The sequence below is a fragment of the Agelaius tricolor genome, unplaced genomic scaffold (genome assembly GCF_023055355.1).
Source record: "Agelaius tricolor isolate 1412-34295 unplaced genomic scaffold, bAgeTri1.0.p SCAF_6, whole genome shotgun sequence".
Taxonomy (NCBI): Eukaryota; Metazoa; Chordata; class Aves; order Passeriformes; family Icteridae; genus Agelaius; species Agelaius tricolor.
The window spans coordinates 46,583,857-46,728,035 of NW_027269266.1; the positions used below are offsets into that span (position 1 = coordinate 46,583,857).

Here is a 144,179-nt window from a genome sequence, read left to right on the forward strand (position 1 = left end):
CAGCATGACAGGACAGGCAGCTTGAGGAAATGGCTCAAGTTGCTTCAGGTTAAGATTGGATATTAGGATAAATTTCTTCACTGAGAAAGTGCTCAGACATTGGAACAAGCTGCCCTGGGAAGTGGTAGAATTGCTGTCCCTGAAAGTGTTCAGTGAATGTCTGTGGCACTTTGGGACATGGTTTAGTGGTGGACTTGGCAGTGCTGGGTTAATGGTTGGCCTTGATGATCTCAGAGGTCTTTTGCAGCCCTAATGATTCTACAACTCTGTGATTCTCAGCTTCATGAGGCTGCTTGCTGTCGTCACCCAGAATTCACAGCTTCTTTGTTGAGTTTGTGTCCAGGTGACAGTGTTCACATCCAAAGCAATTTGATCTGACTTTAACAGTGAGATTTTGTGATATGGTGTTAGATGCTTTGCAAAATCACTGCATATCATAGTTGCTCTTTTGCCATATTTCATACAATTTTTTAAATATTCCTTTGTATTGATTCTCTTCAGTATTCTGTTTGCCTGGTGTCTTCCTTTCCTTCCCTCCACTTTTCTGAGACCTGCACTGTGGTTGTTGGGAGTATGGGATTCTCTGCCCCTCCCTTCTGCCTTCCTCACTTTTTAAAAAAAGTCAAATAATAATGATTACATTATGTTTCAACATATTTACTTGGTTAATAAATATATTAAGACAATTTATTAAATACAGAGAACATGTTGCTAAGTCAACTCCACATCTTGTAGCACAATCCTCAATTATGTAAATAATTGCCCCACAAATAGTCCCTTTGGGTTCAACAGCAGTACATGGACAAGGGAGGATTTCTTATTAAACATTCAAAATTGGGTCCAATGCACAACATAATGAGACTATATTATGGTAATGATGCCTGCCAAGGTAAAAATAGGAGAGGCAGATGGTAGAGGAGAGAAAAATGCTGAATATTTATCCCATTAACAGTGTGAACCAGTTTGAGTCTTAAAATGAGGGCAGGGAGAGGCAGCAGTGTAAATCCTTTCCCTTGGGGGATCAGTTTCAGTTCTCTTGGTCATTAATGGTCATTAATTCCATTAGCAGCTCTATCTCCACTTCTATTATGAATAATATCACATGAATACTTACTGTACAGGTTCCTATTTTCAATTTAGTTCCTATGATCAGATCTATATTCCAGTTCCATGTTTAAAAAAGCAAATGAACAGTGCAGGTAACTGAAGCCTCCCATTAAGAAGTTAGCAGTATAGCCCTTTCTCTTGTAAATTTGATTTTCTTGACAGCAGTCTCCATTCCGCAGCTCCCTTCTTGGACAGAATTCTTTTGGGAGGTAGAAAAGAGTCAGAGAATGGCAACTCTCTTCAGAATTTTTGTTTTAAGATCTCATTGAAAAGGGATTTGTGAAGTTTTTGTGATCCTCAGTTGATTTTCTGGGCTTGTCAGTGTAACTGTGAGCAACATGGTCTGTCATCTAGCCAAGGTAATTAGCTCTCTGTACAGGGAATGAATAGGAAACCTTGAAATCCAAGCTCTGAGCAGAGTGCAGGATCAGTGTGAAAAGGAGCAGTGGGGATATTTTATTTCACTGGACTGTATCACTTCAGACAGCATCAAATAAACTGATGGTGAGAAACACAAGACTGAAAATGGGATAACCTCATGGTATCCAGAGCTCAGATGGAGAAGAGCAAGAATCTTGCCTTGTTTTCTTTCTTGTCTTTATGGCCACTCAAATTCTTGTTTCTTCTCTCTGTTATCCCTTTTAAAATGAGTCTTTTTCCACCCCTGTGGCTATTGAAGGACTACATTGTCCTTCAAATGGGGAGGATCTAACCTTTTTGTTTCTGCCCATCATTCCTGGTCAGTTCTTCCCTTTCAACAAGCCAAGTGGCTGCACTGTGGCAGAAGCTCTGACAGAGCAGCTTTCAAGTTTCCTTTTCCAATTGGACTGGCTTGGTTACCTCTACAAGAATTTCCTCAAGGTCCAGCAGGTGTAAGACCTGTTAAAGTCTGAGGATGTTCAAGATGTTCCACACTGTGCAGTGGTTTAAATCCAGCAGTAACAGTGCCTGAGAAGAGCTGGTGTGAAAATTTTACCAGGATTTTGTCTGAGATGAACAATGTTAAATTGAAGGGGAGGACAGTTAATAGGCGTTAGGAGCATTGCAACAATAATTGGAAGTACTAGAAGCCCTGTGCAAAATAAATTAATTGAACCCATACCAAAGATTGCTTTTTAATCAAACTACTTTAGATTCACTACGTTTAAAAATATATAGCAAAAGGTGTGGATCTGATCATTGTAAAAGTACTATAAATAACTTTAAGTTCTTGGAAGCTGCTCAGTTTCCTTGAATGAAGTATTCCCATCTTATTTCAGGGAAATAAGGATTCCCATTTATTTTTTTATCTCTTGCTTTGTAAGCTAGATTTTTTTCTCATTTGTGCAGATCAGTTCTACTGCCGTCAGAAAGGCTGCATTTTATTCAGAAGTATATAATAGTTGTATTAAATGCAACTATTTCTTTTACTTGATAGTAAAAGAAAGCTTCTGTCATGCCCTGTTTCCATTAGCTTACACTCTCTTCTCCATGGTGAAATAGATTGATTTCTGCACATGGATTATAAATATCAAATATATTCTGCACTAACTTAAATTTTCAGGGATGTAGTTTTTTTCCAAAAGCATCTTAGGGAAAGCAGGGATGCAATTAGATGTAGAGATTTATTGTGACTCAGTGACTTTAAGTGGTCAAATTTTACAATACCAAATGTCTGTGCAAGGCAAATCACCCCTAAATTAGTCCTTCTCTGATACCTCTCATGCCAAGATTAGTCTTAGAGCAAGTATTCATTTGTTCCCCATCATCTAAAGACTTATGTGCTTTCTCAGTAGAAGAGGCTGGTAATGTTGTGGTCCACAGCAAGGCATGAAGTTTGGCTCCCTGAAAGGATCTGGGAAACTGGAGACTTGGAAACCTTAAGGTGAATTGGTGGTTTAGAATGTTTTTTAATGCCTTGGTCATTTGAGACATCACTTTATCTCTCTTGCTTTTTAAAAATTTCCTTTAGCCTCCCCCTCTTTCTCTTACATAAAAGCAAAGGAAAAGGGTCAACAAAGGGCTATGGCTCAATTTCTCTATGAGGCAGGTTGGATTAAATGGAGAAATGAAAGAGCTTTGTGCCTTGTTTATCCTTTTCATAAACAGCTGAAAATTAAATCACATGTATTCTCGGTTTTCAATAGCCAAAGCTGAAATGATAGATTTCCATCAGGCTTAGTTTGTTTACTGGTGCACAGGCTACAATATTTGGAGGTCATGTTGCAAACAGAGTTTGCCTTGAAACTGATGCATATCTCACTCTCCTGTTTCTTTAGACTGAAGAGATGGAAAATCAGCATTTGAATTGAAGAATGTCTTGTATTTCAAGTAACCTTACCCTGCAGAGAGTTTCTTGTCTGTATTTCAACAAGTAGCAGGGCTGATTATTATTACTGAAGGTTGCTGAGACAGTTGAGTGTTTGTGGATGTGCTCCTGCTTGTCAGAATAAAAGAAGAGGACTGTGTCCAGCTCCCATTTATCTAGGCTTGTACTGTGGCTCAGAGTGACAGGGATGTGACTGAGATATTTGGAATAATAAAATAAGAGGGTACCAGCACAAAGTCATTGGAGGTGGGAGAGACTATGTTGGTGAGGGCTCTTATGAACAAATTCAAGCCAATGTTAAGATTTGAGGAGAGATGCAAATATGTACTCAAGGTGCATGTATGACCTGTGGCATGAACTGAGCACATAAAGAAAATTCATGTTATAATTAAGATCCAAATTCACTGTTTACCTTCTACATGCCAGTGAGCTAAATGCTTATTTGTTATTTGTATGCAAACTTGTGATAGAACACACTGGTGAAAGCCCATATGATCCTGGTCTAATTGATATTAGTCTAGGGTCTCCAAGTCCTGTGAATAAAACAGGTTAAATAGAATTTCTGTTTAATTTTTTTTTCTGTTGCTCCATGAAATAGTCTCTAATAGCATTAGGTTAATTTGTGCTATCTCCTATAATGGACAATGAAATGTATTTATGGGTAGAAAAGCAGTCCTCATTGATTTCCCTTCCCTGAATGCAACATCCACTCTTCCTCCCTTTCAGGAGTGAAGGACAAAGTGCTGTACAGCAGCTTCTTGGTGATGTCAGAGTTCATAATAGTTATGTCTGCAGCCTAGTGAGGCAAACTTTTCGTCCCATTTACACAAATGAAGATAAATCCCAGTTACTAAGGAAAGGCACGATAATGTTTTAATTGTTTTTATTTTATATTCAGAAATACCTCCTTTAATAGAAACATCAGTGCAAACTGAGCTAATGTGATAAGGGAGATACAAGACAAGATAAGCATGGTAACTCACAATGATCTTGTTTCCAGTCCTGTTTCAAAGATTTCTGTCACCCTGAACCTGAAAAGAGACCTATCCTTTCAAAGGCTTTGGGTAAAGGTCTGGTCATGATGTCAGAAATGTGGGGGTGTTTCAGGGAACCAACACAATTCAAAGGACAGACATTAAAACACATTTTTATCTATGTGGGACCTGATTCCCCATTCCCATATGTTTAGTAGATCAATATTAGCTCCTCTGCAGTCAATAGAGCTCACTGATGTAAAATTGCTGTGTGCATGTTCTTAATGATTCATAGTTTGAATCCTGGCCAGTTCTATAATTCAACCCTCACAAAGGCAAACAACCTCCTGCCAATCTGCCCTTTCTTCTCTCATCCTGTTATTTGTGAGGCGTCTGTAGCCCATTAGCTGGCTTACTATGGTATTAATAAGTGATATAATTATTCATAGCCAGATCTGCTGATAAGAAATCGAATGCTCTGGTAAACAACTGACTCCTTTTTTTCCGTGACATCAACAACAAAGTCAAACAGGATACTGGAAAAAGGATAATTCCCAGGACCGTGCTAAAAGATTGCATAGTTATGTAGAAAAAGAGGAAAGCTGCTTTCAAAGCACTGATCAGGAATGTTCTGTGTCATTTCCAGCAGACACCTGCCACCATGTCTTCTGCTCCCACCAGTGACACAGGAACTCATATGGCTGATCACTCCATGCCAGGTCTAGCCACCAAGGGAACCTGTCTGGTCCCACCACCTTTTCCTCCATAAAACCAGTGCCTCAGGGTATAGGAGAGCACAAGTTGGATTATTGGATTAGTTTGTGGTACTTCCCTTCAATGCCAGTCCTACAAGTGCTTGCTGAGCCTCCCTGTCTGGGAGGGTGCTTTAGTGGGAAGCCCTTTGCATAATACAGGACTGGCTGGGCAGGTGTCTGTCAGCAGCCAGGGCTGCTTCTCACTGCTGCTGAATCATGTGCCAGTCATCTTGGCATGGGCACAATCCCCACAGTTGGAATATGTATGGTTTGCAATATGTGTGTATTTTATATTAAATGTGCTTTACATTACTGTGATTTCTCTGGCTTTGTTAGGGTTGCTCTGACACCCTGTGTGACACCAAACCCTTCCCCTGCTCCCCTTCCTCTCCTAGTCACTACTTGACTATTCAGTGGTTTTGAGGCTGAGATTAACTGTGGTCAGAGAACTGAAAACTCTGGTTAATGCTGTAAACTCTTGTGCAGCTTTTCTTGACAAGGTGCCATTTTTAGTGTTTAAAGTAATTTAAACTTCTTGTTATTTTTTGTTCTTTGAATACTCTGAATAGGAGTAAGGATACTTACAGGGAAACACATCTCAGTGATCGAATACCATTTTATGTTTCAGGTTAATAACAATGATTTTCAATGATAGTTCAGAGGTTAAGTTCTGACATGACCCTTATACTGTCTGTCACATTTCCTGTGTTACTCCTGGTCTTTCAGTGTTACTACTTTTTTGAGCCTAGAAGCTTCTGTGCAGAGTGAAGATGCTTTTCTAAGTCTACTCTTTGTCAAACTCTATCATTCTTCTGGCATCTTGTCCAATCAGTCAGTTACCCTTGCAGCTCAAAACATTTCAGAAAAATCTGAATTTTTCTAATCTTTGAGGTCTTGGTGCTTTTTATGTCTTCTTTGGCTGAAAGAACTTGTCACTGGCCTTGGTCTTGCTCTCTGAAAGCCATAACATCAAGTGAAAAAACTCACTCTGAAACCATGTTTTTGATGAGTTTCTGAGTAACTGTCTTGCTGAAAGTAATTTTTGATGTGTCTGACATCATTTTTTATGCCCTTTTCAGCACTAGGTTTTTCAGCACCTAAATTGCAACTAGTTCTGTAGCTAGTATTCAACTTCTCTGTGTTGCCTGCACAGCTAACACAATCTCCCTTACAGCAGGTCACATATTAATTTTTAAAATGTGTACTAGGATTTTTTATTGAATCCCTAGGGCTTCCTCTGAAACTTCTTGTGTGCTGTATGGGAAACCTGTAGAACTTGCATTGTTTTCAGTGAGTTCCAGGATGTGACTGTCCTGATCTGAAGGTCTGTGGTATCTCTAAAGGTCTGTCTGGGAGAGATCTTGTGTCTGGGGACTGTCAGAACGCAGGGTATTTGAATGGGTCTGCTTACAGGTGATTCGCCTACTTGTAGTATCTCTTGTTATGGCTTTCCAAAAAGATTAGAGCTGTATTTGCCTGGTGCTGACCTGGAACTTCAGCATCAACATTAGCAGTTCTGCAAGAGCCTTTCAAGACTCTCAAGTGATCAAGTGAAGCAGGATTAGGACCTGTTTGGTCTGAGCCATGAGCCTTTGACAGTTATAACTTTTGCCTACACAAAACCCCAATGGCACCTCTGGGACTTGACTCAATAGGGATGAAGGCCATCATATTGAAAGTAAGGATGGAGCACAAGTATTTCATTTATTCCTCTGAGATTCCACTCTTCTTCAGGATAATAGAGACCATTGTCAGTGTTATTTTACTCCCAGTTGTTTCAAGGGTGGTCAAAGCTCAAGTACTATAGGCACTGCTCAAAGAAAGATGTAACCTGCTCTGTTGGCTTTCCTGTGGAATTGATTTAACAAAAGATGTCTCTAAAGTGGGAGGGTGAGTGGGAGGGCCAACACAAGATGACTTTCCTGGGCACATATATCCTGGCATTTCTGAGAAGAGTTTTAGCAGTCAATTCTGAGCATGGAAAACAAGGTAGAACAAAAGGGCAGGTGGCATGCCCAGTGAAATGCTAAGGATAGCAAACAATACATGAGCTGTCTGGATTTAGGTTTCAGTGTTGTGGCAATTTGGGCATGAAAACTTATCAGCTCTTACAATAACATCTGATTATGTTTTTTCTAGAAGGGTGCTTATGTTCTGGAAAAGCCATTATGAAGTTATTGTTTTATTTTAATTCAATTTAAAACCATCCACCCTTTTATAACATCAGCCTCTGCATCTTGCTGCAGAGTGATAGTCATTTGGGAAAAAAAAGGAGGCCTGATAATTAACTTAGTTTTGTGTGTATATCTACAGAGCCACTACAGCAGCAAGAGATTAGAGAGGACTGTTCCTTCTCTTTGTTTGCCTTCCAGCTGCCAAACATGCCATCTCTTCTGTTCTCCAAAGGAAGAAGCAGAGGTGGTAAGTCATGCTGTGCTCAGCTCATGCACTGTGCTCTGCATATGTATTCCATTCAGTGTGAAATACTGGAAGTAAAAAAAAAGAATTTTCCTTAAAAACAGGCAAAGTTTGTACAAATATTTATTAGTTGTAAGCAGTGCCTGAAGTCACATAATGCCATAAGAGACTCCACCTGACAAATACAAGGTTCATAGGAAGAACTTTGAAACAAATGTTCAAGTCAGATTATTCAATAAAATACCCCAAACAAACAAACCATCAGAAATAACATTTAAAAATTGTGGTGGTACTTGTACCACAGGGATCTTTACTGTGGGGTCAAATCTGGACTGCAGTTTTTCCTCCCAAAGGAAGGTGTGTGGCTGTTCTTGGACCCACTACACCCAGAGCAAGCAGGAGGTTTGCTGAGTGGGAATGGGTTGCAGTGCTGAGACCTGAATCACTTTGCTGTGAGTTGCTGTGGGTGCTTGTCCTTGCAGGGTGCAGGGGGGACGAGCTGGCTGGTAGTCTGGGACTGCTTATCAGAGGACTAAAGGCAAGAGGATGCTGGAAAAAAATACAAGTGTTTGATCCTCAGGTACCAGCACACCTGCACTTGGTAGCAGGTGGCCTCATGCTGCACATACAGTTATCTGACTCTTCCCTTAAGATGCTAGAAAGATAAAGTATGTCCACAGCCCACTTCTGGGGTTGGATGACAGGCTGAAACTTATCCTGAGACATCTCATTTGTATGCTCCAGACATGTCTGTCTATTGAATTATTTATTCCTTTGGCTTTTCCACTTTAATTTCACTTTTCAGAAGCTCAATTTTCTCTAGCTATCATTCTGTATCATGAGTCATGCCCCATATACTGAGCAGTAATAGTGCATGCAAAAAGAATTGTACCAGCTAACACATCCGAAGAAAACATGGTTTTGGAAAGTGGAATCTGCCATGTTGCAGCAGAGCTAGTTTCAAGTTCTCAATTTTAATGAAACTGCCACCTGAACTTTTTCCCCCCCCTAGATTTATTTGCAGTTCTTTGAGATTTATTTCCAATTAATGAAAATGTGATTCATGTGATTACAGCAGCCTTAGAAGACATCACAGATCATTGCAGAACAATTCCTGTCTGCAGCCAGCAGGACTGTAATTAGTATAATGTCCACTAAATGACAGCTCAGTGTGTGAACCTCAGTCACAGCTGCTTTGGGTGCTATCAGTCTTTCAAGACTTAGTATGAGCCAAGTCATGCATAAATGGTGTTTATCTTTGCATTGCAAATATGTCTGAGAGCTTATTATGAATGTCTCCAATTTCCTCAAGATTGATGCTCTAGATCAACCTGGCTCTGCATGCTTTAGCCTAGGAGCCGAATAGGATATTTATGCAAAAATGATTATAGCACCACTTATTGAACTTTGAATAGAAGATTTATCAAAATTGCTCTTTTATTCAACAGGAATTCAAAAGTCATGACTAGATTCTTCACACATGTAGCAGAGGAATCTCTTGTCAGCTCCAAGAGGTGGGTGGATGTCTTTTTATTAAGCCACCCATCACAACTCAAAGGGGACTCTTTCAGTTCCTTTTTTTTTTTTTTAAATGAAGGTGAACTTCATTACTAATTTAGTAATTCAATAGCAATTACTAATAGAGTAATTACTAATTTATCTGGAGACCACCACTCCAGGACCAAAGTCTGCTCCAAGAGGTAACTTCCTAGAGGATCTGACCTTTGATGGTTGCATGCCAGAATTCAAAAAGAGATGGACATTTGGGTTGCAGAGAAGATGAAAACTCCTCTGCCCTAGTTTAAAGACTGTGAGTTATTCAGTAAGAGAATGGAGATAAATTCTAAAAATATGGCTATCTCTGAAATAAAATCTTAGTCCTGTTTCCTCCTTTCTTCTAGATAGAAACAATTAATAGTCAGCTGATGATATTTATGAATCTATAATTAATTTTTCTTCCTGGAAACTTTTCCCTTTCTCAAGTTTCCTCTGAGACCAAAGGGTTTTTGTGGCAGCTGCTCCAATGGCAAATTTGGATTGTGACAGCAGCATAGTGTGTTTTCCCTGTGTCATACCAGAACTTGGCTGAAAACACCTAGTCTCAACAGGGAGGAACAGCAAACCCTGCAAACTGACACCACATAACCCTGTAGCCACTACATTGTCTTTAAACATCTAAGTAAAAAAGAAACAGTATCCATTGTCATGTTAATTTTTTTTCTAATGCCATTTTCTTATAGAAATGGCAATTTGTAGTAGCTGAGGTTGGGATTTTTTGAGCTTCCAACTTAGAATATGCCATCAGGAAATTTTTTGCATTTTGCTTGGGTATACCAAATTTATTTAGTAGAGAATGTATTGAACTCAATGAAGAGGTGAAAGTAGCCCACGTGAAAACTGATGGCAGTTAAATTATTGCATTCTGGTCAAGTCTTATCTCCCAATGACTTTTCTGAATGCAGGCTTTTTATCGCTGAACCTGGCAAAAAAGATTTCAGCCCCAGTTGTTCTTAACATAAGACTTTTCAGGGGAAAGGCCTCCTAGGAATCTTGTCAGTATTTTTAGATTGTGGGCAGGATTTATTGTGTTGTGTTGGCTCTTCAAGGCAGTCCATTGCCTCAGTTTTTTGGCACCTTCTTCGGAAAGGACATAAAAGCAGGAGATGTTGCAGTCATTTTGTCTGCCCAGTAAAAACCCTCTCTGTGAATCTGCAGGAAATCTGGGAGAGGTGAGTGGTCAGCAGGAGCTTCCCAGGGAGACCTTTCCACACAGGAAAGTTTGCATGAAGAGAAGGCTGGTGGAATTGTTGGCAGCTGTGCCAAAAGCACAGGGTAAATAAAACCACCAAAAGATAAAAAGAGAGATCATGCAACTCAGCAGCTGCAACATTCCAGGATACATACCTGCAGTTTCTCCAGAGTCTAACTGGGAGAGAAAACTTTGCCACAGATGTGCATAATGCAATCACTGCTTAAAGTGCTCTTCTTTGGGAGCCTGAAAGGTGCTGCTGTTTGGCTCCCACTGCTTCATCTGTGTAGTACTGACACAGCTAACACAATAAGGAGGAAAAGCAGAGCCAGACTTTTCCAGCTGAATAATTTAAAACAATAAATAAACTGGGATTATCACTATAAACTTTTCTTCTCCATTCTTTAACCGTTTTTTTCTTTTTACCTTATAACTAATTTTCTACTTTCCATCTTCATCAGCTAAGTTTCTTCACTCAATTTTTATTAATAGCAGTCCAAATCTGTTGCCTATCACCTGCTACTTACTTTTAAATGAAGAATCTGTCCCCATTTTACTCATTTCAATTAATCGTCATGCTTAAATGATCTTCTCCAGTCCTCTCTAACCCCAAGGCAACTCCTATATGCAGTCTTGATAGATGATTAATGACTTTCCATTCCTGGAACCAATGTGAAAGACAAAAGATAAATAAGACAACCAAGAAAAGACTCTCTTTTTTAACCTTTCTTTCACCTCAGTCATTTCAGGAAGGAAGACAAGAAGGGTAATAATGTTTCACTCTTCTTCAAGGAACATCAGCTCTGTTGGTGCCTGGTGTTAATTACCAGAAAAATATTTAAATGAGGGTACACAACTTGAAAAGATTAAGTTCTTTTCTCTTGTCAAGTTGTAGTCGAAGCACAAAATAGATTTCTTCTGTGCCTATTGACACTGTTAACACCACCTTCCTTTAAGCTCTTATGTTGTTCCTCAAAATCTAGATAAGCTTAAGAACAAGAACAATGCTTTTTCTGTGTGTAACTTCAGAGTTAATCTAATTCAATCTACAGTGATTTATAGAGCACTAATTGCTGCCCAGTGTCTGTTTTGTGGAAACACTTTGGAATTAAGAGGTACAAGAGTCAAAGTGCTTTACAGTCCGAACTCACCTTGTCCCATACTTAATGGATTTTTTTTTCTTGTCCACTTGTTCTTAGCTCTCAGTAGCAAAGATGAACAGAGATCCAAACTTCACACAGAATACAATTGTTGTTGTGATATTCCATGCAGGAAACAGGGGATTAAATTGATTCAGAAAGTCTTGCTTTCCTTCATCTTCTCTAGGGCAACACTGAGCACTCAAACATATCCTGCCTATTTCAGTGATGATCTGTCATATTTGGCATATTTTCAAGTGCTTGACTGTGATTTGACAATCACCTGTGGCTTTTGCATGCTTGAAGGTCCTTGTGCCATTCCCTCCATGGTGAGAGCTGCCTCCATCCCTCAGTGCCACACAGACTGACCAGGTGAACACCAGCTGGGCCCTCCTTCCTACAATAACCTCAAACCCATGGTTAACTAGATTATTCTATTATTGTAGATTATTCTCAGCCTGCAGCTGAGTAGAGTCACCATTCCTCAGCAGCTCTGTGCAAAGCTGATGATTCTGGTTTGAGAATAAGGGACTTATGGTGACATAATAGATTCATGACAGCATCACAGATTCTCAGGAAGCAGGAATGGCATATTTACTTAATTAAGAGTCTTTTATGTCCCTGTTTACCATTCTTGCTGGGACTCCCACTATTTAAGAGAACCCTTGAGTACGGCTTTGGTATCACCTACAGTTATTTGGTTTGATTCAAACCAGTTCATTTAATAGTAGTCTGTATCTGGTGTGCTAAGGGGTGGAACACATAAGCTGGTTAGCAGGTGCCACTAATAAAGCAATGAACCCTAAAAGCAACATCTGCCTCATCCTACTCAGGCTCTCAGATGATAATTACATCACCTGCTACATTGCTCATTAGCACTGTCAGCTCTTCCTTCCTTGGCTCCCAAAATGGTGGGGGAAGGCAAGGCACATACCCCACCTGTGTTTGGATTTCCACTAAGCAGATGTTGACTCTTCATCCTTTCATGGAGAGGCTCAGAGACTACATTACATTAGATGCTGCTCTGCCTGCTTGTCAGGAATTTGTTTGACTGGTTGGTCTGAGACCAAGCAACAGTGATATTACTTAAAAGAAGGTGAAATCTGACTTATAAAAGGGACATTTTTAAAAGCTGGCTATGAAGGTAGTGTTACTCTGAGGGGCCAGAGGGTATCATCCTGATCTTTAAACATGCAAAGACCACTACCTGGTGATGCTTGCCTTCAGAAAGGACTTTTAGGGGCTGACGATGTAGTCTGGAGGTGGAACCTGGAACCCTCGCAAAAGAATGAGAGTAAAAGTGACCATTGCTATTACCTTTACCACCCAATGCTACCCTGATCTGGCAGCAGAGGAGTTCACTCACAGAGCACTGAAGACAAGAGGCTCCTTTGATGCCCCTGGCCTGCTGCAGATTGTTTCATTAATTGCTAGCCTTGAATGTGGCTAGTGAGCTAACTCTATGAGGGGCGTAATGGGAGCACTGAAGCAGGAAGACTTCTAAAAGAGAACTCAAAACTCAAGAAATTAAGGTGCTTCCATCTCAATTAGCAGATCTTGTGTAACTGAAGTCTGAGGGGTGAATACAGTGCAGTCAGATGAAGAACTGTGTGTCTGCTCCAGTATCTAATCTCTCAGCTCATGTGTTATGGTGATTGGGTTTGTGTGCTGGGAGGTGCATTATGCAGAGAAGCAGACTGTATTTTCACAAACTTTACTAATGTCACATGAGCCAACATAAAGGCCACAGGGATTTTTGAGAAACCACCAGGCTATAGCATCATAGCCTGTGAATACAATATGGACAACCCTGGGCAGGTGCTGCCTGACCCCAGAATGGGGAGTGGTGCTTTCTGCACAGCTAACATTGACCCTGCACTCCAGCCCTGCTGCAGGGCAGCTGAGACCCAGCCTAAGAAAAAAGCTACATAGATACAGGTGTGCCCAGCCTGCCACCTTTTATTTGATCAAAATGCATGCAAGTGTGCAGGATACAGAAGTTGTGTCCATTAATATTCATGGAGGCTAGCATGTCCCATTGCACTCCTTGGTACTTGGGTGGAGGATCAGCACAGGTTCTTTGTGGTGTCTCTGAGGTCTTTAGAGAGCAGACCCTTGCAAGTGATGTGGAGGATAGGACTGCTCTTGGTGCTGTAGTCTTCAGGAAGAAATGTCTTCCAGTCTGGGTATGTGGGAGCTTTTGCACTCCTAAGGAAAGTGTAAGAAATGCCTTAGCATCCAATGAAGATTTATGTAAAGGAATTAAACACATTTTATGTTCTTTCCATAAAGCACCTGTGAGTTAGTTCCAGGATGTCAGTAAAGCAGATTTGCCTGCCAGTTGTACTAATAATACTGTACCCACAATAACCTCGAGAAGCCACAGGACTGTATGCATCTCTACAGAAAAAACTACAGCAGTTTAAAAGCTGCAGGTATAAGATGAGGGATAATAATAGCTTACTCACTATTAATTTTTTCTTGACTATTTTTGTCCATTTACCATTTTATTTACATGCTAAAATGCTACAAACCATATAAATACCAATAACACAAATGGAGGTCTGATCACACTCAATTCCACAAGTCAAATAATTCAGCTTCCCAGTACTCATCTAGGGTTTACTTATGTTTAAGTTGCCCACCTTGGAATTTTAAAGAACCCACATGACCCTATGTGTACTTGCAGGATGAATTTGCAAACCAGGTGGCTATGCTGGCCATATTCAGCCCTGGCTGAGATACAGGTGTATGATGTTGGATAATATACACAGAAAGCATCACTTGTGACAGGAAGGGAAAAGCCAGGGCAGGGTCACCTTTGCAAGACTGAGCTAAAAGACACAAGGCAACAGCTGATTAGGATGTGGAGTGAATGAAAGATAAAGCAAGGAAGGTTTGCAATCACTCTGCATTTCTTGAGCCCAAATGTGGCAATACAGAGTAATGAAGAATGTGGATGGGCTAAAACCAGAAGTTTTTCTCCCATGTTTAGTATGACTAATGCAACACTTGGGCTTGGAGACACAGACTTGTTCCAAATGCTCAAAATAAGATAGTTTTCCCCCTTCCATCCTTCATCATAAGGAAGTGGACCCTGTGCCAGTGGGGATGGGGCTCACAGCAGACCCACACCCCTCTGAAAGAGGCTTTTTCAAGCAGCTCATAGATGTCCATGTGGGAAGGCTGCTGAGCCAGGGCCAACACCAGATTTCCCTTTTTTGGGACAACTAGGTCAACAGTAAACATTTAGCAGAGCAGATGCATTGGATAGGCCTGAAAGGTTTCTCCTGGCAGAACAGAGTGAGACTTAGTTGGTGTAAAATGAGGATAGCTTGTGAGAAAGATGCTGCAACCTGCCCAGACAGAGAAGGACCAGGAGCAGAAGAGGTGAGTGACACCTCTCAGGAAGGCACAAAGAACCACCATTTTTTGCAGGAAGGCCACACTCCAAGGTTTTGGGGACTGCTGCTTTGTTTGGCTGCTGTTTTCCTTGGGATTATCATCATCATCATCATCATTATTATTATTATTATTATTATTTTCTTCTCCTAGACACAAGGGCAAGCAGTTGGCAGCCAGAAGCTGAACTGGCATGACCCTTGAAATGAAGAATGGCTGGAAAGACAGTGGCTGAAATGAAGAGTGGCTGGCTCTGTTGGCATGGGGTGGGCAGTCTGGAAAGAGCCCAGAGCTCTGCTTTGCAATTGTGCCCATGTTCTTTCAGTGCTGCCCTTGGAAGAGAGAAAGGGGTGGGATCTGCTGCCTGGGCCTGCCAGGGAGAGAGGGTTACATGGAACAGACAACACAAATTGAAGGGTTTGCTTCAGTACCACTGCTGCACTGGTTCTGTTAAACGTTGAATTTTACCCACAGCTATGTCACATTTTTTTCCTGTTTGTGATGCAAAGCTGAAACAACTCTCATGGTCTCTCAGTTTTGCGTTGTCAGCCTCTGACCCTGTCAGCTGGAAAACTGCTGGTAGCATAGTAATTATGCACACATTGATTTACTTCATTCTAATGAAGGTAGATTTAGGTGTGCTTCTCATGGTGTGCATGTGTGACTGATTAACACATTTTAAAGCCTCCTGGCTTCCTCTCCTTCAGGTGTCCCAGGAGAAGTCATTCTTTATTTTCAGTATCTCATTATTGTGAGTCACTGGGTCAAAGCAGTATGATCTACATGATGTTCTGACAATGTTTTCAGGCTGCCAATTTGTACATGGCATGCAGTCCTCTGTCTTTGCCTGATGAACAACGTGCACTTCAGAGCAGTGAGCATCTAGACTCTGCTCGATGTATTGCATTATTTCCAGTTCAACTGCTGCAACTCTGGCTTTATATATTATACACATTGTCTAATACAGATAAAACTTCTAGACTTTGCCCATCTAGCTGCCTGTCTCAGTACTTACTGGGCACCATTCACTACTGTAACTTGGTGCTGAGCACAGTAAGATAAGGAAAAATTCAGTCATGATAGATTTTTAAGGGAATGTACTCTTGCAATTGGATTGGTGGTAATGTATGTAAGACATAAATACATATTTATGCATGTGTTGCTTGTAGGTACGTGAATAAAATAAGAAATTATTTAAGCTCATTTGATTGAAAAAATTACATTAACGTAGACAAGTGCTGTGCAGAGTTTCTTGGGGCACTCAGGAGATGGATGTACATGCTGACCTGCAGCAGTCCTACTAAAATTTTTCTGGGCCTCTTTTGTACCAACCCTGTCAAGTGTTCATTCTCCAGGCACATAGCAGTTTTCTATATAAAGGATGGCTTTAAAAATAACTCCCATGTACCTCTTAGATCCAGATGCTCTTTTTAGCTATGGAAAACTCAACATTGTGATGACATATATTCCCACTGGGGAAAATATTTATTCTCCTTGCGTTGCAAAATGAAGTGTGCAAATCTGGATGATAATTTGGGACCACATTTATTATGAAATGCCTCAAATATGAAATGAAACACTCGTGTTGGTCTGATCCTATTTGTAGTAGAGCAAAGTACAGGAGTATGCATGGGAATATCATTCACACTCCTCCCTCCTTATATTTTATGTGTTCTATTTAGGAAGCGACCCTTACCCACCAGCCAGCAAAAGAAATTCTATAAAAAGAAAGAGGGCAAAAAATGCATCTCTTTCCTCATTTCTAACAATAATCATGAGCAGTACCGTCAGAGACACTGTAAAAAGTACAAGATATGTGGTAGTCAGGTGTTATCTGGTGCAGATATAAATAGATCAGACAAATGACATCATAGGTTTTTGGGAGAAGAGTAACACTGACAAGGCTTTTGCAAAATAATGAACTTTAGTCCCTATGGCATTCAAGGGCTCTTTTTTACTTTGGATTTAAATAGGATAAGATTGATATGGCATACTGAATTTATTCAGCATCCTTTACCAAAAGAAAGATGTCTTTTAAATACTCAATAAATCAGACTTGTCTGCACATATTTAAGATAAATGAGTCGGGTTAATTTTACAAAGACATCTGTCTAGTTCCATTTTAGAAAACCTGCATGGTCTCCAGTGGCTTCTTTAGAAGGTTGCAGCTCTTCCAAGTCTCCCATGACACTTTCTGCCAGCCCTGTGCGTGCTCCTCTGATGGCACTGAGTGCTATATTTAGTCAATCAAATCTCGACAAATGATTAGAAAAAAGGACTGTAAGCATTTCTAAGGTATCCAAAGTTTGTAGGCATAAGTGTGGTAGTTCCACTGGGGCAATGAATCCACAGCTGAATGGTGTTGTGCTGCAGCACTCATCTCCAGATGGAGTCACTGAGTCCAAGTGCAGGAAGAGAAAGAAGAAACTGTGATACTGTGTTATTTATTGAAGGGAGAAGATCACGATTTGGGCAGCTCATACTCAATTCATGTTGTTCAGCTGTTCCCAGCACATAGGAAGATATTCTATAGGCAGTTTTATGCTGTGATGAGATGTTAAATGGCTAAAACTACCTTCTGATATGCCAGAAACAAGTGCTCAGGGTGGCCCCACCACAAAACTTCCCTCTAAGTCCACATTACATACATTGCAGAAATACGTTAGAAATGGTTTGCTAAATGTGGCAAGTGCAAGTGCTGTAAATTTTAAATGGAAATGCTCAGTAACATCTGTTGCTGATGGGTTCAGTGACTGTGCTTCAAGTTGGGTAACTGAAAATTCCATAGTCTGATGCAAAAAAGCCAAGACACATACACTTCTATTCTCCTTCCAACCATCACATAGTCTTTATTAAGCAGAATATTAAATTAAATCTGAGCAGCATTTATCTCCTAAAATTCAGTTTTTCTTAACATATGTCGGATAAAATCCATTCCATCTTCTGTCTGATTTTTAACTGCTTGCTAACACAGTACCTGTTGCAAACTGCATATGGTAGTAAAAAAAGTGATGAGATACTTGTCTGGATTAAGAGTAAGGCATCCAACATAAATTTGAGTAAAATGACCTTAATTTAGCAAAGTACTTCAGCTTTAAGCATGGAAATAGTCGATGAATCACATGCTTATCACTCATGTATGATGTGTGCTTCTTGCTAAATTAGGCATAAATTACATCTACATATTGAATGGCAGCAAAAGCCCAGTAAAAAGACAAAAGCAATCAAGCAAGCAACCAAAAACACAAAGAAAAGATAAACATGAAAGCTTTGGTTCAGAAGCAATAGTTTCTCAGATGTAATGCAGTCCACATAAGGCCTGTTTTGTTTTTTCTCAGTCACTTTATTATTTATTGCTCAGTATCAAAAGGAATAAAACTGACATTGATTAAAGGCCATTGTGATTTGTAGGTAATATTCATATAATTCTTTGAATAGTATGATGCACATTGTAGGGATAAATCAAAGTCATAGAAGACTGAAAAAGGGGGAATCACAGTATGATGCAATCATGTAAACAATAGCACATATGTATAGATTAATACAGATTTCCTTTTCTCCACTTGACAGGCCTGATCAAAAGTAGCAAATATTTCAGTTGTCACAAACATTTGAGTTTTTCCTTTGAATGGGTGAATATATATATATATATAAAAAATAATCTTATAAAGCAGACTGGATTAATATGTCTCTACTGCTTTTCCTCTTGATCCTTAAGGATTATCAGAATCCTCTCCCACTGAGTTTATTAGTTGTTTAAGAAAATGAGCTGAGCAAATGTTGTTTGAAGTCAAAAAGAAACCCCTGCTGATATTCCCACAGAAGGTATGAAATCAGATAGCTTTGATCAGCCAGTAGTTTGTTAATAATCAATATGGACTGGTTGCATTATAAAGGGCTGTGTTTCAGCAGCTGGCAGCCCTGCAACTTCCTCTGCAATAAACGATGCATAAGAGCAGCAAAATATGTCTCTAAGAGACTGAAGACCAATCTACTCTGACAACTTCTGGTCAAGTGTAGAGTTCACCTGGATTTTATAAGGCTTTGAGCAAAATCAGCAATTCAAATAGGGCAACTCAGCTACTGAGACCTGGGCTATGCAACACAGCTTCAACCTGACTCAATACATGGGAACAGGATCAGCAGCTGCTGTTTTTAGAAAGAGCATCAACTTTGCAAAGGCCTATACTAGCCTGGCATGCAGCAGCAGGATTTAGGACACCAATTTGTGGTTAGTCACAGAAAAGACAGGCATTTAGTTTCAAGCTAGTCAAAGAAGGCATGAATTCAGCAGGGAGCTTTAGGATAGGGCTTAATGTCTACATCATAATACATGCTAAGCTGTTTAAGTGTATTTGGTGCAATTACATCCAATTAAATACTTGGAAATTAGGTTCTCTGTCTTCAAATATCATAGGCCCCTGCTCTACAACGGAATTGGCACCAACTGACTTGTGTAATTTAGTCAGGACGCCCAGGTCCCACAGACTGCTCCCTGAAAGGTTCCTGTGCCCAGAACACATTTGAAGATGGAGGCTTATATGGACAAAACAGGGATATCTGCACAGTCTCACCAGCATGGAAAAGACTCAAGGGGTGATCACGGTGGTTTATGCCAAGGAAAAATTTATGTTGGTGTATTTACTGCTGAATCTGCAAAACCTCTATTTAGCAAATGGAGAAGAGAGCTTTGGTGTGTGAACATACCACCAAGACACTCACTGCCTTTCTGTCACAAGTTCTGCATTTTGATAATTACAGACTTCAGTCCTGTGTGCAGCCTGTCCTTTCCTAATATTTTCAGCCTTCCAGTGGGCTATATAACTGTTTTATTTTTTTATAAATAGGATTAATATAGAAAATGTTTTAAGTGCAATAAACACAGAAAAATATAAAATGTTTCAAGCCTGTGGCTGTCTCCCAGCATTTTACCCATTTTCTGTATCACCAGATCAGGGTGAAGGAATCACAGAGCGATGCTTCCAAGCAGGCTTGTGAATCCAAGGATCAGCTATTATTGTGACCTATGAGAGCAGCCAACACACACCCAACATATGCTGAGAGCTTTTGTTCATATACAGAGAAAACAAAGGACACACAAATTCGCTACTCTTTCCTATGGGAAGATTGCACAGAAAGAGAAAGTTGCCAGCTTCCAGGGCACAGTGCATTTCTCGAACTGACATTCACACGGTGTCTCCAAACTTATTTTTTGTGAGACTAAACACCAGGACTAAACGCTGAAACTCAGTTGGTATTGGGGACAAATCTGTAGAACCACAGCCACACTCTACTACAAGCATTGGACTGTAGTACGAGGACAGTTTGAACGGTATTTTCCCCCCTCCCCCAAAATACACACTTCAAACAAGAAAGCAGTCCAACATTTTCTAAGACACAAGAACAGGACGCTAGTTTAGTCCTTCAGAACAAGCTGTCTGTCTCCGTCAGGGTTGTAGCAGCCATCTTGCACCAGAAATCAGCCCAGGCTTTGTTCTTCTCCCTCCCTTACCTTATTCCTGTTACAATCCAAGGGCCTTTCATTTCCCTGGTGGTTTCAGACTACATTTTCTTTCAAACATTCAACTTCTCATATTTTTTTGTGTTGCCGTGGCAGTCTAAATGTCTTTTTCTTCATGTTGTTGCAGTTTTCTCACAATTTCCCTGAACATCTGCAAGACAGCCCATCTGGGTTGACACAGTGTGAGATGAGGCAGACAGGCATTGCCAACAAAGGGCTCCCACTGCAGGGAGTGGGCTGTTGGAATCAGATGTTTTCTAAGACGTCTATGGGGACAAAGCCTTTCTTCTTCCCACTGTATACCTTGATAAAGCCATCGTGTTCCTTTTCAGAAGTCACACAAATCTGAATAAAAAAAAGGTATCAAAATGTTAAACTCTTTGCCATGATCAAAGAGACAAATTATTCCAGGGTATATATCAGGCAGGCTAGACATCCTGCTAGTTACATCTATAAGTAGAACAATCCCTGTTGGACTCTCACTGCTTTGATAAGAATCTCAAACTCACATATTTAGAGACTTACCTTTCCCCTGTCTCCCTGAAGTGCCACATAAGCCTGAGAGATATCAAAATTGTTAGGGACTTTGTGGTGGATAAAAGATTTTGAAACTTGAATGTTGACTTCAGCTACTGTAATGATCATGCTGAAGTTGTCTGTGTATGAGAAAAATGGGTATTTCAGATCATGAGCTGACTTCCTCAGCACCTAATGGTGAAAAGTAATCATGGGTCCTTGTATCAGCTGACCTGAATACATGCATATTCTCTTTTGCATGTTAAAGGAGCCTCTATACTTCTGAGACAGCAGTGGATTATGACATTTACTCAGCCCTCGCACCTGCCTGTTTTGGATACCAAAATGTGTGACCCAAATCCAGCTCCTTGAGACAGTTTCCATAACACCTGCTCCACAGGGAAGCAGTCATGAAACCATGTGGTCTTTATAACAGCACAAATATTACACTGTGGTAAAGACTTTCATTTCCTCCTGACCTTTCTCATCTCAGGCATTTCCACTTTAAGGTCCTTCTTGGAACCTCTGGTAATGGCTGAGCCATTTGAAGGCCTAGTGGCACAGGCACATTAGACTGGGCACAGCACCACACCAAATAAAGACTTGTTTTCAAACGTCTGTGCCAAAGAACTATATATTTCCTACTAGTCAAACAAGGTTAAAATATAGCTGGAAAACTGACAGTACTATTGAGACCACTCCACACACTGATTTCTCATGATGTCAGTGCCAGCCCTCTATCTGGACTAACACTCATCTCTGTCTGATAAGTATTCACAATGTTTATTTACAATAATTCACAGGATATGAAACGAACAAAAATAGCTCTAATGTATTCCTGGATAAATCCATTTCAACATGACTATTATGGGTGACACCTAAATACCATGTCTGAATTCTAGGCCAGCTTGTCCTGCTGTTGCATAAAATTTACTAGCAGCACTGATGCTGCCAGAAGGAAATGAAAAGTTATAAGAAGGTGGTGAAGCTGCTTCACATTTACCACCTCTAGTATTTGGAAATATGTAGGTGGATCTCTGTACCTGCAGACAAAGTTTTGGAAAGAAAAAGGACTCATTAATTTTCTTACTTATCCTGCCTACTCAACACTAATGGAATTGGATCCCTGGGGCAGAATGACTGAGCGCACCAACGGGGCTGACATGCAATTAGAAAGAATAATGTATTGTTGTTTGGGCTAAATCACATGGAAAGCGTGGGAGAGGTCTAGAATTGATGCTGGCTAGTTTAGGTTCTGTTGCAAAACAGCCAAGCTCATTTATGTCATGAATTCCCAGCACAGCATCTGCTTTCTCTGCAGTCCCATCACCATTCAAAACAGAGAGTGCAAAGCACATGGACAGTGAAAGGTGATTCTAACTACTGCTTTATGGTGGTCTCTGTCTCTGAGAAAGAAATTATGAGAGAAAAAGCCTGCAAAGAAGCACAAGACTAAGGATAGCAAAGTACAGAAGACTATTCAAGTGTGGGAAGGAACATTAGTTGAAAAGTTCCCCTTTTCAGTTGATCCCTACTGCCATGAGCCTTTACAGCTTCTCCATAACTAAAGCTGGGTGGTTAAAAGGAGTGATTCACTACATCATTGCATTTTTCAATGCAGACAACTGAAGATGTCTGCAAGACTTCTAGCTTTTTGATAGGAACCCCAAAATTATCACATCTCTAGCAGGTCTACATTGCTCATTAAACCTGGTGCATTTTTTTGCTTAACCTCTCTGGTGCTGTGCAGAACATATTGCAAGAACAGAGTTGTTTTCCCTGTTGTATTGTCAGCAGAATGATTTGTGGACAAAAGAAAAATACTGAGTTTTCTGAACACTGTTTTCCTTTGTTTTTGGAGTGAAAAATATGGCAGATTTCTTCTATTTTCAGTGGAGTGGGGTATTATTATTTTTTTTGTTGTTGTTGTTGCTCATTTGAGTGCTCCTCGATATCAATGAGTCCTTTGCTAGAGTGGTAACTTCAGATCTTCACTGGGCATGAGGTGTACAATGCCTTTATGTGAGAACTCTCACTCTACATACCAATACACTGATCTGAATTCTCCCAAATTCCAGCTGAAATTCTCTCATACTAAGACACTAAGCCTTGCACGTGCCAGACCCCAGATGGCAGAGTTTTTTCTCACTACTTTCCAAGGAAGGTTAGAGTTCAGGGGCAGAATAAGCTGGCCACAAAATGTCACACTTTCATAATCCTGTGCCACTCAGGAGGTCTCCTGGGTCTGTGACAGCTGCTGGAACTTTGCAAAGCCCTGGAGCTGCTCCAAATTCTGCCCTTTTCAGAGAAGACTGAATAAAACACCATCTATGGCCACTTTTGCTCTCATCCCCTTTTATGTATGCTGCCATCAATTTAACTCACAAGTTGTAGCCTGGAGATTTGGCTCTTGATTTTCTTACATAGGTGTAAATTCAGAGTAATACCGATGAGGACATGGTAGCATCCAGAGTTTTGGATTTCAGCTGATGGATGAGCTGTTGTTGAGGATTAGCCTTGATGAGAGATGGCAAAGAAGATGGTTGTGAAGGAAGGAGGTGCCACAGGTACCAACAGGTGGTTATGGTTTTCTGAATTAAGTTGGAAGCTGCTTCAAATGGCAGCTACTCATGCTGGCATGCTTCGGGTGGCAAGCTGCTGGCCTGACTACAAAAGTGAGCCACAGAAACCACTCTTCAGTGAATTTGGTAGGAACACAAAGGGGGATGGTTGGGATTTTTCCCCTGCACTCTGGCTCAAGAGATTAGTAGTGGAGTAAGCCAGAGGGCAAGGAACAACATCTCAGGCTGTTTCTCACTCAAAAAGTTATCTTCAGAGTTATCTGAAAGTGGGATCTATAATTATAAAGTTGCTTCCCCATTCTTTCATCTCATTATCTTAAAAAAATAGTAAAAAAACCCCTGAAACATTCAGATTGTGACTGTTGTCTGAACTTGTCAACAGCTGCCCTGAGAATTTTTTATCTGTCAGTCAGCCCTGAGCAGGTGGGGGAGATGTGCAATTAGGAAATTGTCCTTTGACCTGCATGGTCATTCCTGTTCTAAATCCTGTGCTTTGAATTTGGGCTTAAATGGCCAGCTCTCTCTGAGGCGTAATTTTGAAATTGCTGTAACTTTCTGCAGCTCTTCTTTCTTCCACATAATTAACCCATCTGACAGCCACAGACTGGTTCTGATGAAGTAGGACTTTGGTTATGAGGGCAGTACAGTTTCAAGATCTATCTTGGAGCCCATAGGGAGTGCCAGGTCAAGAGGTCTGCAAGTTCAAGTTTTCTGTTTGTAAGAATGACAGCACAGGGACACTGTGAGCTTCTGTATCTGCTGCTGCCAGTGCACCAAGGTCCTCACCTGTGTGAGCCTTGTGATGGAAATGCTGAGCAGTTCAGTTTCCATGCCCATAGAGTCATAGTGCAAATGATGATGAAGGGTTTTGTATCAGTTGTTTCACTAACTTTTGGACCGAGAACACTGTCTTGTTTTACCTATATCACTGAAGGTTTTAAAGAAGACTTGGACTAGACTGGATGATCTGTGCCCTTGTTTTGGACTCTTGCAAATATTTTGTGCCACTCAGCATCCCTGAATGAATGGGGACACCCATCCCTTCTCAGCAAGACTGATGTCACTGCAAATCAGAGAGAGCTGGAAAACAACCCTGTTCCCTTTTAGCCTAGTTGTGAGGTGCAGCACATAGAGCTGGGGAGCACATGAAGAGCTGCAACATTGCTTTCAGTGATGATTTTGCCTTTTAAGTGTTCTAATTTGAATGCATAAGTCACTGTGACGAAACTGATTTTCAAAGGCGGCTGAATCACACTCTTAGAAGCTCAGCTTCTTTTACAGGATCCCAAAATATGGGGACATAAAATAACTCCTAGGAAATGAGGTGAAAAGCCAGGTAGCAACAAAGCAACCAGGCTAATCAGAAGACCTGAGAGAGGTGGATTTCCTGGGTTTGTAGATCTGTCCTCCAATCCTGCCTTGTTCAGCCCAGCCTTGTGGATATGAGACATTTGTAAAACACCCACCACAAAATGTTGCATTGACTTCTATGTAAACTCACAGTGCACTCTGGATGAGGCAAAGAGCTTCTGACTCCCATTTTGTTACAAATGCCACGATTTGGGGTAATTTCTGTTGCCCAAGATCACTTGCACAATTTAAAATCAATTGTTATTTTAATACAAAAAGCCCAGCTCTAAACTAATTTGTGTTAGTGTGACTGTAGGTGTCAGAGGCAGCCAGGAAAAGGTGTGAGTAGGATCTTTTTCAATGTAAAAATAGACATTCAAACAGCAGATTATTTTGACTTCTTTAAAAAATAAGGATGATCAAACACCTTAAAGGCATTTTAAGAGATGCTTTTCCAAATATTGACGATATATTAGATATTGTGAATTTTTTAAAAATTTTGTGAATATAGGTCAAATCAGAGCCTGTCATCACACAAAGAAGTATTTGTATAATGTTTGGTAATGAATTTGGGTAGTCTAGGGCAGAAGTTACAGGCTGGAGAAAATATGATATATATACAAGTGATGATACAATCAGAGTTGGAAATTATGCAGTTCATATTGTTTGTGAGAACAGCTTGAAAGTGAGGAAAGCCACCCAAATTGATCAGATTTGGTTTCTTTATTGATAATCTTGATTTACTTGATGTCAGGGGCTGTGCCTGCCTACATCCTACAGATCCCTGATTGAGCCTGGTGGTGCCCAGTCATTTTCTGAACTGGTTTTAAACTCAAAAATCTGCCAGTGAACCTTAAATTCCAAGATGCTGGCATCTCTGAAGCAGTACACTTTTTATCCTTCAGCCTGGGTTTCGTATTGGGTAGTGAAATTTTCAAGGGATCCTTTGTGAAGATTAGCTTGTCCATATTGCTCAACATAGGTGAACAAACTGTGGTTATTCTTCAGCCCTCTCCCTGAATATTGGCTTTGCCAGAAAGGGTGCATGATGCTGAAACTCCAAATGTTATTTCCATGGCATCAAATGATGCCATGATGATTCCAGAAAAAGTATCACTCACTGTGCCTCAAACTTTGAAAGTATTTCTGCTTGTATCTTAAAATGGCTTTTCCTAGGGTAGCCATGTAGCTTTGTTGATATGAATTTATTGCCTTTTGCCTTACAAGAATAGACTCTTTACCCAGAAAAATTCATATAGGACATGAGAGGACGGAGACCTGAAGAATAAACCATGGGAGGTATCAAGCAATATAAAGAAAATTCATATTATTCTCACAGGACCAGTTTTTCTGTTAGTGTATCATCCTTGCTTTCATTGTCAGAATGGTTCTGTGCTCTTTTTAGACCACATGGAAAGTGACTCAGTGAAGTAACTTTGCCGTCCTATAGTCACAGGGATTTATTAGACCAGTTAATGAGTTTTTCTAGCTAAAGTGAGACTTGACAGGAATAAGTAGTGATGAATAATCTCCCCTGCTTGCTAATCTGGAAGAAGTCAGTGCTTTGCACATAGTACATGTATTGCATTCACAGCAGTCTGAACACTGTGCCTGGAGACAGGTAACATGGCTGATGACATTCCACAGAAATTCCCAACAGACCAAAAGACAAATAAAAAAAATTGTGCCTAAGTTTTCCCAGAAGTCCCAGTCAGATAACTTTGGTTTTGCCATGCCTTCCCCTATTGCACCTCTCTCTCTGCTTCATGTGTAAAACAGTGGAGAAATAAAGGCCAGAAAATAAGAGAAATGGCTGAAGAAAGAAGAAAGGAAATTTGACTTTGGAAATACAAAATACATTTTTAAAGTAAAAAATTCTCAATAACAATTAATTTTATTTATTTTTTTATAATAAGAGTTTTTCCACAGTGAAGGCAGAGTTGTTTTTTATAAAAAATATGAAAAAATTGTGCTCAGTATGGAGGGAAGCAGGAAGCAGATAAATGCCCATGGCCTCACTGGGGCTGTCCCACTTGGACATTACTCAAAATGACCTTCAAGCTACTTTAATGTCCTCCTTTTGCACAATGTGTGTGAGAGAGGAGCAGGATCTGTTTGCTATGCTCCTTTCCTCTCATGTCTCTGCATTCGTGTGTTTGTGCAGTCTGATCTCTGCCCCCTGTTTCACAACAAATATTTATTTATTTCTTCCTCTGAAACCTCTCCCACATGGAGCAAGCAGCAGACAGCATTCATATTCAGCCTCAGCATTTGTGTGGGCTTGAGATAGAGCTGAAAAAGTTTTTTAAGGAAAGGAGGTAGTAGGGGTACAGGATTTATTCATGCCTTTCTTTATCTCCTGCCTTGCCAGAGAGGATGAGGCACCCTGACTCCGAGCTCCCTTTGTGATGCTATTATGAAAAAGGGACAATAGGATGGTCCTTGTGTTTAGATGAAGCTGCCAGAGCTGCCCACTTGGAAACTGAGGTTTTGTGAGAACTGAGGCAAGCAACTGGGCTCTCACTGCTTGCAGCAGCAGCCACGCTGACAGAGATGATCTGGTACACCCACTAATGAGAAGTGACACAGATCTTGACCATTCCCTCATGCTGGCATGCCATGTTCCAACACTACCATTTCCTCCCTTTGCCCTTGTGTATTGCTTATTTTAGAACATAAAGGCTCCAAAAGCTCTTGTTCTGCTCTGGTAATATTTATTTTTTTCTATGTGCACAGACAGAAAAAAATTAAAAGAGATGTTGGGTAAAAAGAATGTAAGGACTTTCTTTCTAGAAACTGCAGAGCTGCCAAATGTACTATGTGTACAGGGGCAGCTAAAATATATTCTGGTCACTGTATTTCTGTGCCTTCCTTAAAAAGCTGTGTGCACCCAAGGATTGTTAGCACTTTTATGTTTTGCTATGCCCACAAATCAGCAGCAGCCAAGCTGTAAGTTAATCTTATTCACCAGTGCAGTGAAGCATTAAAGAAGTTCTGTATGGAAAAATCTACAGCCCTCAAGTCCACACTGGTTCTGACTTCTTCTCTGCTTTATTAAAATCAGTGGCTGTTCAAGTTATAAGGCAAACCATTTCTGGTGATGTGACACAGTTGCCAAGGGCTTTGCAAGGTGCAGTGAGAAAATCTACCTTTCTATTGCATCCAGATTTCAGAGAACTCAAGCTGTGTGTACCCTTAGTATGTTATCATCCTAATTAGATGAGCATATGCCACAAACCTGTCCCTTAATGCAGGTTTTGGGTCATGGCTTGTGCCTAGTGAACCCATCTGAAGGACACAAAATAGAAGGAGCTGCTGAAAATACACTAGGGTGAATGGACCCTGCAAGTCCTCACCATATGTAGTACTTAAGCTCACAGGAGCACTTAAAGCTTAAAATAAATTACAGCCCGTAGAAAGGGTATTTAAGTGGTGACACACACAAAAAAAGGATTAAATATACCTTGCAACTGGAGAACAAATGTCACATTTAGGATTTACAGCTTTGTGTCATGCTGTCTTAACTCTCTTCCTGTTGAAGCAAACACAATGGGCTGTGTTTAGATCTTTAGGTAAATCAGGATCTGGAGAGGGAGGTACTATCCTTTATTAGATTAGCTCTAATAGTGGGGAGAAAACCAGATCATTTTTCTGGCACACGAGGTCTACTGCTAAGACTCTGTGTTCATCTCTCTGAAGTCAGTCAGAGAATGAGAAATATATAAAGTAACACTATGAATGTCTGTGAAACTGAAAATTCAGGCTATGTTGGGCATCAAGTATGTGTTTGCACAAGGCAAACACTGTGCTTAACTGCCTACTAGACACTGTTACCATTCAAATAATAAACCTTCTAAAATTGCAGTAAAAAAATCTGCCTGTCCTCATGTTGCATAATCTTCCCTTCAGTCATTGGTAAGACTGCTGGATGCTCTAGTGAGTCCAGTGAGCGTCCAGCACAGAGGATCTTACCTGGTTCTCTTTCAGAGTTATCTGTCCCTGTTCCTTGCAGCCAATGAATGTTCTGATACACCTGTAAATCTTCTCATTTTGTTGCACTCTCTGAACAAAGTTAGCAGGAAAATATCCAGTTCTGTCATCAATTCTCCCCTATGAAAGAAACATATTGATAAAAGAAGATTGTTAACAGTAGAAGCTTTAATACAATTTCAGTATTGAAAACAATATATTTTTCCTTTTGGAAAGAAAACAGATGTAAAGTGATTATCACATACCTTCCACCAGTCTTCATTAGAGTCTTCCAGAAGTGTGATCATATCTCCTGGCCTGTGATTAGAAGAGGGATAGGATGTAAGATGACTTACATAATTGTCATGTTGAATCAGCTTTCACAATTCCCTTCTAATAGGAAGGTGGTCCTCACATGGTTATTTTGTTTGAGTGTTCATTGAAGGTAGGGCCAATAAGGTGGCAAGGTTTTCTTCAGTCACACATGTTAGTGTAGAAAGGCAGTCTCTGTATCTTGGGGCTAGATCTTTATTTTGAGACAACATCTATGAACTGGAAGTTTTGCTTCTTATTTTTTAAGGAACTGTTTAAAATACAGTCCCTCTTTATTAAACACATTATTGTTTTATTTTAAGACATTTCACACTGTTGGGACACACTACTTCATCATCTGTGTTTTCAAGCTGTGATTGCAGAAGGAAGGCGACAGGAAAATAGTTCTATTTTACTGACAAAGGCAATTAGTCAGCAGGGATATAATTCTGCCCAAGAATGTCTTTTTTATTTGAATGGGACATATTTACCTTTCTAATGTGTGGTGCTGAGTTGTAATTGCTAAGTATCAGCATCCAGCTGACTAGTTCCAAAGCAGAGCTAGGAGAATAATTTGGCTGGAAACACTAATAGCAAAATTTGCTAAGCTGATTTTGTGCAGGTAGTTGAACAGTTATTTGACCTTTTCCCCCCCACTGGTGGCACTTCATCAACATTCCTACATACTTATAATAGTGGTATGTTGTAGAAATTAAGTGGGAGACCATTTCCAAAGGGATTAACTCCAGAAAGCTCTGTTTGCTGGATAAGGGACATTTCTTGATCTTAATAAAATTAATTGTTGACCCCTAATTATTCAACGTTCCCTGTTAGGTTCATTGTATTGTTGAGGTATCAGCACAAGAGCCTGTAAACACATCTGGAGCATCTGTTATGATGGATAACAGGTCCAATTTAACAGGGTCTTTCAGAGCATGCTTAGAAAATGTGGATCTGTCCAGTATGCAACTGGAGGTGTGGTCAGTGGTGGGCATCCTTGGTCCCCTTTCCAAGTGGTTATCATTGCTGCTGAAAACTGGAGAAACAGGCATTTAGTCTTCTAAGTGTGCAATCTGAAACAGGATTTTGTTCAAGCCCTCCTCAAGAACATGCTTCAAGATGTTTGGAATAATTAAATGTTACTGAGGTGAGGAAGGAAGCTAGAGAAAATGGACAATTTGGTATCCCAGTAGAAAAAGATTTTTTTTTCAATGGGAAAGAATATATGAATCCTTTACTACAGTTAATATTTAATACAAAACACTCAAATAGATTTTAAGGGAACCTGCAACTTCAAAGTGAACAGACTGGGGCCAATGCCACTGGAGCCGTTACACTGAAAGGAAAAGCACTTTCAACAAGAAGGATTTAGAGAGCCTTCTCCAACCCATACTCTTCAGCCTGGTTGTTAGAAAATAACCCAGAAAATATAAATTTATTTGGCTGTCAAAGATGGCAACTGAACCTAAAGTCTCTCCCTGTCACTTGCCTGAGCACAGAGAATTTTAGGTTGAAGGCCTGTTGATTTTGTTGATTTTCTTTTTCCTAGAAGAGAGCTAATATAAATGTCTTTAATCTCCAAAAAGGACTCAAAATAGAAATCCCATCTGGACCTGTTATTCTTGCACCCTAGATTTAGGCTGCTAATCTCTGATAGGGGGTAGCCCACTTGGTTCTTACTACTAGTTGAAATCATTCAGGTCTCATATTTTTCTTCTGTAAATCACAGCTTTGGAAAAGTTGTCTGCTCTACCTCAGTGATCTAGGTTTCAGGAGGTGACAAGGTGGCAAGTCCCTACAGGGACTCCTGTAGGTCCCTTCCAACTATTCTATTCTATTCTATTCTATTCTATTCTATTCTATTCTATTCTATTCTATTCTATTCTATTCTCTGCAGTGTCTGAAACATGGTGTTGCTTTCTTTAGGATTCTCTCTGGTAATGTAAGGCCATCTCTTAGAATAAGTGTATTACTCCAATGTCCTACTTTAATTATGCCAGAGCACTGGAAAATCCAACTGACTGCTCCTGCTGTTAGGGAAGAAATTCAGGCTGTGGTAAATTCCAATTTCAGCTGAAATCAGGGCTACACATCTTCACTGCAGTAATCTGCCACTCACTGTATCCTCTCAGAGATGAGCTGGGAACTCCAGAAATCTGCCCTAACTCTTCCTTCCCCAGCTACTTGCCTTTGGTATGAAGGAGCTGATCAGTGCCTGGCTGGTTCCCAGCTTGGGTTCCCAGGACACTGCTTGACAACATTGCTCTACTGAACCCACCTCCAGCTAAATGGGAATTCATGCAGCAGAGTTGGATCCTGCCTGGCTCTGCAGTAACAAAACAACATTACCAGCTATTGGGCATCCCTTATGGAACAATGTTAACACATATATTACTGAATTTCTGACCAAGGGACAAATAGCACTGCTGTGGTTGACAACCACTAGTCTAAATCCTAGCTGGTATCCCTGGAAAGAGCCTGGTGTTCCCTGAAAGAGAATGTTTCAGACCAGACGCTGCTTTTCCTCCTAAAATGTGGAACAGGAGGATTTTGAAGGTTGATGTGTTTTCTGGATTTCTGTGTCTGGATGAGGATGGTAGTCCAGTGCAGGCTTGTCTGAGAGATGTTCTACGTCATGGAAGAAATGCACAAGATGGAATACACTCCTAAAGAGCAGGATGCAAAGTGGAACCTTTCAAGCAGAATAGCTGGCAAGTTGCACTAAAGGTTGCCATGTAATGTGGTTATTTCCTGAAGAGACATTCCTAAAATAATGATCAGGAAATGCCATTAAAGCAGAATGATAGGAAAACTTGTAATTTCCGTGTTACATCCCCCCCTTTAGTTCCAGAGCAGTGAGAAGGCACAGCTGGGAACAGGAAAAAGGCTTTCAGTGTTGGAGATGCTGAGGAGAGGGACATTTCTCTATCAATTCCCTAAATTCTGTGGCACATGCATGATTATTTTGATATAGGGATGCCTTGAAGACAGGTGACATGTTTCAAAGTAAGAACTCCAGCAAGACCATGCAAAATGTGAGCAGCAAGAACAAAATAATTTTAGTGAAATAAAAGCTGTCCTTTTCCTTCACTGGGCTTGGATTAGACCTTTTAATGCAAGCAACTGATGCAGAACTGAGGAAGTAAGTCCTAAAAATAGCAATTAATAAGGTTATTTTGCAAAGTTCTCACTGAAAACACTGCCATCCAGCAGCTGGACACCATTCTCTTTTTTCAGACACAACTGAATAAGAGGGAGGATCAAAGAGGACTGGTAAAATTTTTAGCATTAATATGAGAAGTGGTGAATTCCTAGCTGAAAACTTCTGATTGAAAAACAAAGCAGCTGAGAACATTTTATAGCTGAAAGCCATCTTGCTCCTAAAGTGATATAAGGGTTTTTGAAACTTTTAATCTATTGTATCCTTGCCAAAAGAATTGGTCATCTGCTCTTTTTAACTGTAAGAACATCTTTGTATCTTGATGGCTACATCTATAAAAATGTGTCTTAAAAATGTCAGAAGAAACCCTCCCTTCCCCAAAGTCATATATGACCATTAGTGCAAATGTGTCAAATCAACTAATATTTTGGAGTTTACCTCATCTCCAAGTCTTCATTTTCTTGTGGTACAAATTTGTACAAGGCAACATAGGTGTTCATTTGTAACGTGCTTTTATAAAATGGTCCCTTAAAAAAAAAAAAAGAGAAAGAGAAAATTTAAATATGTGCTCTGTAAAAGAATTTGGTTCATTTTGTTACAGACAGAGGAACCAGAACCTGATCTTACAATAAATTATCCAGAATCATCTCTCTGCTCTCACAGCTTGGAGGACTATGGCCCAGGTACATTGCAAGCCATTAAGGCAGTAACTACCTTAATTTAGAAAGAAGATTATTTGAACTCGAAGATCAAATTCCAGGCTTCCAAAGAACACAAGCAGAAATTTGCACTGGCTGCTCTTTGGGACAAGATCTCAAAAATGGGTGTGCCTTTTTTGTCTCAGTAGTACATATGGTAGGCTCTTATGAGCCCAGTAGTGTACTATTGGCATTATGTAAGGTGTCTAGTCTACAGTTCTCATGGATGGAGCTAGAATTGTGCAGTGTACAGGCCCAAATTCAGAGTAGGAAAATCACTTTTTAGAAGTGATTTTAATATTTGAAATATTTTTGTGTTTGGTTTTCAACAGAAAGACTGGCTACTCTCTCTTCTCACTTTTTCCACAGTTAATCTGGGGAAAAAAAAAAGCAGCTAAAGCAAACACTAAATAATTTTTAAAATCAAATCTGTGATTTTTACATGATGGGAGTTCTATTGTAATTACATGGCCTGCACACTGGATCTTTTGCATTCCCAAATCAATTTGCAATAAGCAGAAAAACATAAGGTGATGACAAAGGATAAACCAAAAAGCCATCCAGTAACATGTATTGCTTCCAGCTGTGGCCAGTGGCCCAGAAATGGTGTAAGAACATGACTGTCAGATATCAGTGACCCATCAGACCTAGTCAAGGTCCTCAGACAGCCATAAAAACAAGAGTTTTACATGACTTCCCATTACCATTGCATCATGACAAAATTTGTGCTCATACCGGGGAATGTATACTTTTTGGTTCTTCTCCAAAGTGTTCTGTGCCATTTTCAGAGTATGTAAACACTGAAATAAAGAAAACATATGACATTTTAGGAGTAGTTTAAGATTCTTCACCTAAACTGGATCACCTGGATTTGTTAATCTCTTCCCTTTCTCCCTTATTTTCTTTGAGTCCTTGTGGTCTCCTCTGAGCCCTTCTACACTCCCAACAAAACCATGCCATTGGCACATGACACAATCTCTGTCCTCCAGAATTTACAAGTGTAACAAATGAACCATTTTGATCAGATGAATACACACAAGTCCAGCACTACGAACAGAACCCAGGTACTGTAAGTGCATTACTATTTAAAGCCCAGCAGGCTTTTTCTCACATTCAGTACTGGATTGTTGTGTCTAGGATAAGCAGTATTTCCATTTTAAATCACCTGCTAAAGCTGATGATCATATATGAGCAATATTGGGAAAGTTTGTATGCAAAACCTCTTCCTTCCTGTCTTTGACCTCTAACTCCAAGCGTTTGATAGCCTTCTTTGGTCCCTCTCTCCACTAGTCCATGGAGTACACTGGATACACTACTTCTCTCTCTGAATTTACAGGAGGTAACTGAATTGTTTTCAAATCAGGGTAGGTAAACTCAGGGTAGGTAAACTACAGGCCTGTAGATATAAAAATTTGCTTTTTAGTTACTAAATCAGAAACTCATAGAATAAGACAACAGTCACAGCACCTAACATACTTGATAAGTAATCAGTCACCCTCTATTGCAATTAATTCATGAGCTGACTGGTACTTGTCCTCAGTTATCTCCCTAGAAAAAACACAGTAGCTTTATCCTTTTGACTGAATTTCCCCTTCACATTTTAAGAATTGCCCAGTGTTTCTTGCTTCTTGATAAAGTCTGAATATGATTTTTTTAATAGCTGGAATCTTTGAGCAGTTAGAACCATCAATGTCTTCTGCTACCATTTACTTCTGTAAGTGTTTTGAGCAGAAGCTGGACTTTATAGCCTCTAACAATTTGGCAATCTCCAAAGTATCAGGTGACTTGGGGGCATTTTCTTTTTGTTTCTCTGGCATACAGTTACATGCATTCAGGGGAAAAAAGGACTAGAGAACACCAATCCTCTGAATTTTTCTCCTGTTTTTTCACTTGCTTGTCCTTCACTTCATTTACACATATTTCTTGGACTAGTCTACATGGTAGCTGACAACATAACAGAGTCTGTGGAGAAGCTTTATGAGGGAAATATAAGGTTCTTTGATAGTAGACAGTTGTACTTGGATATTGAAAAACATGACAGTGTTCTTGTAACAGATAAAAGACAAGTGAAACGGCAGCCACAACATGCACGAGAAAGATTTGGTACAAAGTGACAGGCATTCATGAGCACATACATCTTCTCTGACAAAATGTAAGGCAATGTTGTAGTCATAAAGTTCAATCTGTGAATGTGAAGGGAGTATGTGAACTGATACCTGCCACACTTAAGGTGAAAATGTCAACACAAGTTGTGTCTGGCTGTCCTGACTGCAGTGGACCTGAGGCCTCAATATGCTCCTCACCAAGTCCTGCTGCAAAGGGACTCTGACCCTGCAGACTATCACAGGTATGAGAAGGAAAACCTTAGAAATAAACCTAATTTACTGCATCATTAATATAGGGGTACATACATGTCTGGCATCTGTATGAAGGGGTTTAAAGTGCTGCTACTACAGATTGGCAGGGTTTAAGTCCTCCTCAAATCACAATGCTTTGCTTTTTATGTTCAGAGGAACAGGAGTTAGGAGGCAAATTGAAGATGTTCTGGTGAGAACTGAGTTGGGTAATCAGGAGCCTTTTGGACTTGCAAAAAGTCATTCACTGGACAAAGTAAAAGTATTTCAGCATCCTGTCAGGAGTAATTCCTGTTTAGTGACAGAAAATAAAGCAAGTTACTAATGTACAGCCTCGTGAACTGTGGAGCTGACCCAGCACATGGGGAGGTGGCTGAAATGTGTCCTTGTGTTGGCTGAGAAGGACTCTTGAAAACTGGGCTTGCAGGGAGGATATCCCATATTTGATTCAAGGAGAAAGTGCTCAAATCACTGTTGATAACAGGCTCACAGATGTCACCTAAAGTACATTTCAGCTTTTGGGACAGATAGTAGGTCACAGCATGAAAGAGTCTAACTGGCTTAGAGGAGGCTAAAGGGCTGGAAATTAAGTATGCCATCTCACAGTTGTAAACTGGGAAGCCTTGCTTCATGGGATTTATGCCAGGGCCTGAATGAAAGAATCTCCCCTTGAAGTTGTTGTCTTAGGAGTTCTACAGGGAAAATTACATGGCCATGCATGTGCTGGGTCCTTTTACCCTTCTGGAGGCTGTCTTTTCTGCCACTTCCCTTTACCAAAGAGCATCAAATGTACATTTTCCCAAATACTTATTTGTAGAACAGTATTTTAAAAGGAAACAAAAAAATAACAACAACACAAACTTAACTGGAATGGACCTGAGTCATTGAAGCATTAATGTGGAACTTCCTGATAAAGAGGCAGTAGACAACTGAGGAAAAAGGAGTCATGAGTCACTTTGTAAAAACATTTTGAATGTACTTATATTTTTAATCTATGTTTAGTTTGTGGTGTCTGGATGTTAATAGGAGGCACTTGAATCTGAAAGCCATAGAGGTATGTTGTTCATATCTCTACACAACAGAAATCCATCTATTTTCCTACTTGCTTGCCCTAGCAGCAGTAGACCAAAAAAAAAAAAAAAAAAAAGAAAGGAAAGGAAAAAACAGGGATTTTTACATTCTGAAAAAGATTTTACCATTTCCATAGCTTGTGTAAACAGTGCAGGCAGTTTATTAAAAATCTACCAAGAAGAAATTTTTGGAGTGACTGATGCATAATTTATACTCTGAGCCCCTAAAGGATGGATTGTAAAAAAGCCAGTGCTGATCAAAGGAATCGTTAATGTGCCGAGGAAGTTATTTGGAGGTTTGACACATGCTGAGTTTTTAAACTAATCTCTTTAAGTAAGTTCCTTGAATGCCTTTCTGTGCATTCAGTGAATACAGATTTCAGAAAAAAAATGTTTCTTTGGGTTTCAGAAATGAAACTATTGACTTGCAAAGAAATAAAAAGTTATCTGAACATTCAAACAGGGTCAATTCAATCTCAAGTGGCCAGGATTAAACAATGTGGTGCAGACTGAATTCTCTATCTTTAACCAGGTCAGGTCAACTTGCACTTGCAGGACAGAAAACCTAATAAAATTTTCAGGAGAAATCAGGTAATATGGATGAGGTATTCACAAAATAAGAGGAAGGAAATGACAGAACACTGTGAGGAGAGGTGCTAGGACCAAGAGGGAGGAAAGGAATAAGGAGGTGGCATAATATAGGAACAGACAGCTAAAGCTGGCCTTTCACCTTCATGAATTGGTAGCAGCATGTAAGGAGCACTGGGGGTACCACAAAGAAAAAAAGTTATGCTTGGTGTGGCTTGTTTTTGTTCTGTACATCTTGTGAGATTCAGCAAAGCAGATTTCAGGTGCTGTTAGAGAAGTTGCCATGATGGTTTGGGCCTGAATTTGTGCTGAGCAACAACTCCTTTTGTGTATGACTTCTACTGCGATGACTGAATTCAAGAACATGGTCACAAACACCAACTCATGGTGGCTGAGATTTTATTACTAAACTCTTGATGCTATGATGGTTTTCAAATCCCATCAAACCATTGCTGTAAAAACCATTACTTTTGTACTGCAAATCAAACAAAGAAATTGGGCTGTTAATATTACTGGGCGCATGCTACAGTTGTACTGAGAAGATGCAATCATAATCAAAATTCACTGTGTTGTGTATTTTACAGACACAAAGATCTTTTATGATTTGTTTTTTGTCCCAAAGAGGTAATGATATACAAAATCATGTGGAAAAATCAAACATATGGAAAAGAAAGTATTTTTTTGGTTCCACTTTGCCAATGTGGAAGCGAAGCACGTTAAGTCTACAGTCATGATCATGAAGTCAATATAGGAGATAGGGAATGGACCTGAACCTTGTCCAGTTGCACTTTTGGACACACCACATTAAGGAAAGTGGTTGCTTCCATTTCATCTGAATGGCAAAACGCATTCCCCAAATTTTTGCCCCAACTCACCTCCTGCTTTGGAAATCAGAACACTGCTAAAACCTGTGCATGCCATAACCCCTGGTCTGAAACAGGCTGTACATGGGCCTTTTCACCTGGAGGGGCTGTCCTGGCCTGGGGGCACTCACCGCTGTTGCTTCGTTTTCTGCTTAAGTCAAGGGTGCCTGCAGAGCTATTGCCTTCCTCCGGAACTTCTACCAAGTCAGCTGTCTGCAGGGACAGAAATAGCAAATGAGACAGGATAAATCAGAAAAAGGGCCTGATGAAGTGAAATAAAACCACAGCAAGGACCTTTGGGAAACGCAGTATTTGAGTGGTGAGAGAGCAGAGCAGAGTCAGCCTAGCGGGATGGAAGGAGAAATTGGATCTGATGATGCACAGCACATACCTACTGCACAGGGAGCAGGGGAAGCCCAGAAAAAAAATTCCAGACCAAGTTTGGAGTCTGGAGCACAAAAGATTTCTGCAGTACAAAATAAAGTGAAAGTTAAGGAACAAAGGATTAAGTTGAGCAATGTGCTTCTCTGAACAAAACAGAAAGGGCATGAAGGGATTTTCAGATTCTGCAGGTATACTAAATAGCTATCATCCAGGGGACTGAACATTAGTTGAAACTACTGAATTTTAATATATCAGTTCTGAATACATTATTCAGTAAAATAACTGTAATGTAAGGGTCATTTTAATTTTGTTAAAATGCTGTAAAAGAAAGAGCTAGAGTGCAACGAAGTGGATGAGCTCAGTCTTTAGATATCTGCCCTCACTTTCTTTTTAAACAGTCATCTGGCCAGTATGGTTAGGGAAATTGAAACCTAAGTGTTGCTTTTAGAATTACTATGATTTCTTTTCTGTACCGTATTAATGTCAGTCATGATTAGGGACCCAGTGTTCCAGGGCATAGGAAAACGTGGGATGACATAATCTCAAGCCTCAGAAGTATACTCTGCATACAGATTCCTTGGTTGGGTAGTCAGCTTCTCCTTGTATAGCCCAACAGGAATTAGGAGCTGCTCCAAGCAACTCTGTGCAAGTCTGACCTTAACAAAACTTCAGTCGTTGAACTCTCTATGTCTTTGATAACCAGAAAAAACCCAAAAACGGAATTTGAGTCAGGTGCTTTCTCTAATCTGAATAAATGTAAATTTATTCCAAATCATCTTTCCCAAGATTGATTTTTTTTCCAGCTCACAGATTTTAAGACACAAGAAGGATTTAATGTTATTATATGACACTCTACAATTGTACTGTACACACAGTTTGCTCTATTGCTTTGCAGTCCTGTGCCTGTATCACAGGAACATTTCTGGTTTTGTTCAGGGAGCAGAATTTGACTTGTTTTATAGGTTTTACATGTTGTTTTTTTCCCCTTTTACTAGTGTTGACAGCAAAGCTTTTTTTAGAAAGTGCTTTCACAATTTTATTTCTCCTATCCAGTACTTTCCTAGCTATTTCTCCACGAAAGAAACCAATGAACAAAGGGGTTGAAACCAGATTTGTGCCACAGGCATCTTGTGGCTATCTTGTTTTCCTTGCTGTTTTAAGAATATGCACTTTGCTGCTCTGTTGCTCCTTGTTTTTAGACTCAGCCTTTTGCAGCAGGTCATGTTTTCTTGCATCTTGCCCAAATAGGCCACCCGAGGATGAGGAGGCATTGCAATAGCAACGTTTACACAGATCCAGTGCAGAGCATATCTATGGATTCTGGTTGCTGGGTGGAGAAGAGAAAGACTGGCTTTGTTGAAGGACTAAGTCCCAGCTATTTTTCAGCTCATTGCTACAACATGTTCCTCAGTTTTCTCAGATTAGCTTCATTATTGCTGATTAGTAATTAATATTATTTTGTTAAGTTCTAGTGCATATGGGATGTGTAGTGACTGTCTCTTTAGTATTTACTTCATCCAAAATCTTCTGAGGCAACCTCATTTACCCTTAATGATTTTTCACTGAATGACTACATGACAAATGGTCATATAGAAATGATAGAGGTGCAAAGCTGCTTTTGAGAAGACCCGATCCACAAAAAACTAACAAAAACCAGATTCACATTTACATCACCTCAAGTGCCTTTTTGTATAAATGTGGGTTGCAGAAGCACAGTTTTGAAGCAAGCAGTAGGTAGTAAATCTGGAGCATATGGCCACTTTCTTTTATGGGAAATGCAGAATCCGGGCGGAAAAATCAATGAGTACGTCCACACAGCTCAGTCCTGTTAAAAATACTTTGGCTAGTTTAGAGGAAGGTGGCTGTCTCTGCAGAGAGTAGAGGCTGTCTACATGAACTGCATGCAGTATGGAAGCTTCATGGCTGTAGGGGCAAGGTACAGCTTCTAAGCCAGTCACCTTTGCTTTTCATCACCTTCATCAGGAGCACCTCTGCTGTGCTGACCCAGAGTGAGGCCTTGGACAGCTTGGACACCACCTGCAAGGTGAAGTAGTATCCCAGGTGTCCCCACCTCCCTGGTGTCCCTGGTTTGGTGACGTGGCAGAACCTTGAAGCACACTCCATCTCCCAGGGCTGGGACTCAGCACAGCCTCACAGCTGCATTGCCGCTTCTGCTTGGAGAGGAGCAGGGCAGCCCAGAAGTGAGGATCACTGGGGAAAGGTCGTAGTCCCTCTGAGTTATTAACTACACGTGCTTCTAAGGGCTCTGTGCCACATCCCTGTTGCAGCCACTGGTCAGTACCTACTCCCAGGTCACATGTCAGTTTTAAAGGTCCTCAGCTCCATCATTTTGTTCAGGGTTGTGTCTACCCTGTTTTTTTATCCTTGTCTCGATCCACAAGCTTGTGCTGGCAAAATTTATGGTTTCTCAGGTCTGCTGATTCAATTCTCTAATGTGCTCTATTTCCTGTATGCTGACACATGTTACGTTCTCTCTCAGCTTCAATACCCTGGAGAAATTCCTGTAACGAACTTGCGTTCCCAATTCTACGCCCACACCCCACCTAGTTATGATCAGCTCCCTAGAGTAAGCTGACACAGCATTAGTGATTTCTATGCTCGAGTTTTCATTTATAATTCAACATAAACTTTATTGATGTAGAAAGCAATAATTACATTTGTAGAAATTTTGTTTCAAAGGAAATTAAATAATTGAAAGAAAGAAATGTAATAATGAGACAGAAGGTAGAGTCACTTTGGGTTTAAAAAAAAAGGGAATTAGCAAATTCCTTTTAAGGCACAAATGGGGGTGGATAGAGGACATGTCCTTTAATAAATCCCTTGCAGACTTCACTTAGTTCTTGCTTAAATGAGTTTGTTTTCTTTCCCATCTGACATGAATTGGTGCCTGTTTAGAGTCCACCTATACCACCTGAGATTACAGGTGAGCCATATGAATGAGCATGCATTTAAATGCCAGGGAAATGTTGTAACATACACAGATATTAGCATGACTTGATATTAAGCATATAAATATTTGCTTTGAGACCTGGAGACCAACTCTCCTCATGTCTCTGTGCCCAGTGATTTGTCCTATGACGTGTGAGTAGAAGAGGTTGTCAGATAATGTGGGCCTGATTTTTAGAGATGATAATCAGTTTTAGCCTCCAGTGGATTCAGGTGTGATTTTCTTTTTATGGTTATTATTTTTTTGAGGGAGCTAGGGGTGGCATGGAGGGGATCTCTTTGGAATGGAAGAGAACCTCAAACATAGGTCTAAGTGCCTGTTTATGAGAGACTGAGAAGGTAGGAAATGTTCTTTCAATACCATGAAGGAGCTTCTGATCTCGTGGATCCCAATACTAGGATAAGGAAGAAATTAGCAATTTTTACTGTTGAACAAGGTGTGGATATAGCAAAGGCATGGCCACAAGAACTATCACTTCCCTCGTTCTCTACCTCTTCTGCCATAGTCCTTAAGACAGTGACTTTCATGATTGGAGTGAATGACAAACATTAAGGCTAAAGCCTCCCTGTCTGGATAGAACAGCCTTATCACACCTGTCTGTGTTTGGGGTTTGGAGAGAGAAGCCCCAGTCTGTAATGCCTCCCTCACGATTCTGCACTGGAAAGGGGTGGAGGTCCCAGTCCCTTGTTTTGTTGCAGTAGCAGTGTCTTAAATTTTCTGGGCTTGTACTGGGATCATGTACTTTTCAATCTAGGTTCTGAGGACTCCAACTCATTGTTATCACTTGTATGAAGGGCAAATGGCCACCATCAACAGCAGGCACTATGCATCTGCTCCAGCCTGACAGTTCAATAGCTCAGTTACACTTCTATATGGATATGCAAAATAAAAAGATTAATATATCATTTTCCAATCTGATAAAAACAGTTTACTAATTTAATTAGTATTTTTCTCTTTTTCTCAAGAGTCATCTAAAAGATACAATTTTCAAAAATAACAAATTTTCTGGTCCCTATATGAAGCTGAGAGTAAGATTTTAGGGTTTTTTTACAGTTTGAAATAAAATTTTGTGAACTCTGACACAATCTCATGTGAATGATTACCTGTTGCTTCTCCAGAAAGAAAACAGAAGAAAGATGTGGGGACACTTACGGAGTTTCTGTTGGGAGAGTCAGACCCACTTCCAGAACTTCCCTTTTTGGTTTTCTGGGCTAAGGAAGTCCCAAAGCGAAGAGTTTCATACACAGGGTCAACCTTATTTCCACAGGCTGCAACAGAAGGAGCAAAACATGCATCAGTCAATCAATACCTTGAGGATATTTCTGGTCACGTTCCTGCTTAACTTGGAGCAACACATGCCTCTACCAAGAGGTTGAGCTGTATGCTTAGAAACAATTTGAGAGACCATGCTGATAAAAAGTGAGTGTTGAACTTAATGGAATTGCTATCAATTTTCTGCTGCCTCTCTACTCCCATAAAGATCATCCTCCTCTCATCCTGGCTCTTCCATTCTCGGCCATTGCCTTGTCTCTCTTCACCTGCCATTCTCCTTCCCTAATCATCACTGGTGCTACCTATGTGGTGGTAAAGAAGACAGATTACCAGGATGTTCTAATCCATGTTTGTCCCTACCAGTGACTTCTCAGATTTCTCTCAACAGTGGCTTTCCCTCATAGCTAGCCACAAAAATAATCTCCCATGGAAGATAAATGGATGTCTTTGTGGGAAACAAGCAAATCCAGTTCAAACTCTCTTCTACATACTTCATTCTTAGACCTCAACTTCCCTTGTGACACAAGGCTGTGGGCATGTAGAAAATGGTACATTTGTAGAGCTATGCACAAAGAGGGAAACTTTAGCCAAAGTACTGAGAAAGTGCAACAGATTTTGGATTTTGATTGGAGGAAAGCACACCTCATTTTTTAGACAGAGTTTATTGGAAATGTTTCTATTACTTCTGATAAAAATGATGGGTGTTTTTGAGAAAGAGAAACTTAGATGAAATCATTGTAATTATTTTTTTTTTTAACTGATGACAGTAAGAATACAAATGTCATCAGACAAGTAGTTTTAAGTGGACTGCTTAGTTTTGGCTTTGATTTTTTTGCACTTTGAGGTCTGCCTGGTTAGAATACTGGTGGGGAAAAATATTTTCCAGAATAAACTTAACTTCCCAATTTCAAAATGTTTCTTTTCAGAAATTTGGTATTACAGTGAGGAGCAAGTGGTCTTTCAAGTACTCAGACAATGTGTAGACATGATCAATAAGGAAAAATATGAGGAAAGTAAGAAATATGGATGAAAAAGGACAGGAACCTAGCAGCATCCCTCAAAAGCTGGACCAGTGATTTGAATGCCCCCTGCTATTTTGATCTCCCTGTCTTTTACCTGTTTTTTCCCAGCTCAGACCCGCATCTCAATATTTCGGCGTTTCTTCACTCCTAAGTTCCTACCTTGCTCTCAAGTAGTTGTTATGATAAGCAGGGTAATTGCTAAGACGTATGCACACAAGGTTTTGAGTGAAACACACAATGAACACACCCTCTCCTCTTCCAGCTTTGTATCTTTGAAGTGGTCCTTTCCTGAGGTGGCAGAAGGGCATCCAGTCACCGAAAGGAGCTGGACGGCTGCTGAGGGTAAAGACCATGGCTGGAATTCTGCCGCTGCTGTTGCAGAGCATTGCCAAGGGAAGACTGAATGGAAAAGCAGTCAAAACCTACCAATAGGCATCACTTCTTTGATGCAGCCAAACTGTTCGTGAATGAGTAGTGGTGAGCTGTAGTACCGTCGAAATCCCTTTGGCTGGAGGGAGAAAAAGCAAAAATGAGTGAAGTGCATTGCTTGCCTTGACTGATGAAATAGAAATAGCCTCAGCTCTTGGTTAGTGGTGGAACATTGTGGTGAGGCTGGAAATTTGCCTCCTCTTGTTCAGTCACTGTGAGGTTTAGAGATCAGATGTTTATTTGATTTTTTGCCTAGAAAAAAAAAATTCTATATTTGTGTGGAAGGAGGGGCTAATTTTCAGCTCTCTTTTTTCTTTTGTCTTACACAAAAGCAAAACTAATTAATTGCAGCAGAAGTGCTGAATCATTAGAAGTTCTGGGTAGTTTCCCTCTCCCTGTCTTCTTATATAATGTGAATTTGCATTGTATTGTATTTGTTAAACATGTGACTATCCTTCCCCACCCTAACTCCAAATCCTCATGCTCCCACATACGCATATGTGAAACCCAAAGAATTTAGAACCTTCCTACAGGTTTTTCTAAGGTTTTCTGCTGACTGACTGCAGCTTCCACTGTTTTTTTTTTCCTTTTGTCTTGTAAGGTCAAGAAGCTCTCTAAGCTGTTATCAGATATTCCCATAGTGTCGATGTGTAGAAAAATGCACCATAAAAACTCAAGCTATATCATTAAAGAATACCATAATATGGCAAATAATGGTGCCTACGCTGCTCTAAAAAACGTATCTCAATTCAGGCAAATTCTTAGTACTCAAAATTAATGCCTTCAAGACATTGGAATTTCACAAATTGTCTCTCCAATTTCTAATGTCTGCAGGCTGTGAGAACTTCTAGTCACAGTGAGAAGTGAGGAAGATTTGAAGAGATGTGCATATTTTCCATATCCTCTGTTCAGTGTACATCAAAACCTGATAGACAACTAGTTCTTCAGGTAATGAGCTGCAGAAAGGACTGAAAAAGACTGAGGTGACTGATAGTCTTGGAGTCTTAGAGGAAAAAATTCCAGATTCTTCAGCCTTTGTCTGCACCCAAGCTAGATTCAGAGCATCAGCATGAGCTCACAAAACTCCTGCAACTTTGCTGACAACTTCCTGACGTAAATATGATCTCTCTTTTTTTTTATTTTTGTAAACTAGTAACCACAAGAGCTGAGGCTGGAATCAAGACATGCATGAATGAATTAACATGGGACAATATTTGCCTTATCCAGGGCTTGTCATTCAGCTCTTCACAGACCAACTTCCTATACCAGAATGCCTCATACTACAACTATGATTATGAAGACTTGACTTGGGGATGTAAACAACAATAGCTTTCAGTGAGCCCTCTTGGACAGAAAAGATCTTTCCAGTGAAAGGTGGGGTTTGTAGCACTTTTGAAGTCAGTGCTTGCATTTTCCCATCACTTAACACAGTAAAACTGTTTGGTTTTAGCTCAGTTGTCTCAAATGTCTTCAAGTCACAACAATTCTGAGAACATCTGAAACATGAATCTATGTATTATTCACTTTTCATATTCCAATTGGTATTATTCCAAGTTCTTTTTCCAAAAGTAACCAGAAGGAACCATAGTCCCATAATAGTCAACAAGGTGGGTTAGAATTGTCTCAGACATAGTGTACTGCCATTGCCAATCACAAGATTTTGCTGCTTAGAAGGCAATCCAGGCACTAAAGTGCTGTGTCCTTACGGGGGCAGGCTCTTCCCAGACCCTCCTGCTGAGAGATTGCTTCAAACTCTGTTGTGTCTTACTGAGAAATATCCCTTGGTTTTCTTTTTTAGGTGAATTATGTTTTTTTATTCAAGCCCTAACTGTGGAGAAAACAATAAAACATAATTTGGAGGATTTTTCATTTGTTAAACCCTACTGAAATACTATGATTAATTTATAGCATTCTTTGAGAGGTTTACACTACAGAATGCACAGCTGAAATCAAGGTAATTAATTTTGTTAGCTAGCTAAATTTGTATTCTGTAACTGTATTTTCACATCCACAAAGCAGACTGGATTTGTGCCTTGGTTTTGTTTCCATCCTTGTGCAGCAGCAATCGCCCAAATTGACAGCAGGGCACCACCTGGCTTCGCTTTTCCCGCCTCAGTAAAGTGATCTGGTGTGGGTTCTGTTAATGCAGCAGCTAAATGCACACCTGGGGTTCAGGGACACAAAAATAGCTCCAGCACATGCTGCCCTGGGCTGCTCACTTACCAGCTTGCCCATGCACCGCTGCTGCCCGATGCTGTCGGCACACTTGTGGTGGATGCTCATCTTGCACGCCTTACAGCGCAGTCCGTGCTTAGCGTTTGTCCCTGGGAAATGCACAGCAAAGATTGAATTAGACAAAATCAATAGTTTCCATCCATTTAAACAAGTGACCTGAGAGCTGATGGGGTCAGTTGCAGTAGAGCAAATACTGGCAACATTCTTTGCCTTAACCTTACCTGCTTTTAAACATGCACATTCGTACACCTATTTTCTTTACAGCCTCTCCATTTTAGGCACTTGTCCCCCAGGTTCGTTTCCAGGGTGTTGTTGCCTTTAGATTTATATTGGATTATGCTCTGCTATATGATAATCTGACCAACAGTGTCCTCTGTGTCATGAACACCAAGCAAAACCCCTTTGTTATTTTGAAAGGTCTTAGCGTGGCTGTGCATGGCTGAGGGAGCCACTGTTGGAGCACCCAAGCTCTGGAGCAGCTCTTGGGAGCTGGGCCATCAATGGAGGCCCAGGTTTTGTGGATGAAGTTAGCTCCAGGCATATGTGAGAGGGTTAACCCATCTCCTTTGCCATTTCCTACCCACAGGCAAACACATCCTGTTTGTGTGGTTTACACTCTGGATTAGTGTGCTGTGAGGATTTTTTCAGTTATAGTTTCTTTTCAATTACACATGCTCAAAACAATACTGACAATTGCTCCCAGGGACTGCTGCTCTCACCATCCTGGGCCAGTGCTCAGAGGGTGCAGGAAGGGCTCCTTACATGTCCCTGAGTGGGGCAGTGAGGGTGCCACAAGTTTCACTATACTTTCCTCCCTTGTCAGTAGAAAAGTTACGTGTCACAGGTAGGGGAGCTACAGCAGAAATTTTGCTTTAAAGAAGCAGAATTCTCCCACTAGGCCAAATGTAGTTCTGTATTAGCTTCAGTGAGGACCTACTCTTAAATGACAGACCCAAGTCTGCTTGCTTCCAGGCAGGAACAGTCACTTTTATTCATACAACCATAACACTTCCTAAACTATGCAGAAGCAGTGATGCTGCAGCAACTCTTTTATCCCCTACAGGACTGTGTAAATGAAACAAGTAAACAACATATCTGTTCATTTTATCTACTGTGAGAATCAGTATGAAACAAGGCAATAAAAAACCCTAAAAACACTTGACATTTTAACCAGCCTTCATTAGTCAGACATGATAAATATTAGTCAGAAGGATCCTGAATCTGAAAGTACTCATTGAGCTCATTGGTTATGTACATGCTGCCAGTTTCATTCAGTGAAGTGCTACCTCAAGAAAGAAGCACTTCAGGGAAGGTTTTATCAAGTTGTTGCCAAAACCCAAGCCTTGTGTTCCACTTTCAGAGGAAGAGGTGTCTGAAGTGGCCACTTGCAAGCCAGGTAAGGCAGGCTGAGGTTGTTGCAGTGAGCCAGGCTCAGATGTTTCACCTGTGTGCTTCCTTTAGGACAGGGAATCAAGATCCTTCCCACCTTCCTATAGAGCCTGCTGAAGTGATAGGGACTGAATGGGGTTGAGTGTGGGGGGTGCTCCAGGGACTTCAAGGGAGTTGAGTCAGTTCCTGCTCCCCATTTGTTGCCCCTTTTAGCCACCTTTCAGTGCGTGCAGACATCCTTTCTACCCTCTTTTTCTGAGGTCTTTTTTTCCTAGCAAACACAGGATTTCTTAGAAGAACACATGCCTGTTTATTTGTTCCTTTTTTCCTGCATGGTTGCACTTGGATTAGTGTGCTGTGAGGATTTTTTCAGTTATAGTTTCTTTTCAATTACACATGCCCAAACCAATATTGACTTCTGTGGCTTTGTGCTTTTATTACTGATGATGAAATGCTGAATCACCCTTCCTGGTGATCAACAACTGGCACTGGGAAAAGAGTAGTTCCCTGACAGTTTTTCATTATATTTATAGGGCAGAATGAGCAAAGGAAAATGACATCACAGCTGGCCTATGCAACACGTCAGTGCTTACACCGGGTCCAATTCTCCACTCATGCTGCTCTGTACCAAGTTACTCCTAAGATTTAGCTGTGAAGAGGCAGATAATCTCACAGTCCTTCCTGCTGGCTATGTTATGCCTTTCCAGCCATTTTAATGTTAACTTTACAAGGTGGATGTTGGTCCTTACATGTTTTAACCATGTGATTACAGAAGATACACACCTGTCAAAACAATTGTGTGCCCAAATGATGTGCAAAATGAATGTGAAGCATCTGAGTTGCTTTCAAAAATGACCCCAACTCTTTCAGAACAGGAGTCTGTGGTCATGTGAAAACGAGTAAGACAATTACAAAAGAACAACACTGTATTTCCATTGATGAGTGCCATATTTTTATATCTGAGTAGCTAAGTAGTGGCTCAAAGAGAGGAAAAGTATTTCTGTCACCCACTTGAGTCTACAAGAAGGCTTTGTAAATCAAAATCAAAACTATCAAAAGCTCCAATCTTCAACCCATTTTCAGTTCTAACTACTTGGTTTACAGTGGGGCTAGCTTGGAAAAAACTTCCCTGTGTCTCCCTGCCTCCCACTGAGGAATAACTACGGAGCTTGGAGAAGAATCATTTATGCTGTATTTATGCTCAACCACCATATCTCAAGCTCTGAAAATGGCATTTCTACAAGAAACATCTTTTTTTTTTCCCCACAGAACAATTCTTTCTTCGGTTTCTCTTCCCCATTACGCTAAATCACTCAGAGAACTATGGCTAAGCTGTTTCAAAACTAGTGCATGCCAGGAATCAAATAACTACATACTGGTAATGTACCTGACCCAAAAGTTTCTGAGATTCAGAAATGAGGCACAATCACAGCTCACATCACAGATAAGAGATTGCATTCAGTACAGGTGTAAATGAGACCAGGGTTTCACTTATTGTATCAATTTCTGGCCTCCTATTTATGCACACTTATTGACCATGCAGATGCCTGAATGGGGCAGGTTTTAGGAGACATTTGGTAGTTTAAGATAGTGAAAAAGCAGGCAGAACACGGATCTTGCAAGGATGTTATGTAAAAATGAGTGAGTATAGTGACAGATCCACAGTCATGCACTGGTATAAGAGAGTTATTTCATTATGCCTAAAATAGTGGCACAGGATATAGCAATGTGTTGAAACATTATTTCCCAATAAATTCCCCTGGAAATCATAAGAAAGTTAGGAATTTGGTCTGAACATAATTAAATACTAGAAAATAAGTGGTATTAATGACTCATAAAAGTAAAAAAATAAAAATACAGTGACAAAGATAGTAACAATAATAGCAATAGCTACAACAACACAATAGAGACTATTTGAGGATAATTTTCCTTTGTTGCCAGAGGGTACCAGGCTTTGTTTGAAGTTGAAAGCCTCTCTGTGGCGTGCTTACTCCCACTGGGTTAATCTTTCTGTGGATTGAAGCATAGGGCAGGGGAAGGGTAAGGAGAGGGTTCACATTTGAGCTGGTTAAAGCACTGTCTGGAAGGTGCAGTGTTCCAATTAGTGAAGTCTCAGACACTAACACAGTCTCCTCAGGGACATGTGCTGAGCACACACTGATGATCTGCAAGCCTGACCGTCACTGTCTAGGTTGATTCCTGTCCCCCTGAGTAGCTGATGGTTTGATTGCAGCCTACTGTTTATTCCCAGCAGCAGATATTCCCCTATACCAACCTTAAAGCAAAGCTGGAAGCTACTGATGCTCACATACAGTAGTCACCGCTTATCTTAGCCCACCTGGAATAATTTCAGTCAGTGGTGGATCAGAAATATAGGAACTAAAGGCTTAAGAATTAAGCTCCACTTGGAGTAACCTAACTACTTTTTTCTCTGGTTTTCACTCAAAGGGGGGGAATAAACTAAAGCTTTGATAGCTTTGCTATTACCTTCAAAAAGTAATCATCTCTCCTACCTTTTTCTGCAAAAACCCTTACTTAGGTTACTTAAGCTGGTTGGTAAATACTGAGCAGGACAGAACAAAATTCTGCTCAGTTGCTTTTTGGTTGCGGTCTGGGGATGTGATTTTCACAATTTTTATTCAAGGCACACTACTTCTTCATTCACCAAACAGAGCAGACAGTGTTTGATGAATGGGCAGTTCTATTCAACATTTATTTTTTACTTTCCTCAGTCAGTGTGTGTCTTTAAGCATCACCTCTTGAGTCCCATGTTAGCCTCATTCCAAATACAAAGTGATTAACGGCCTCATGAGTTTTCTTTCAGGCTCACTGTCTTTGTCCCTTGCCAAAACTTGTATGAGATGGCTCTCATTTAGGGGAATAAAGGGTAAAACTGTCATAGGTTGCACTAGTATTATTTTGGCCCAGATGCTGGTGTTTAAGCTATAAAAATTGAACATTCTAAAACTGGGGATTTAGAATGGAAATTACTAGACATGTTTAGCTGACTTATAGTGTTCATGAACACTTAACGTGTCCTCTTTGGTCAATGAAATAGTGCCTATGTGGTTATGAAATTCATACAGAGAAAAAACCACACAGACATTAGAATAAATGTCCTTTGTGTCCTATTCATTAATGTATCAACTATCTCCCAAGTCTGTAGAGGCTGGTATTCCTTTTTCAAACAGCAAAAAAGGCAAAACAGACAAAAGAAACTTTTTTCACTGGAAAAAAGGAGTACATTTCAGGCCAGAATACTGAGTAGGTCTTAAATAAACTTAAAAATTTGGTTCTGCCCAGTAATTTTCTTCAGATATCAGCTAATGTATCGAGGCACCAAGGTCTGGAAGGATGCATTGTTTTGAGAAGCAGGTCATGTTTAATAACACCTCACTAGAAATACTCTGTGACTGGGTCAGCTCCCATTTGAATATCTAAACCAGTGGCTAGGTTTTCCAGAACAGTCATGGAAAATTGAATCTTAAACTGTTCTGATAATATGACCTTAAATACCACTAAAAGGACACACTGCATCACTTTTATAAATTTAAATCTTTTTTGGAGGAAGCCTAAATGGAAACAGAACACCTCAATATAGGTGAATGGAAATATTTGTAGGCAGAGAAAGACAGAGGGAACAGGGCAGAATTTGATTCCAACTCTTTTTTTTTCTGTGTTTCCTTACAAAAGCAGTTTAGTAACTACTGTGCATTTCAGGAAAGTCACATTTTTCCTAAGGAATGCAAATGAGAATCTTCTTGTTACAGGCACACAAAAGGAACCTGTATCAACCCCTTTGCCAGCACAGCTATGGCCACAGCACTGCTGGCTGATGCTTTTTGCCTGTTGCTCCAAGTCTCAACATAAGATTAATAACTGGAGAGGGAGAACGAGCCCTACAGCCTGGAGAAATTTCAAAGAAAACTGCAGATGTTGGTAACAACATGATGTTATACTGGCTGTATAAACATAACTATATTAGGCACTTACGCCAAAGTGGGGGAAAAAAACAGAAAGGAGAGGATATAAACGTTCAGGTCTATGAAAGAGAGAAAGAGGAAGGGAAAAAGACACAGAGAGACTGTCACCTCCAGATAATCTAGCTATGACCCAACCACTATTTTTTTATTATTCCAGCTGAGAGGAACATACCATTCAGAAATTGTTTTGACTTAAAACTTTCAAAAATAATATATTTTAGATTAACATAATTTCCATAGATCTCAACTTCTGCTGTAGGAGGCTGATAAAAATAATGAGTGTCTTGCCCCTTTCTCCCCAAATGCATTTACAGTTGTCACCAGAAAGCTTCATCCATGACAAAGTTTATGGCAAATGGAGAATTTTAAGCAAGCTGGGCCAGTATTGCAGCAGTGAAGGGTTTAGGATGTCCCCTTAAAAAGAGGAAATCCCTGAAATGGGACTGGTGCCTCTGCAGTTCTCTCTAAGCCTTTGTGCACTCTACACTCATGCCCCCTTCTTAGATTTTAATTAATTGGTTTTGCATAAAAGCTCTGATGCTGAAAGAGATTACTATTTTTAAAAATTCCTCTGTAGCAGCTTCCTGCCCCTGTGGCTGGCTGCTGCTGGACAACCTTTCTCCTTCTCCTGCTCTATCTCAATCAAGAGCTGTGAGGAGATCAGAAAATAACATTTTCTACATGAGACATCCAGATCTTTAAAGTTAAAATCTTGAGCCTAATTCATCCAAACCACCAGGTTGGTTTGTAAGAATGAGCTGGGAAGTCCTTTTCTCACCCTTCCTCAGCCTCAGCTTCCCTGAGTGCCTCCTGCCACCTTGGGAACTACACTCTCTCCTAATGCCTGTCACCCTTCTGATTATATTTTTTTAACTGAAGCTGCCCCATCACTTTCCCACGCTGGCATTTTGGAGAGTACAGAGGCTCAGATCCTCAGCTGTTCATCAGGTGAGCCACAGATCAAAGCCTGAACACAGATTTCCCCAGCCACCCTAGAGGGCTGAACACTGGAAGTCATTGCTGCCAGATACCTGATTGAGAATTTAAATTGATGGACACAGAGTTACTCTTTAGTAATGACATTTTTTTCTTTATTAAGTTGTGGGTTGGGATTTTTTACAGTTAAATCTGCCACTTCAAAGTGTACAGAGCTTTGGGCATGTTAAATTTATAATTTCTTGGGATGAGGCATGTTGTACAGGGATGTCCAACCACATGAGAGGAGGAACCTCTGAACCTGGGAGCAAGCTGCTAGGTCTTGACCTGATACCTTGACTGCCTGAAGTGTCCTGTTCCCATAAGTTTACCTTGTGCCACTCTAAACCAAACAGGGTGTGTAGAGAAGCTGGAGCTTGTGTATTTATGTTCTGTAGAGGGGGGCTTGATATCCAATCATGGTACCTATCCTTTCAAATGAATAAATTTTAGATTATATCTCATTGAGAGGTGTGGGTCCATTTGAGTGCCCACCCCAGTTTCTCCATAACAATATCCTATATTTAAATAGCAAGAAAAGTTGCCTTATGTGTAGGCAGGCTACATAACAGTGCATAAAATTAGAATTGACTTCCTAGTGGCATAGTTTTCTTTAGAAATGACATGCTGAGAAAAAAATGAGGCAGTAATAGGCAGGTTTTTCTGCAAGACGGTTATAGAGATGAAAAATATCTCTGCTAAAATAAAGCCTTTTAAAAATTTGGCCATAAGAATTTTTTTCAAAATGCATTTTTCACATATTCAGCAGCTTTGCTATAAAAGTCTATCCCTGAAAGGAAATTTCCACCTCCGCACTTCTTAAAATATCATCTCAGGTTTTTGATCATCTAAATGTTAATTAGGATGCTGGAACATCATGGTAAATAAACTAACAGCTATTATTGAAAGAAAAAGTCCCTGTCCCCTAAACACTAAACATGCTAAATCATGTCTAACATTCTGTGCTCTGAACAAACTGGCACTGCTTTATTGTTACCTACTTTTCTAGATAATTTTCAAGATTGATGAACCTGTGCTTATAGGTCCTTGAACTGGGCTGCTTTGCTGAAAAGGAAAATATTTCAGAGGGGATAGGCATAAACTTGACTGTGTGAGGGGATGGTGGCAGAACTAAACAGGACAAGGGAACACAGAGAAATTAAGCTTGGTGTGTTTTTCAAATGAGGACAAGCAGAGATGAATGGCTGATCTTGGTCTCAGTAGTATTAGTAAACATAGCATCTTAAGTAACTCTTCCTGAGGTGAAGATGATGAAAGTCAGATTTCAAACAAGATCTCCATTTTGACAGACTCAGGTTATTCACACCTGTGTTCTTACATGTTTTGAAATGAAAAGTCATCAGTTGCAGCCTTTTTTCCCTGTGTTTTAAACACTTTGAAAAAGAAGTTGAATTTTTTAAGGCTGCTCACATGTGCCAAAACCTTTATCTTCCAAGGGCCTTGTACCATTACAGAGGAGCTGGAAAACAGAAACCAGAAATCTGAACAAAATCTATAATGTGAAAGGAAGACCAGGACTGTGAGCTTGCTGAAAATGTGGGAAAAGAATTACAGAACAAAAGAACAGTGTGTCCTCAGCAAAGGGATTTGATGTCCTGTCTTCTCTGCTAATGGATTTTTTACATAGCCTGCTGCTTATGTGGCTCCATCATCATCAGTGGATCAGGGGCTTGAAATGAGAGATGCTATTTGTCAGAAGATCAGGAAAATCAATTAGAACTATAAAATGTTTAGTTCTTATTTTATATATATATGTACATATATGATGGAAATAGGAAATAGAGCAACAGAAGATCACTACATATGGCCAAAATCTAGTGCTTGGTCAGGATTTGGCCACATGCACAGATTTCTGTTCCAAAGCCATTTCTTCCCTTGGATCACACGTAGCTAAGGAGGATCTTATCAGAAGCTACAGGTGCATTGGCAGCATGATTTGCTTGGACTAGAGGGAATTCAGGGCACCACCATAAGTAACTGGCTAGTTACACCATTTTGGTGGGATCAGTTTTCAGGGAATTTATTTCTACAGTCAGTCACAATGTGCTTCTACCTTTCAGAATTTTACAACCACATTTTATAGCAAAATGTGTTTCAGTTTCTTTTCCACATGGGAAATATACAATCACAGAATCAACTAGTTTGGGAAAGACCTCTGAGGTCATCAATCCAACCTATAACCTAACACCACCTTGTCAACCAGACCATGGCACTGAAAGCTACATCCAGTCTTTCCTTAAACACTTCCAGGAACAGTGACTCCACCACTTGCCTCAGCAGCCCCTTCTGTTCCTGTTTTCTGTGAATTCTTTCTGATTTCCAAGCAATGGAAAAACATTCAAACCTTTCACACCAAGTGCAGGCTGGGGGGAGTGAGGTGGGGTGGGGTGTTGGTAATTTTTTTCCAGAAATAGCTACTGATTTCAGTGAAATCACACAGGTTGGGCAGTAAAAACCCTTCATTTACAACTGTCAAAGAAGCAATCCTAGCCTTCACTGTTATAACCTGAAACAATTCATTACTTGACACATAGCAGTACTGGCCTAAAGCACACCTAGAGGTACACTTCCATAAGGCACCAATTAATAATTAAATGAATAAGAAAAACTTCTGTCAAGTGATTTTACAGAAGTTTATGTAGCTCAGCAAAGTAAAAAGAACATTGCCCGCCCAAGGGTCAATCTGGACAGTGAAAAAAATAGGGACATTAAGCTGAAATTTCACTCTATTGCTAAATGATTAAATCATTAATCAAAATCACCAAAGATCTGCTTTTTAAGATCTTATCAATCAACATGAATAATTCAATGCATCACTCATAATCTGTCCATATTTAGACAGTATTTTCCCTACCTGAATTCACCCTGGCTTCCATTAGGAACCAGCCAAGCCAACACAAACCATAGATTTTCTCATCTACACATGTGGATTGGACCAGCATGGCTATGTGGTTTGTTGTCCAAAACCCTTAATAAACATCCACCATAATTGTGCCTACCACTATCAGGGTAGTGAAACCCAGAGGGACAGCAAAAGGCTTGTCAGGTATTATCTGTCTGTTGTACAGTTGTACAGTGTACAAAGCTGTTGTTACAGCTTTCTATAACAAAAGTCCAGCAAAGAGCAGATCAATGTGTCAGAAGGTACTGGCACAGAACTGAATGTCAATACAGGTATTAAGATTTAGGAGCTGTCACTGGCAAAGAACAGGTGAAATTGTGAACAGAACAGGCAGCAGGTAACTGCTATGTAAGTGCATGGGTGAATGTGTGAAACTGAACCCCTGAACTCTCAGACAAGAGGCTGCTACTTGCAAGCTGCAACCACTATTAGCTGCTGGAAATGTTGATAATAAGCAGTGTATCCCAAATCCTGCAATTAATAAAGAGACAGGAGACCAGAGCACTAGTTAAAAGGCTGATTATGTGCTGTTCTTATGCACATACATTATTTAGGCTGGAGGAACTGTGAGCTTGGTTTCCAGAAAGAATATTTGGTGCCAAAAGGTCCTGAAAGAAAGTGTTCTCAGAAAGAAGAAGGGGGCCAAAGGTGAAGATCCTGGCCTGGGGAGGGATCTGGGAAATGCAGGAAGATCCTGAAGATGAGGAAGCTATGGACATCAATGTTGTACATCAGTGATGGACATTCAGTGATGGACATCAAAGCCAGGGGTTGCCCAGGAACTGTGGCTGAGATGGGCAACTTCAAGCAGCATCACAGCAGGAATAAAAAATGAATTTCTGCCCCAATGTCACTAGTAGTGACCCCTCCATGAAGGGAAGGGGAGACTTAGGGAATGAAAGGCTGGTGGTGAGGGAGGAAGTTAGTGTAAGAAAAAATAAAGAGGGTAAAATCTGTAATGTCATTGTTTCTTCAATAAAACCTGGTACCCAGGCGCTCTCCACATTGGAATTTTTAACAGTGTAATAAACACTGCAAGAAAGGCAATATCTCACCTTGCTTCTGTAAACAGATATTATAACCTGAAACAATTCATTACTTGACACATAGCAGTACTGGCCTAGAGCACACCTACAGGTACACTTCCATGTGGCACCAATTACTATTTAAATGAATAAGAAAAACTTCTGTCAAATGATGGATACAGACAACTCCCTGCATGTTCTAAAGTAAACTACAATGAAGCCACAGTTTTCAACTACATGTCATTTTTAACCGAGCATGTCTTCAGAATGAAAAGTCAGGACTCATGTGTTTGCAGCATCCTTCAGTGTACAAGATAAACTTATGTCAAAGGGGAAAACAGCTCCGTATTGTGTACACCTGGAGAAATGAAATTTTGGCAGATCAGAGAAGAGCATTGGTGAAGTTGCAGTAACTTGCATTCCTATTACCAAAGCAGGAAAACATGCGGTGATCCATGTGAGCCGCAAGGATCACTGCTCTCTGAGACATCATTCTATATTAAGGACAGCAACAAGCAAATGTGGGTAGGCATTTTACTCTACATGATGGCAGTGTGCTATTTCTTGCAGAAGCATTTCTGTTAAGTGCCTCATTTTAAGATTTCTGCATCTCAGAGTAAGGTAAAGCTTCTAATAATTTTGCTTCTGGATAATGCTTTTGTCAGCTATTCAGCATTGTAATTATCCACATAACAGTCACACTCTGGTAGATAAGGACCCTAAAGAGAAAAATAACGTTTTTACAAGAAGGTCAGCTTGAAAGAAGATGCACTTAGTTTGCTTATCTGTAAACACCCAGCATCCCATGTGAGCTCTGGAAAAGTACATAGCAGGACATAAAAACCCCACTTGCATTCTGCTTCATCCCTTGGCCTTTAAAAAACCTTGAGCTTGCCATTATGTTCTTCACTAGAGCTGATACCAGGAGCAATAGTACCAGGAGCCTACTCACTACTTAATAGGGTGTTTGGTGGTTTTAATGTATTTTTTGGTTAAAAATCACCATGGCTAACATAATATTAAAATATTAATTGTAGATGTGCTAGAAATGCTTATTGTTTTCCATCTAATTAAACAGGCTAATGTTGGTCAACATTTTTTAAAGTCTCTTTTGACTGAGGGATTAACTGCAGTTTCATATTAATAGCAATTTCTCCCAAATTAAAGTGAGCTTGAAAATTATCTTGTAACAAATGTGAAACATGTCTGATGCTGTTCAAGGACAAATTAGAATTTACAATATATTTCCACCCTCTTTTCTCAGCTAAGCAGTTCCTGATTATCCAATTTACTGATAACATTCTTGCCTCATCTCAGAGGAGGAAGCCCTCCCAGAGGATAAACAAACTAAATATTTTCTTTTCAATATTTGCTTGAAAGCATGTTTTAACTCTTTGTTAACAAAGAAAAGTAATGATTTGATGCAGGGATAATGTGTGGCTCCCTGTAGCTTTTCTACAAATGTGGGACTTCATGAATTGGATATTTTTTGCCACGTTTATCAAAAAATAGGAGTAGAAGTAGATGGAGCACATCTATACTGCGCATACCATTTTGTTTCTAGGTCTTCACTTCTGTTTATTCCCACTTTATTTATTTTAACAGACAGAATATTGACTGTTGGGAAATTTTGGAGAGTCCAGATGATATTACCTATACCTGACTGGTCTATAGCTAACAGTTAAATGCATACTGTGCAGTTTGGGTAAATTAGTACTTATTTCCAGAAGGCTTTTGTTTGGCCCTTCTTACAGGACTCCACTCAGAAGTGGAGAGGTCTATGCTTATGGAGACTTATTAACTCCAGAAAGAGATTGTAGGATAAGCCAGGTTCAATTTCAATCGAATAGGGTAAAATTATTATTTTACATCACTTTTTAGAAGTTGTGTGTTAAAAAAAACCCCTAATGTTTCTGTTTCCCCTAAACCTTAGCATAGCAGGGGGAGATAAACAATTCTCACTCACACTGACTCTCAAAAGTGCCCAGAGCCATTCATTGTCGTCAACTAAAATGGAGTGTCCTAAATCCAGGAATAAATTTAGTGGAAGGAAGGAGGAGGTAGAGGCAGGGATTGTAGATCACTTAGTAATATATGGGATGGCACCTGGTACCAGTTATTGAAAAAGTTACACAACGGCCCTTTTTCAATGAATCACAGAGTGGCTGGGTTTGGAAATGTCATCTGGAGATCATTTAGTCCAATCTCCTGCTGAATCAGGTTCTACTAGAGCAGGTTGCACAGGATAATGGCCAGGTGGGCCTTGAATATCTCTGTAACATGAAATCCCACAACTTCTCTGGACAACCTGGTCCAGTGCTCTGTAACTTTCACAGTAAATAAGTTCTTCCTCATTTTCAGATGGATCTTCCTGTTTCAGTTTCTGCCTGTTGTCCCTTGTCCTCTCCCAGGGCACTGCTGAGCCTGAGCTCTTGCAAACCCCCTTCAGGTACTTACAAACATTGATGAGATCCCCTCTCAGCTGTCTTTACTCCAGGCTGAACAACCACAGCTCCCTTAGCCTGTCCTCTAAGTGAGGTGCTCCAGGCCCCCAATCATTGTAGCCATCCGCTGGATGTGTTCCAGGAGCTCCATGTACTTCTTGCCCAGGGAGCCCAGAACAGGACACAGCACTCCAGATGAGGCCTCACCAGGGCAGGATCACCTCCCTCAGCCTGCTGGCAAAGCTCTTCCTAATGCACTCCAGGATACAATTGGCCTTCTTGGTCACAAGGACACTGCTGGCTCTTGGATAGCTTGGGACTGTTGTCCACTGGGACCCATGGAGCTGCTTTCCAGCAGGTCAGCTCCCAGCCTGCATTGGTGCCTGGGATTATTCCTCCCCAGGCACAGGACCCTGCTTTTGCCTCTGTTGAATTTCTGGAGCTTCCCCTCCATACAACTCTCCAGGCTGTCCAGGTCTCACTGGATGTCAGCACAGGACTCTGGGGTATGGGCTGCTCCTCCTGGTTTTGTAATGTCAGGGAATTTGCTGAGGATGCATCCGTCCCTTCATCCAAGTCATGGATGAATGTGTTGTACAAGACTGGACCTGGTCCCAGCTCCTGGGGAACATCACTAGCAACTAGCCTCCAACTGGACTCTTTCTCTACCATTCAACCAGTTCCCAATCCATATGAATGTCCACTCATCCAACACTTCCTGAGCTTGCCTACAAGGATGTATGTGAGACAGTGTCAAAAGCCTTGCTGAAGTCAAGGTAGTCAATATCCACCACTCTCCCCTCACCTACTCAGCCAGTCATGCCATCATAGAAGGCAATCAGATTGGTCAGGCATGATTTTATGATTTTTCCTCACAAATGACAAAAAAAAGGATTCAGCTGCTTTTGAAAGTTTCTTTCAATAGAGAAACACTTAATCATAAATAAAACAAATTTATGGTGTAGTAGTAATAATGTCTCTGGAGAATAGATGTTGGAAGGCTTGGCTGTGACTACACAAGCCCTACTCCAAGGGTATGTCTCCCTTGCTGGAAGCTCTTTACCCTTCTCTACAGGGGACAACTCTGTTCTGATGAAGTGGCAACACAAATTTCTTCCCTCAAGGTCATCCGTGTTGGGAGATGCTAGAGAGACTAGGAAGAGTGGAGGGCAGGACTGAAGGAATAACATTATTCTTATCCTTCATCCTGCAAGATAAATAAAAATGCCTTTTTTTGCTTCTGTTTTTTCCAAGATCTCTGTCCAAAGAGCCTTCCAAACTACCATAGCCTTGGAAAAAGCCAGTAACAGTCATGCTTCCAGGAGTACTTCTACTTTGTCTTGCTGCCAAAAAGTGGTGATCAATCTGTGACCATTTACTGCACCTTTGTCTACCTGGATAATGCTGGATATAGGCAAGTTTGGACCAAACCAGAATTCTTGCTTCATGAAATGAGGCAGCAAGCTTAAAAAAAGTCAAGCATATTTTTTAGGAGAGAGCTGATCAGACTGGAGGCAGAAAGCACTGTGTCATAGTTCCTGTGAAATTTTTCTATATTTAATAAACATCCACATAAATTACAGTTATATAAACACTTCCTCTAACCATGGAGTTTTTCCAGTACTTATTAGTCGCAGTTACTGATAGTCTAAGAGAAGAAGTTCAAATGCAGAATCTAATAGAAAAAGGCTTCATAGCTTCAATCTAGACCTCTTTCTTTCCTTTTTTCCTGCATTTGAAAAGCTTGCCCAATTTATCAACCTTGACCCTAACTTTCTGGAGGATTTTACAATACAGCTTTGGCGATAAAAGTGGTTGAAAGTTCTAGCAGCCACAACTGCACAGTGAAATAAAGAAATACAGGCTGTTTCTAAAAGATGAAGTGAGAAATAATTATTCATGGTAGTTTTTTGGCTGTCTGAACCTCCAGAATGACTGGCTAAACCAGAACAGACGGTGGTAGGAGTGAGTCAATTCTGAAGGGATAACACAATTTCACTGCTTAAGCACTACTGATTAATAGACTGAAAGGAAGCTATGCTACAGCCATGTTTTGGTTTTATCTTTTTTACTTGTTTATTTGTTTATCTTTTTTATTTGTTTATTTGTTTCTCTAACTGCAATCTGGTTAGTTCCCCAAGAGGACAGGTACTGAGTTATTTACCTCCAGAGCTACAAAGGCTCAGAGAATCTGCATCCAAACCAGAAACCCAGTTGCCTTGAGAACACCCATAAATGCATATATGTCAGGGGTGGCATGACCCAGAAGGATCTGGTTTTGACAATTACTGGACATTGCAAACCACAATTTTTTCTGCTCTTCCTGCAAGTTTGTTCCAGGCAAACATGCTCTAACAGGTATGCCAAAAAAACCCAGGTGTTTGATTAAAATTTTGTGCCATAGTTAAGGTTAAGAATGGAGTGAAACAGTTACATATACTTTGGAAACACAAAGAAAGATACAATAAAAACAATGATATATTTCTTTAAAACACAGATTTGAAAGATTGACTTTAAAGTAATATATTTTTAAAAGCAAAGTGCTTTATTTTTTTGCTGCATTACTTATATTTGACTTTGATGGGAATACATTAATTGCACGTAATATGCTTGGAATATGTGGAAAATAACATTTTTTCCATGTGAATCAGCACAGGAAATGATCTGCAAATGAGTAAAATGTTGAGAATTCTACAGATGGAGTTTTTTCTTAAAAATACACAATGTTTTACAACCATAGAGTACTGACATCATGTTTTCTTCAACAGTGAATTGTCACAGAGATGATTGATGACACATCAGAGACTGAAGAAAAGCAAGAACTTGCTTCTCACCATAAGACCATAAAACATAATAAGATAAGACACAAGACCATAATCTGATGCAACATTAATTTATCAGTATCTATCTTTGCTGGTGCTAGGTGGTTTTGCCTCCCTTAATTTGCCATTGCCAAAGCTTACCACATTCTTGCTAATCAGAGAAAATGGTAGATAACACAATGCAAACTCAGAGGTATCTAATATGGTTTTCTTTTCACTGTGATGTAAAATAAAAACCCAATAAAGCCAGAGTCTCCTAAATGATGATCTAATAATACATTCCACAAGACACTTTGATTTTCAAAATTTTCCCTTGCTGGGGTTAGATATTAAAATAGTAATAAATACTACTACTAAAACCAGCAAATTAATGGTTTTGTAACAGAAATACCGTGAGAGGATGTTCAAGGGTGGATATGTTTAGGAAAATATGTAGCCCTCAATGCAGCTGAAACCCCAGTTCTAAACTAACCGATGCCAGGCACTCACAGCAGCAAAACACTGAGTGGGAGAAAGGAGTGCAGAGTCTGCTCCAACACACTATTGATTTGCTCTGAAATTATGTGAATTATTACTGTTGAATTCATTATTAGGAATTATGATTTTATTGGAAAATTAGATGCTGTAAGAAAGCCCCATTAATGTAAAATGGATTCTGCATGCAGTCTTCAAAGCTCCCTCAAATGTGAAATTTCCTCCATTATTTAATTTGACAGAAAATTACTGCTTCTGTATCAAATTTTTCTTCTGTTTACTGAGGTGGAACTTGAGTCTCAGTCTAGTACAATTAACAGGAGCAGTCCAACTCCTGCCTTTAAAGTGCAGTATGAAGCACACTATTAATATTTTTTTTCTTTTTTGAAATCACATCAATAAACAGATTTTCTTTTGTATATATTGCATTGTACTCTGGGCTGCATGAAAAACATTTGAAAGAGTAAATTTACTCATATATATATATATTGATTGCACTGTATCCCAAAGGCAGTATTTGGCTCCTAGTGCCCAGGGATCAAAGAGAGATGATGCACGTATTTTTTTCTAGTAAGATAATGTTTCAAGTTCTTTAATTTTGCTGTGAAAAGAGCAGCACAGGAAACCTGCTGCCTCTGCTCCATGTGTCCTGCTCACTCTGAAGCTACAGACGGATTCTGCCACATGAGCGAGACTGAAGCAGTCACTGCACATTCATGCTGTGCACTGTTCTTTACGCTGCCGTGTACCAAACAGAGCCCCTTAGTTCATGGATCAGAGTGCCATTTAAGGTGAGCCTGGAATCATTCTTGGTGGCAAAATTAAAGCCATCTAAAGTCAAGACACAATTTTCCTGGAATCTTTCCTCCAGCCTTCAAAACATGTATCTGTCTTTGCCTTTATTCTCATCAATGAGGAATTTAAAGTCATAGACTCATTACTCTTAAATGTCACTGCCTGTGAAAAATGCAAATAGAAAGAACAAATCGGCTCCATGTTTCAAGCAGTCAGAGTCCCTGAACAGAAATGAGGCTTTTTCAGTCTGTCTTTGGGAGCAGGTTTGACAGGGTTTCCTGAAAGCTGCCTGTTTTGCTTTTCTATTCCTGTAACCCACAGTTGCCCAACCTATATGGATTAATTGAATGGCAAACACTTAACAGCAAGATCTACCATGCTGCTTAAATAACAATACAGCAAAACCAGGCACAAATGCAGTAAGGACCAAAAAGAGAAGATGGCAAGAAATATAGAAGACGGTTGTCTATGAAAATCAGGGCATCTATACTCCAAGGCATCTTAAGGTAAAACTCCCAACATCTTCTCTGCCTTACCTCCAAGCAAAGATGAGCTGGAGGAGGTCAGAGCAATTTACCTGACTCAGACTGCTACCAGACAAAATAGGTCACATTAGTTTCTTCAGCAATTACAAAAGGCTTCTTCAGCTAATGAAATGGTTAAGATACAGAACAGAAAAACAAAGCCCTCAGCAGAGAGAACAGAAAAAAATTCAGAAAGCACAGGGGGTTAAAGCTGATGTTTTGAAGCTTAGAGCTGTGCTTCAGGACTTTCCTATTCCAGGCAGACACAGATTGCCCAGCAAAGGAGAAGGGCAGGAGTGTTTATGAACTGTATTTACTCTCTGCAAAGTTTGCTGCCAGCAATAATCTGTCATGAGCAGCACTATTTTGAAACACTACTGCTGAGTCATGCAGATTTGTGATGATATTTATCTCCATACAACTTCACAAGAAGCTGCCAGAAATTCAAGGAACTTATATTTGCAGTATATATTTGTGAAAATAAGCTTTGATAGATATCCATCCACATTACTGAAGGAGAAAACTTTTGGGCCTTTTCCCATATATAAAGTTATTTCAATTAACTACTTTTCCAGACTTCCTGTCAAATTCTGGACCATGAACTTCCCTGATTCTGATACTTTACTGCTTGTCTCTTTCATTTATTTTACCACTCCAAGTAGAAAAAAACCTTAAAAGAATGGAAAAATGACACAAAAAATTGTGATTAAAATTCCTTCATTTCCTTGGATTCAGTACAGCTGTGGTGAAGTGAGAATATAAGTTAATTTATGGAAGCAAGATTGTCTTGCATCAATTTTAATGTTCTCTAGACAGCTGCCTTTTCCAAAGACCACAAATTCCTCACAGAAGTGGGGAACACTGAGCACCCTCATTTGAAAAATGTTGATCACTCCTATCAGCATCTTTCAAGAACTTACCATACTGTTACCTAAAAGGCAGTGACTTTCATGCCAAGGGATGTAAGTTTCTGACAGTAAGTTATACAAAGTGCAGACAATATTTTGTACTCAAAGACCCGTACTACTTCTGCATGAAGCTAAATCATTAGCATGTTTAGCTCCCTGTCCTGCCTAAAAGCTTGGAAATTGTGTCCCTCACTTTCACATTGGTAAATTGCCACTGAATTTACTCCTGCTCTACTGTGCTGGGACAAGTAGATGGTAAGTAAGCAGGAGGACCAAATCATGTGCACAACACTAGCCATGAGGATGTGAATTTCCAGGATCAGATTTCTGAACAGCAGCTCCTGCAGCTTCCCACTGTGGTAGCCATGCAGGTTCTACACCTCCGGGCACTTGCACTTCTCTTGACCTCTCCTTGCACAGCCCCATGGATGATCTGCATGAAGGCTGGCTTTATAGGTCTTCACACTGCACTGAAATTATCTTACAAGCAGGGCTCAGCAGGGAGGTTTTTTCTGCATACTAGAGAAAATAACAAAATTTTCTCCTGTCAGTCACTCAGTCAGTCAGTCCGTCCCTGGCTGGAACTTACATACTCATGGACAGCTTCAGAGAGCAGATAGGCCTATCTTTCAAAGGTATAAAGTTTCTGTGAGGTTTTGTGCATAGGATCGGGTAGAAGAATCCCAATTCAGCTGTTATATTTGGTTTTTGACCTGGTCTCCCAAAATATTCATCCTAGACAGCCAACACCCACACCCACACAAGCAGATAAGAGCCTACCACCCAGCAGATGCTAATTCTTGTCCCTTAAGTGACATTTGGGACAACTGGGGAGGTAGGTATGGTCACCACAGTGAAAGGGAACTGGGGGTGATGGAGTGTGTGCAGGGCTGACAAAAGGAGGAAGAAAATTAAAATTACTGCTGTAGGAAAGAGTGAGGATAGTGGACACATTTGCAATATGGATTTCTGCTGCTTCTAGTGCAGCATACAACTTGTGCTTGGTGCTCAGTATAACCTGGATGACAGAAGAGTTTGATTCCAGTTGAATCCCTCACCTGTAATTTGTGATAACAGTATGTGTCTACGAGGCAAGACATCTGTCAACAAATGTAGAACTTGTGTTAGCCTGTGGCAGATATGACACAAATCCAGAACCACTCTGCATGAATATTCTCAAGGAGATTTCTGGGCTCACAAAAATTAGAGAAAGGTCATCCTGTAAGTTCTAGCATGGACACACAATGAGATTGTAAATAAAATTTTTCTTACCAACAATCATATGGTTGCAGACATCACAGAAGGTTGGTTTTTTGAAGATGTGCTCCTGGAAGATGTGAGTCTTGCTGTTTTCTGGCAGCTGTTGAGCTCTGGTGGGTGAAGATGCCTGGCTGTCTGAGTTGGGGAGCTGCCCAGTGCTTGTGCTCACCTCAGGCATCAAGTCTACTTGCAGTTTCACATCACTATTAGTCCTCTGGAAGAAATTGTCTGCACTTTTACTCCGCAAGCTTTTAGTCTTGAAGGAGAGGGATCGCTTCAGTTTCTGCAGCTGCAACAAATAAACCAACTATAATTACTATTTTTTCTACTCTAAAAGCAATTCAAGGCTCCTGGTTTTGGGGTGTGTTGTTGCCAAGTGAACTTGAGAGCTGCTGTTAGACCTTAAACCACCTAAACAATAAAACTGACCTTAAAATTTAACCAGCAATTTCTGAGCAAAGAAAACAGATCCCAATCAGAAACAACCTACCCTACATATGTTTTCTGATGAACAATAAACTTGATAGTCCTAAAAAATGCTTCTTTTGGTCTTTATTTGCAGGTACAACAGCAAAGAAGTATTGCTGAAAGTTGTAGGCATGGGAGAATACACCCTTTGTATTCAAGCGTGAGGGAACTTAGAGCATTATTCATCCTCTAAGAGTACTTAATCAGTCTGTAAAGCCATTACAGGAATAGCTGTTAAATGGTGGTACATGACAAGTGAATTCAGTGAATATATTTGATATACTTAAAGTTCTTGAATTTGGCAGAAACAAAGATTATATGCATTTTTTATTATATATTAGCTGGCCAATTGATAGTTAATGAATTAATCAATACTAGTTAACAGACATTCATATATGTTCTTGTATGTTATATTGTATTGATTGTCAGACTCTCAAGAACCACAATAAGGCATTATTAAATTAGAGTTGTTAACTCAAACTCTTTATCTGTAAATGCTCTTGTGCCATATCAGCCATCCTCTCATTTTTCATTCTCTTCCCCAGTTTTGTATAAGGCTGAGAGGGGTTCTGGATGACTGACATGATTAGGAAATTAACCACATGAATTTGTGGGTTTGTCAGCTCCAACATCCCACAAGGAGAGGCCAGGTAAAAGGAAAGGCAGCTCTTAGTCTGCTTTGTGTTTGCCCTCTGTGAAGTGCAATAATTCTGTATCACCTTTCACTCAGCATTATTCAAAGCACTGCAAAATAATTTCAATCACCGCTGCTATTCTCTGGGTGACTGTGATGTAACAACTGAAATTTTCCATGCTGCTCAGGCTGTCTGCTGTAACCAGCAGGAATGGTTTATATTAGAAACTGTTTATGTTAGAAGCAGCGATTATTTGGAATCATAATTCACACTAATATAAAGGGAGGGAGTTTACATGCTTTCCCAAAAAAAGCATAGAGCTGGTACGTCACACTGACTTAGCGGCCTCGGTACTTGCTCTCTCTAGATTCTGTTCCTTATCCATCCATTTTCTTTATGATGTGGCTGACAGTACGCTGTTGGAGAGGAGAGTCAAGACACTCTGGGGGAAAGCCTCTCTTCCACCTGCAGAAGCAAGCAGCTTCTTCCTGGAGAGGGAGACACCAGCCCTCTACCCAGTGTTTCACAATAAAACCCCAAAGCCAAATAAATGGACAAGGAGCTGCTGTTTGCTCCAGTTAACAGTGTTTGGGTTTGCTACATGGGAGCAAACTGCATTCTACTTCCTGAGCTGTTCCTTCACAATGGCTTTGGGAGTAGGGAGGCATCAGAACCTGGGGCCCATATCACATGCACCCACAACTCACTCTGGGTTCAGAGGAGGAGCCCTGGATCCAAAGGAAGGAAATACCTATTTGCAAGAAACTCTCAGTCTGTAGGGGAATGTGAAAATAAGAGCAATTAAGTAATTAAATTCCAACTATGAGGTAAGGGCAGTTTATGGTATCTGATACTTTTTCATCTGAAGCTTAAGCCATGGACTGACTGAGCATAAAACTCACTGTAAACTGAACCATGAGAATGTGAGATCTTCCCTTTTCCTCTTGGATGTTAAGTTACTAGCTCCTGAAGTCACTGAGGTTAGTCAGTTCTGAAATTACTTCATCTCCCCAGTGACAGCCAGGAACTCAACAATAATTCACCTCCTTGCTCCTGAAACATTTCTCACTGAAGGCAGACCTAATTAGTATAGCAAAACACAGAGAATTACAACACCACAAGGTGACTGAAATGGCATCCGTTATTGATTTGCCATCCATTTCTACAGTGCCACATGAAGCTAATTAAATTTCAAAATGCTGTTCCTGCCAGAGAAAGAAACCTAAGCTGTGCAATACAGTATTTGTTTTATCATGAAACAACAGTCCTGCTAGTTTGGATAATGAATGCAGTACATTTTAAGAAGCTTTGCATTTACTATCCTTAGCCCATTCTCCTGTGCACAGCCATTTACCAGTTGAGGGATCTACCATCAGCTTTTCCTCCCCCAAGCAGAGAAGTCAAGTTTTCAAAAAAAGAACAGTCCATCATTCAGGCTATACCTGCCCAAACTTATGGATAAACACTAAAGGGCATGAAACTATGTGTATTCTGTGCATTCCCTCCCAGAATATTCAGAGGACACATACCCAAGAATGAGTTGAGCAAGTTATCTTCACGTATTTGGGAGGCACCTCTGCATTTCTGCAAGCTGATAGCCCTTTCTGAAACTCACTGAGAACCATCCTGTGTTCCTGTGGTTAAATAATTCCCAGACAAGATTTTCATCCCTTTCATTAGTCAAAATGCAGATTTCATGCCCATTTGCATTCAGACTGGAAGACACTTGCATGTGTGGCTTCTGTTGCGTACCTAAAACACCAGTGGAAGTCTGGGACTATTACATCCCAAATAGGTTATATGTGTGGAGAAGTGACTTGGAGAAAATGAAGAATATTAGCAAAATTTAGCATTTTGCACAGCTAATTATACACTTCCACTGTTAAGAATATCTCTCAGATCAGGTTTTATGCCCTTCATGCATAGGTGAGAATATACAGGGCCACAGAAGATTGGCATCAGCTTTTAAGATCAGATCCAACTTTCCTTTCTCATATTAGGCTCATGAGAGAATTTGAAATAGGGCAATGGTATGTGATTGTTTACTTAGGAAAAGTTGGCCCAAGCAAGGACAAGGGCTGGTTGTTATACATATTGTATAAACTATAAAACCATAAAAGCTTAAGTAATTATTAGGCTACACTTGAGTAAGCATCGCTTCCCTTACTTAAATATCACCATCTCCTCATTTTGAAATTTGCTGTGGATTATCCCCATTCTTTTATTGCCAGATTTCAAATGTAATTAAATACAGGTATGTAATATATGTCTGGTTTTGGTCTGCTGTAAACTGAGTTAAAGCACTTGTGATGCTACAGCTGCTATAACATTCCCCTGAGGTGGGAATCAAATCTTTCAATAGAGAGGAGCGTATGCAAATTTTAATATTTACACTTTATTTCTGCAGAGTGAATGAGTCCAAAGTTAAACCTTATGAAGACACATTACAAAACTTTGTGAAAAAGCCCTGCAGCTGGGTTTGTTCTACACTCAATACTTCAACTTTTCAGTGAAAAATCATATATTGAGACTGAAACAAGCCCTAAACCAAGCACAAGAAGGCTTTAAGAAACATATTTGAAATAAATCTCCTAAGACTTTCACATTTTCTCCATTGTGAGCAAGGCTGCAATTTAGCTTTCATTTAAAGAAAAATAACATTCCCAAAAGCACAGGAGGTTTTCTAGACTCGTGGTAGCATCATGAGACTTCACAATGTTGACACTTCAGAAACATGAGCCCTTGATATTAAAGCCAGGATGTTCCTGTGGTTTGAAATTAGAGTAAGGGAAAAATCTTTGTTTCTAGTTAAAAGCTTTTTATCAGTCACACAGATTCACAGTGACTGCACATACTAACCCCACAGGCAAGGTAGAGATAAGTGCAATAGCTCAACCTCAGAGCTTGATTAACCTTTTTTTTTCTGTATCTTGCAGCACAATCTCAATTTTCCTCCAAGTCACTGAATGTTCAAGCTTCAAGGGATCAGGAAGGTCTGTTATCAGCACTCCTCCATTCCTAATTCCCCTATAATACAACTCTCTAGCTGCTGTAAGCAGAAAACAGAAGGCAGTAAAAGAACAGCTATTCAAATTCATTGCTAGTGTTAGCTACGTGCCACTGCTTTTGCTGTGAATGGGAATTGCACCTGCCCTCACCAGGACTTTATTTGATGTAATTGTTGGAAGCACCCAATGCTTTTCTACAGTTTTCATTTAAGTTCCCACAAAATTGTAAAGATGCGATTTGAGCTCTTTCACAATCCCTAGCTTGCAATTACAAAGACATGATTCCACTCCGCAGAGTACTTTATTCAGGCTCCTAAGTGCTCCCTGATATCTAGGAACAATTTTCCCTTGATTCTCCAGCTTGCCTACATTAGCACTTAGCTCAGTAGAAGAGGCTCAGTAGAAGGGAAGGATGAAGCAGGGGCACCCAGCTGAGCACCCAGCATGCACGCATCAGGTGATTTCCCAACAGGCTTGGTCTTGTTGCCCTCTCTGTCACTGCTAGCCATCCCTGCCAGCAGCAGAGGCACCTGTGCAGTGTGGGGCCTATGGGGAAATTGTTTGTACATTTCCACTCTTAACTATTTTCCAGCATAAATTAATAAATGAGTCCTACTTATCAACCCAAATTCACTGACTCACCATATAACCAAGCCCTTATTTTCAGACATCAGCTGTTTGCTCTATTGCTACTGGACTAGCAATAAATAAAAAAAATATTGCTTGCTGTTCTCTATCCCTTTCTTTACACTGGTGCAACAGTATCATTAGATCCACTACAAGTAATTCAGGGTATTAACAGAGCTGGAATGAGCCATCAAGCCAGCTTGAATCCTGCAAGCCTTATAAAATGTAGCTATTTTGTTTAGTATGCAGACTAAAAATGCTCTGTCAACAGATTTCACTCTGCTGTGAGATAAACATCCACCTGCTGTAAGGAACCATTTTTCCTTCCTTGCAGCTTCTTAGAGCAAATTTCCAAATTATTTGACTCTCATATTGGTTTAAAAGAAGGACTCAACACACATGGTTCAGATGATGTGTAGATTTGCTAGAGACAATGTCAGGTACAGGGGCTATTACCAAAAGGGACTCAGACCAAAAGTGTTTCAAATAAGGGAGAGAACAAAGCCTTGATGAATGGCATCTCCTCTGCTGAGTACAGTCCATTTTCTGGGTCAAGGAACATTCAATTTGTATTAGCAACTCTCAGGACATACTTCAGTTGTTTACTTGCATTGTTGAAGAACTGGATGTTACCAGGGTATAAGCTACCCTGGCGCCATTTCTGGGCTCCAGCTAGCTGTGCTGATCTAGAGCCAACAGGGAACCAGCTCAAATAGGAGTGCTTACTTTTTGTGAGCATGAAGGCTAATGATTTTCTTCTTAAAACTGAGAGATACAAAAGCAAGTGATTTTTGAGGACAGACAAGAGCAGGTTTTTTACAGATTTTGAATTGAAAATTCTCTGCCTTGACATTTTAATGAGCAAAAATAAGATTATAAGATGCCTAAAGGCAGTATGCAATTTCATAAACAATATGTGTGTTTGCCTGCTGATGAGAGGAGTACCATGTCTTATAACATTAACAAGATAAAAGGATATTTCTAATACTTAAGGGGTTGTATTGTTTATTGGCAAGGCACCCATGATAAAACTTGTAAGCAAAGCCGATTTCTTTTCTACCATCTTCTTTCCAAATAATAAATAGTCAAAATGCTCTGCTAGTACAATTAGCTAAACTGACTTCAATTGCAGATGATTTATACAGTCTGAGAATCTGGCCATATCATGCAGATGTGTTTTCTCTAGCCAGCTCTCTTGGAAGCTGTATAATTTAATCCACTACAGACAAAGAAGGGGTGTTCATTACTGGAGAATCTGCTACGTATTATATTTGTGTATTTTCCCAAACAGGTTGCTTAGCTGTTGTTAGAACAAATATTTTTGTTGGTATTCTAAAAAGGAAATAATTCAATCTTTCTGCTTGAATATTGTATTGAAATAGTCAAAGAAGAGCCATTTGTCATAATACCTACCAATAATATTATTAGTGATTCATTGTGTACCTTCAGCTACTCTGTTTGGCTCTCATAGCTCTGATCATCATCCTCAGATTCTCCTTCCTGTCTCATATTATTTTTTAAACCTGTTCATGGATTCTCAGACCTATTTAGAATATAAACCTTTCTAGGCAGGGCTCTTTCTGTGATTTTGTTTCACACATAGAATCCTAAACTACAATCAAATGCTCTGATTGGCATGACAGAGCATAGCAGCAAAAATCCTTGAAAGAGCCTCAGGGCTTGAAAGCATGAAATCTGAAGGGATGCCCAGGTGTCACTACCCTCACAAATGTCTGTGTGAATCCCATGTCCTCAGCCCTCTCCTGATGTACTACATCCTTGCCAGCTGGGCATTTGCATCCCTAGTTAGCAGACCTCTGAATTATCCAGAGGTCAGCCTGCACATGTAGCCAAACAGGCCCTTTGCTTAGCAGAGCTGTTCATTCTCTGTGACTCTGGTTTGGTTTAAACCAAGATAAAAATTCACCTGGTTCTCAACAAGTGCTCCTGCACTTGGTTTGAACTTATCCTACGTTTTAATGTGTGTTGTCATCTAATTCTTCAAGGAACCAGGATTGGCAAATATGTGAGGTAAACGTGAGATGAAGTACATGAAGTTTTAAGGCCTGAAAACATGAAAAGTCTCCTATGTGATCTGAATTCCTTATATATCTTCAAAATTCAGCATCATATATGATAGAATAAAGTAATGCAGTCCAGTGAGTGATAGATTTGAGGAAACACAATTTATTAAGTGTATCAATTGACATCAAATCTCAGGGAAATTCTTTTCTCTCTCTATTATGTTCAGAACGGTCTACGTAGTCCTAAGGCATAAAAAGGGTAGACACTCTATTAGATTGTCTGTAATTGTGACTTACCCTGAGCTCACATTACCTTCCCTGCTACATTATATTTTCATTGTAACTTCAACAAACTCACAGTCATTTAAAAAGTTTAAAATAGTTTATAAAAAGGAGGAAACTTATGCAGAATAAATACTTGTATGAATGAAAATGAAGAAAAATGCAAGGCTTTTTTTTTAATCAAGAACTGAGTAAAATCCACACCCAAACTCCCAAATTTTATATCTAACATAATTTTTGCTTTTATGTGTTTGAACAGCTCTATTTTGATGTATTCCTTCGATTTATTTTAACCAAACTGTATTAGATAGAGTAATCTAGAGGGAAAGGAGTGCATATTACATTATCTTAATGAGGTCTAGTGTCTATCAGTATTTCTTCAAACATCCTAACAGGTTTGATTCAAGTTTATTTTTTGTGGGGAAAATGTAATAACCCTCAACCATGGTTTGCATTCAGCCTGCTTCTAGCAGAGAATCTTTCTCAAATTTGCAGTATTTCAAGATAACAAGTCACAGTATCTTTCACAGAATCTGTACTGTAGCTTTCCGAAGTTTGTAATCCAATTGACAAAAATCAGATTATCATTCCCCAAAAAAGATCTACTGAGCTCACTGATCATCAGTTCTCCCTCCTTTGTCAACATGTGCATAAAGCAAAACACTTTGCAAATCAAACTAAAGAACACTTCAGTCATTATCAAATATCAGGGTTGCAAAATATTTTATCTCTTTGATCTCCCCTGCTGCCTCACCTAACAAAAGACAGGCTGCTTCTCTCAGGAGCAAAGACTACAAATCCTGTAGCTATATCCAGGATTCTATTCTCCCTGCTGCTAAATAACTGTTTCCACATAGGTGGCAACAGCTGCAGGATATCCTTTATAATTCAGTTTACGAAAGGTGTCTGGTGCAGACTTTTATGTAGCTCCCTTTCATAGTCTGACAATAGAACTGTCTCAAATTTTTCCTCCTGAAACCAAAATAAAAACTCATGAAGAAAGCAAGAGATGGTTAGGAATAGGCCTTCCATAAAAATAAAAAATAAAAAAAATCAGCCTGTACTTTCAATTTCAAGAAAGGTAAGCGTTTACAACATCTTCTTTTGTACTTTGGGCTCCACCTCAGGCACCTGGTTGCTAAGCAGCCAGTCATCTCCATACTTTGTCTCTACCAGGATGTTGTTATCTCTTGCCTCTGGATGTAGAGGGCATTTGGACTGTTATCTCTGAGTCCCTTCTGGGAATCCCATATTTTGCATCTCTTTTTTGATAGCTCTTTTCCATTTCAGCTTCTAAATGGAACATTTAGAACCCTTTGGTAACTCCTGATTCAGTCATTTATTAATCCTTGCTGTGGCGGACGTGGCACAATGAAATTTAAGAGATTAAAAGGCTGGGTTTCAGAGTGATGTAAATCCAGGCAGCCCTGCTGAGGTGAAAGAAGCTACACTGGTAACTACCTGCTGAGAGTCTTCCAGATTGATAATAATAGGACCTGAGTTTTGTTTCTTTTCCTTCTCATGAATAATATGGAACAAATGTGATTGTGAATGTAACATTAATCGTCCTTGACTGTATCTCATGTCTGTACCTCTATGAAATGTGCATTTCCCCTGCTGATCTTCTGTCTCAGTATGACACCCTTGGACCTCAAAAAAAAAACCAAACCCAAAACACAACAGTGTTCTGCTAAAAATGCTGGGCTACCTACAGCAATAATTTCCACTAATATCTTTGATAGATTTTCTTTTCTTTTTTTTTTTTTCTTTTATTTTTGTAAACAGAGCTGTTTTATAATACTTTAAATAGTAGTTTATCTCTTGAAGCAAATATGGAAATTCATCTTGCAGAGAGGCTGATACTAAATGAGGGCAAATTAACGTGAACACCACAACCCACATGCGGAATTATCACATTTGTGTCATCTTAAAACAAAAAAGAAGTCCAAGACCTGCTGGGAGTTGTTACAGTTAATACTCTGTCAGTGTTTCCACTCTTACTTCTGAGGCTCAAAACTTACACTGTTAAAATTGCTTTGCAATGAAAACATGTAAGTGCTCAGCTCTACGACAAAATAATTGTCACTGGGCCAAATCCTAAAGGTCTTTCTTTACTGCTAACTCCCACTGACTTCAGTGAGCATGTATCCTCAGTAAAGGCTCAGGGTTTGGATGGGTTATTGGAGGTTTTTTTGCTGTTTGCATGTTTTGAAATAAAAAAATATTTTTTAAGGTTTTATACTGTGTTTTATACTTTAAAATAAAGGATTTCTGCAGGCAGCCTGAAAAAACACCTGGCCACATTTGACATTCTGTTACCTGGCTGACTTTATCTAACTTTTCAATTCCATCCTCTTTTTCTTAAACTACTCTTTTCTAAATTGTGCTGCTCTACAACCAATTATAGCTAGATCCAGGTGACATTATGCTTCTGCTTCTCCTGTCCTTCCTGGACAATTGTATCAATTCATACTTTGTGTGAATATATTCTGTCCAATTCTTGCCTAGCTACTGTGCTTTAACTTTGAGATGATATTATTTTGGTTTTCAGTCAAAGAAAGAGCTAGAACATGAGAAATGCAAGAATTTGGGTGCTGTATGGCCTATCGGCTTAAACGAAGCCCACAGGCCAATATTTTTGTCATACATGATCCCACAGATTTCTTCACTCATTTCTTTGCTGCCTGTTCACAAACAGGGACTCAGATCCAAATTTTACAATTTGTTTTCATGTTTCCATTTCAAACACAACTCCATGAGAGATGGCACAGGAACTTATATCTTACAGAATATTAGCAGTGTTTGTTGGTTCCCTTCCAATTTCATTTTCATGGTTCCCTTCCTCTTCTTGTGCATAGTTTTGCAATCTGGTACCAAATTTGCTGCTTTCTATCTTCCTTTTGCCCCTCCTGAAGACTAACAATGTCTCATTGTGTGAACACTGCTTCTTGCCAGCCAGGGCATTTGGCCATCCTGGCAGCGCTGGTTTAGGCACCACAAATCTGACAGGATCCATATGGTCCTGGTGCACATTGCTGCCCTGAAACCACTCTGGCATGAAGTCCTGGATCTGGGGGCAGAGATGATAGCACACAAGGAGCAAAGCTAGTCAATCCTCTGGGTTTCTCCATTCTTTATCTGGGCACCCACAGGGTGTTGTTCATCTTGTATTTTCAGTTCTTAAGTCCTATAGCAGCTACCACTATAGCAGCTACATAAAAAATGCTGTGTCAACTAAATTTTTTTCTACCTTGATAAAATTTTCCTTGTCATTTTTTCTGCATCCAGTTATCTTACTGTCCACCATGACAAAAATATGTTTATTTTCAGATCCAGTCCAGATCTGGTACATTTTCCATTAAGGCTCTTCTCGAAGTGCAACTTACAGTATGCATTTATTCCTTTAAACAAATGTACTCTAGTAACTCTCTAATTTCCAAAAAGCATTTAAAAATATTTTTTTGGGGAAAATTATGCTTGTAGTACCTGTTTCCAATGAATCTTTTACTGCTACAGAAAGTTTCTGTCTAACTCTGTCTTTTGTCTTTTTGTTATGACTTTTTAGTCATGACAAGCAAAATCTGCATCGAATGTCCTACATAAAGAATAGGCCAATTCTCCACATGGAAAATCTGTTTAACTTGGTCATGATATTGTCATGCAGATGACACACAGTTAGTTGGCACTTCATGGAGACATTTGAAGGCCTAACCACCGCTTCAAGAAGTTGACAATGTAAACACATATATTTGGAGATGTTAATTAGCAGGAGTTGTTAAATATGAGATTTATGATCTATCTTTGACTCCTTTTGCCTCAGGCTAATCCATTTCTTTTATATTTTTTCCTAAACCTCCAAGCTGCTGAACATATCTTCAGCCAGCTACTGTTTCAAGATCAACCCTGCAAAACAAAGCCATTTTATTTTTATCCTCACCAGCTGCACAATTTTCCTTCTCAAATTACCTCTATCAAAATTTCAAGATTATAATGACTGAACTGTGAAAATGTGGTTTCATACTAAGATAGCTGGTTTTGTGTAAAAAGATGGTTACATACAGGATACCATATGTAGAAAAGTAGAGAATATAGCTCTTTCTGAGGTACATTTCATTCTGACTTTTAAGACTTTTTTTAAGTTCCTCAAAACTCTCTAAATTTAAACTGTTGGTAATGAAATCCTGAACACAAACATCTAATAATTGTAATACTGTTTTTGAAGAAAAAGCTTCTAATACTGTCACGATGTTGTGTTCACCTAATAAATGAAGCTTCATAATTTTGGTGTTGCAAGAGAAAAGAGCTGTTGTCATTGAGATATATTACCAATTATTTAATTTAATAAGAGTTACTACTTTGATAAGAAAGTCGGGGATCTTAAAACTGTGAAGCCTTGTCTGACAAAAATAATATCTGTGACTTCAAGAGGAGCAGCATATTGCATGGGGCTGCTTGAGGGATTCAGACAGGCAGGAAAGAAGGGACATAGAAGGAAGAAGAAAGGAAAGTCAAGTTAATAGAGTTTTAAAGAATGGGAATATGAATCCTATGAAAGTGGGGAGTTTTTCTATGAAAAGATTCCCTTTGTCTCATCTATTCTACTGTTAGAGTAGGTGCAATTCTTGAATTCTTGATATTAGCTGAGTAACACTGACTTATAAGGCATGTGAAATATTACAGCAGAAATACAGTTACTGTCTACTGCTGAACTAAAGAGCAAGTGCAGTGCTAAATTCTGAGATTTATATCCATTTTCTCCCATCAGTTGTTTTTTTTTTATATGCAGCAGAGGCTATGTGTGGGATTGTACTGGAGAGATATTAAGTCATGGAAAGGAGATTTTTCTTTTTCTAGAATTCAGCAGCTGGTAGTAAAGACAAAATGACATTACCTCTATTGCTACTTTGGGAATATTGTATTTATTACAGCGTGTTCCCTACAATGCCAGAAAAAAAAATGGGCTAGCTTTCTCATCTTGTTTAAAAAAGAACTGATGCTTTTTTGACTGGACTGAGTGGCTACTTCTTATGGCCAGCATCTAGTGATAGATGCATTCTCCTCTGAGAAAAATCACTCCATTCAGATTTTTTCATTTAAGGTTTGAATGTCATTTTTTTGGACCTTTATGAAATGTTTTTAATTTTTCTACATTCTAGAAGGATTCAGGTAGGTCTATTACAGCTGCTGGCATTCATATTAGCTTTGATAGTTTCTAAGGAAGATGTCCAGAGCATTTTTCTTGGATGCCAGGCAGGTACCGCTAAAAAAAGCCAGTGCTGTTGAAGAGCAGAATTGCAGCCTGAAGAAGTCTGTGGGAACCTAAGCTTCTGGGGAAGGCAGGAGCTCAAAAGATTTTTCAGCAGCAGTGCACTTGAAAAGGGCTGTTTTGAGTAGCACTGGCCCTCAGTTACCTACCCCAAAAGGAGGGGAAAAGATGGGCAAACTAGGAAGAGGGCTTTATTTCTTCTCCATAAGGAATATTTTGTATTACCTCATTGTTCAGGTTTTAAATTTGTGTATAGTTTCCTGCATAGACATATAAAGACACGATGAGGTTACATCAAGGGGTAAATAGGTATCCACACACAAGGATAAAACTAGAATATGTGAGGAGGTTAAATGCAACTGAAGGCATTCCTCTGTGAATAATGCAAGTACAGCTTGAGTATAGGTGAAGGGGAAAGTACAAACTGTGGGGTTTGCTTTTTTCTCCAAGAGTACTTATGGCCTGAGCATCAGCATCCACACAGTGTTTATGAAAGGTCCTTTTCCCTAACAGAAGAACCACCATCCATTTTCTTAACAGAAATATCTAAATTTGGCTGAGCCTGGAAACATGGAAGGTTTTCCTGTAAAGACTCATGTATCAGAGAGCCTGGTCATGGTTTCAAGCATTAGTGTGAGAGCAGGAGCAGAGAAGGAAGAAAGAGTCATTGAAAGGCAGAGTGTGAGTGGGTGAGGTAGCACAAAAGTTAACTGGATCTTTAATGGTCAGGAGGATGATCACAGCAGTCAGATCTACCTCCTGGAGCTGCCATTATAAGCAGCTTTAGGAGATAGATCTAACTGCTGTGAACCTGCCAAAGACTCCTGCATGCCCATACTTCGTGAAACTGGTACATGATTCATCTTGTGGCTACAGCTTAACAGCAGCACTTCACACTCTGAAGCCTGGACAGGCTCACACTTTTCTCTCTCTTTCTCATAGGTGCATAACTTCCCATTATAGGACTGTCTGCAAACAGCAGTTTCGCTTAGCAAAAATTTTCGATGTTTGAATGATTTTGTTCTGCGTTGGCATTAAAAAAAACCCCCAACTGCAGCTTTTCAGAATGTCTTTGAGAGGCCTGTGGGAAGGAGAAGGGAAAGTCAGACAGACTAGCCATGCAGGGGGACAGACAGCTGACCAGTATTTGTAGGCAAGGTTCAAGACCTCGCTCTGACAGAATCTCAGTGGTGCTCACCTCACTTAAATTTGAGCTTTTAACTCAGCTGTAGCTGCCTACTCTGGTCAATAGAAAAAAAGATTTCTGCTCAGAGAGGCTAATTTAGATCACACAAAGCAGGCTTTTCCTCAAAGTCACCTTTGATAAAACAGTTTTGGTCCGTGTTCCATTTATAACAGAGGAGGACTGAACTACTAACTTACCTGCCTATAGTTGGTCTCTAATTACAGGTGAGGCTGTCCAATGTAACCTGGGATGCATTTTTCCCTCCTCTTTTGTCTGGAAATTTCACTTGCAATCAGGGAAAGCACCTTAGCAAAAGTTTACACAATTAAGAAACTGAACAATTGTCAGAACCAGATGTTTTGACATTGAAAAATAAGCAGTAAGTGCTTTTTTTTTTAAAAGCACTCCAGAAGCATGTATTTCACTGGAATGCTTGTTATCAGAAATATTTGGCAACTCATTACAAGTCACCTTATGTTTATTTGTAAATTATTCCTTAATTAGATAATTTAAATTAAAAGATGTGTGAACATAAGTGAGAAATTATCTAATACCACTTATAAATAATATAAATAAGTACACTAAGAGATACAACAAAAATTGTATATGCCAGGTCCTTGAGTTGACTAATACTAGCTGATAAGAATAAGTGCATTTTGGGCCTGAAGCCTCTTAACAACTGGATTCTCAATTTAACTGCACAGCAGTCAGGGACACTGACAAGTTTACCATGCTGAATGTTTTGTTCACTCATGAGCATAGAGATGCCCAGTCCAGGGCTGTTTCTCACTGTATGCACAGGTCAGGGCTTTTAGACTCTCATTTCAGTCACAAGATATTTTGATTTTAGGAACCACAGAATTTAAACTGGCAGGGAAAATACTGGCAAATCAATGACAAATAGTACACCTACATAAGTGACAGTTTAGAAGGTGACTTGTTTGCGTTGTGCCAGAAATCTGACCCTTCCTGTGGTTGACAAAAGCTGATGTCTCCCTCCACTATGAATGGGTAATTTTTGCAAAAAAAAAAAAAAAAAAAAAAAGAAGAAATTGAATACTGAGATAGCAGGCATTTGTCTGTAAGACCACATTTAACAGTATTTGCTATATCAATCTGTCAGGTTGACTTTGCCCTCTCACCTGTAGCTGTGCCTCCAAAGCATACATTTCTTTGTCTTACTCTGACGAATAAGTGAAAAAAAATTCTAAATGCAGATTTTAATAGCTCTGTGAATACCAGTTTATAGTATTTTTTCTCCTATCTTAGTCAAGCCTAATCATCAGTTACTGTAGGTCAGCTTCATTTTCCTTTTCTGTTCAGAATACTAGACTGCCAAAATGATCTTCATTAATAAAACAATGCATGTGTGGCATTTTAATAAAGCTTTCAAATGGCACTCAGAGATGGAGCATATTATGTCTGCAAAAAAGAAAAGCATTAAAGTTGTTGCTGTTACTTGCCTAAAGGACTGCAATTCCATATTGAACTTGCAGCCTCCTGTGGCTGGGAAATACCTCTGTCTCACAATTATTCATGCTATGGTATTTTTAACACCAGTGCAGCCCCTAAACAGTAACACTTTCATTTGACAGTACTTAGCAAACCACTCTCATCACTTAAAAACTGGTCAGCTAAGAAATGCTGACCTGTCAGGGAGAAAAATTCCATGAGCCTCTAGTAATGTGAGACTACAGACATGAAACCCATTTTATTTTAATAAATAAGAAGATGGGCAAGCCATTTGTCATATTTAACTGCTGATGTCAGAGACCCAAGAAATCTGTTATTCAGACATCCGTGGTAAATATATTTTACAGGGTTCCTGAGTTAAATTCCCCAACAAGGAGCATTTACTCTCTCAATTGGTCTACTGAATCAAAGGGAGTTTCCTCCAACAGAGGCATATGTCAAAGGCAAACAAATTCATCATTTCAGTCACTCACACATAGATTTCTCATTTTCACAGCTGGTCCTCTTTGCTAATGAACATGCAAGGTTTGCTTATGCTTCAGCACTTTCCTGGGAAATGCTTATTTAACACTGAATGACTGCTTGCCTATGCAACTGGAAGTTGTGCAGGACTGAGTACTGTGTTAAGAATATTCAACTCACACTCACATCTGAAAGCCTAGCCTTCTGCCTGACAAACATGAGTATAAATTTATCAAATATGCAATCTTATACCCATCAGGAGTATGCTGCAATGGGTCCTAGGCAGTAGGCAAAATCCCCGTCCTACAAAGAATTACAGTTTTCTATCAAATGGTTAGGACTTGCATTTAAATTAAATAAAGTGCGCAGGAAAAATGAACCTCTAAGCCATGTTTTGGATTTCAAAAATCCAAAACTGGTGTGCTCCATTACCCTGAAGAAATTTCAGGCCTTCAGCACTCTCAGATACTTAGAGGCATATTTTAGACTGTATCACTCTTTGGAGTGTAACACAGAAGGACCCAAACTTTTAACAGCAGAGCTGTCTTGAATGTACTTGGATGGGCAAGAGACATATAATTTCTCCAAAGCTGTTACTACTAATACGAATGCTATGAAATGAAGATAAATGAAAAGACTCTGTGAATGTGTGCTCTTGGAAAACTGCATGAAAATAGTTACCTCAAAAAGGAAATTTGGACTAAGAAAAGAGTCTACAAAGAAGGTGGGGAAGGGAACAAGAGAAACCAAAAAAGTAAAACAAATGCTGTGGAAATTGAACTGGATCTTTCAAGCACAGTTCTTTAGGTCAAAAGATATTAATTGTCAAGAAAAGCTGACTCCTTTGAAAATGTATTTTAGTAGATGTCAATGGACAGCTTTGGGCCAGGGAAAGAAAAAGAAGAAAAAGGCTATGGTACAGTAAGGACAGGATAAAAGGCTGGTTTGGACCTTCAGCAAGCACTTCAGCTTACCTTCTTCCCAGAACCGTGATCCTGGGGAAAAACAACTGAAACAACAGGAAAGAGATTACAGAAATTTATGGCACGGCATTAAAAAAGCAGTTCAATGTGTCTGTTGAGGTGAAAGGGAAAAAAGAAACTAGTTAAGCTCTGTTATTAAATTTTACTTTGAAAGTCTAGAAACAAGTTTCCTTAACATGCTTTATCAAGACAGAAATGATGTAAAGTGAAATGGAGGTCTCTGTTGAGAGGCAGGAAATGTGATCACAGCAAATACAGATTTGTAGATCTGACCTCAACAGAATTTGACAAAACCAAATCAAAATGAAATAATAAAAAAAGAGAAATCTTTCTAGACCAGTTGTAATGAACAAGATGAACAATTTTCTAGACAATTTTCTAGAAAATGTATTACGTCAAAGGTAGACTGTGTCTTCTTGGATTTAATTTAAATTATTGAATATGTTGCTGAAAGGGAATCTATTAGCCAAGACACAAAAGGAAGAAAGTTTTAAATAAGTTTTATGGATAGTTCAGTGGGAGATGGATACTGTTGAAATGAGAGGTTGAGGGCTGGTCATTGGTGGAGTTCTTCAAAGAACAGCACTGACATAGTTTTAGGGTCAATATTGCTCTCTCTACTTTTATTACTGGATTTTTTGCAAAGATTACACAGGCCATAAGGCCATTTCCCTCTGGCATTGTTGAAGAGTGCATTTAGCACAGACAGCTCTGTGTGTGCAGCTGCAGACTGAGCTCTGGGTGGCAGGACTCCAGGCAAGACTGTGAACTGATGACCCTTTGCATAACAAAGGGTATGGGGACCTGTGGCACAGCCTGGTGATCAGACACAGAGACATGGCAGGGCTGAGGACTCCAGGCTTTCCCAGGCTTATCTTTAAAGGTGTAAACCCCCAGGGTTTCCTTGGTTTGGGGTCCCACCTTGGAGGCAACCTCTTCAAGATGTTTTTTGCTATTGCACCGTGATTAAATTTTTTTAAGGATCGAACTATCTGGAAATGTGCTATGGGAAATCTGGGGTCAGGTGGGTAAGGAACCCTGGTGTGACTGTGTGAGTGTGGGATGGGAAGCTGGGAAGAGGCCTTGATCCCAGCTTGGGTGGTCCAAGAGAGACTGTGCAAGAGCAACTCCTGGATGGTCAGACAGGGACGCTTCCTTAACATGAGATGGGAAGCATCATCACATATGAAGAGGCCTTGGTCTTGAGGGATGGAGTCAGGGAAATGTGATGAAGTTCAGCCCTGGAAATGCCAACTTCTGTGCCAGAGACCTGATTCAAACCACTGCAGATGAGGACAGACAAATGTATCCTGCCTGGATCCCCTGGAAATTCCAGAAAAATAGAATGGAGACCTCTGGTTCACCAAGGGGTGACTAGGAGACACAAGGGTTAGAAGCAAGGTTTCTGGGAATTAATGATACTGTGCAAGCTCTCATGAATAACATGCACAAACTTACTCTTTTTCAAGAAAGATTATTCAATACTGAAATGGGGGCACTGCTCTGCTACCAGAATGAGATGAAGAATAGAGAGTTCATTTTATGTCAGCCCAGATTATTTAGTATAAAAATTAAAGGTTGTTAAGAGATATGAAAGTCTATTATGTGATGGAAACCTGCACCAAGAATGGAAAGGAGATATTTAAACTAAAGCAATATTACTAAAATTACAATGCCATACAAGCTGGCAAAAAAGAAATGTATACTGGAATTAGAAGAGGATGAAGCGTAGAGGATATCCCTTAGCCATTTTTAGACCATACAGGTGTTGGCAAAGTATTTTAAAAGTAGTGGTAAAAGCTGAATTCAACAGAATTACTTTATGAAGAGAAATACTGTGTAAGAGACTGGACCGTGGACTGAACTCTCTTCCAGCTGTCTAAATAATTTGTTTTGCTTCAGTGAAAATTTGCACTATTTTAAAAATCCATTTGTTTTTTACTTACCACACCAGATTTCAGTCGAGCCATTTTTAGTTGTAGAAATGTAATAGATGTCTTCTCCATTTTGACACCATTGAAAGTGTGAATAGAATGAACCGATCACATTTCTACTTTGTCTTAGATATCTCAAAGTACCTAGAAACTTATCTGACATATATATCAAAGTAAAAACAATACCAGAGAGTTTCAATCAGAACAAGAAGAAGAAAGAAAAGTCAAAATAAGTGTAAACACAAGAATGAGTCTGCTGAGGAGACATTGATTGGTTAGAGTATTACTTTCCTGCTTTAATGAAATTTTCCTTTACATAATTTGTTGCAAAACATGTAAAAATACTTAAAGCAATTTCTTTCCCTTAGTCTTACCTTCACAGCATGTACTCACCATTTGACACAGAGGCATGGAAGTAACACTGAGAAGGAAAACTGTTCTTTCTTCCCCTTTCATGGGATGTTTTAAAGCTGTTTGGTATTCCTTTGAAGACTAGAGCACCAGTTTACATGCTGGGTATTTATCACTGGTGTGGAGGGTGAAACACTAACTGCACACCATACTCCCTGCCCTTTTGAAATATTGATGAGTAACCATCTATGCAGCCTCATAAAGTATTAACTCTTTAAGTGGGGAAGATCTCTGCTTAACAGCATAGCACAAGTTCTAAGTGATTTAAATGCCACACAACCCAAAGAGTTTCAAGCTGTTTATGTTAGTTCAATATCCAATATTAACACCTGGTTTTGAACCTCAAGTAAGCAGTATTGCTCTATTGATCCAGCAAGACAGGTATGTAAGTCCAGTCTTTGTGATAGATGTGGAGATATTCATAAATGAAGTTCACATCTTGAACTTCAATGCTTAATCGTTTTATTGGCTTCCTACTCTTTTCAACTTCCATTTTATGTACTGCTTATCAGGCTAGCTCGTGTTGGAACTACTGCTGCATCTCCTGAATTGTCATACCTGAATTTGAAGATAATGGTCTGCATTTCCCTGAATATTGTCCACTAGGTAGTCAGTGTGTCTAAAAGAGTCAGATTGAGGCTGACTCATTTATTTTTTGAAATACATAGTCCAGATACCATATATATTTGGATATCTAATTTATCTTTTTTTCTTCAATTTTTTTAGGTGCTCAAATTACCAAGCTGACCTGAGCGTGAGCAACTTCTTCGACCCATGAATTTGTGGTTCAGAGGAAATTTCTGAATCCTTTCAAACATGTGTGATTACAGTACAACACAATTATAGCTGTATTTTAGCAAATATGGTAGACAGAAATGGGAAAACTGTGGGAAAAAAATTTGGTCTTCACAGAAATCCATCAATATTTTCAAACAAGTAACTTTTACATGACAGATTGCCTACTGTGGTAGGGGTCAGACTTAATAAACCCTTCTGAGGTATATGAGAAAGCCTGAAAGACTTTTAACATATTGACATGGAACTCTAATAGCTTGAAGATCAGCAGTGCTAATCTACCCTAGTGGCACTAGCTCAAGCATTGTAGATGCTCAGGTGCCCCCTAAAACTTAAATTGCTAAAGGAATTTTCAAATATAACCCTATTTCCTAGGAATACCCCAGCCATTGCTCACAGAAGATTGATAGCAACTTGATTCATAACTAAAGAAATGAGCAGAAGTGGGTTCTTTCCTCTTCATATACAAATGCCAGTAAGGTAAAACAAGAATAAAGTTAATAATAAAGAATTATGTGCCAGCTACACTAAAACACAAAGAAATCATGCCATGTGTAGGGTTCCTTTCTTTGAATACATATTTATTCAAATTTTAGTTTTCTTTACAAAATTCCAAGGTACATTTAGATAAAACACATCAGGAATATGATCTCTACTTCCACTAGATTTCTGCTTATATTGCTAAGTTAGTGGTTAAATAAATATGCAATATGTCTTTAATTGCTACCATCCAGAAGAAATGTTCCCTCAGGATTCATTAACTAATGACTTCCTCCCTTGCTGAGTTGTAGATTTACAAAAGACTTTGGCAAACTAGTAATTTGCTCTCTTGGAAACCAGATGTAAATGTCCCAAACAGGTGGGAGCCATAACTACAACTACATAAATGTAAAAAATTTAGCAATTGCATGTATTTGTATGGTACCCTCCTAAAGTCATTCTCCTGATAAACTTTAAAGTATCCACTCAAGTCATACTGAGGTGTGAAGTAAATGTTTTCAAGAGCCAATAAATCAGTTTAATAAATTAATTATTAGTTTTGCAAGATTCTTAGCCTCTCAGGCTTTAGGGTTTTTAGCACAGTAGCAGTACATACAGTACCACAGGATGGTTCTTTCAACAGCCAGGGTGTGCTCACCTGCAGCTAGGCTCCTAATCCACAGGAAAAGCTGGAGGGAGGCTTTAGCATGTGTTTAAGAGTGAGCTGCTTTCCTGCAACAGAGGTGTGTGACTAACACGAGAGTCATCCTTCCAAATTTCAGCTACTTGGTGGCAGCCTGAAGTTCTGCCTCTCAAACTCAGCTCTAGTCAGAAGTTGCAGTACCTGCTCTCTGTTTTCTTCTAAGTACACTCTGGAGGGTGAGAGATAAAACTCATTTCTGGACTTTAATATGAGCAGGGATTATGTGCCACCAATGTCTATGATTACACTGGACTGGATGAAGCTTGCAGCTATTAGTTCTACATCATTTTTTTCAAAATTGCTTTTCTGCTGAAGTGTTTTCAAAGGCATTTTGAAGGTTGCTATTATCCATGTTGGTTCTCTTTGTATATTTGGAGTCATAATAAGTGGAGTGTTTTGCCACAGAAAAAAAAATCTGTCAAGTTGAAGTGTTTTGTCACAGAAAAAAGTTGTTCTGGCCTAATTAGATACTGCACAAACAGTTTTGCAGTAAATGCAGCAGACATGAACTTGTTAACATGGGTGCAGAGAGTTCCTGAAGAAAGCCTAGTTTCCTGTGAATGACAGGATAGCTCCCTCAGCATGGGACACCACAGGATAAAAGCACTGACCTATGCTTCTGTCAGACTCTAGTTTCTGAAGCACCTTAGGAGTTATCTTAGAAAATAAAAAAACCAAGATCAAGCATAAACAATATCTTTATGAAATCACAGGATTTTTTCCATCCTCCTGTTTCCTTGGACCAAAAAAAGAAAGCTTATTACCCCAGTAATCAGAAGACTCTTTTGACTCTATCTATTGCAATGACAATACATCATTCTATCTGATCATATTTGCAGTTCTAAAATGTGAATACACAGATTATTAGTTTACTAAGAATATCTCTATCCAAGTAATGGAATCAACTGCATGGTCATAGCTTTTGCCCATTCCAGTGGATTGCTTCAAATGCTCAAAGACTGAAAAAAATTGATGATGATAATGTTTGATTATAAACTAGTTTGCAGCCTATTTGTTCTCTGTCCAGATGTGCCCAGTTCCTGTTGTCATCCTTGGAAGCACATGGGTGCACAAACAGCAAGAGGGAACCCTCTGAGCAGCTCTTCACTTTCCCTGAGTTTTGGATCCATGCCAGTCTGTTTTGGGAAGAGCATTCCGTGACCCAGCGGGAGAGTCCCTCAAGCACCGTTGTTACCAAGTGGCACATGGAGCTCCTGAGCCATTCTGGCACAGGGTGAGGATCCCAGCTGGGATCACAGGGAGCACACAACCCACCAGGCCCCATGCACAGCCCACAACACTTGAGCAGCTGGTGCTGGCAGGGCACTGAAGGCTGCAGGTACTTTTGGGACCTCACTAGAGGCAAAGCTTTCCACTGCCCATATAACACTTCAGTAATTCCAGAGAAGTGGACTCAGGGGGGTGGGATTTAGGTACAGTATCGTTTTAGAGCCCGGGCTTATACCAATAATTCCATTTACATTTCATTTTCCATGAACCAGGGAGACTCCAGTAGAGCTAAATGGGTATAGTGAATACTGTATGCTATTATTACTGGAAAAGCTCTTCTCTTTTAAAGAGGTTGTATCACACAGGGAATACCTCAGCTCTCCTCCTTGGAGTACAGCTTCTAAATAAATATATAAAATAAAGAAGCCTAAAGCCCGCGTCAAAACTCTACCCACACACACGGATAATTTGAACTCACTCTCCGGAAAGTGGAAAGCTGTAACTGCACAATAATGTAGCAGTCTTTCTATATTAGACCCAGGCAGGCACTGCCTTTCAACTCAGGCCAGCACAAGAGCTTCCCTGTCAAGCAGCTGTTTTGCTCACACCTCCTGAGGCTTTACCCACCTGTAAGCTCCTAGTGACAAGATCCCCCCATTTTTACATGTTTACACAGCATCACTATGAAGTTCAGAGAAAAATCTGTCAGGTGCTATCATGGTATCAATCATAAGTAAGAGAAGATCAGTGAAAGCATATTATCCAAGTCAGCTGCAAGGAACTTTCATTATGTAAGGTTACTACTTTTCCTTTTGCCTCTCTGTCTTCCAAGTAACAGCCTGGCAGTCAGAAAAACTTTTCACATGCAAGTCAATTAAAAATTCAGAGGCCATGCCATTTGAGCCGAAAGTTGATTTTCAGTAAGGTAAATTGAACCACATTGAAAAAGAAACAGAAAAAAGGCTGTGAAAACAAAAATCCTTTTCTTTCTGATGTACATGCATTGTGATAAAGCTGTGACTTATGTCCTGTTTTAAGAGACTCATTAAACAGTGAAAGTTCACTGATGCGTGCCAGAGAAGTAAAGTCAGGTGAAATACCCCAAGCCTCCAGACAAAATTATTTTCTCTGAACCTTTGAGGAAAATCAATTTTTCCAACAAAAACCCTTTAAGTGATCTGATACTTGGTGTGAAAATAGCTAACACTGCACATTGACAGCAATCCCCTCCCTGAGCCCCGTCACTACCCCAGGATGTTACCGTAACAAGGAGAAGAAAACACAGGCAAAAATCCACAAACCCAAACATGTCAGAAGGCAGGTATTTTCCCAGCTCAGACTCCTGAGGTGACAGGCAGAATTCAGAAGCAGGAGTGTCGGAGCAGGCACCGCAGTCAGAGGTGGCTCATTGCACTCTGCCGCTGATCCTGGCACAGGGCTCCAAATGAAAATCAAAGCAATACATCTCTTTTCAAAACAAAGAAAGAGGGAAAAAAAAAAATCTCATTCTCTGAGTACCTTTGATTCCTGGCTGGTAGTTGATGCTGGAGAGGGGGGCTGCTCTGTGCTCTCCACTTCATTCTCTTTCTCCACACTGTCCACGCTGACTTCAGTCGTGCTGCTCGGAGGAATCATTTTACCTCTAAAACACCGCTACTATCAGGGAAAAAAAAAAGCTACAGATGGTTCTTGCTTCTTTTCATTTAGCGTCCTCTGTCTTCTCTGCTCTTCTAGAGCAAATGAACTCCGATCGCTTGGTTTCACTATATTTGCCAGACTAGAATTCTCTGGATTTTCTTTTTTTTCCCCCTTCTCCTCCTCCTCCTTCCCCTCCTTCCTCCCTCCCCTTTCCTATGCGATTGTGCTGCGAGGGAGTAAGTTATCGATGGTTCTGTAGGTCAGTTGTGTGCCTGCTTTTCCCCGATACTCCTCCCCTCCATATGAAGCCTGGAGGTGTGGAGCAGCGTCGTGACCGCCAGCCCCACAATCAGAGGGGAAGCAGTAAGCACAAGCCACAAACACACAGACAGACACACACACAGACACACACACACGCACAGCACTGGAGGGAGGAGTTGTATTTCTAATGCTGTGAATAGCTCTGGAGGAGCATGTGCTGTCATAGTAGTGAAAGAAAGTAACGTGTGCATGCACATGCACACACACAAACACAGAGCCAGGCAGTGTATATGAGATTTGGAAGCATTTTACCTTTTAACAGACTGGTGAAGACAGAGTTGAAGGGTATCCTTATATTCTTTCATGTCTTTCACTGAAGAAAAGGAAGCCCAGCAAAAGGGTTCTAGAAAAAGAAGAGGAAAATTACTCTTTTTCCTTGTCCCAGAGAAGATTATTTAAAATCCTAGCTATTCAGTGTCTCTAAGGCTCCCACCTTGCCCACATCCCAAACTTGCTAGTAAATGACAAGACAGAGTCAGAGGAGTGTTACCTGTGGATCCACGTGTTCCTTGCTCCCCTCCCAGGCAGGGAAGCCCCGCTCTGAGGCATGCACACGCAATCTGGGTCATCTGGAGCTCCCACTATCATGCACATACTATACCTGTAGGTTGTCATAGTGATAACACTCCATCAGGCAGCAGCAGAGCAGAGGCAGCCATTGGGAAGAGCCTGTTGGCTTCCCCCAGTGCCGTCATTCCTGAGGATGCAGCACCTGAAGTCACGCTTGGGTCTGCAGTACTGCTGGCAGAAGGTCAGCGTGACTTTGCTGTCTGCCTCAGATTGCTTTATATTGCTTCAGGTTTTGCCTCTGATTTAAATCTGCTGCAAAGGTGCTTGTCAGCTCTCTTCCCTGCTGAATTGAGGTCTGTATTGTGAAAGGTTGAATGGATCTGCTTCCCACCAGATACGCTTTGCTGAGCGGGTGCCACTCCATATGGCTGATGGAGATGACTCTTTCATTTAAAGAAAACAGAAAAAAGCAACCCAAATATCTTTCTAATAGCAATCCTGGAAAGTGAGAAGGAAAAAAATAGTTGTTTAGTGGATCTGTGCAGGTGTTTGGAGGTGATTTGATCAGATCTAAGTCAGAGGTGATCTTTAGTACCTTGTAGCTCTGGGAGAGGACACCGGATTCCCCTCTGGACCCATCCCTTAGACACACAATTGCTACTTGGAGCTGCCTTGCAGGCCCCCTTCACCTCAAATAATCAGTGTGTGAAAGTGAAAGCAAGTTTACAAGATAGTAGGGGTTATACAGATGAAAGCCAGAGCAGAAATTGCCCTGCAGCCTCTGTATTCTTAATAACTATGCAGAAGTCAGAAAAAAAAAATCAGCTTCTCTTTGAATCCCCAGTGAATCTTCAGGACTAGAACTTAGATGGGGAAAAGGTCTTTATGTTTTTGAAACAGAGCATATAAGATACCAAAATCCTTAGCAGACAATAAAGATGAAATGCTGCAATGCTATTTGTACAGCTGCTTCAGAGCAAAAGAGTGTCTTAAGGGTCTGGCAGTAGAACCTATTATTTGGCCTGTAGTCACTAACACGATTACAGGGATCAAAACGAGAATACTGTTTGCTCTTGAGGCAGTGGCAGTAACAACAGAGATTGAAGCAAGGAAATACACAGCTCAGAGGGGCAGATTTGGCAGGTAAGTAGAAGAACTTATTTCCAAGGGCTTGCTTTCTAAAATGCAGCAGTGTCTTAGACCATCCCCTTCAGTGCTGGAGGAATTCTCCAGGTGCAAAGGTAATTTCTTCACTGAGCAAGTAAGATTTGGGCTTTGCTGTAAAATCATCCTCTTAGCAATGAGCAGTGACTCATTAGAGCCACAGTTTTGGAGAATTAGGGCAGCTGTGGGCAACGGAGATCTTGGCAGGGCAACAGCAATTGAAGGCTCCAGCCCTGGCAGTTGCATCCTTCCCTGATGGTCCAGCCTAGAACAGCCAAGCCACAGCCAGCACATGGGGTCTGCCCCCTGCAAGAACTGTTCTGAGTGCCCGGCAACCTGACAGGTGAGAATCATAAAACTGAATTCTGCCTGGTTCCCCACAAGTGTTGTGATCTGCTCTTTCCTGCTAAGAGGCTCAAAAACATCTTGTGGTGAACTTGCAGGTTACATTTGAAATGGGTGTGGAGTGGCTGGTTAATAGTTAATTCTCTGAGTGTTGTAAAATCCTGCACATATTTTGTATGAAGAGCTTGTAACGTCATGATTGTGTAAGTGACTATCATACCACTCTTTACTTTAATTGTTTTACCAAATTAGTACAAACACCGGCTGCACTCCTTCTCTTCCCCCAATTACTCACTTGTCAACCACGCTGGATTTGTCAGTTTCTTGACAATTAGCTTGGGAAAGATGAGTCAAACCTAAAATTTTACCAAAAATGCAAAAAGGAAAGGAAACTGGATTTGTTACATTTTTATTTCCTTCCATGGGAGCTGTCTATGGAAGATCTGATATACAGTATAACAAAACCGACTGATCAAGTTAGAGGAACCAACATCTCTCACCCACGCTTCACTCCTGAGAAGTTGGACTTGTGATTACTGCCGATCAGTCTCTACGTGGAGGTGCTCAGAGGAAATGGGAGCACTGCAGCACTGTGCTAAACAAGAGGAAACTGAACAGCTTCTGTAGTGTAGAGAGGAGTGTGGATTTCTGGAGTGGGGAAAAGCAATTTGGATGAATAAAACATGAGTGCCAATTCCCAGCCCCCAGCTGAAGTTGTTTGGCTGTGTAAAGGCTGTTGTGTGTTGCCTGGAGTCCCTGCCAAGCATTCCTGATGCTGGCTGCACGGCTGCCGTGGTCTGACGTTGGCTGCATGGGTGCCATGTCTTGTCTGCCCTCCTTCACTCCCACTCTCTGGTCCCACACACGAAGGTGACAGGGTGTGGTGTGGCACAGCCCTCTGTGCTGGGCAGCAGCTCTTCCTAAGCTCTGGCTGAAGCCAGCCTGATAAGAGCATCCCCGAGACTCCTGACTCCAGGAATACATAAATACACACTTGCTCTTCTGCTGAGTCCTACCTGCTGGAGACCTCCAAAGTGGCAAGATTAGGCTGGTGGGATCGGGCCCATGCTATGGTTTTTGCCTCCCCTTTTTTTTTCTTTTTTTGATATAGACATTCCTTTGAAATATTTGAACACCTCTTTGCCAATTATATACATGCACAGTGCTGTATTTCACTAAAGGAATGATAAGAAATCAGTACTTACCAAATATTTTATTTCTGTTTAGACTCCCATGTTAGTAGAGAAAAGATAACAAGGAAAAAGGGAAGAGGGAGATATAATTGTCAGTATTCAGAGCTTTGTGCATGAACCATCCCATGCTTCTGAGCTAAGAGGGGCTAAAGGAGCACATAGAAATGATATTGCTTGTAGGTGGCACTGGTTCAAATTACTGTGTACCACTCTCTAGAAATTTACAAAGCTTTACAAAGTGAGCAATCAGTCTGGTTTACAAAGTGAACTATCAGTCTGGTTGCTGCAGTCTGGATTCCTCTAAAGCAGACTCTTGAAAGAAATCGGAAGCAAGTCCACAGAGTCCAGCTTCCAAGAGGATGCAGACTGAGAGCCACAGAAACCATCAGACACACACAAAAAAAATGTTGTCCTAGTAGCACTTGTAGTGAAACTTGATCAGCCTCACCTCAAGCCCCTCAGTCCAATTTGTGAGCATTCCAGGTGAGAAACAGTTCTCTTTCTTGGGTATTCCAGGTGAGAAGTCGTCGTGTTTCTTTGTCAAATAGAAACTGACAACAGGACACACTGTGCCATCTCTGATGAGAATTTTACTTTTGGCATGGTGCTTTTGGCCAGATGTACTGGTTGGTATCTTTACTGGACCCTTCTCTCAAACATCTGCTTCACCCACAGCTGGCTACTGGACTGCAAGGACCATCGTTCAGAGTATCCTTCTGTGTTTCCAAGTGACAGGCTCTCCTCTCCAGCAAACATTGTATCCACAAAGAAAACAAGATTAAAATAGTATCACGTGGCTGGGTTTTTTGTTTATAATCACTCATCCCTTGTTTGCTTACTATACAATCTTGGCAGTTCATTGAGCAGCTAACATACTAAAAAATCCCTGTGGATTCTGCTTATCTAAATGCCATCTGAGGGCTACAATCATCAGCTCATCAAGCTGGAAGCAAAAGCTGGTCAATGCTCTGAAAGCATTCCCAGTACTAATGGAACACTGGTGGCCTGCATTTTGACTAAATAATCTCAAAGTATTTTTTAGAGGTAAAGTATTAAGCCTCCCACTGCTCCAGGGAGTGTAGCAAATGAGTAACTGTGGAGGAAGCCAAACCAACAGATTTGTGCTTGTACTTAAGCAGGAAAAAAATCAGAACCTCTGCCTAAGTATTAATTTCAAAGCCCTCTTTCTCTCCATCCACATCAATGCCACAGGGAGTGATGAAGAGATCACACTGCATCTTGGGCAACTTGAATATTTCTTTCAGGGAGGTCATGATGAGATTGAAAGACTGCTACACAGACATCTAGACCAGGAAAACGAAGAGTGCTGCATCCTCTTGTGACAGCGAGAAATGTTTGAGAAGGGGAGAAGAGGATGTAATTATAAAAGGTGGAATTTAGCCAAGATACAGCATGTAATATGTTCAGTCTTACAAAAAGCATGGCAATACCTTTAAATAACCAGCGACAGTCCCGACCTGATTTTACATCTCTGCTGGCAATAAGATTCCTTCTCACTTTTTATAGGAATGTGATATAAAAAGAAGAATCAGTAGCAACATTTCCTGCAACGCACAGATGCTCCTAGAAATTCCTGCCTTTTAATAGCCATTTACTGATTTGGTCCCATATGACTGTTAACAAGAATGACCTGAACCAATTCAATGTGTTGCTGAAGTGCTGATTTAGCCATGTACTAAATCCTTTCAGGGTATGTCACAAAAAAATTTAAGGGATAAAGAATTATGATAAATAACATAATCTCCTCTATTCTTTTGAGACTGTGCTTCACTTCTACTTCCTTGGATAGTCGTTAAGACTCTTCCAGGTGACTCTCAGTAGCAGTCATAATGGCCTCACATAATTATACCATCTCAGCCAGGCCTGTGTCTGTTTTATCCTCAGCATTTTCCAGGATATGGTGGGAGGAAGGATCAACAGGGTAACCATGGTGGATCTCAATCTTTTTTTTTAAGAAAGGTTTTTGATAGAATGGGGATTCAATCACTTCTTTCTTCCCTTGACCTTTCTTGACCTGAATTGCTCCTTAAATTCCTTTGTCTGGATGTTAGCTTTTCCAGGCATGAGCTGGGTATTACAGCTTGCAGAGCTTTACTGGATTTGTTTCAGGTTCCTGTTCTTTCCATTTACTCTGGTACTGAATACCGTCATCATGAGCTATTTCTTAACTAATGTCAGTGAAAATGCATTGAGAGCAATGTTTTGCTTAGACTGTAAATAGAATCCAAAATAAGATCTGGCAAACATTCCCAGCATAACCGGTGGTGAACACAAGGATGTGTTCCATATATATGGTTGCTTTTTTTTTATTTTTTTTTGAGATATCTTACGGGTATGCACCAATTTTTAACAGGCTGTGCATGCACAGTATTTCCTGTCTTAGGTAGTTACAGCATGCTTGTCACTGTAATATTTAGGCACAAACATGCATAGTGAATGCAAAATGAACCTCACTGTTGACTGCAAACCTGCAACTGTACTAATGTGTTTTGCTTTGGAAGAAAAATATATTTCTCATTGTTCTAAAAGGGCGCTTTTCTACAGGGTTTTTAGAACTCAGTAGTGCACAGCAAATCTTTTAAATGCCTTTGGACATTAGAGAATCAAAAGCTTTGTAGAAATAGAAGAAATTATTATCAAGATTAACATTTCACTCTATCAGATTAGTGCATGTGTCAACTGGAATAGAAGTGTGTATGATGAGGGTTGCCTGCAATTATGTAATTCAGTATAAAGATCTATCACAGCTCTCAAACAAGAATCAAGAAAGTAATTGTTCAGCTCTTTATAAATTGGATGAAAAAGTGAACTTCTTTAAGACCAAATATATTCAGTTTATTCCTTGATCATTGATAAGATGTAAAATTTAAAAGATATTGCTGGTAGCCGGGTTGTTAGGTCTCCACATATTTACCAATTCAAAAGAGAAATGGAAATAAAATTTTAATTGAGCAAAAAGTAAACTTAAAAACACTGCAAGAGGTTATCTATAATGATTTAAATTGTTTTGAAACAATAAAAAGTCTTAGAGCTCAGTGAAAAATTATAATAGGAAGGCAAGTTTTTCTTCTTAATAAAGACAGGACTATCACAATCCTATGAGCCTATGAAATGTACCATTTTATAGCATTCAGGTTAATTTGCATAGAAAACATCAGATCTTACTATTAAGAATACAAGCAGCATTTAAACCACTAAGCATTGCAGCTGAGAACCTTTAAAACCTGGTTTCTTCATGGAAATAACACCTACTTTTATGTTGCTTCATTTCATACAGTTGTTTTATCTGTGATGACTGATGTCCATTTGAAATCTCAACACAGAGCATCCTGGACTCACTGCTTCTTTTGAGAGTTACAGATCACAGCCCCTTATTATTCAAAGGGATCAAGCTCAGATACAAGAGCAAATGATTTTACTAGCAAAGATATTGAAGGTTTTAGGAGTGCAAATATCTTAAAGGAGGAGAAATAAAAGAAAAATGAGAGGGAAACTGTACAAAGTATGAGTGCCTTTACCTTCCTCATTCATAACTATTTTTTTTCATTGGAATCAAGAAAGAATCACTCAAGGTTTCCTTATGAACCTAAAGTTTCCTTATAAACATAAGGTTTACTTATAAACATGTTAGTCATACCACCTGCTGTAAAACTACTCAGTAACTGCCATTCTGATGTCTCAGAATCTGTCTGAATTCTTCAGGCAGAATGGGACTGCACGCCGGACACAGTAAGAGCTGGATCTTTCCTGCTGTTTCCATGGAAAGGGGTATCTCAAATTCACATGGCTAATCACTGAGGTCTATGATTTCAGACTTTGAATAAGCTGGGTACTGAAGTATGTTGGAGACATATTAATGTAATTGGTCAAAATGATTTTGTTAAGATAACTGAGACAGCTAAAGTTAATTAATAATGATTTAGGTAATGTATCTCTATAATTTTAAAATTCCATTTTCATTTTGTAGTCCACAACAATTATGTGTCTTATTAGCCTCTTTACCTGGACCATGAGGAAAGAAAAGACTACTGAGCAATGAGCATCAGGATGGTTGAAATTTAGCCAAAAGCAGAACAAGCAGAACTGAGTGTTGGTGGTTGGACATATGTAAACACAGTAGTCCAAAAATTAAAGAAAGCAGAAGTTTGTAGCAGGAGGGATACCCATCATCTCCTAATGCAAGGGATTGTTTCAAACTAGGGCATTCCTCTGGAATGCCAGATACAAGGAGATCCAGCTAATTCTGAAGTCCACATTCAACATTCAAGAGATGAGACATTAGGGAAAGATAATTTCTGTCAGAAAAAGACTTTGATTCACAGGAAAATATGAAAAGTAAAGTTCTGGCAATCAAACTGGGATAGAGAGGAGGTCTCTATCACAAAGGGATGTGATCAGCCCTCCGATATGAACTTCTGCAAACACAGAAAATTTGTATGTAAATTGTGATCTCTTCAAGATAGGTATTGTTCCAATTTGAGCGTGTACAGAAACTAGCAGTTAGTTGGGGATTCTGTCTGGTCCTAAATATTGCAGGAAAAATTGGATCTTTTAAAAATGGATATGTTCAATCCCAGTGGCACTGTAAATCTAAGTTGTGCAATAAAATGATTGTGTTCAAAAATTTTATCACCAAAAATTTTCCCTTTGCTGCTCCCCTCCGCTCAGTTTGTTATGATAAACACAGTGCTGTTCTGCACTGACCACTAGAAACTGGAGGAAGAAGTATAAAACCATATTTCTTTTAGAAAAAAAGCAGTGTTGTTTTCAAACCTGATACCTTAAGCAAAGACATTGAAATAAAAAAGGTGGAATCTAAACAGTAACTATATATACACACACTTCCACATATGCTCACATGCTGCATACTTAGTGGAGTAGTGGCTTCATGTATTGCAGACATGTTGAAAGATAAGGAATTATGCTCAGGAGAGATGGGGGAAAGAAATCACTGCACTAGGAACTCCATACATCAAAAGTAGTACTGTAGAGGATTATCTGATTTAGAAAAAAAATCTGCTCTGTATTTGTTGACCCCCTAATGTAAGCTTTGTGTAGATAATCTGTTTTTATCTTCCACATAGAAAAGCAAAGTATATAGGGTAATGTGAATGATATGCTTTAACTGCAGAGTTGGTAAAGGTTTTGAATTTTCTGTGATCTATTTTTTTAATCTATTGCACCCAGTGGAATTATAAGGATACTTGGAATGTGTCTTAACAGCCATTTCTCCATGAACTGTAATACACTGTTGTCAGATCATTCTGGGATTTTTCAAAAATGCTTAATGGACCTTTCTCTTATGCCACAGAAGTGAAACCTGCTTCCGGTGGCCTAGACCAAAAAGCTGGATCATAATCAAGCATTCAGCTGAAAATCCTAACACCACTTTGGTCTAAAACACTTTCAGCCTATTTTTCAGGCTTTTATTATTTTAATATGGTTTTCTTTGGTTTTGGTGGGGTTTTTTTGTTTGTTTGTTTCTTTTTTTATTTTTTATTTTTTTTGTTGGTTTGGTGGGGTTTTTTTAAATTATTATTATTATTGGTCACCTAAGAATTCTTCCTGGACCCCATGCTCAGAAGCAAAAATAAATGTAATATGCTGCTGACTCCCCTCACCTCATAGCCATATTTTTTACTTCTTAAAAAATGTGGAGAGAAAGTTTTATTTTAGTGAACCAAAACATCTAAAGGCAGAAAATTGTAAGTAGCATAAAAGAGATGTTAACAAGCAGCTGAAAACATTTTTTCCAGTCCTTTATTGTCAGGTGGTGTTTATTTAGCAGTTGGTAAATAGGCTATTAAAAAGTCTTGAGGACAATTTTGCAAAAGACGTAAATGACACTCAAGTCCTGAACTTTGGTTAACAACAGACAGATAAAGCTAATATTTTAGTTTAAAGAGAACACATCTCCCTCCCACCCAGAGAGGCACATTTTGAAAATTACTGTAAAAGCATCTGTGACAGTTGTAAGAAACATCTCTGAGCAATACAGCTTTGCACATGAAGTTTCAGTCCTATTATTCTATTGACATGGGGGACTCGTTCAGATTTGACTATATATAAAAAAAAAGAAGTTGAAAAAGTCTTATCTTAAAAGGAAATGTTGAGGATGCATGCAAAATCCTGGGGCCACAGAAATCAGTAAAAGGCCCCACGATTTCATCCTTTCAAACAAATGGAAGTGGTTCCAGTTAGGCATGTCTGCTGCTATCTGTGGGAATAAATTGGTTCCAAAAAAACAGGTCATAACAGTTATCTGGCAAACAGATCAGACAGTGCTATTATAGCCAGCATGCAAGCCATTTTCCCTGTTAATTATATGCGTCTAATGTCAGAGATCTAATTATCCAAGAAAAATTAAAATTCCTAAAAGAGCACAGAACTGAAAAAAAACTGGAATACAGCCAAACATCCCTGAAGTTTTAACTTATTGAAATGTTAGCCAGAGAGATCAACATCAATTCTGATAATGCTTTAACTATGTTGTGGGTTTTTTCCAAATGGAATGAAAAATAGAAAAAAAACCCCTTGGATTTATCACTCTCTAGTGCTTACTTCTTTTTAGTGCCTTTTGTACCATCGATTGTACCAAATTATGCCAATTACTTTTTTCTTTCTATCATTGTGAGAGAAGCATTTCCTGAAACATACAAATTTATTTTGTGAAACAGTTTTAAACCAGTGTTCACTTTATCTCTGAGAAGACCACTCAGAAATTCCCAAAGGCATGGAAGAATACAAATAACTGCTCTGTGGAAAAGTTAAGGTCATCAATTTTGATTAATATTTTAAATAGAAATTAAAGTTTAGGTGAAATGTCTTCCTGAAAGCATAAGTTTTCTCTGAATAGATGTCCAGCTTGTTTCATGAAATGAGTTAGATATTCTGATGATGAGTATTACTTCTCCCCATCTTCTGCCTGGAGGCTCCCTGGGCCAAGGACCAGGCCTCTTGGGAAGCACTATCCATGTCAACAGCACGTTTGCATTTGGCAACTTTGTCCCACTGTCTCCAGCTGAAATAACTCATCCTCCTCTTTAGTCAAGATGTGGGACTGTGCTTTTCACACAGAAAATGGAAAAAAAATGAATGGAAGGAGAAGTAAAACTCTGTGAAATGTCCAGGCATTGGGTTGGCCCCCTGCAGGAAATAGGAGAGCCATAACCCAACTTGCTTTTGAAGACATATGTGGAAGTTTCATTTATTTAGATCTTAAAAACTTTTTAGCTCAAGCCTAAACTCTGTTCCCAAGTTCAACTCCTCTTCTAGCAGAGGGTATAACACAAGCTGAGGGCAAGTTTGTAAAAGAATTCACCAAAAGGAGGAACAAGTATTAACTTGACATTACGGAAACTATATTAACTACATCACCTGGGACCACAGATGAGACACAAATTAATGGAATCACTGCTCTCATTTTGTAAGAATCTATCCACAAGAGAACAACTTGAAAAAATATCATTCACTGTTTTAAATGACAAAGCCAAACCAATTTGTTTTAGCTGTCAGACATTCCAATGGAGAAAGGACAGTCTCTGTTTTTAGCACACACATTCCTATTTTCTGTATTTTTCTGTATAGTCTGTCTTACAAAGAAGTGTAACTATTTCAATGCATTTCAGCACAGTTTAAAAGCCATGTCCCTATTTCAGCCTCAGGGGTTCCTATTAATTCCATTCAAATGTTATATGTTAATTCAGGAAGCAAAGGTTTTCTGTTTTAATTAGTCGCCTTAGTTATCAGCTCATATTCCACTATATGTCCTGGATATGTTTTATGTATTCCCCACAACTGTAGCTTTGATACTGGGGGTTTTATCTAACAAATGGCTTGCCAGGTTTCTCCAACAAACTTAACCTACTATTTTTTCACTCAGATTATACTATAACACTATAATCCCTATTGGGATTTATTGGCCAATGTGAAGAAGCATGGTTGCCAGCTTAGGTAGGACTGTAACCAGCTGGATAAGTTTTCCCAATGCGGAAATTGGGAAATTCCCAATTGCTGCTCAGCAAGAGCATGGCCAGTGTCCTGGCCTTTGTTAAAGACTCACTGGAGATCTGGAAGAAATCCATGAGCTGTAAGCCTTCTTGGGGAATATTTTCTAAAGGCAGGTGAGCAGTTGATCTGCTGCTTGAGGATTTTCCCTCTTTTCCCAGGTGGGGAAGGAAAGATCATGGAGTTATAGAGTGATTTGTCTGTCAATGTGTTTGGTAGAGCCTGTGTGCCTGTGTTCACACCACGTGGACTCAGGAACAGACTGCAAGCAGATTTCAAAACATGTTTAGGAGAAAGCTAGGGTTTGGTCAGTGATTAGCTGATGGAGATGAGAGGAAAAACTGCTTCCTATTTATTTAAAGTGAACACCTATGCACCATAGACTCATTGGCTGTTTCAGCTTGATGCTAGCATGAAGGTCTGTTATTCAAACTGAAGAGAGAGGTGGTCTCTTATTCCTTGAAATTCTAATTCAACAATGTAAAGTATCCTATCAAAGACTGTTGAGCCTTCCCTAAGCCCAGCTTTTCAGCTGTAATGCCTTAAGCCATGTAGGCATGAAGACTAATACTTATAATACTTATTGAGACACCAAACATAGCTCCTAGCTCTCTCACTCTTACACCAGTGCAAACTGCCCTCTCCCACCCACACTCTGCCTTGGTCTTTGACTGCAACACTTGTGCACAGTTTATCTCATCTCTTCAGACAAATCTCTACAGTGTTTAATATTTATAATGTGGACAAAGCCTTTCAAACCTGTGAGTAAATACAGCTTGGTCCAAGCCATGTGGGTGCATGAAAGGAGGAGGGAGTGTGCTTGTGGAAATGCTTTGATTTCTTATCTGTCATGCGTCTGAAGTAAGACCTTTTCTAGACAACTACTCATGGGCAGTGGTCTTTCCATAAAAGGAGGTAATGCACTGTGTATACTGTGTGCAAATGAGCTTTTAATTCTGAATGCAAAATTCTTTGTGGATGTCAGCTTTACATACCAATGTATATTTGAAATGGAAAATGGATCAAATGTTGCACAGCGCTGAAGCTGTAACATCTTCCTTCTCCTCCAAAATGAAACAATTTGATATTTTTTTGATCCCTTTAGAATAAACAAAGGTAAAAGAGCAGAATATTAAGAACTCAGTTTCTAAAAAGGAATGTGGGGTTTAGTTTTGCTGAGTCAGATACGTGGATGGTGGATTTACTGCAGTGCTTTCAAAGCTAATGGCAGCACTCTAAATTTGCACAGCAGAACATCAGATTATGAAACACTCTCACATGCAATCAAATGAAACTGCAAAAAGTGTCTCTGATTTTGATGTAAATCTGTCAGGTGGTTCATCTCTTTTAGAGGAATGATTTCTGCAAATTTTGATGCACTTGACATTAACTCTTACTTAACCATAGCAGAACTTGGACCCAGTAGAGCACTTGATAGTTTAAGGTTTAGAGATATTTAGAGACATTTTCATTACAAGGTTCAACAAAAAGGAACATTTGCCCATATTAAATTCACAGCCCATATTAAACAGCACAGCATTCCTGTGACTGCTCGTCAAAGTCAGTGGATAACTTGAAGGCTGTAATGTAAGAGTGTTGGTTTCTCTGAGAATAGAGCAATTGCACATTTAGGAGAGTTCAAAATCCAATTTGACATATATATACATATATATATTCTGCAAAAGCTGCAAGAACTTTTCTAGGCACGGTGTGCTGAAATAATTCTTTTGAGTACAAAAATTACAGCCAACAGAGAATTAGCTCCTGGGCTACCACCATGGAGTGAATAAATCTCATTAATCTAAACATCTCTAAGTTTTGGATGTAAAAGATGAACTAATGCCTGAATTCTGCTTCACACCATGCAGCCTCCTTCTCTCCCCCATTTCCCTCTTGGTCTTGCAGCACAGAAGTCAGGCAGCTCATTCCTGGCACAGCCCTGTCTCATCCTTCTACTTGCTCCAGTGTAACCCATCATCAACCTCCTCATGTGTTTTTATGATACTTCTACTAGAAAAATCTATTTCTTTTGCAGCACTGGAAGCTGAGTTTCTGAGGCCCTGGAGGAGAATTGAATGGGACCACTGCATTATGAAGGGGCTGCAAGAATTGCAGCCTGAAACTATATCAGCTGTAAGCTCACAAACCCTGAAACAAGTACAATGGGCTTTTTGTTTATACCTTCTACACAACAGATTTAAAGCAATCTGGGATGGCCAAACTTCCTTTAAATAGAAAATGAGTTTAATCAGCCTGCGCTAATCTCCATGTTTAGATTCCTCTTTTGTGAATGTCTGTCCAAATCCTTAATCTTTGAACTTCATGGCTGTTTTATTTTTCTCTCTATGTAGACAGAACTTTAAGACCTCAGTGTATTTGTAGTGTAGCTCGCCCACATCAAGTGAGAAGGATAGGTTTTATTTCTTCAGCATTACACCAGTCACACATCTTTGCTTCAAGCTGGCAGAGTGGCTCACAAAGGGCCTCAGCAAGGTTCACTTAACACACAAAAAAGCAGTTAGAAATAAGGACACTGAGCCAAGCACACCTCTCAATCAGGTTGGCTCAGCGCTGTGAGCGCTGTGAACCAATCAGCCTAATTAGATAGATGTGATGAGGGGCTACAGCCCTTTCTAGAAAGACCCAGCTGTGCACAGAGATGGCAACAGTAATCAGCTTTTTGTTGGAGACAAGAAACAAAACACTAGCACCACAATTGCCATGGACTGGCACTCAGATGCAGAGCCTCTGCATGTGTGTGGCACTGGGGCATTTTTAGGTTGTGGCAAAACTCTGCTCCAGTACCTAGACTTACAGAGAAAAAAAGAGTTAGAAGAATGAAGGATGTGTATTAAGTTCTAGTGGAAATAATTGAAAACTGTCAAAACTGTGAGATGTTGGGAAAAAAAAAACCTCCAAAAGAGGCAATTATATACCTGAAGTTTTATGAAGTTATTTCTGTGTTGATACAAAAAGAATTGAACAAAACTTATTTTAAAATGTTGAAATGAGACAGAATTTCTTTTCATGCTGTTGTATCTGCACACTTTTTTGAAAAATTACAGTTTCTCGTCTTTATGATTATGACTATAATTTAGAAAACATTAATTGGAGCACTATACAGAGTAGAAGTGTCTGCAGTTACTGCCTGAAACAATAGCTTGGTGGATAGGAATTAGCTCATCTTGGATTATATTAACTCTGAAGACATATAAGAACAATACAATTACCATTTTACTACTATTCATTTAATTTGAAATACCCAGCTAAAGCACATATCTCAAAAACTCAAAGCATAAAACCAAGAATTTTCTCTATGCATAAAACCCTCCTGACTATATTCTGTGTAATCAAGCATGAACACATGTTTTTCTTCCAACCTGTTGGTTTTTTGGAGTTCTTCTGACAGAAATGTTTTGTTTAGGCAAATAGTTCATTTCAGTGCCTTTAAAAGGGTCCATTTTCAACAAAATATGAACTTTGAATAAAGCTGCAACATTTTTTCTGGAGCTAAAGTTGACAAAGTCTGAATTGGAAGAGGCAGTTCCTTTCATATTTGGGTTACATTCCTTGCCTGAGTCTTCAAGGACCTAGAAAGCTGTGGGTCATATTTGCAAAATAGGTTTTATTTAAGCTTTACTTTAAATGGTCTTTAAGTTCCTTCAGGATCTGGTTAACCTAGTTACAAGCTGCACCATCTTAGACAAAAGACAGAAAACAGAAATGCCTGAAAAATGTTCACCGTTTTTTTTTCCTGGTGAAAGAAGGAATCAAAGTGGAAGATTTTGTTTTCTTCCAGTGTAATTCCTCTTACATCTCATCTACTAACTATTGTTATTTTTCCCCCCCTCACTTACATTTTCTTTCAGATGCAGATCTGGAAAGTAGTCCCCTGTTTCTAAATTTGTGTCACAAGCACAATGAGCCAGTGGGAGATGAAGGCAGCGGAATTCCACAGGCCCCCCATGGACTCCAATTAAAATGAGGGCCAGAAAGCAATTACTCTGTGAAAGTATATATATCTGCAGCCACCCAGGAGGGGTGCCTTAATAAAGAGTTTTAATGCTGTTGCCTAATTAGCAGGAGGAGAGCTAAGGTTAGCAGTTTTGCATGTTGCAGTGATTCAAAAAATGACAAAGAAGAGTGAGAAATAGTACTTCTAAGGTAAAGAAGGCTTCACTTTCAAGCTCAAACCAACTACCCTTTCATCTGATAGCTGTATGACAGATGGATGGAAAGAGTCTAAGAATAACAGAATTTTCTAGGTTGGGAAAGACCCCTAAGATCATCTAGAGCAACTGTTCAAAGTGTTACAGATTCTGGAAAGCTGTATCTTTAAGAAGAAGGAAATTCACCCCTATTATTCTTATTAGGAAAGGATTAATTAACGTATTTCTTTTGAACCTCGCTGCTATCCCATAAGACTCTTCCTCCCTCCTCCTGTCTCATATTTGGGCAAATGCCGGCTTAGTGATGGTGACTCTTTGGACTCTGGGTGATCTTTAAATTTTCTGGTGCTTTTGTTCCTTTCATCATGATGTAGCAAGAAGTTCAGGGGCTGAAACATCTTTGTTAAACTTATCTGGACCACTGTAAATTAATTTAAAAGGGATCATCATCCTACTCTTGACACTCAGCTCTCCTTGCATTCACAGAGTGAACTTGGTTGGTGTCCTGCCAGGCAGGTTGGCTCCAATCTCCATCCCCTCCTCTCAGTGACACCTATATGAAAAGCCAGACCCTCACCTCTTCTCAAGGAGGGCTAGAAACCAGCTGTTCAGCCAAATTGAGCTGTGGTACAGGGTTTATTGGAAACTTTTTCTAAGGGAGCTGCACTGCCTCCTCTGCCAAACTAGAGTGCCTTTTGCTGTATGACAAGCCACTCTGTACCAGCTTGTGAACACAGACAGGTTCACTGGATTATGTCCAGTCTGGATAGAAGAAGAACTTGAGACAGACATTACTGCAATCATCCTTACTAGAATGGAGAGGAAACTCCACTCTCATGGCAGGACATATGAGAACATGCTCTGCCTGCTGTGCTTCAGAGTTATTGTTTTGAGTGTTATTAATCTGGCAGTGCATCCAGAGGAGAGAGTCCCCTACAGCTAATTTGATCATTGGTGAATTTGAGACAGAAGCACAAATATAGAATTATCTCTTCATCCAAGCTTCCAATTTTCCAACCACTTAGCAACTACCCTTATCCTATCTGTTTTATTAGAATTTTTTGAGGCCATGGTCCCGTGGACTATTTGTGCTGCCTATGCATACATACCTATTTGTGCTGCCTGGGGATACAGATCCAATGGGTTTATGTTGGGCAAACTGGCACTTTTAGGCTGTTTATTAACAGAAATAATTACTTCTCATGTGCTAATTATTTACTTTGCTACTGGGAAACATGCCACCCTAATGTCAACATAGAGCAGACAGCACACACCATTTACACTGAACTTTGAGTCATTTCAGGTACTGCCAGAACATTTAAGAATGGGAATCTTAGAAACAGCTACTACTGTAATATATTTAGAGAAATACCAGAACAAGTTCAATTGCTCTCAAATGCTAGGATCTCCTTATATATGGTCAGCAGGGTTAAAGGTGATAAAGGTAGGCATATATGTATTTTTTTCCTCCTTTGCTGCACAATTAAAACAATGTATACACACATTACAGTAAGACTGTACAAGTCAAAAGCCCCAAGGCTAATATCAATCAGAAAGATAACAGCTCAAGTGCTATTATGCCTCTGTACTACCAACTAAAAGAAGAAAACACACCTAATCTACCTTTCTGACATCTCTAATTGCACAGTTTTCCTCCCTGCAACCAGCCAGCTGGAGAGGTCAGACAAGAGAAATCCCTATATTGTAGGTCAGTCAGAAACTATTCTTTCACTGTTACTGTCATGAAGGGAAAGCAGAAATCTTACAAGAAGCCTGGAGAAGTGACAGGGCTTTCTTCCCTTTTCACCACCCACACAACAGGTCCACACACAGGACAAGAAGATGCTTCTTAAAAGCTTGCTCTCCCACTGCCTGTGAGGAATTAGACACCAGGGTACTGGCTTAAAAGCCACCATCCAGTTCACAGGCTCCCAAGTGCATGCCAGGATTCCTGTTGTTATGAAAAGTCCTCTTATTAATTTCAGCTGGAGCACAGCATGTTTTACCTATGCTGCCTTGCTGGGTACTCTGGACAAAACTCCTATAGCCAATAGTTTGTGTTAAAAACAAAGAGGAGAGAGAAAGAAAACAGTATTACTTTAAAATAAAATAAAATAAAATAAAATAAAATAAAATAAAATAAAATAAAATAACCTTATTGAAGTCAGAAAGATAGTGAGTATATAGAATGTGAGCATATTGAATGGTGAGTCATTCTGAGTGACTTTCTATTATGTGGACCTGGATGATACTTGGGGAGCCCTGAGTCAGTGCAGGGTGTCAATCCGCCATGAGATAGTACACAATGATAGTGCTGAGTAGCTCATGCTTTGTTTTTTATTTTTTTTACATTACACTATGAAGTGTGGAAGATTTTATGATAAAATAAGAATGCTACATCTACTCAGCATATGTCTCTGCACCATGCTATTGTTTCAGCTCTAGCCTACCTGGCTTATTTTAGCTTGAGGCAAATGCTTCACTACAGCTTTGACTCCATTTTGAAATGCTTGCCTTCCATGCTGTTCTCACTGCTTGATAATTGTCTCCTGAGCAGCAGACTTAGTGAGGATGTCACTACAGAAGCACTCCTCACAAATGGCTGTTAATGTCACTGGTAAGAATGAAAGGCAAGGGTCCTGAATGTGCCAGAGACTACAGGGACACAGAACAGAGTTTCTAACAGGCCATGTAATACAAACTGATTCTTATGGGGAAAAGGGGAAAAGGGGAAAGGAATTAGGGATTTCAAAATTATCTCTTTAATTTGCTGAAAAGAGAAAAAATGGTGCTCAGTTCTGTTCTTAAATCTCCTAATTCAATTTTTGTACATTTCTTCTCAATTTTTCCAGTCCTCATTCTTTCCCAGTTGCATACAGGATGCTTTAGATGCTTGATGGAGACCTTTTCTTAATGCTCCCACTTTGTGGAAATAATACATTTCCTCAATACACAACTGAAACCTTTCCCTCTGTAAGTGGAATTGAAGAACCATTCTCTCAATTTTTATCTTAAGGTTGGCATAATACCCATGAGTCTCTCAGGAACTGCTGCAAACCACATTAGACTGTGATGCATCATGCTTGGAAAGAAGTGAGTCATTATCTCCAGCCAGCACCAGTACCTGCACAGTTTCCCTTGCCCCTGGAGCCCACTACCAGGACCCTTTTGGCCCATGATCCCAAGTGCAAACTCAATCCAGTAACCTTGGGCATGGTTTATGCTAAAGCCCTGCCCTTAAAGGGATGAGTTAGAGATCCACACCACCTTTTAGGCCAGGCTCACTTTTTCTGTATCCCCTGAGCATCAGCAACCATTTAGCACAAAGCAGAATATTTGCAGAGAGAAGGGGACTTTGAAGAGTAAATGAAAAGACAGGAAGCAGAAGGGGGTGACTTGGTTACACAACAGTATTGATTGTTGCTCATTACCAATAGGTTATAAAGCTCCTTTATGTAGCTTTATAATAGAATAACAAGCCCTGGGAAAAAGCTGTCTGTGCCTTTACTTACAAATAAAAGATATCACAAATCACTGGAACCTCAAGGAATTGAAAAAGCCATCAAACAACTCCAACCAGACATGCTGGCCTCCAATTAAGCTAGAAGTGAAAATGTACTTGCCTCAACATTGTTTTGGATTGAGAAACAAGTTTTACTCAAATTCTGAAAAGTAAAATCTAAAAAACTTGGTAACAAAGGTAGATGAATTTTCTCTGCTGGCAGAATACACAAGACTCACAATTCTCTATTAGTGATAGGAAGAATTGGGTTTTCACCAAATATATTGAACAATCAATCCAGGAGTATTTGCAGTGCCATTTCCAGGAATTAGTGTCTGCAAATATAGGATGATTTTTCAAATTGTCTCTTCTCTTACCAAGACAAATAACTTTTTGTTTTTGGTATGTTGTTTTGAAAGCTAGAAAACTCTCAACATCTTGCTGCTCTATCATTCATGGTGGAATTTTAAGTGTCTACACAGTCCAGCTTCTTGAGCTCTTTTGAAAATCCAGCCTCTTATCCTGGTGCCTAAATACTTACTGTGAATTAAACTAATTTGCAGAATCTGGCCTGGAATATGAGGACCACCTAACTTGTGTTCAGATTAGATTCACAAACATCTAAAGAACCACTAAAGCAGGCAAGAGACACAAGCACTCTAAAAACTAATTAATCTGTCATTAAACCAATAAAAGGAAAAAAACCCAAAAACAGTTTAGCCAAAGAGACGCTGCTTGCATATCAGGGAAGACCATAATGATTAAATATTTCTGTAGCTCTTTGCCAGAAGCAAAGCTGTTTGAAACTATTACAGCTCTGTGGTTTGGGGTCTGCTGATGAGGATGAGAAGGGCAAGGTTCAGGCATCCCATGTGGATGTGACATTTTCTTTCTATGGTGAGGGCAGCAGGAAAGGTGCCTGCAAAAGGCTCAGCTCTAGCAGAAAGTGGCTGGTGTTGCCACAGCCCCAGGGTTTCCCAGTAAGGCAAAGGGTGGTCAAGGGACATGGTTGGTGCTTCATGGCTGTGCTCCAGGTGTGCACAGCCCCAGCAGGGAGGAGTATCACAAATCATGGAATAATATGTGCTGGAAGGGACCCACAGGAATGGGAAGGGGATTTTTGAGTCTATCTTCAGCCATGCTGATCTCACCAGCTCCTCTTGCCAGCACAACAGGGGCAGGTCCTCTGTGGACTTCCAGCATGCCAGGTGATGTGCTTGCATGACAGTTCCCAGAATTTCACAGCAGGCAGACAGGTGAGGCCTTTGGCCTTGAACTTCTTACTGGGGATGTCTTCACAGGGCTATGTAGACACCGTCACTACCATGAAATGTCAAAGCAATTTTCACTTCTGCAGATTCACAGCCACAAGATTAAACAGCTAAGTCCCAGATAAACTCTTTTCTAAACTCTTTTTCTTTTTTTTTTTTTAACAGCACATTGGCTTTTTTCTGTTTGTTGGTTGGAGTTTGTTTGTTTATTTGCGGGGTTTTTTTTTGTTTTCTATGGTTTTGTTTTGTTAATTTCTTTTGTTTTTAATCTGACAGCTGATTTCTGGATAGGCTGACAAGGAAATTATATGATGAACTCTTGTTATTGAATTTTTTCTCTCTCTTCTTTTCAGTAGCCAAAACAATATATTTAGAGAAAAATAAGAAAATAAGATTAAACAAACAGACTTCCTATTATAGTATTTTTTTATCACTTCAGAATCAAGAATCAAGAAAACTTTCTAAAATGGCTTCTCTTTTCCTGAGGAACGCGATAAAACATTGGGGTGGGTGCAGGTTTTTTGTGTTTTTTTTTCTTTGGGGTGAGGGTAAAATTTTGGTAAATTTTGACAAGTTCTTTGTGTCTAGTAAAAACAGGTAATCTCACATGAGTTTCTTAGACACATCCTTCTAATTCCATACTTAAAAGCAAGACATTAGGCTTTTCTCCTGCTGTTTTCCAAATTCTGTATGAACACTGAACATTGAAGTCCATAGTTGTAGGAATAATTAATGAAAGTCTTAAATATGTTAAACTATTTTTCATCATAGCTCTTGGAAAGATGGAACTTCAGAAATAATTGATTATTTTAGGCTAGTAACTAAAACCATAAACTAACAAGCAACAAATAAAATGTAGTTTGTATAAGGTGCTATCCTTCTCCAACTCATCACTAGATTAAAGAAAAAGCATAACCATTTTTGTTTTAGAATTTAAAGCTACACTTTTCTATTAGTGCTGGTATCCCTTTCTTAAACTTTAATTTTGTTTATCATGATCTAAAATGAGGATTTGAAGAAGAAATGTTTTCACTTTGAAATTGCTGCAAGAAATATGAAAAAGAATATTATAAGATCCTCATTTTTCCTGAAGGAATTATTTTTTTCTGAACTTAGTTCCCCACTGGGAGATTGTTTAGGTCATGCAAAAATTGATTTTCCATCTAGTGAACAATGTGACTGAAAATTTTTGCTTTAATCTAATATTCCATCCAGTTTTACCTCAAACAGTTCAGCAATCCTAACCTCATTTCATAGGTTACTTTGCAGATCCCCTAACATTTACTTAAAGAAAGATAAAATCAGGTATGCCATTCAATCAAGTAGTAATTGCACATTCAACTAAATCATATGTTTTTCAGTAACCACACATTTTTATGAAGCATATTAAAAGCTTTGGTCTTCTCTGATTGCACATTCCCTAGAATTCACTAGCACCCCCTAGGAGTTAACACACTGGGTCCCCCTAAATGTAATCATATCATGTCATATATGAAAAATGTGTAATCATGGAAGAAAAAACCATTTCTCCACGCACAGTAATGTATTTATAAAATATGCTTACAGACTGATGCCCACACTTAGCATTCTGTGCACTTTAAACATGTGGTGATGTCAGTTAGGGACGTTTTAAGAAGAATACAAGGACACAAAAAAATATTTGCATCTACAAAAGTGCAGTGCTGGAAAAGATTGAAAAACTACCTGTATGCAACAATGTACAAAAATGCAGCTGGTTAATAAAAAAATTAGGAACATGGTAGATAGTCCCACTGTGGCTGGGAGAGGAGGAAAACACATTAGGAAGACAAAATGGAGAAATAATTTGTAAGAATATATTTTGGGTGATCTAAAGAAGAGAGGATAAAAGGATTATAAAACTTTATGTCCTGGCTCTGAGCTCTACGGTAGCTACACCATAATGTGTTTCTCCTGAGAAAAACACCTACACATATAAACAGATAAATAGGATGACATTTCCCTGCCTTTACCTGAAACTCACTGATGAAGCTGAAGAACAATGGTGTGTAGCAGAAATTCAAATGCTCTACCATAGTCTTGGGGCCTATTGAGCTTTTTTGATGTAAATCACAGCAGTTTCTGTAGCCAGGAGAGCTATTTTATTCTCTTTGTCCATTTGAAGGTGTCAACAATCTCATTAAAACTGACTAGGTTGTGGCTGATATTACCAGCTCATGGAGGCAGTGCAAAAGAATCTTGTTTGGAGAGGCAATTTCTCATTTGCCTTAATTATGGCAATTTGCATGCTGCAGTTATATCAGGCAATGCAAGCAGAAGATACCAATGAGACCATGCCTGAAATACACATCCAGGTTGTGGTCATCAGCAGCAGTGCTGGTTGCATCTGCTGGGAATTAAAAAAGATCTGAATGCTTCCCAGGAGATGTGAGTGTCCCATCTTTGCTCTGCTATACCCTGAGAGGCAGAGAAGGCTGAAGGCTTGCATTTCCTGGGAGCAGCACAGGGGAGCTTTCAGCTCAGCACCCCAAACCACAGCCAACAGCTTCAGCTGCTTGAAGAGAAGCAGCTCAGAGGCAGCTCTTGTCCTCCCTCTCTGTCTTGAGTTTGGAGAATTTAGCCAAATTAGAATTCTGTTTCTACAAGCCTTGGGTTTATAGCTTTTGTGCTGTAAATTTAACTGTGGCTGGGGCTATTGTTTCCCCTTTGTAGCACATCTCAGTGATTCATGGTTTGAAATGATTCATTTACAAACTCAGGGACATTCACAAGGAATTATTTTTGGAAATGGTCAAATATCTTATTTGGATTACTTATCCAAAGACAGAGGAGATGGCTGGCTGAGGGATCATAAGCAGCCAGTACATGGAAATGCTCCTCTGTGTATGTCCATTTGTCTGCTAATAAGAAACTGAAAAAGGTGGTAAGCAAAGAAGTGATATGACTCACTAAGGCCAACAAATTATTTTCTTCACCACCTCAGTATTTCCCCATTACATTTTCAACATTATTTCTTTTATTTTGTGACTAAAGTTTAAAGAAAAAAGTAAAGAGTGTTAGAGAAGAGACATGGCTTTTTGATTTGAAAGGATTTTTGATTGTGTTTCCCTCAAGGTAAATAATTCTCTCTAACTGTTCCCTAACTAGCAACTCACATCAAACCCACTAGTGATCCATGCTGTTGGACTTGGAAGAAAAGCCCTGTCAGTAGAGAGGGAAAAAGCCCTGTCAGTGGAGAGGGAACAACCTTTTTATTTCAAAGGGGTACAACTCAACAGCCCTTCCTGGGTGCAGTGGATCAGTGCAGTGGAGTATGTTCAATGCAACACCACTCCACTCAGCCTCAGGCAGATAAATTCTGCATTTAATGAGAGGGATGAGCTTCTTGCCCAATTCCCCACAGTATGAAAAAATGAATGGGGACAGCAGTAAATATAGGAGTAGTCCTGGTTTCTCTGTCTTGTCAATAGAAGAGAAAGAGCTATTGGCAGCAGAAAAGGGAAGACCACCCTTTTTGTGGAGCAACCACTCTCTCTCTAGACTGAAAGGAAGTTTCTCACCCTCATAACTTGGTTTTAGGACCTTCTTGATAGGTTTTTTTAGCCCTGGGAAAAAGCTGTGTAAAGTTACAGTACTTTCTTTATAGGCTGCTTTGCAATCAAAAGGACAATGCCTCCCCACAAAACTCTCATCAACTAATGCACCTGAGCTTTACTATAACTCTGAGTGTGAGCCAAAACCAACTAAGGAGATGCAGGAATCAGCTTAAACCAGCAAAACCTCATGAAGACTAATTCTTGCTCTGAAGAGGAGGAAGAATAAAATAAGATGAATTTGCTCTATGTTTCCTGGTAATAAGCAAACACATGTCAAGCGAGAAAAGAAGTTTGAAAGGCTCTGGAATACAATCTGGCTCTCTTTATAAAAACAGTTTCGGAGTGGAGTGGTTTTTGTTTAGATTCAGTTTCTGCAGTTCATCTTTTGAATCTTGGATTCTCAAAAATTGTATTTTCTCATAATCTCATTTTCTATACATATCTACCTTCTGTGTAGGAAATCCATTCTCACATGGCAGGGCACATCCTTCTGCCTACATTAGGAGCTCCTGTAAGTGAATGACGTGCCTTTCTGAAAATGGATTCTTTCTGGTTTCTTTCTTTCTGGCATGGGTCAGGACTCTTTTGACGTTAACACAAATAGCAGTTTTATACTTCTGGTGATTATAATTCTCTCACACTGAGTTTAGGAGTTTGTAACTCTCATGCAGTCTGTCCACTCTCTATATTTAGACTCATAAAACGAATACTCTTCTCTCAGGAAATATCACATTCAGATCTGTCCTTTCATCCTCTGAGAATTTCACCACGCTGCAATCATACAAAAAAAGACAGAAAGGCTTGGTTTTCCCCTATATTTAGTCATGGGACAATATCATAGTCTGAGCTGTCTTTTTTTTCCTAAAAATTGCAGCTTTCAGTAAGTGACTCAGCTGCTTTGCCCCAGTCCCACTGGAAATTCTGCTGCTGATTTTAGTACAGGAAGAACAGTTCAACTTGTTACATCTAAATTTGATCAAACATGAATTATCTTTAGGATATCACAGTGATACCACATTGATATTAACTTCATGTCATTATCTTTTTTCCCACCACTGGTCAGTAGTTTGATGTCAAGAAAGGCAAAAATTATTATTATGGCTTTTGAAAAATGTCTTTCTAAGGTATCAAATTTTAGAGCCTTCATGACATATTGATATTTATCTAATGCAACTGATCATGTTATCAGCTGAGATGGAGCATCAATAATAAGTAGCATTATTTTGCAGTGATGAGTTTGTATTTTCATTCTGGAGAAGAGTGCAGTATTATTCTCCACTAATTGTTTCCTGAGGTGCATACACACTTGCTGGAGGCTTCAATCAGAACCTAATAGAGTATCACCTAGGGTTAAATGAGAGTACAGATAATTAAGTGCAACATTTATTTTCCTGGTTTTAAGTACCAGTTTATTTGGTGATTTTGTGTTTTTTCACCAGACTGGCTGCTTAGCATAGGACAAAGCATGGAATATACTCTCTAAACACAGGTACAAAAAGATAATCACAGGAAATGAAAGCCAGAGACTCTCAGCTGTAATATAACTTGAGACAGCTATACATCATGCCTGGAAGAGAAAACTTATCTTACAAAAAGAAAGGAGGATGATCAAGGAAAAAGGATATTTAACTTGAAAGATACTCATTAGAATCAGATATAGGATAATATCCAAGGCATGGATTACAAAAGCTACATGCAAAAGAGAGAGATGTGTTATATGAGGGTTCTTTATTAACCAAATGAGAAGGTTATTTATGGATAACTTTTATGCATAGTGTATGCACATAACCTATTTTTACACATGTACACAGCTGGAAAAGTACCTGAAGTAAAATGAGTATGAGCTTTCTGCTCATCATGTACTTCATGTGATTCAGGTGGTTCTTCCAAATCTAATTTTTCATGGGAAGAGTACATGCTGGAAACTCAAGTTTGCACTCAAATAAAGAGTCTTCTATAACTTGGGAGGCTTGGCAGAAATCAGTAAATATTCATAAATTGCAAATCTCCATGCCCAGAAAGGACAATACTCTGATTTCCTGTTTACACCTCTGTAGACCAAGATTACTAATTTAAATGGACGAGAGCTCACAAGAGAAAAGGCAAGACTGGATATTGAAGGTGAAATATTGAAAAGGTTTCTGGGAAAACTGAAAATGGAACATAAAAAGATACTACATTAAAACCTTATCTCTACAAGAACCAAACTGAAGCACAATTTCCAATGCATTCTCAATGTGTCTGGTCCCAGTTGTGACCTTTTCAATCCAAAAGGGTAGCAATACCTTTGCACATCTGGAAAAGGACCATACCCAGAGAGATGTATTTGAATGGTTTCATACATGAAGGTAAAACTGCATTTTTATTTGATGCACTTGCCAAGAACATTTGGATTTGCTATGTCTATACTAAGAAAAAAAAAATTCCCACACCTGTAGTAAATGAACAATCACAAAACATGTGTTTGAAGGAATTGTTAAGTGCCTAAGCAGTTGGCAGCAAGGAAAAATCACAAAGAAAATAAACACATTTAAGCTGAGAACTCTGAACACAGCAGTAGGGAAACAAGAATTATTAGACTACTTTGAAAACAGTGAGCTGCATTCATCTGCTATTTTACACTGAGTTTAATCTGAAATATGAACACACACACACAAAAAGTTGCAATAAAAATGAGCAAAAATTGACTTGTAATTGCTCTGTCATACCTCACCTATTGAGACCTGATTTTTAGCAGACCTTCATCTGAAGTGTGTTAAATGGGGTAACAGAGAGCAAACTCACCACCACTACCAGAGTGACACAATCTTGAGCCTCCCTCTCTCACACAGCTTGTTGGCATGAAAAGAAGTTCCATGTTTCTGGCAGGTTTGGTTAAGACTGGCTAATGGTATCACAGATAAGTGAAGGAGAGGATTGGTAGCCAGAATTTTTTTGTCAACACTTTGTTGACCTAGGAAATACAGCAAAAGAAGCTCTGAGAAATTGTTCTCCAACACCATTTAATGGAGTTAAGCATTAAGTTTAGCATTGCTGGGGCTGTGTTTATCCTTTGGACCAGAGTGACAGCAGAGAGGAGTTTGCTACAGTTCTAAATAAGGATTCAATACCAGTATCACAGGCCATTAGACATCTTGGTCCAATCCTGCTTGCTTAGCCAACAGAGGAACTCTGGAACCAGCAGAAATTATCTTGGAAGAAGTTCTGTCAGCTCTACTATCTCATTGTTAACTCTCTGTTTGGTAAGTAACAATACCTGTCAGGTAAGCATTAGCTGAGAAAATAGGGCAGAAGCTGGATAAGTAGGCAAATGAAAAATAAAGAAAGTGTGGTTTTTCAGCAAAGTGGAATTACAGAGAGGGCATCTCAGAGAATAGCAGCAGCAGTCAAGTGTTTTGCAAATATGTTTGAGACATCACTATCAACTTTAATGAAAATGCTTCTTCAAAACACTGTATAATGCATTTGACTGTTCAGAAGTAGGTAGACATAAGAATGTAAGATGTGTTTTTCTATAATAATGCAAATAGAAGTGAGGAAAAAAACCCCTACCCCTTAGAAATATTTTGATGTCTCTGTCTCCATGTCCTTATAGGTCCAAATATAACAAAGTAGGACAATTTAAACCCTAAATGCCTAACCACGAATCATTTATTGGAACATTCCTGTCTTCCTATGAAATTATTTGGTAAAAAATCTCAATTAAAATGCAGATCCTTGAACTGTAATTATAAAAATTTCGTTCAATATTTTCCCCTTGCTGTCATGTAGGAGGCTGTAAACTAATATTTATAAAACATACTGTTCCTGTAATTAAAGAGATCACAGTGTTGGTAGTGAGAGGGCTGAATGGGTTTACATCAAAGTGTTCCTCTCAGAGCCCTTATTAATTTAGGAGGTTAAGCTGTTCATAATTTTTTTCCAAGTTTTTGAGCAAATCTTTAGGTGCTAGGAAATAAGAGGAAAGGCTCTTTCTTTCCCCTAAGCCTAAAATGCTGTAAATGCCAAAATTTGAATTAGTTCAGTTAACAATTAATATGAGTTATAATAACCATGAATATTTCCAGCCAAGAGTTTAAGTGAACGCTTTGTGTGCTTCATCTTTGATGTGAAACTTGACTTTGGTTTGTCGCAGTGTGATGCCATTTCCTGTTTCACCTATCCCAACCCCTCAGGTGTGCCAACCTTTCCTTTCCCCTATGCCCTCCTGCTAAGAGCTGTCCATCAATCTTAACATACCACCAAGGCATCGTGTGGTTGGCATAAGTTCCAAAGATGCCCCTCAGGTCCGGGCTCATTGGCCTGTCCAAGTATCTTTATCCCTTGAGCCTTCCCCTCCTCCCACCTGGTTGGCCCTCACCTGTCCCTTCCCCTCCCCCTGTCCCCGGGGCTTAAAAGGAGACGAGACCATGCGGTCGGCCATTCTATTGGGAGCTGTTACCACATTCAGAGGTCTGTCATCCTAAAATAAAACTCTGGATTAAGACTCTACGATAGAATCCTCTTCTTTCTCTTCACTGTCGCCTGAACCTTTTCCACCAGAGGTAAACTGAGTTCCTACTTTGCCTGGATTTGTTCCGAGTGCCCAGCTGCAGCATCCAGCCGGCCAAAGGTATCTCTGGGGTGAAACACCACAGCTGCTGCCTTTGGTCCAGCTGCAAGGGCCAGACGAAACCAGGCACGTCCCACCCAGAAATATTGGGATTATATTCCATATTGGTTCTTTTAGCTCTGCCCAAAATCTGGCAATTTATTTGTTGTTAAAGTGTTGAAAAGCTGCCTAAGGAAACCTCCCCCTTTATATGCCCAGGTAGAGACCTTTGATTTTGAACTTTGGTCTTGAATAAAGACAGAAGATTTTTGCAATGCAAAATGGTCACCCCTTGTTTAACACTACACAGGGCACAAAGGATCAGTTAGACTGAGTTGGGGATGTTCCAAACCCATATTTTTTTCCTACAGAATGAAGGTGAAAATTATAGCAGGGGTTTCTTGCATGTTGTGTAACAATCTTTAAATGCCATACAAGTGTGCTCAAGAGCTGTATTGGCTACTTGAATGCAGAAAGTTAAACTAAACATCTCATCAGCCTCTCAGACTAAATGTCCCATTCCCAGGCTGCCTCGCCTTTGAAATCTGCATGAGAAAATATCCCTAAGCAGGAGAGCCAATGAATATAAAATATGTGGGAGAACACCACCCACGACAAGAATGCCAACTTAAAGTACCCACATAGACTTGAGAAACCTTGTTGTGTGCTATGAAGATAAGGAAGATTGCCTTAAAATCCTCAGCATACATCCACATACTGCATGGTAGAGGGTGCCAAGGGTTTGCCCTGCTTCTGTGTAGAATACAAGCTGAGGCTAGAAACTTGCAGATAAACTGTGTGAGTCACTTCCCAAAGCTGAGAACTCAACCTGGTGGCATTTTAACTTTAGATAAGAAGAAGATATTTTTCTGTCTTCCATCCCTTTGCTGAGCTTTCCACAGAAATGGGAGCTGGGCATGTGGGTCACAGCCAAACTGCAGAGCACCAGTCCCTCACTTGTCAAATAGCCACAGCCCAACTGCTAAGCCTTCCTTTTCTGTATCACATTCACCCCAGCCCGACAGAGCTGAGCTGCAGCTGCAGCAGTGTGCTATGCAAATCAAATGAGAAATTGCTTTAATATTCCCTTTTCATGGGCTCTTTTAAGTACTGAGGTCTCATTTTCCCAGTTTCAGGAAATGTGCTGCTTGGGTTTTTGTTTTTCAGGCTCGATGTTTTGTGTTGTCCACAAGTGAAAAAACAACCGGTCTTTTCTTCTTTGTCCGCCTTTTCCTCAGTGTGACATGAGAAAGAAAAATTAAGAAAAATAAACATTTTGACTGACTTACTTGAGGCTTGTTCTTTACTGCCTGCTACAAACAATGTTGAAATGAGTTCATTTTTGTTCTTTCCCATTTTAGGGGTATTATGAGCTGTAGCACCATCTCTCCTCTTAAAATGGAGCACACTCTCTGGGTCTGGCAAAGACACCATAAACACCACTTCATTTAATGTGTCCATTTTATTTTGTATTTATATTACTTAATAAGAACCAGTGGGGAAATTTTGACTTGAATAAATTTTTGACAGGAATTTTAGCAGGAGGGGAATCAAGGGTTTTCCAATATGACAAAAAGTCATTTTACATTCAGAAAAGAAACTATTGAGTCTTGTGCCTGTTCAACTAAAAATATTTCAGTTTATCCAGTTCATCAAGAAGCATTAAGCACACATAATGTTTGATAAAACATTATGCTGTTCCTCATACTACAGCAGAGACTTGAGAAAAATGACTGTAGGGTCTGATTTTTTTTCCCCATGGTGGTGCATTTCCTAGAAGTGTAATTCTTCCAGGGTAAGGGTATATTGTACTTTTCCTTCTACAGCAAAAATGATAGAAAATATTCTACATCTGCCTGTTTCTGTCCTCCACCTCCAATACCATTCACTCAGAGATCACACTCTAACCTTGGTCATTGGACTGGGTAAGACTTTGTACTGGAGCCCTGCTCTTAATATGGTTTACGCTGTGGCCCCCAAAATCTTCCCAAACACAGAGGTGTGGAAAGAGCAGATGAGTGCCAGAGCATCTCAGTCTGGCTTTAGTCCTAAGTGCAGCACACCCTCAGGCTGTTCCTGTGCAATGCCCCTGCAGCCATCCATCTAGCTTCTAATTCATGAGCACAAGGTACAGGGTGGGATTGTAGGAGATGCATCCCATGGGAAGGATGCTCTCTCTGGAGGGAAATGCTGAAAGACCAAAAATTCAAAGGTTTTTTTTTTCCTTTTTTTTTAAAATTCACACTGATGAGGAAAATGTACTGTGATAAGTTACTCCAAAGTATTATGTGATTTCAAAGGAATCGTCCTTTGAGAATTTTAATTGGAACAGCTGAAACATTCCTAAATTGAATGACTTTTGAGAATCTCTACCTCAAAGCTATTCTGATTTTACCACTTTCACTAACTGACAAAATATCCTAGACTTTTCTATGAGATAGGAAACCTTTGGATGTTTATTTCAATACCATCAGATGTCATATAGAGAAATACCTTATAAACCTTTGTGTATTTTTTAAAAGTTAGATAAATACTCAAGGAGTATAACAATATAAGCTGCAACTGAAATAATGTAAAGCAATTTATATATTCAAGGGTTGGACTCAACACTTCAGTTCTGTTTTGATTATTTAGACCTTTCCAACCTTTTAGGGGGTATAGAAAGATCTATAGCAAGCAAAGACATTGAAAAATAATCTCAGATTTCATCAAAGTTAATTGTTTTCAAAATGTTAGTCACAGAAAAATATATTTAACGTGAGGTGCTATCAGTTTGGAAAATGTCACTCCAAGAAGCCTCAAACAAAAGATTTAAATATCATTTTGCTTTTCTTAGCAGTTCAGCAAAATAAACAGGTTTGGAAAATGAATTTGGTCAAGTCAAAAGTACAAATTTTTTGGGGTGTAAAATAATTTAGGTGGTTTTTTTCCCTTTTTCTACTCCAGCTACTATTTGGCCATCAGTGCACATGGCTGATGCATCCAGTCCCAAGCACAGATGTTGATGATACACCAGCAAAAATGAAAGATAGAAATGGAGAACACTTGCCATACTCAGGCATGCTGGATAATTGTCCCTAGTTCATACTATTGTAGGATATTAATCTTATAATGGCAGAGGAATAAGTTTAGATTCCTGCTGGGGATGTCGAAAGGATTATACTTCTAGTCCTTCCCTTCTTCACTATGTTGGTATAGAGGAGGAGTAAGCTTGACTATAAATCATCCTTTGCATGTATAAGCTTAGAAAACTCATCTGGTTTTGACATGATGCGTCCCTAGACATTTAAAGAAAATTTCAGAGAGAACTGACTATATTGCATTAGGAAAACTAATTACCTAAAGCACAATCCAATTAAGATAGGGCATTTAGGGGACAGGATCCCAAAGCTAGGATTGCTTGGGGACTGTTAGTAAAACACTGAACAGGGAGCTTCTGTGAAGCACCATATCTCCTCTATACCCTACATTAAACCAGTGCCATTTTCTAACAATACTCCTGAGAAATCTCTTCTCTGCTTGAGGTCTTTTATGCTATGCAATTTCATTGTATAACATAATGACTCTAAAATACGTGTATTAAGCATAATGGAGGGGTTTCCATTTCTACATCCTGAAGACCTATGTCCTTCTATTAAAGGTAATGTAAGCCAGACATGAGCATGGCTATAATACAAATAGTCTGTACAAAGCCAGTCTGGGTATGTAAATAATGATCCTTTGCAATACTCTTTAGTAGCCTTCACAGAACCAGATCAGACTTGGAAAAAAATAAGAAATGAGCCATTTTTCTCACTTAATTCGCAACACTTTACAAAAAGCTTGGACATTCAGCTTGTCTAAAACCTTCTGCTCTCTATGGTCTCCTACTAGATACCCAAGTCAACAAAAATTTCACTCTTTACAAATAACCATACATCAAAATTGCACTTGACATAAATTGAAAGAAGCAAGCAATTAAATCCCTCAATATTTATTTTATTTTTTTTTTTAACTTGGGTGCTCATGAGAAAAAGGTGAGAAGACTTGTTCAAAATCTCAAAGAACATTTCTGGAAAGTGGACTTTGTGTCTAATTTCTATACTGTGCCTTTAGCCATTGGACTGCCCCTCCTGATGGCCTCAATACATGAAAAACCATGCTTGTCATCAAGTTGTGATGTCTCACTGAAAGAGTGGCTCAAAAAGTTAGCAGAAATTAATATATTTAAATGATAAAGGGTAGAAAGCATGAATTCTAGCACTTGCAGGACGATATACTGAATTAATTATTGAATAAATTGTTAAGAAATGACATTCCTCTTAATGACTAAACCAAGAAATGTCCCAAAGATAGCTATTTCACTAGTCATCTAAATGTAGCTTAGAGACTAAAAAAAAGATAAAAGAAATATTGCCAGAGATGTTAAAAACCTCCACAAAACGTAAAGTATCCATAAAGCAGTGACTGAAAAAGACATGATCAGAATATTTCTCCTGGTTTTCACAGGGTTTGGTGGTTTGATTGTATAGGTTCTTTGGGACTGATTTACTGTGTGTCTGGACTTTAAATACATTGAGCATGGGCAGATGGATATAAGAGGAGCACTCTACCCATTCCTGCATCCCTGTCAAATTTTTTAATGCAAATTTTGGACAGAAAGTTTTAGGAAAGTCTTGAAGTTGGCCTATGCTGTGGCAAGGTCAGTCTCTAGCCAAGAAGAGAATTACAGAGCTGTCAGCAACTCCTCTGTTGCTTTTGTATTTGTTGACAGAGGATATTTGGGTCATGCCAGAGGAACTGACTCAAGTAATTAAAAAACAAAAAAAAACCCGAACAAACTCAAACCAACAAACAATTGGAGAGGGGAAGTTGTGGTGAAAAACTAAAGAAAGAGGGAAGAAATGTACCTGGAGACAGATTTCATTATTTAAAATAGTTTACAGATTAAAAATCTATTATGCATCAGATACTTTAACGGTAAAACTGTAATACAAATCAGACTGCCCAGGTTACTTAAATAATGGTGTAAAATAATAGAAAAACAAAAATATTTCAGACTTATACAATCAATGTAGAATAAGCCATAGCAGTCAAGGAGAACACTATTGACTTTTTTAAAAGTAATTGTCCTGATGTAGTTGATACATGCCCAAACCTTATCCTGAGGTACTCTTCCCTAGGGTCACACATAGTACCTTATGTAACTACTTTAATTGTCTCTCAAACTCTTACTGCCCGCAGTAAGTGCCACTCTTAAAGACTGAAGTTTGTTCTTGCATGTTAATGCAATATATGCACTGGAGAAACTACAGTAAAAGAGCTCTGAATGGGCATCTGTATACTGGAAATCATTATGTTTTCTGAGGAAAAATGGAATATAAATGTTATTTTGCATGATAATGAGATTTTGCTGAAGTTTCAAGTCTACTGAGATATGAGATTTATTATCAAGATGACCTAGCTGCTACCTAGTTTCCATGACATTTTTCTAAGTGGGCTGAACTGAAAATCTTGTGTGTAAGCAAGAGAGCTTATTTTTAGGAAATAATAAAATAAAAGTAAAGTTTTATTATAGGGTAGAGATACACATTTATTCTACTTCAAATTAACTCTTCTTAGAGTAATAGACTGTTAGGAAATGAAATTCCTGCTGCCAGAACAAAGCCCCAAAATCATGATAAGTTAAGTTGGAAATTCAAATATTCACATCACTTGCTCAGAGAAGAACAATCTTGATGTGTTCCTAGTGCGAATCCCCAAATAATGCCTTTATTTTTTTCCTAGTTTATTTATTTTACTTTTGTCATCTTTTCTGTGTTTGTGATACTCCATTATGGTTTGTCTTGGGACAACTGGAAATATTATTTCTCCTATTTTCAGTCAGCTCTTTCCCAGCTTATGCCTGCACAAGCCTTTATCTCAAATTTTATACAAAAGGAAAGATTTAACTTAGCCTGCATTGCTGGTTTTCACTGCTCCCCTGGTAAATATGAAAATGATCTTACTGTGTGCTTTCTGCTATTCTACATCTGAGGGTTGGGGAAGAGCAACCTATTAATAACTGCAGTATTACATTCTTATCTACATCCACTGACTTCCCTAAAACTCTTACTTCAAAGGTTACAAAAAGGCATCTATTAGAGTCTATTCCTCTCCTGTTTCCTACATATTCCCAACTAATCTTGACAATTAGACCACAGATATGTTAAATGCACTCATCATCATCCAAGTATTTCTTTGCATCTTTAAAATTGTCTTCATCTGTATTGCTTTTCTATTCTAAATTCCAGGGGGAAAAAAATCTTTCTAAATATTTATACAGTATACAAAATGAGTAGAGCCTAAACCACACCTTGAGATCCTGGCCACTGAGTTATAAGTAATGTCCTCTGACCATGAAATCTCTTCCTACACTTAAAATAACAACAGCTGCAACAAACTCTTTTACACAGTGCTTAAAGCATTTGAAATCTGAGCTTTCTATGTATTTCACAGCTATTCAACAGCATCCTACATAATGAAAAAATGGCAAAAGACAAAAGCTAATAAGTACACTTGTTATAGCAACAGTGATAAAGAAGTATGAGATTATACCATAGGGGATTGTTGGTGTCAACTTGCTGTTAACTCCTTCAGCTTGCTCCCACACTAACTCATTTATACCTCTGGGAGATACTCTTTGTGAACAGAAGTCAGCCATGCATCTTCTCTCAGTTAAAGATTTCCTGTTTCCATTTAAATACTGAAGTGAAACACATGTAGATCTGATTAATCCTTTATGATACTTCACTAAATTGATCAGCTGAATTGGAAATATTTTAGCAGACATAACTGGGAATGAATTTCTTCAAGGTTTTAGTGTTCATTTAGATGCCAGAAAAAATGGCAAGCTTTTCAGGAGAGCTTGTCATGGTGGATACTGAATCAGCCTAGAAGCACAGCCCTTATTTATAGATGTGAATAAAAAGTTCTTTTGAAAAGCTTGCTGTGAAGACTTTAGAACAGTTTACAGTTAAGATGGGTGCATTCACAAGTTCTCAAAAACTGAGGCTTTGGTACAGTGTTGCTGCAGCTAGCCCAGACTGACACAGAATGAGTACAGGAGTAGCAGAATAGTGAAAAAGTACCAAGTACACAGAGGAGACATAAAAACTGTTCTTTCTAAATGGTTATTGTAATCCATAATGATGTTACAACATCATTACATCATCATTAAAGGATCAAACACAGGACATGAGTTTTCTTTAAAATAACAACTTCCAGCAATTAGCAGAATTGGTTAAGATTAAAAAAAAAGAAGGAGGAGCAAAGTAACTTTAAAATCATAAAACTCAATTTTTATGAGCTAAAACTCTCCTTGAAGCTGCTGTAATAATGCACTGAAATAGTGAACCCAGAAATAGGAACTTCTAAAAATTTCTGCTTCTATGGAGAGCAAATTTGGCAGCAAAATTGTCAAAATCCTTCAGTCATTAACTTTACTTAGCTTAAGGGAAGCATAAGGGCAATTAAAGGGTCAGCTTTTTACTGACATCCGTCTTCACAGACAAGTATAACAACAATGAAACACTTGATATTTTCACCACAGCTACAATAAGAGTTTTCTCATGAAAGTTTCCTGTGTGATCCAAACTTGCAGAAAGGTCAGAGAAGATGACATGTAAGAGAAAGAACCACCTCTCTCATACCTGGAATAAAACTGAGGGAAAGAGATTTCAGAGTAGCTCAGCCCAGAGGAATACCCAAGGTAGCTGATATAATAGTTCCTTGGCACTATGCAAAACTGTGTTGATTATCAGCCATGGCACCTCCACAGACTTGGTACTTGAGAATAAGCATTGCTACAGCTTCAAAATCAAAGGCTAGAGCATGTTTTAACTATGCATATGGTGAAAAATATTGAACTATTTTTTTCTTAGAGAGTCCCACTTTTGACTTAAAAATAACCATATTTCTTCATGTAAAGATAGCAGCATGGTGGCCATGAAAACAAACCAGCCTCTAAGTAAGTATGTAACCAAAAGATCTAAAAGCCTTTGCAAAATGCTGTTTGTATACCTTGAGTACTGTAAGGAAATGAGATATCTAAGAAAAGGATGCATCTGAATTTACAAACAATGAATGGTTGCAAACATAAGCATTTCTTGTTTCAAGTATTTGTCATATCATTAATTTTTCTAATGAATGTCTTTCTCGGAGGACATTTCAGTAGTTTTTTGCAAAATTCTTTGGATTTATTAAAATATATAAATCAGGATTAAGAACCACAACAAATCACCAGTTCAGTGGGAATTTGCTTGTTTGTTTGTTCGGGTTCTTTTTGTAATTATTATAACTAAAGCCTGTTAAAACACCTCAAATTCTCTCATGGAAGATGGATGATAATTTCTCCTTCTTTGCAGTGTACACAGACACAAACACACACACACACACTGATGGTGTCAGACAACATTTCACACCTCATCTCCAGAAAGAAGATGCATATCTACCAGGACATCTAGGGACAGCATTGCCCTGTTTGCATATTTCACTTCCATTTTGAAAACTTCAAGAAATTGTTCCTGCATCTAATTCAAGTTTTAGTAAACAAACTTAGTAACAAAACAAAGGACCAGCATGATGGGTCAAATGGAAAAAGAAGGGAACTATACATACTTGAAATCATATTAAAACATAGAAATTTTATCCCTGCTGTTTGCTTCTAGGCCTTTATCCCAGTTGACAAATATTCAAACATTTGACTGTTGTTCAATATGTAGGTTCAAAGAATTAAATAAGAGTTAATAAGAATTTTAGTGTAATATTATCTGCTGTGTGATGCATGTGCTCTTTACCAAATTTTTAAGAGCATTTGAACAATAGGGTAAGTCTCTTGTAAAAATCCAATACTATGAGACACAGATACACTACTATTAATTTTAAGCCTTCCTTTTTAGTTTAAATAATTCAAAAGCTATGCACTGTACAGCTGAATTCTCATCTACTCATCAATTGCATTAATGAGTTCTAGATCAGAGCAGCCTATGTAAATCACATGGGTTTTCAATTCTAGAACTAAATTTCTCCTTACTTCCCAGGGTTTACTACACACCATATATTGCACCACAACATAGCCTCATAGGCATCTTTCTGCATCTAATATGAACAAGCTCTTGTTTTGCAACAGGTGCTACCAGATCAAAAGTGGTTCTTCACCACTCTGTATTTGGGTTGATTTTCTTCCTTTCATAAGCTGAAGACAAGATTTAGTGTCTTGCTCCAGCTTTCTGTAGATTCAGTAGCAGAGATCAAGTCCAACATTTTGCTGCAACTTAACGACCAAAGAGCAGCAAAAACCAGTGGTGAAATCCCCATGAGTGCAGACTTGCTTTGGGTTACAGCATCCAAGGAAGAAAAGGGAGAAGTATCAGCAGTTGGCTGAGTAAAGGGACATAGTCTCAGAGTTCATATTCACTCCTGAAAGTTACTGGAGCATTTTAGTTTTCATGTTCTAACTAAAAGTTTTTCATTCACAAAGCAAGTTAAAATGTTGTGAAAAGAAGTCAGGGAGTGCTTTAGGTAAAATGGCCAGAAAATATATTTCTAAATTAAAACTCTTGATAGAAAAGAACAAACTCTTTTTGTTATAGTTGCTGTCATTTCAGTCCTGCCAAAATATTTAAAATTCTCTGTTGGAAGGCATACGACATAAATAATTCCTTGTGTCCAGCTCAGTGCAACTAGCAATGCTGTGAATGCAGGTGAGCATGTCTGGCAACACAACTGCATGTTCCTTTCATGTTATTTTCCACCAGCAAGAGAGGTGAAGCTTTTGCCTTTTAATACTTTTAAAGTGGTAAGAACCCTTGATGAGATAAATGTAGTGTTTTTCAGGGGGAAGAACAGTTTAATCTTCATAAGATTACTCTAATTGCTTGGCAGTACTTTATTAGGGCTGGATTTTGTCATTGTGAGTCAGGAAATGGATTGTTGGAATGCCAAGCACAAGATTTTGGATGCTCTGACTTTCTCATTTGAATACTTATAAAAAACTCAACAGGTTTATTGTGTTTTCACTTTCATTTCTTTCCCCATGAATTAATCAACAGGCTGCAGACTAGTCTGGAAATTGAAAAGACTTTTGACATTAAAGCCATTGCAAATGGCTCAGCTTCTGTAAACAAGACCCTAAAAAAATCAGGGTTATTTGGACCTAGTTCTCAATTTCTTATCATTCAATCAAAGTGCACAATATTTTCCAGTTTTCATTCTGGATTCAAAGCATGCTGCTGAGGCAGAATACATTTTCAGAAGAGGTCTGCAAGCATTCAAGAAACAGCTAGCAGGGAAAACACTAGAAACAAAGGAAACCTGTATCAGAGACTCCCTCTGCTCTTCCCACTGGATGACCTGCATCAGGCTCAGTGTTGCAGAGGATTTCATCACATCTGTGCCTGCACCAAGATCAATTGGGTCTGTGTCCCTACAGCATGAATTAATACAAACTAAGAGCAGCTTTGAATCCTCTGGGAGCCAGGGCTGGCCTTGACATAACTTTCTAAAATTTCTCTCTCTTACTCCTCTTCCCTGAGCCAGGGATGGAGCAATGCAACCTCTTCCCAGGCTGCTGGTTTAATTCAGCAGCACCAAAGTTAAAGCTGGGAAGAGTAGCGGGTGCAAGACCTTCTGAATGACAAAGCTACACCACAAAAAGGACCCATCAAATTGCACATGAGGCAGAGCTCAAACTTTCTACATCTAACGGAGGAGAGAAAAATAAAGTGACTGAGGCCTAAAGTTAGGCTGCTACCTTGACCTGCAATAAAGCACTCTTTTCTATTTTTTTATTTTGTCCTCCATTTAAAACTGGCACAAGAAGCCAGTGGTAAAATTACTAAGGGATTACTTCCGAGTTTCTGACTTTAGAAGATTTTTTTCTCAACAAATACCATGGGTGTTGGGAGGCAGTAATGGGAAAAAAATTAACAATTAATAGAAACATTAGTGAGCAAACATGGTTTGCAGCTCCCTGCTGGTATCACTGGATGCTTGTGCACAAATGTGATGTTTTGTCAAGCAAGGTGCTATGTACTGCAGATTCAAGTTATCAAATAAAAATAGCAGAGATAATTTCAGCTCCATCCACAGCACTGGGAGCTGGGGAGGGGAGGAAAGTGGAGGAGGGAAGGAATATTTGTGGAGTGAAAAAATTCAGAATTTTTGGGGGGTGAGAAAAGAGGAGGAAAGATTTATATAAAAGCTCTGCAAAAAGTGCTGGAAGAAGAAACCACATTTAATCCAGACCTGGTCCATATGCAGCTTTTTGAGAGTCTGCCAGTCTATACACACAATGCTGTGTGCCACACATCATCAATATAATTCTGTAGTATAATTCTTGTGCCATAGGCCTTTGCAAATATATCCTCTTCAGGCAGACAGCCTGGTGAGAATACATGACAGAGTTAGTAGGCCTGAGAGAGCTTAGACTTGGAAGAGACCAGAAAGCAACTATATGGAGAGCTCAGACAGCAGGACTCTGAGGTACACAGCAGACAGCTATGGGCTCAGCCAACATAAGCAATGCAAACAATTAGCACAAACTGCTAAATGGGAAAAAAATTAAATCTTAGACATCAGAGTTAATCTATGTTAGGACATTCAGGAAAGTTCATCTGGAGTGTTTCTTAATGTTGATTGGCCACACAATCTTAAAACCAGTAGGTGAAAACTTACACAGTATAAGAGCAGATGACATTCAACTTCCCTTAAAAAAGAATAAAATGAAACAAGCTTAACTTCAGCCATTTGTTTCACTGAAAAAAAAGTTGACAAGAAAGTTATAATACACTCAGCTATAATAGAATTATATTCTCTCTGAATTCTCTGTAGTAGAAATAGAAACCCCAAAGAGATAAGCCTAGATATTGCCAAAAGAAATTTCATACTAGAAGAGAAAATCCCTCTCAAACAGATATCCATATATATATGTGCCCTCCATACTAACAGTTTAAGAGCAATTTCCTTTTCTCAAATGAAAGTCTGTGACAAAATAACATATGCTGATTTATTAAAAAATTCTGAGCAAAGCAGATTTTCCTACACTTGATATTCATAAATTCGATGAGGCAAATCTTTGTCTCACACAATCTGTGTTTTCAGCAGAATCATCCTTAATGCAGCCAAATATGTCAGCTTGTGGGGTTTAAAAAGTGTTGGGTATAAATAACACGTGCACATTCCAGGGAATTTTAGCCATTATTGACTCAGCAGGAGCAACATGGGACCTATGGACTATAGACTATATTCTCTGTTTTTCTCTCTCTTCTCCACGTTTATTTTTCCCCTCCCTTGCTTTGTCTGGGCAAAGCACAGCTCTCATATTCTACTCCATACTCTGCACTGAAGCTTATTGTGGGACTAGGGAGCTTGTGGAAGAGTGTTTCTGCTTCTGAGCCAGCATCTTTAAGAAATTTATTGTGAGGAGCTGAGAGCTTACTGAAGGGTACTGTATAGAATTAAGGACTTGTTACCAACCACTAGTGGAGGTCTATTGTACAAACTTCAGAGCTTGTTAGCCAACACCTTCTGAGTCTAAATAGTGGGCTGGTTGCCAGAGTTAAGGAACTGTACAATAAAGCACAGGAATTTCCTGACCTGTGGTCTGGTGTCTTTGCTCAGATTGATGAGAATTTATAACAAACAGCATGGCCCCTACTGATGGGTGACAAAACACACCTTCCCCTCCACCCCCTTCCGTAATTGAACAAATTAAAAAAGAAAAATTAAACAAGAAAAAAACAATTGTTGTACAGCTGGTTCCCTGTGCTATCTGAAGTTTTCCCCCTCTCAAGTGATGGTATCTCTTCCCCAGGAAAAGTCTTTCCCAGTAGACCCTCATTTTCTAGAAGGGTTGTTTAGAGAAATGGGTGTGTGGCATGGTCCAGGATAGCCACAGTTGTGGCTTCCCATGTCCTGCATTGCTGAAAGGTTTGTGACAGCTGTATTTCCTGCAGGTAATTCAGGTTTAATCCTCTGTTCCCGACCACCCCACAGGCTTGTCAGCACTGAGAGTTGTGGTGGGCTGTGTTTGAGCAGCCTGCTGCCCTGGCCTGCTGGCAAAGGTTACATCTGCATCCTTGCTCTTCAATTCTCTCTTTTGGGGGCCTGGTTAGTAACACAGGATATTTTCACTGCTCTTGTGTGCTGAGACTACAAGTGCACATGTGCCCTCACATTTGCTCAAGACTACACATTTGGGATAAATCTGCAGCTGCCTCAGAGTCCCATGCATAGAGATACACTTGGCCTCTTCTTCCTCAGTCTCATCAGTCTTAGTCCCAGAGCTTTCACATGTGATGTATGAATTTCTCTGAGTCTGACGTTAATATTTTTAAGCATCTTGGTTACTGCAGGAGGAGAGTGTGAGACAGAACATGCTCAAGCACTACCTGCTTGTGAGCAGCACTGACTCACCAAATTACCAGGGAACAAAAAGCAGTCCCTGCTTTTCCTTATTTTCCAGATGTCTTTGTAATGTCACCATGTCCACTCTCATCCAGTAGCAATGACTGAAATGAAATACAAGTAGTTCTGGGAAAGCGTTGTGCACAAAACTTTCAAGGCAAAGTGGATTTAAACAGAGCATCTCCCTACAACTTCATTTTTGTAATTCCTTTTCAGAATTTAATCTCTGATTACTCCACCAAATCAACAGGCTGCAATAGCAAAGCTGAGCCACCCCTCTCCTTCAAGTGATGCTTGTTTTCCTAAACAAAGCCCTCCAAGGCAGCTGACTGGTCATTCTATGGAGGCTTTGTCATTCTTCTCACAATGTGCTTTTTTCGAGGGCTGCATAACATTGCTCTGCCTGCTTTAAGGCTACATGAACACAGCTGTCACTGGCTGAATTAAATGAAACAGTGACTCATACTACATCTTTGATATTGAAAAAGGCGTGGGTAGTATTTTGTAGCTTTCAAAAAGCTATGATTTCACATTAAGGTTAAATAAAGAAGGGCAATGACTTTAGACCATATAAACCCATGATGATAGATGATGTACTATGTATTAAAAAGTTTGGGCAATATTTTATATGGTTTTGTCATCATCCATCATCATGAGGATCACAAGCAGAAGAGAAGTTCAGACAAACTTTCAGAAGTATACATTACAGGAAAGTAAACTAAGGAATTAGAAACACAAAGCACTGGTCTATTCACTGCCAGATTACATTCTCTTTGGTGGGGTAAAAAAAGAAATCTGTACATGCAGAGGCTCTGGCTATATTTGGCTTCATCTCACACATTCAGTCACCTTTCTGCAAAGTGGATTTAAGTACTATTGTTCTTGCAGAGTGGCATTGTCATGTTTGCCTTCTGAAATGAGGGCAATGGAGAATTGTAGGTAAGTAATTTATGGTGTTAGAAACACATTTAAGTTCTGCTTCTCCGCATTCCTCTCTTCTTCTGCAACTTACTCCAGATGAACTGTTTTAAAAATATTTTCAAAAACTGATTTCAGAGCAAATATAGTAGATGCCAGAAGTACACTGTGCTGCCTAACCTCTGCAGGAAATAAAAGTAAGGAAAATATACCAGGAGTTTCTAAGACTTTCATTAAAAAGTACATACTTAGGGTGCATTTATTCTGCTGAGAAGCAAGCAGAAGACACTGTGGTAAAATTGGTAATGAAAGCAGCCATTGGAAAGCTTGATGAACACTTTCCTTTTCATCTGCTTCAAACTACAAACTGGTTAAGAATCACCTAATTTTTAACACTGCTCCTCTGTTGCTGTATATTCCACCTCATTTCAGGTAAGATGTTGTTGTAGAAGTAGGTTTAAGTAATCTGGGAAGTGTTAGGCAGATGATACCCTGGAGTTATTTGGAAGACTGAATTCCAGTACTTCTGAGCAGGATTTCAAACACCTCTAAAGTCCTACTTCTTCCTAGTAGCCAACAAAAGAATGAACCAAGTCAGTTTTAATTTATTATGTGCACTTTGCACTCACCTTTCTAACTTGCATATTTCTCAATGATTTGCTGTCATTCTGCTTCAGTCCTCACCTCTCTGTCTTGTAGTTTCTTCAAGTACCAATGTAAGTTTGAAGTTCTCTAGGAGGCCACAAAGTACTAAATAAAGAATAAGCCTTCCCCAGTATTTTCCCCATATTTCCTTTGTCTTCATCATAGCCCATTAAATCTAATTTTATCCACTGGAACATCCCCAGGGTTTTAATCCAACAGCTCTCCATCTGCCAGATAAACTAACAGTACACTCTAGAGAAATGTATTCTGAAGTCTGCTTGTGATTCAGGCCCCCCACACTGAAAGACACAGATACAGATTCACCTCTTCCTCTGACACTCATATCAGCTCACAAAAAAGGTCATTGAGAAGACATAGCAGGCTTGCAATTCAAGTTGCCTGTTTGCTTGCCAACCCTTTGCACAATATGGCAATCTCATGAGGGGCTAGGATAAACAGCTTTTATATGTTACAAACAACAATCTACTTTTCCTAGAATCTTGTCCTTGACGAGATACAACACGGCAATACCAGATTTCAAGAGATCCTAACTCTGGATTTAGATTGTTTTGTAGATTCACTGGTGCAGCCTCACCTTGAATATTGGGTGCGGTTTTGGGCGCCACAATAGAAGAAAGTTATTAAACTATATAGTATAGCTATATATTAAACTATATATATAACTATAACTATATAGCTCCCAGGGTGGGGCAGCCGAGGTGGTGAAGGCTCTGGAGAGGAACCAGTATGAGGAGTGACTGAAGTCACTTGGTCTGTTCAGCCTGGAGAAGAGGACACTGAGGAGACACCTCATGGCAGTCTGCAACTTCCTCATGAGGGTAAGAGGAGGGGAGGGCACTGTTCTCTGCTCTGCGCTGAACAGCAACAGGACCTGAGGGAGTGGCCTGAAGTTGTGTCAGGGGAGGTTTGGGTTGGAAATTAGAAAAGGATGCTCCACCACAGGGTGGTTGGGCAGTGGAACAGGCTTCCCAGGGAAGTGGTCACAGCACCAAGACTGACAGAGTCCGAGAAGCAATTTGCACGATGCTCTTGGGCACATGCTTGTGGGAAGACTCTTGGGGTGTCCTGTGCAGGGCCAGGCATCAGACTTGATAATCCTTATGGTTCCCTTCCAACTCAAATTATTCTATGATTCTGTGATTCATATCTGGTTCTTCTTGGTCCTTGGAAACACTCTAGTTATACAGAATTTTAGGCTTAGCATTAATTTTTTTCATAGTAACATAAAGCAAAAAGAGGAATAAGTATCTGTTTTACACTGCTACACAGGATTAAGACTAGGCCATTTGGGTTGAGTTTTGTTTATTTGTCTTTAGAATAATAGAATATTTTTGTTTGTTTTTAGAATATCAGAATAATTTTGATAGGATTGATAGGAACCTTTGGAGGTAATCTGGTTCAAACCCACTGCACAGTCTTGCTCAATGTCAAAGTGACATTGGGTTGCACAGAGACTTATTAATCAAAAGTGGGAAACATAAAATGAAGGAAGGAATAGCATTGTAGTGCTGAGGGTATTTCTCTATATTTTAAGAACTCTTTATTGAGATATCAATAAAGAGGATATAAAATTGGATATCAATAAAGAGTAAATAAAATTTGATATCAATTGAGATATCAAATCAGAGCAAGAGCTTTTCTTGCCTTTCATCTTACTCTTTATCTCAGCAAGAAAGATATTGCTGATTGCATAGTGGAGATCCAGACCATAAAAGAATGCAAAACCTTATGAAATACGTCTTTCTTCCTTAAAGCTTGTGCACTCCATGCCGAAAGGAATTTGGAGAAAGATTGTGGCATTGCAAAGAAACTGGCAAAAAAAACCCCAAACATATGGAATTGGTTTGAAAAGAAGCTTCTTCCTAGTTATAAGGACTTAAAGAATACAGCTGAACTGTCTCAAAACACTGTCAAAGCCACAAGAAGGAACTTCCCACAAGATAAGCCACCACAACAGGAACTTGAGATAAGTGCAGATGGCACAGCAGGAAGGAGCTAATTCCAGGCCTAATGGAGGTGAATATTTGGTTACCATCCAGACAGAAATTCCCACCATGGCATCTATACCCTGTGGATACCTGGGACTTGGACTGTATAAAAGTGATAGCTCCAGAAGAACAACTCTGGGAGCCCCAACAATAGGAAGACCAGGGTGAAGAAGGATGAGCAAGACACTGCAGGGATCCATGTGGTGGTGATATCTTTTGCTTAATCTCTCTCTCACTCCTGCCTTCCCCTCCCACAAACCTATAAAGATTTTAACACAATACTACTAAGATCCTCTTCTTGACACACAACCTATTAGCAGTGTATCAGCTCTCTGCTCCTAGCAGCATGCTCCCTGTCCATGGAGATCTCTCTCTTAGGTATACTGCAATATAAATGAAAATATTTTGCCAGAATAGTGTCAGAAAGAAAATTAACTGGAATAAGAAAATATCTAGAACTAACAAGTTATTCAGCCTTTGCTTGGCCATGCAATAATGTGACTCTTTGTCCCTCCTCACTGTCTTCCCCCTCTTCTTTGCTGCCAAATTATTTCCCTTAAGATTTGTAAAGGAACAGGAGGTCTCTAGAATGACAACAATTGGCTAATTGCAAAATTCATTACCAAAGGAGTTTCTCTGTACACTCAAACTCAGCAGGACCATAAACCCTAGGGGACAGTCAGAAAGGTACCCTCTAATGCAATGATAATGGATGCTGCTGTCCCTTTGATAAAGGAGCTATTCCACAGCTCCTGCATGGGAGACAGAGCTCATCTCTAAATGGACGAGGAATCAAACTGCCCCCCTCCCCCTGCCCAAGGTATTTCTTCTGAATTCTCTCTTTATTTGGTGCATTTCCCTCCTTCCAGTCATAAACCATAAGACACCAGTCACTCTGATCAAATACTGTGACCCAGCTTCATTACCAAAACAGTCCAAAGAGTAAGACTATGCAGAAAACCTTGGGGAACATTTGATTCAGTTTATGAAATATGAACAGTGAAGGATAGAGGCTTGTTTTGTACAGTGATGATCATGCAAAGTGACACTCTGTCACACATTATGTGACATTAGATGACAAACATGGAGCAGATGATGTGAAAATTTAAGAAGATGATGATGAATTAGGGGTCCCAAACCACCTTTCCTAATTAACTCTCTTAAACCTCTACACCCTGTGTACATTTATGATGCACATTCTGCCTGATAAAAAAGTATTGCAACAGAGTGAGTATTTTAGTTACAAGACTAAGCATTACTGTTTTTCTGAAGCTGATATTCTCAACCTGGGAGATCACTGCAGGGACGTGGGCAGAGGTAGGGAAGGAAGAGACTGCCCCAAAGCTCTTCTGGCCAAATGAGATGGACTGGAAGAGAAAATGTGAATGATCATCAAGTGTTCTCAAAAGCAGAGACACTGACTAATCCTAACAGGCATCAGGCAGAAGACAAAGAAAAAATTAATTCCTCTGATCATATGAATGACATTTCTTGCTGCATCATATTGTAGGTACTGAAAGCTGGCACAGTCTCAAGGATTGATTGAACATGTTCATGAAACTGGAACCAATTTGAAGCAATTAAAAAGATACCATCTTCAGTAAAAAACCAAACAGCTTTGTGGCAGAGCCCCAGATTATTTGAAAGCTGAGAGAATCTTTGAGAGAAACAGCATGATATGTTTCCGCTCATCAACCATACCTCCCTAAGGATCAGTTTCTCAGCATTGCCAAAGATCTAGCTGAATCTTTGCTTCAGGGACTGCTTTCCTGGACATATTCTAGGAAAATGACTCTGATAGGAAAGAAGAGACTGACCACCAGTGCAACTGTAAAGGCATATTTGGCCCTCCTTTTCAAATGAATATGCTTTGTATTGCAGCTTTACAGTTGCGTAGGAGCCTGAATGCCATTTACTGATACTAATGACATTTTAGAGTACTGGAACGTTACAGGACTGTGAAGTGAGGGTCCAAAGGGATGCAGGGTCCCTAAGCAGGTGAAAAGGAGAGCCTCTTTATTCCAAAAACTTGGCCTTTTAAAGCCATTAGCTGGTTATCAGTTACAAACATTTAAATCATAACAAACGTAATTCAACCAACCACCATACACCACGATGTGAACACACAATGGTTGTGCAACATGTTTTTCTATCCTTTACTCAGCTGAGTCTCTTTCTCATAGTCCTTTTCTTAGCTGAAGTAACAGGCTGAGACATGATTTTACAAGGCCTCTCTTTTATAAAGCCTTACTTATTGGTAACATAGGACAACTGCAATGCTAATGCAAACTGGCTGCTACACTACAGAATCACAGCATATATTTATGTTAATTCCTTGGGCTTCCTAAAATTACCACTTTTATGCTTATCCCCACCTAGCAATAATTTGCCATGCTGTATCCAGTCTGTGGAATGGTGGAAATGAGAGAAATTACAAAGCATCTAAGCCAGCATTTACTATGGACGTCACAGATGCCCTGGTAGAAAAGGTCATATTCCAGTGACCTGATGAAATCATTCAGTAAATTGCATAGATGGTAGAGTTAAAAAGAGAGCAAAAGAAATCCATGCTGATATTTCAAGTCTCTGGTTTAAAAAGAAATGAACTTTGTCTTTGGTGAAGTTACCTACAGTTGCCAAGAGCCAAGGGTGCAAAATGGCTGCATGCTTCTACTGGAATGTCCTTCAGGACAGTAGGTTTAACAGGAATTAACAATGGCTTGCATGGCACAAGTCTCTGAGTGAGCAGCTACCTGTCTTGCTGAATTGCAAGGGAGAACGACTTTAATGATAGGCTGAAGTTCCACTGACAACGTGCAATGTTCCACAGGGTTGGGCTAGTCTTTCTAGTACCTCATGAAAACTCGTGTTATGACACTCTTGTGTGAGTTTCTTGTTCCAGCTCTGAAGAAAGACTGTCTTACTGTAGAGAAATCAAAATCATTTAAGAAATTGAGAACTTACACTTTTTATAAAAGCATTTAGCTACTTGAAAATACAGATTAATTTTGAAAATTCATAATGGCTGTTATACTGCAACTTCAACTGCTCATGTTCAGTATATCTACAGTATATCTACAGATATCTAATCCATATCAGAGAAGGGAAATGTTCGTCAACACCCTTTCCCTCTTCTGCTCTGCAACAAAATGGTTGGGAAGATCCTTTATTTCCAAATCATCTTCAGTGGTCCAGCTTTCAGATATACATGGTTTGCAAAAAGCTTTACTCAGAACAAAAGTAATGCACAGGGAAAACCTGGACTACATATTTTATCTTCTCTCTTGAAACTCAAAGGCCAATAAAAAGTAGAGCCTTTTATCAATTAATTAATTAATTAATATTTAAGGTTTAGGATATTTGGGCTACACTCAATTTGAATTGACAAGAATGATGAATAAAAGAACAGAAAATGTGTATTAGGTTTCCTCTGGTTTGATTAGAGCAGGTGTGTTTTCATCTTCATGTATTAACTCAGTCTACCTTTATAGAAAGGAGAAAAGCATTTCCTACTCTACTTTGAAATTTAAGAGGCACACTTGTTTAACAGAGGCTTTGAACTAGTGAAAATTACCCTCTGTTTTATAAACTATATTATAGTTTGTTGTCACAATACCAAAGTCCGTCTTTGTTCTTCAAAGTCTTCTGAGATGAGTTCACAGGATGAAAAATTCCATAAATATGCATGGGGTGGCAGTGAGTCTTTTGTTTCCTAATTAAATATTTACATCATTCAGAGCTCCGAACACTTCAGCATATACAGATCTGGAAACCATGGTACATAGCCCAATGATATAAACTATATAATGAAAAGTACCAGAGACAGACATTTCCTTCCACTCTTTTCAAAAGTTATTAGAAGGAAAAAAGAAAACTGAATTGACTTAGACCAATGGAAGACTCAGAAAGAATTCTATTAAGAATTTTAGAGTTTCTCAAGAGGATGAAATCTTGACTTCTCCACGACCAGTGTTTTCAATCCCAGGAGGACATAAGAAGTAACACTTTCCCATTGCCATTCTTTTGTGTCCCTACATTGGTTCATCTGTGCCTGACACCTTCTGTTAAAGCTGTGAAATAAACATCATGAAAACTCAGTATGTCTAAGGTTAAGACAAGGAGGACATTATCAGATACTCATCCATATTGAGAAGCAGTGAAGACACTGACCCTGGGATATATGGATTGATAGAGTCAAGAAAACATCGGAAACTTGAGGAACATTCTTAGCATACTTTCGTATGCCAAGGTGATTTATCCTTTTTTTTTTTTTTCTCTAGCTACATAGACCTGATGGGCATTACATGAAACTGGAGTTCTTTCCTAGAATTTCAGAATCATTAAAATGCATTACCAGCTAAAATAACCATAAGCCATATGGCCACCTGACATTTAACTCAAAGAAGAATTGACAAGTGTCTGAAAAATTGAAAATCTAAATTGTGTTCTAGAGGAAAAGGAATTTCCTCCTATCAATACAGGACTAAACATGCTAGAAAATGTTAGAAGTTACTGAAGAGAAAAAAGTTGTCCAAAGATCAGATGTGACCAGGAACTGTGGTGGAGAAAAAGAAGTGCATTATGAATACAAATCATTCTCTCTTCTTACTACCGACCATGACATAATTTTTATTACTTTTGTAATAATTTTCAAAATTTGTACAGTTTCAGACAGTTTGCAATTTTAGCTGTTTGCTTTTGGGGTTTATTTTATTATCTTAATTTTTAGTATATGCAGTGATGGGAAGAGGAAGGAGGAAAAAACAAGAGAAACACCAGCTATCAGAAGATTTTTTGCATAATTTTGAAGAAGAAGTGTTTCATACTGATGCCTGCCAAATAACCAAGGAGAAATGCATTTTAAGTGTTATTACAAAACAGGCACACTTTCCTTAATAATTTCTATAGTAGGTACTCTGAAAGCATTAAAATTGGAGCTCTCATTCATAATGTTCCACATCAAGATTAGAGCTAATGAAATCATCCAGACTAATTCTAAGATGCTGGATTTTCTAATTGTCAACAAATGTAATAGTGAGAAGTTGTTACAGCTATTTTTCCTTGATAGGTCTCAAAGCACCATACGTTCATTAATTACAGACTAAATCAATCTCATCTTCCTGAGAATGTACTCCGAACAAAACCAGAATAGCTTGCATAAACTTTATCTCCAAGTGAATAACCCAATCTTTTGTTTCAGACACATACTCTAGCTTAAAGACAGAGTCTTTATGTGGTGTTACTAATTTTAGCAATTGCTTGAAGGTAAGAAGGCTGTAAACTGTTAATCAATTGAAATACAGGATTTACGCAAGCAGCATTTACAGAACATGACTCAGAGTGCTTTCTGAAAAATACAATGGAAATTTTTGAGTGCTTGAATATCAAAAACCAAGAGAAAATTCTGGAAAAAAACCTCACAAGTCTAAATAAACATAGAAGATAGGAGTTCATTACATTGTTCCCTGGATGTCTCCACATTGCCAAGTGTTTTAGTTTCCCCAAAGCTCCCTACAGACATCTGAACCCATCTGGCAGGTATAATAGAAAGCATGCTGCAAAATACAAAGCAGAATGTTAAGCTTCTTGGTTAATTGAAAAACAAAATAAGTCACCCAACAATTTCTTCTTCATATTGTAATTAGAAGAGAGTTATTCAAGAAGAAGATAATTTCATGTTTTACCATGTATTCACAAGCCCTGGATGGAGGAAAAACCTAGATCTCCTGGAAGGTAATCTGATTGTTTTATCTGGTTGTGTAAGGTGATACAAATGAGAGCAGAGCATTAAGATTCTGAGGAAACACTTAAAAATCTGCTTCTCTCTACTTGTTATTGGAAGTAAAATACAACTCTTGCTCATAAACCATATTGTTCTAAGTCTGTTTATCAATACCATATCTGTAGCATAGCATGCAGGGTTACAAAATTTTTATGCAGGTACAGCTACAAGTGTGCTTGGGACTGACTGGTCAGTAAAAGGCAAAGAAACAACAGGCAAAAACAAGGCAAAAATAAAGCAGCTAAACAACTCACAGGTCTAATAAACACAGGAATTCCCACTAATGGAAAGAGCACAATTTTGTATAATACATTGTAGTGTCTCCTTTTCCTGTTAAGAATTTACTGAAATACTGCTGAAGTCTAACAGCCAACATATATTCCCCAGGCCACTGGAACGTGGAGTAAAATGTGCTTTCTTAACCAGCTCTTGAATGCAGGCTTTTGCAAATCCTCCTACAAAGAGGAGAGCACAGCTTTATTAGGGCCCTAAACTGCCCAATGGTTCATGGGAAAACAGTATGAGATCCACAGCACAGATTGAAGTAGGAGAATTCAAAGTAAAAGCAGTGTGAAGAGTTAAAATAAAAATTACTCCAGCAATATGAGTATAGTTTTGTAAATGTCTTATAGCTAATTATGAATTACAAGATTAAATATCTTCCAGCCCTTGCAGAATACAAATTAATGCTATTTTGTGCCTACTGCTGTAACCCTAGGTACCTCAGGTTTTCAAGTGAAAAATACAAGGAAGCAAGGAAAACAAAACGACATTTCATGCACCTTATATGCATACTGAAAGGTAAAAAGTAGAAAAAGTCAGAGATCACTCAGTGGGGCAGAAAATTCATGCTGAACCTGTCCCATGTTATTGCTGAACTATATTATGTTTATGGATATTGTTACACACACACACACACTACACTGTATTATTTCAGGCTTTACAGGAGATTTCTAGGATGCAATTCAAATATTTTAAAGCACATTGCTTTAGACAAAGTTCAGCACAGCAAGAAATGAGAAGGCAGGAATCCACATTTATATTCAGAGTAGCTTATCTCACTTGGTCCCATTATATCTGCAGTATCACCCAGATCTGCAAGAAATCAAAGTGCCACCTTTGTTTTGGGAAGTTCTTTCCTTATATTAAGAGAAAGAGGTCATGCAAAAGGGACAACTCAATGCCCTGATTCATTTCCTAATCAATATTGCAGACAAAGAAAGTAGGAATATGGTAAAGCACATGGCTTGCACAAATTCTGCATTTTCTGTCAAGGAAGAAGTCAAATAGTTTAGCTTGTGAAAAAAACAAGTGAGAAGCCAAGGAAACATTAGCACAACCCTCACTAGCACAGCCCAGAAGATGTCAAAAGAGATGATAAAGCTGTGTATGCAAACTAAATATATTGTAGATCACCTCAAATACCATCTTATTTTGGCCCCAGTGTAGAAATGGCCTGTGACAGTGACTGGTTTCTCCTGGCAAATAAGGCCCACTTCAATTTGGGGCTAGCACATTTCAGACAATTCTGTGCCTCTTACTCATAGGCGTTACTGGAGTGCTACAAGGCCTTATGGAGCAGCCTTGCCCTTTTCTCTCACTGCATCAGACTACTGGGCAATATGCAATCAATCCCCTCTGGACATGCCTGAGTTTAATCAGTGGTGTCAGGCCCAGCTCCTTCAATCATCTGTCTTGATGTCATGATACCTGATCAGCACCACAGAATAGTTTCTTGTCTGGGCAGCTGCTCAAATTGCCTGCTTTGCAAATTGGACAACCTATATGTATCCTTGTGGCTCATTTTTCTGACAAAGATGATCTGTAAACTCAGAGGTGTCAAGCCTATGCCATCTCATTTTTCTTTCAGCACCACTAAGTCTACTTGGTACTGTGTACTATGCTTCATCTTTTGGCAAAAGTTATTCTAGGATGGGGGAAGATATGCCTGCAGTGGTGTTCAGACTCCTAGATGTAACAATATTTTAAGCTATTTTTTTGTAACACCTATTCATAAATTAGGCATCTAACACTGCAGTTCAGTGACTGTTTCTTAACATCATTTTTACTAGCAACGAAATCCCACCAACTGTGACATTTTTCAAAGGACCAAGGGCAGGGAAGATGTGGAACACATCAAGCACACAACACACAGAGAAAAGTTAAATTTTCCTGTAATGGATTTAGAGGTTTCAGGACCTAAAATTATTTTAATGATCAATAATACTGAGAAATCATTGGTACAAGGCAAACCCTCCTCTCTGAGCTCTCCTTATAACAATAGTACTTCCATGAATCAAAGATGTTAAAGGTTGTTAAAGCTTATTTTCCTTGCTATATAAAGACATCCTTGAATGCTCCCCATGGCACTGCATCATGACAAAATATCACTGCATAGGTGGTCCATAACATCCTAATGAAAACATTTCTGCTTTTACCCATGGTTTAAGGTTATGAGAGAACTAGGATTTTCTATCTAGTGAAGTTCTTACCAGCTTTAACAACTTTTTACTGCATGCTGACTATAGGTAACTCTAGCTCTTATGCTCTGCAGCTCTATAAATGGTGATATTTGTGTCTTTCTACTTGACTTTATCCATTCACAGTTATTTAGGCTCAGGTTTCCATTCATTTGGACTGCTAATGACATGCAGAACTAAAGCAAAGTGCTATCAGTCACTGAAGTGGAAGTGCAAATATTGGTGCATAATTGCCAATTCCCTCTAACCAACCCAAAATACTTACATTGACTGTAGCTGCAGAAACTTAGATTGCAACAAGTCTGTGTTATTCACAACTTGATGTAAGGCAAAAAATAACACCCTGACCCTTTTCCAGTTTCATGTTTAGACTCTGCAAGTATCAGCCTCACTCTATGAGAAGTCCACTTGGATATAACAGCATGGGCAAGACTAGGGTGAGAATTGATTTTGGACCTGGACAGAGCTAGTATGAGGCTGTCCAAATTGACCATGTGAACATGGCTCCCTAAATGAGCAGGGCTAAAAAGTAGTCACCATTTTGAGAAATTAGCAATTTTGAAATAATGCAAAATGTGGTTTTCAAGATTATCATAAATGGCAGTAAAAAAGGGATATGTTATAAAGAAAATTCCAGTGAGAGAGCAGTGTGTGAGGATTACACGTCTACATCATCCAAGCCCTAAGAAAACACTGTGAAACTAAAACATCTGTAAAGCAAAAATTATTTTTTGGGCAATGGGAAGGTGTGGAAGAGTTGTTTTCTTTAAGAATTAGTAGTTAAACAATCAGTCCAGTATTCTTAAAAATCTTTTAGGGTCAACCTGTTACTCCTCTCAGCAAATGATTTGCTTCTATGAGAATAGCTGACTTCAGTGCTGGTGCTGGAGAACAGATAAACTTCTGCCATAATCCTAAGTATCAGGATGTAAGATTTTAAGCATATCCAAAATTATAATAAATTATAATCAAAAGAAAA

At 39.3% G+C, this 144,179-nt stretch overlaps 1 protein-coding gene across 2 annotated transcripts; it reads right to left on the reverse strand.

Moving 5' to 3' along the window:
- Nucleotides 1-17,670: 17,670 nt before the first annotated feature.
- Nucleotides 17,671-90,129, reverse strand: STAC (SH3 and cysteine rich domain). 2 transcript variants are annotated; one of them, XM_071429676.1, is made up of 13 exons: nt 90,084-90,129; nt 89,846-89,936; nt 89,153-89,290; nt 65,680-65,956; nt 46,134-46,234; nt 43,908-43,989; nt 42,340-42,455; nt 37,967-38,048; nt 33,696-33,760; nt 32,701-32,789; nt 29,057-29,108; nt 28,794-28,931; nt 17,671-20,718 (listed from the first exon to the last, which is right to left on the reverse strand). In XM_071429676.1, the coding sequence occupies exons 3-13, from the start codon at nt 89,267-89,269 to the stop codon at nt 20,620-20,622; spliced, it is 1,218 nt and encodes a 405-aa protein (XP_071285777.1). In that variant the 5' UTR covers nt 89,270-89,290; nt 89,846-89,936; nt 90,084-90,129; the 3' UTR covers nt 17,671-20,619. The 2 variants fall into 2 exon arrangements, with proteins under 2 accessions (XP_071285777.1, XP_071285778.1); XM_071429677.1 differs by lacking the exons at nt 89,153-89,290; nt 89,846-89,936; nt 90,084-90,129 and adding an exon at nt 88,936-89,089.
- Between the last annotated feature and the right edge of the window lie 54,050 nt (nt 90,130-144,179).

Bases quoted from the DNA above. Each gene is read 5' to 3' on its own strand.
- STAC (XM_071429676.1), bottom strand. From the start codon at position 89,269: ATGATTCCTCCGAGCAGCACGACTGAAGTCAGCGTGGACAGTGTGGAG. The intron at 43,990-46,133 runs GTAAGTGAGCAG...TTCTCCCTCCAG, and splicing joins AGCGGTGCATGGGCAAGCTG to CCAAAGGGATTTCGACGGTA. The intron at 42,456-43,907 runs GTAGGTTTTGAC...CTTCTGTTGCAG, and splicing joins CAAAGAAGTGATGCCTATTG to CCTGTGGAAATAAGGTTGAC.